At 36.8% G+C, this 144179-nt stretch overlaps 2 protein-coding genes across 3 annotated transcripts; one reads left to right on the top strand and one right to left on the bottom strand.

Moving 5' to 3' along the window:
• Positions 1–60224: 60224 nt before the first annotated feature.
• Positions 60225–62329, top strand: NKX2-4 (NK2 homeobox 4). The gene is made up of 2 exons (XM_045529085.1): positions 60225–60815; positions 61155–62329. The coding sequence occupies exons 1-2, from the start codon at positions 60356–60358 to the stop codon at positions 61766–61768; spliced, it is 1074 nt and encodes a 357-aa protein (XP_045385041.1). The 5' UTR covers positions 60225–60355; the 3' UTR covers positions 61769–62329.
• Positions 62330–67892: 5563 nt separating this feature from the next.
• On the bottom strand, positions 67893–143774 carry XRN2 (5'-3' exoribonuclease 2). Of its 2 annotated transcripts, none has more exons than XM_045529083.1 (30): positions 143586–143774; positions 128256–128383; positions 128061–128172; positions 126336–126447; positions 124134–124192; positions 123968–124057; positions 123104–123176; positions 122923–122973; positions 122295–122452; positions 120869–120943; positions 120650–120783; positions 120493–120550; positions 120302–120409; positions 114650–114694; positions 113134–113265; positions 109700–109818; positions 107538–107673; positions 105442–105549; positions 105264–105353; positions 104520–104592; positions 100014–100097; positions 98717–98814; positions 98054–98133; positions 96735–96791; positions 89042–89110; positions 88826–88957; positions 87149–87276; positions 75645–75708; positions 70749–70887; positions 67893–68448 (listed from the first exon to the last, which is right to left on the bottom strand). In XM_045529083.1, the coding sequence occupies exons 1-30, from the start codon at positions 143658–143660 to the stop codon at positions 68383–68385; spliced, it is 2853 nt and encodes a 950-aa protein (XP_045385039.1). In that variant the 5' UTR covers positions 143661–143774; the 3' UTR covers positions 67893–68382. The 2 variants fall into 2 exon arrangements, with proteins under 2 accessions (XP_045385039.1, XP_045385040.1); XM_045529084.1 differs by lacking the exon at positions 143586–143774 and adding an exon at positions 143227–143262.
• Between the last annotated feature and the right edge of the window lie 405 nt (positions 143775–144179).

Raw genomic sequence — 144179 nt, 5'->3', positions numbered from 1 at the left:
ATTTATATGCCTTTTACATTGTATTAGTTATTACAAGTAATCTACAGATGATTTAAGGTATATGGGAAGATATACATAGGTTATATGCAAATACTATGCCATTTTATATCAGGGACTTGAGCATCCACAGATTTTGGTATCTGTGGGAGGTCCTGGAACCAATCCCCATGGATACTGAGGAACAAATGTATATATCCTATAATCAATAGGAAATACATATATATACACACAAATATATACATATATATGTGACATATATATGTATATATCTCCTGTTGGTTCTGTTTCTCTGGAGAACCCCAACTAATGCACTTATATAAGATAGAAATTATTTTTCTCTCTCACAAAATGCACCTTAAGACAGTCCAGGACTGGCAAGGCCGCTCCACAAAGTCATCAGGAACCTGGCTCTCTGAAGATCTCTGTTCTACCACCCCCAGAATGACCCCTGTCCTCATGATCCAAGATAGTGGCTAGTGGTTGGTATCATATCCACATTCCAGACTAGCTAGAGAAGTAAGGAACACAGAAAGATGTGCCTCCACTCTTGAAGAAATGTCACACAATACTTCTTTCAACTCATTGGCCAAAGCCTAGTCACATGGCCATATCTAGCTGGGAATTGGGGAAAGGTAGCCTTTTAGTGGATCACATTTTTTTTCCTAAATAAAATCAAGCTCCTATTATAAAGGAGGAAGGAAAGAAGAGATTGTTATAGGCAAACAGCAGTCTTCCACAGAAGTCAATATATATGAAGAGTTTACAATCGTTTCCTCCACAATACGTATTTTTGTGTATCAGTAGAGAGATATATTTTAAAAAACTCTTTGTGGCTGTCTATATTTGGAAAAGATGCTCATTATTGTTTTGCACTTAAACTGAGTCTATAGAGTTGAAGCTTGGCAAATAATTGAGGCAATTATCTTGTTAACAGTATTGAGAAAATAATCTCTAAGTCTTTATGATAGCATTCACAAAATCTTAATGCCCAAATAATGCAAATAATTACTCAATTTTTTAATGAGTTTTGGGTGATTTTGGGGTGATTTGTATCAAAAAGAATAAGATACCCCACTCACCTCAGGTGAACTGAGGGATTGAGGATAAAGAGCCTATGAAGAAGGCTTAATTTTCATTATTTTTCTATCATTTAAGAGAAATTTTATTATCTACCTATATCAGCTTCTCAAAAAAAGCTTTTTAAGAAAAAAATGCATGAGTTGATGAAGAACCAAGGCTATCTCATTTCTATTCATTTGGAGAAGAAGGAGGATAGTGAAGTTCAAAATTGACAAAACCTTACATCTCCCCACTTTTAAAGGTTCACAGAGGAAAATGTAGCTTTGTGATGATGTTGATGTTGCTTTGGCTACACAACATTTATTTTGAATAGAATCCATTTGTTCTCCTCATGACTGATAGTTTAATAAAAGCCTAAATCAAGAGATTCTGGTGCTCCCTCTTTCCTCAAAGAAGCAGTCCTTAGTTAGACAAAGAATAGGCTTGGATTTGGCTGTAGTTTACATTTCAGTAGTGGTTATGATTCTTCTGTTATGCCTATTCTAAACTCTACTATCGTTTAAACAAATTTACTTTCAATTCTCCACTGAGTTCACCAAAGACAAGTAATCCTCCTGCAACTGGCAGGGCTGAAGATTAAGCCACCCTGGGCAATTAAGCGCATCCCAAGGTTCAGCTGGTATGCTATAGTTTACATTCATTACAGCCATTTAGCAAGGTTCGACAGCTTACACCGCTGGTCTGAATGAGGATTTGTATCCTTCATTAGCATTCCTGTATCCAGTTAGGATGCTGTGGCATATACCACTGTCAGGCTGAATCACAGCATTATGAGATTAGGGCTGCAAATTTCACCCTTCTGCCACTAGTGGAACCCTCTAGGACTCAGTCTCTGTGAGCAGCTGTGTTAGTTTTTGAAGGGAAACTGGAGTGGCTACCAATAAGAAAGTATAAACAACCAGGGTTTATTAACATAGTTATAAAATTTGACATTGGTGATTCAGTTTTGAATCAGGACTCAAAATAGACACAAAAGAACTCTCAGGATCTCCAGTTCAGAGTCTTTTAAAAAGAGGGCTACAAGTATAGTAGCAATATGGCATATCAGTTAACTATTGTTGCATAATAAACATCCTCCAAAAAAATCTCAGCAGCATACAACCATAAGTGTTTCTACAGCTCACAAATCTTTGGGTGGGCTGAACTGTTTAGCTCATTTCAGCTGGGCTCACTCATGTGTCTGGGAATCAACTGATCCAGCATGGGCTTGGCTAGGGTGACTCAGCTCTGCTTCACGTGACTCGCACTCCCCTCCTGGCACTGGCTGGTTGGCCTAGGCATGCTCTTCTCATGATGATGGTGGAGGCAAAAAGCAAGATTTCATAAGTGCTGTCCAAGCTTTTGCTTATTTCTCATCTGCTGCCATCCATTGGCCAAAACAAGTCAAGGTGTGTAGAAGTACATCCTACACTGCACAGTTACATGGCAGAGGACACAGACAGAAAGGGATGAAGAATTTAATGCAATCTACCAGGTGACACAAAGAGAGTTGAAAATATACCCCTGATTAATTATGAAAAAGACTTAATACACAATTAAGTTCCCTATTAAAAAAGTTACTACTAAAAGATTGCCAACTACCTTTAGGACTTAAAGGATCCTGAAATATTACAGCTGGAACTGAATTAGAGTTTTCTAAACCAGTGGTTCTTAGCCTTCCTGAGGTCTATATTCTTCTTTAACATAGGCATAAACATACATTTTACAAGCATTCTGTGGACTCTCTAATCACCATCTGTGAGCCCCCTGGCAATCCATCATTGTTACAGGTGAGAAGCTGAGTTACATTATGATTTGTTTATGCTAAATGAGATCTTTCAGCTGTAAAAATTATGCTTTTAGTTGAATTCAGTATTGAATCAAAGCGAATATAAAACAGACAACAATCCACTGCTTAAAAAACTCTTACAGCATTTCTTCTTACAGTGCAAAATCCCTACTCCTTACTATGGCCTTCAAAGCCCTCCGAGGACTGTTCCCTGCCCACCTTCACAACTTTGCTTTCATCTCTCTTCCCTTTTGTACCAGCATCCAGCCAAACAGGCTTCTGTACTGTTTCTTGCACTTGCCAAGTTTGGGGCCTGTGCAATTGCTGTTCCCTCTGCCTGGAATGCTCCTTTCCTGCATATTCATACTGCTCTCTCCCTTTCTTCATTTAGGATTCTGTACAAATAGATGCCTTCCATGAACACTACATTTAAAATGCCTCCCCTCAATCACTGTTGCTTTATTTGAGTCATTTGTTTTTTTCTCCCCCACTATGGTGTGTAAAACTACCTGACGGGGTGGACAGGAACTTGGTTTATTTGTCTCCCAGTGTATCCCCAGCATTAGCACCAAGCCTGAAACATGGCAGACACTTGAGTAGGTATTACATGAGTAAACTGACATGTTACACTGTAAGATATATACCCACAGAGAAATCCAGATTTAAAAAATTACCAGAATACATTTCACAACCAAATTATATGAGAGATATTTTATATAGCTCAGTCTTGCAAAGAAAGTGGATTTCTTCTATTGGCTTACTGGATGACTTTAAGAATTCTAATGTTTAGGCAGGGCGAGGTGGCTCACGCCTGTAATCCTAGCCCTTTGGGAGGCCAAGGCGGGTGGATCGCTCGAGGTCAGGAGTTCGAGACCAGCCTGAGCGAGACCCCGTCTCTACTAAAAATAGAAATAAATTATCTGGACAACTAAAAATATATATAGAAAAAATTAGCCGGGCATGGTGGTGCATGCCTGTAGTCCCAGCTACTCGGGAGGCTGAGGCAGTAGGATCACTTAAGCCCAGGAGTTTGAGGTTGCTGTGAGCTAGGCTGATGCCATGGCACTCACTCTAGCCCGGGCAACAGAGTGAGACTCTGTCTCAAAAAAAAAAAAAAAAAGAATTCTAATGTTTAATTTCAAAATATATAATGACAATTCATCAAATCAAACTATTAGCCATAGCTAATTAGCTCTACCAAGGTTTGTGCAGAGTTTTTATTACTTAGTAATAGATCTGTTGGTACAAGTGGAAATGTTGTCTGAGATAGAGCTTTGGAGCAAGAACTTGAGGGATCAATGGGTATGCTGGTCCCTTTACAGGTGGGCATCATAACATAAGGCTTAGTTTCTTGGTGTGCAGCTTTCTCCTGTATTACCAGTCTAAGATTTGGAGCATCTTACAAAACGCTGAATGGAGATGGTGAGTTGGCTGTGAGGAGGTTATAAGGTGTTCTTAGCAGTGATTTATGAAGGCTCTGATTTCAGAAGTCAACAAAGATTTGCTTTGGGTTTATATGCCGTTTTCCAAAATCATTGTAAACTGACAGATAAATGTGTAGCCTCTTTGCTGGAGGCTTTTATGGGTAGGTGCAGCTGGATGAAAATCAGCCACAAAGGAGATCTCAGTGTTGTCATTAATGGTGACTTTGTGTAACAGATGTTGTCTACATATTAAGGGAGGCTGCTTAATTTGTCTCTTGCAAACATGAAGCCTCTTAAAACTATTATGTACTAAACATTGTCTGGAAAATTCCATTCTTTTGTAACACAATCCTCCTTCAGGAAGAGCAGCAGTTTGGAATTAAAAGAATAAAAGAGAGACTCAAACGAAGGAATACTACATCCATTACATTTGTGTTCATCATGATTACAGTGAAAAGACAAAAAAAAAAAAAGACATTATGGTATTGCCAAGGGAAAATACACATATTAAAAACAAAAGTCTAAATGAATAGGTACTGAGCAAGTGATGAGAAATTAGGGTGGAGATGGGGTTTTGCCTCGTGTCATTTGCAAGCAAGCATCCCCATTGACTTCTTTCCTAAGAGGAAGAGAGTGGGTGACAAAGAGTTAGAAATCTTGCACATAATGGTAGGAAAGTGATTTCATCCCACTCACCATCTGGTCAGCTCAGCCTATTTTTCAGGCAAAAGATTAGTTGTTTGTTAGGTACATTAAGCCCCAATTCTCTATACGACCCACTACATACACACACACACACACACACACACACACACACACACAAACACTTGTGATAATCCTAAACCATATTTCTCTACCTTTTCTTCTCTCTAAAAATATGTACGAATTCCAATTTTATTTTGGAGCACCTTTGGGGAAGTTATCATGCGTGTCATCACATAAATGGCTTCTACCTTTTTCTCAGTAAATAAAAGGAGATTTTCATAAGATCATAAAAAGAAGGTTCTGTATGGAGCAATTGCACATTGGTATAACCATGTTTTAAAAATTTTTTTTTTGAGACAGGATCTTGCTATGTTGCTCAGGCTAGAGTGCAGTGACTATTCACATGTATGATCATAGCTCACTGCAGCCTCAGACTCCCGACCTCAAGCAATCCTCCTGCTTCAACCTCCTGAGCTGCTGGCACTACAGATGTACACCACCATGCTCAGCTGGTATGAGCATTTTGGAAAGAAATATGACAATTTTACCAAGAATTAAAAAGATTTCAAACATTGTGCCCAAAAACTTTACTTCTGGGAATCTACTCTTAAAGTGTTCAAAATAATACCTTACTTCTGGGAATCAACTTCTAAAGTGCTCAAAATAATACAAAGGCACATCACAAAAATACATTTTTATGAAAACAAAAATGGCATTTTTACAATAGTAAAATTGGAAGCAAACTCAAATTCTTACATTAGGTTATATTTAAATAAATTACTATAAGTTAACTAATAATATTTTTAGCCATTAAAATTATAGACATGAAGACTATATAATAATATGAAGGTACTATGCTATTTTTAAAAAATGCAAAATTACATATATGATGATTTATATCCTTATAAAATATGAAGAAATGCTGTAGGGAAATATATCATAAAGATAAATATTTTTGTAAAAAAAAGGCTATAGAATGGAAGCATGCTACATCTGAAGAGTAAATGCTTTCCTCACTAAGCACTAGCTAGTATATTTTAGAAGCAGTTTCCTATGTATCAAACTACTTTATTACGTACTTATCATTCCTGCCAATCCTCCTTCTCTGGCCATATTTTCAGATTATTCATAAGATCATCAGTATAAGTAAAAGGGTAAATGTTTGCATCAGCACTCATTTCAACACTAAAAATGGCAAGGTGCAGAAGTCCCTTCATCCTATTCCCAAGGCACCTTCAGATTCTCAGAGCAAAGGTAGTATGGGAGAGCTGAGACAATAAAATGTTTTCTGTAAACTAATTCTCTAACACAATGGTTTCAGGGTGTGTCACTGCAATATATACTCAATAAAGACCTTTCCACCTTGTAATCCTTTCACCCTTCTAAGTGGAAAGAGGTTGGCTGACTTAAGAGATTAGTAAAGACCTCCTGGACTGCTCAAATTTTGAGGGTTAGTACAAACATACCTGAGGTTCACGGGTCCCAGGCCAAAGAGCATGAAGGACTGGGGCTACAGAATATCTGTGGACTTACAGGTATCCAGCCTTAGAGTCAAATATAACCTCCCAAAATTACAAAAGAGCTTAATTTTTTTGTTGCTATCAATGCCGTATGGCTCAGGTACTGTAAAATAATTTAGCTTATAATGTTTATTTTATAATCACCTCCTCTCCAAGATGAGAAATCCCTAGCCTATTATTTTATTATTTATTTATTCATTTATTTTAGAGACAAAGTCTTGTTCTGTTGCCCAAGCTGGAGCGTAGTGGTGCAATCATAGCATATTTTAGCCTCGAACTCCTGGGCTCAAGCTATCCTCCCATATTGGCCTCCCAAAGTGTTTAGATCATGGGCATGAGCCACCATGCCAGGTCAGAAATCCCTAGTTTAAAACAAAAAAACTCTGTGCCACCAGTGGACTAAGCAGAATATCCAGGATTGGGGGGAGGGGCTGCCCTTGCACTATGAACCAGCATAGGCCTTTGGTTGCTTCAAAAGCATTAGGCTTAGTCCCTGCCTTTGAGGACCTTAAAATCTGATGGAGGGACACAATGTGCACGTAACTGATGTATCGAATGGTCTCTATTCGTAAGACATAGACAGAAATTGTTTCCTTTTTCTCCAGTCTCTGCTTCCAACTGGGCTGCATCAGATCCCCTGTTCTGGTCCTTAACATCTTAGGCCTATCATAGAACTTCCCTAGTTGTTTTTGGTTATTAAATTCAGTCCACAGAATTCCACTGAAATCTCCATTCCTCCCATCCCTAGTGTGGGCTTTAGCAGGGACCTTGACTGCATGGAGTATGGGGGTGTGGGGTACACAAGATGGGAATAGAACACTGGGATGAGAAGGGAGGATCTCATCTCTTTCCTCAGCTGGCAGCAGCTGGCATTCTCTCTCCCCTGTAACCGTTGCTCTCCTGGCTGACAGTGCCTGGCCCTGAGGCCCACAACAAGGCAGGCTCCATGCATCAGCTCTCCTAGGGTACTTGGGTAGATGTGGGGGAGATCCAATAGAAGCAGTACTTCCTAAAGTTCCCTGATGTGGGAGAACCACCCTGCTAAAAACTGTTGTCATTCTCCCTTCTTGTAGGCCCCTATCTCTATCAGCGTCCTATGGAAGCCCCCCTACTCTGCTTGGCCTAGGGGCAAGGAGGATTCCCACTTCCCCACAAGGAGGAAGAGGATAATATGACCCCACTAATACTTCCTTTCCCCAAGGCCCACTCTCCCCTCCCAGAGTCCTCCTCAGCCAGAAAGATGATGAGAGGTAGGCTGCTTATAGGAATTGTGGGAGCTGTTTCTGCCTCCTCTTGGGTGGAGCATAGAGGGTGGATTCTAGCTTTAGTTGTTAGCTGCTTTCTTTAAAATTAGAACATTGTTTCCCAACCTTCATTGCTCATTAGAATCATTTTGGGAAGCTTTTTAAAACTACTAATGTCTGGGCTGGCCCACCCCACACCAATGATATCAGAATCTCTGGGGATGGGCCTAGAAGATAGGGGGTGATTTGACTATGCAGTCAGAACCCAGAACAACTGCAGTGTTAATATTTAGAGCAGAGATTCTCAACCTTTTTTGCACCTTGGATTAACTAGAAGGCTTTGAAAAACACAGATTCTGGGTCCCCCTCCTCCACTCCCCGAAATTCTGATGTCATTGGCTGGGCACTTCCACTGCCTGTGTGGGAGCTCCTGCTCTCTGTGACTGACATTGCAGAATCCCCAGGAGGAGGGTCTGGGGAGGAGGGGTGCTCAGGCCACAGTGGGCACCCAGGACTGCTGCACCTCAGCAACTCAGTCCAATGTCAAGCTTGGTCTCCTGTCCTGCCATGAGCTTCTCCAATAATCATCTCTTCACCTTCACCCCCACCACTAACACCGTCCTGAAAAACAAACCTTTACATCTAACTGCACAGTTAGGCTTTTGGCTCATTGTGACGAGAAAGACTAAAAACATAGGCGGCACTAATGGCAGAAATTTTATATTATCTTTGCTTTACCTTCTGCACAAGGTAAGAACAGAGGAAGGCTGTCTCGGAACATCATGGGTCTAGTCTACCTAAGGCTGCCCACATTCTACCCTCACAAACACTCAGAAATGTTACTGAACCATGGTCTGAGTTTGCCAATATTATCTTCCAGCTCACTCTAAAATGAATCAATCTGATAACTCTTCTGGAGGTTTCCAACTGCAAATTATAAAGAAAATCTTACAGGGTGCTGGATGGGAGTCAAGCTTGTGAGTATCTTTCATCTTTCTTTCTCTCTTTCTACATAAATTCTGCTCAACTTCCAGGGTTCTCCTTCATCCAAGGCCACCTCCTCCTTGAAGCCATTCCTGACATCTCCTGTTTATGACTCCTGTTGCTATTAAAATCAGAACCACAAAAATTAATAAGCATATTTTGTGAGTGTGTCCATATTTTTCTACACACATGAAACAGAATGTTGAATAGGAATTGTTTGTTGTCCTAGAATTAGTGGCTGGAAAAAACAGATTCTAGGCCAGGCATGATGGCTCACACCCATAATCCCAGCACTTTAGCTGAGGCAGGAGGATTGCTTGAGACCAAGAGTTCAAGACCAGCCTGGGTGGCAAGATGAGACCCCTGTCTCTACAAAAAAAATTTAAAAATTAGCCAGGGATGGTGGTTCATGCCTGTGGTCCCACCTACTCAGGAGGTTGAGGCAGGAGGATCACTTGAGCCCATCTAAAAAAAAAATTCTAAATCTCAAGCTGGACTATATGTCATAATCCCTTGGGTCTCTCATAAGCCATCAGGTTCTCAAGCAAAGGTCAGAGGCCCCAGCAAGACTTCTGCTAGAAGATCTGAAGAGGGAAATCCAGGCACTGGAAAAGTGATTTTTCATCTGGTAGACCCATCTGGTTTGGTCATGGAATCAGCACTTTTTAGGCAATGTGAGAATGTGGTCCAGAAGAGTGGCAACCTCAGGGTGAGGGGAACAGGAAGGGGGATAGGTGGAATTCAGTATGTGTGGACCCTGAGTGGTTAAAAACACTTCCAGAATCCCACCAGAGAAAAATTCCACAGTGACCTTTTGACCCAGGGGGTCATGAAGAGCATAACTCAAAGTCATTCAGCTTACAAGTGAGTAGAACAGGGGTAACCCAAGTTTCTCAGCAAGGGCAGCGTTTATGTCCCAAGAAAAAAGAATTCTCATCCATATAATACACAACTGCAGCCTAAAGATAACAAGGGCTTCTGTCCTTCAAGGAAAAAGGGAAGAAAGGGAGCATGTTCCATTTCCCAGGCAAGGTACTAGGGATTTTCACAAATGTCATCTGACTAATCTTCACATCAATTCTTTTAGGATAAATATTAATATTAATATTCCTCTTTTTATAGCCAAAAAAATGGAGGCTCAGAAAAATTAAGTAATTTGCTGAGGGTAGAGTTGGGATTCAAACCTGGATCTGACCTTGTGTCCCTAAAGCCCCCTTCAACTTCCAGTTTCTTTCAGGGGGGCCTCCAGTGACTCTTTTTTTTCTTCTTAAAGTTCCAGATAAAGCACATATCCACAGTGGCTGCCATCCTTGTCCAGGATGGGATATCTTTGCCCTGAATTTTCTAGCAACAGACACCAGTGATGGGGAGAGGGGCACATTTTCTGTATTTAGGACTGGAAAGGGGACAGCAGGCCAAGAATAAAGGACACCAATGAACAGGAAGATTTGGGAGGTTGGCAAATATGTCCATTTGGGTGATGCCAGTATTTATGTTGCCATGCTGCTACCCTGTTTATAAACAAAGTTTATCAAGAAAATGTTCAAGCATTCAAAAGAATATACAACGAACTCCTATATACCCAGCACCCAGTTTCCACGGTTATCTAAATGTTGCCACATTTGCTTCATCTATCCCTTTTTAGGACTGCTTTTTCTTGCTCAAGTGTTTTAAAGCAAAATCCAGGCATGTCATTTCACCCCTCCATGCTGTAATACACATCTCTAAAAAAACTATGGATATTTTGTTGTGTAACCACAAAGCCATTATCACACCTGAAAAAAAAATCATTACTCAACAGGGCTGAGACTCAGGTGAGGTAATCAAGATGTGTAGAGCATAAAATTGAAGGAAGCATTGCACTATGGACTGTGCTGGTGCAGAGTCAGCACCTGAGAGTGAGCATCTTACAGTTTGCAGCCTAAGGTACCTCACTTGCCTCACTTCAGGACCAGCTCTATTATTCAGTAATCAGTTCATAATCTATTTCCCCTGTTGTTTCAAAATTTTCTTTCCCAGGTTGGTTTGTTCAAATCAGGATTCAAAAACAGAGTCAACACTTCCTTTGGGTTGCCTTTTGCATACGGTCCTAGGGATTTTCACAAATGTCATCTCACTTAATTTATGCCTTTTATTTATTTATTTATTTTTTTATTTTTTGAGACACAGTCTCACTCTGTTGCCCGGGCTAGAGTGCTGTGGCGTCAGCCTAGCTCACAGCAACCTCAAACTCCTGGACTTAAGCGATCCTTCTGCCTCAGCCTTCCGAGTAGCTGGGACTACACAGGCATGTGCCACCACGCCCAGATAATTTTTTCTATATATTTTTAGCTGTCCATATAATTTCTTTCTATTTTTAGTAGAGACGGGGTCTCGCTCTTGCTCAGGTTGGTCTCGAACTCCTGAGCTCAAATGATCCACCCGCCTCGGCCTCCAAGGGTGCTAGGATTACAGGCGTGAGCCACCGTACCCAGTCTATGCCTTTTATTTAGAACAATCTTCACCCCTTTCTTTTCCAGCTGTTGATTTGTTGCAGATACTGGGTGTCTGCCTGATTATTTCTTTACTGATATTTTTTAAACTTGTTTCTCTATTCCCTGTATTTCAACTTTACATCTATTTTATAGAAAATATTTACTTCATTTATAGTTTTCTAAATTTATTGGTATAAAATTGCCCATAACATTGTCTTAGAACTCATGTTCTCTGTATCTGTAATTATATGCCTTTCCTTGTTTGTAACAGATCTTCTCTTTGTCTCTTGATTACAACTCTATTTTATTAATATTTCAAAGAACCAACTTTGAATTTCATTGAACTACTTACTCTCCTGAAGTTTTTGTTTTCTTTTTTGTTTTTAATTATTTTCATTGTTCCCTTCCTTCTGCTGTGCTGCCTGATACCTCTCAGAACCAGGGGCAGATCTACCTGGCTGTCTCCAGTTCTAAACCCAAGCAGTCCTGCCCGGGACTCACTGCACAAGTGCACTCATTCTGTAGTAAGCCTCCCCTAGGAACATCTTGGGCTACAGTTTCTTCCTTCAGTCATTTTCACTTGCCTTCCATCTTTCAAGGACTCATCATTGTTCCAGTTACTATTGCTGCATACAAACCATTTTAAATGTGACAGCTATTAAAACAATAACAATTATTTATTTTGCTCAGGAATCTGCATTATGTGTAGGGTTTGATAGGGACTGGTCATCTCTGCTCCATGTGGCATCAGGCAGGAAGGTGCAACTGAATGCTGGGGCATCTGTTCTTAGATGGCTCATTCACATGGCTGGTAGCTTGGTAGTGGTTATTTGCTAGGGGCTCAACTGGAGCTGTGGGCCAGGAGCCTTGTGTCCTCTCCACAGGGACCTCTCCACAGGCTGCTTGGGGTTCCTCACAGCATGGAGGCTTCGTTCTCTCCAAGAGAACAAAGTAGAAGTGTGTGGCATTTTTATGACCTCTTAGACATCATATGACATCTCTTACACTGTCTCTATTGGTTGAGTCTCAAATATCCATCTAAGTTCAATGGAAGGAGATATATATACATATACACACACACACACACACACACACACACACACACACACACACACACAGACACCTCACCACTGGGTAGGAGGAATGTCAAGATCACATGCAAAAGCACACAGGAAGAGAGATATCGTGGCCATGTTTGGAAAATGTAGTCTATCACTAATTACCTTTGATCTTTTTCTGTTTTCCAGGACTACTGTGACATTATGTTAAATAAAACTTTGTTATTTCTAGGAGTGGGGGCATGTATTGATTAGTAGTTTCACGTTATTTGTTCTTTCTGATTGGAATTTTTCAAGCAACCTATTATTATTAAGGCTCATTAATGAGCTATTTTGGTGAGAGTTTTTGAGGCTTGGCTAGGTCGTAGACCTTACTCCTTTAAGCACTATGGATTAGCACTTTCTTCTCAAAGATTAGTGGGGTCTCTTTTGTGGCAGACACATGGGTTTCTTTCCAATGGAGAGGAAAAGAGAGGGAGACCTGGAGTTTAGAGGTCACTGACAAATAGATTGTCTTTCTGCCATGAATGGTCAGAAACATAGTTGAGCCTGTGCAGCCAAGCAGAAAGGAACAGTAACTGTGTGTGTCCATAGGGAATAGGCAGTAATTGTGCTTCATCTTCCTGCTGGTTATTCTCTGTGTGCCCTGCCCCCAGGCCCATTTTCCACCCTTCTCTACCTTGCTCTGCTCTGTGCCCTGGGAGCCTGACCTCTCTGTGCCACATGATCCAAGCTCCTATGCCCTCTGGCTTCTAGTTGGAAGATGAGGGAGCAGCAGGAAAAAGGGGCTGGAGTATTTATTTTCCTCTCATACCTTCCCCCATTTGTGATTAAATCCAAAGGAAGGGGAAAAAAAGGAAATATAACTTTAAAAATGAATCACAATGAGATCCTATGTACCCTTAAATTTCATTAAGTATTTTGAAAATCCTGTGGTTTATTAAAACTGATACCTGGGTATGCCTTTGTCTTTTATAGAAGAATTATTTTTAGCCTAGATTTAAACAGACCTTATACTCTTAACTGACTGAATTGAATTCAAAGAAGTATGAAGTGGGGCACATGGAAGCTTACTTTTAAATGTTAACTGGTACTATGTGAAAGGTCGTAGAGTTTGCAAACTATTATAATTCCAATTTTTAAAACTTTGATATAAGGTAAAACACAAATCAACTAAATAATGGCACTTGTTGATATGAAAACAATAATGCTAATACTACTGTGAATAACTGTGTATTTCTGACTGCATTTCTGTTTATTTTCAATATGCACTCCTAGAAGAGGAATTACCAGGTCAAAGGCTATAAACATTTTTCTACTCATGGTACGCACTGCCAAATCCTTTCCTAGATTGGTTATACCAATTCACACTCTCAACCAGCCATGATGAAAGCCCCAGTCTCAATACATCCTTAGTAGCATCATCAATTTTCAATCTTTTCTAATTTCATAAGTAAAATGGTATCTCATTGCTGTTTTAATTGACATTTCTTTTGTTACAGATGAGTCTGGATTTTTCACACATTTATCTGCCATTTATGTTTATTTTTCAAAATTACCTATTCTTGTTCTTTATTCATGTGTCTATAGGGATTCTAGTATATGAATTCTTTCTAATTTAAAGCCATCATACTTGGAAGTTCTTAATTTTCTTTTGTTTACTTTTTAGTATTTGTGATGTTTTAAGCATATAGATAAGAGTTTTTAGACTCAAAAATGCTGATCTTTTCTTTGTGATTATTTTCTTTAGTTTCATGATTAGAAAGTTTTTCCTCTTTCAGAGATCAGTTAAATATTTATCAAAATGTTTTCAAATATTACTTAATTTTTTTACATTTAATCCTAAATTCATCTGAAATTTACATAGGATTTTGGCAGAAAAGGAAAATCTATCCTTTCCCTCAAATATAGCTTGCCAACTTTCTTAAAATATTTATTAAGTTATCCATCTTTTAACTATTGATCTGAGATGCTTCTCTTATCAAATACTGTTTTCATGCATAATTTGTTTGGAGGCTATCTATTCTCCTAATTTGAGAAGAATTGGGTCCCATTACCCAATTTAGCCATCCTTCCCAGAAACACAAGTGTCTTCATTTACTCAAAGTTTCTATTATATTTCTATTTTATTGCTGGTATTTCTTGTTAAGATTAGATTTACTTTAAAAATTAAGTGTGTTAATCCTGTTACTTGCAACATTGTCAGATTAGATGTTCTATGAATTGTCTTCAAACTCTCAAAAGGATCAGTTGATTTAGTTTCTGGTCTTGTATGCATGTGTGTATTTCTATATTAATTTCAATTTTTTCAATTAATTGCCTCTTTTAGGGTCTATTTAGACAGGCTAAATATAATGAAGAAACAAATTCAAGACCAAAAGAAAAATTACATGGATATTCAGATAAAAGAAAAAGAAAGGAGAGTGCTGCTTGTTTGAACTGGATCATTAATACAGGCCTTACTTTAACTTTCCCTAAGTAAACATAGCTTAGTAAAACAAACTACTTAACTTTGTAATGATTATTCTAGTTTATTATGGATGTATCTATGCAGAATGTGAAAAAATAAGTGTTTAGAGTGCTTATTGAACATAGCTTTTCTCCTGGTGTCTTGGGTTCCTGGTAATAATTTCTATGTCAAATAGTTTCCAAAGCATGTGGATTTTGCCTTATTTGGACTGGCTGAGACAAATTTGAGTTAATTTGACTGCCTGATATTAAATCCACTGAAGAATACATAATGCAAGGATCCATATGAAAATATAACACTGTATATATGCATTTGCTATTATTGTGCTGTATGAGTAATCCCCCAAAATGATTTTGTTTCAGGATGACTCCTTTTCTCTTGGATTTGGACTTTGTACTGATGATTCCCTCATCTCATTCTTGGAGAACTGCAGGTGCACATATTTGATTTGTTAATATTGAATATATTAGTGTCACCACTACTTTATTTATAAAGTAAGTGCATGAATTACATCTTAAAATTAAAAAATTGTCTTCTCAAACATCTTTTAATGCTAGAAAATATGCTATCAGTTTTTTATATCAGAAAGCTTTCCAAATGCAGAACACTTTACTAAAGATGATATGAGATTTGCAAAAATAATACAATCAACGTGGCACATAAGAGAAAGTGTTTTATAGATAACATTAGTTTTTAATCCCAAATATTTATAAGTTTACATAACTTGATATATATGGAGATTAATTGCCACAGACATTTTCCTGCATGTTTCTCAATCTGCACTTGAATTTTCTACCTTCAGTCTTAGAAAATTGCAACTCTTTCCTGATTAAATACTTGATTGTGGTCAGTGGTTTTTGGAGATTTTCAACAGATTGCTTAAGTTCCACTTCAGACACACCACGATCAACTCTGTATCAACTTTCCAGTTTCCCTGAAGCACATGCTTTCTGAAGGATGCTCACAAAGCCTCGATCACATCTCTGCTTCAGAGAGGGCTGAGCATCAAGCCATTTGACTGAAGCTCTGGAGAGCTGGACACTGCTTGACAGGCAGGAGTCCGATGATGTATTTTTCATCCAGGAGATTAAGTAATTCTTTTGAAGAATTTTAAAGAGGCCGAGTCACATTGGGCTTCTTGTGAAAGCTTAATTGACAGGCAGCTCTCCAACCAGATTGAAATTCCAAATCATCTTTCAGCATTTGTCATATTGATCAATACCATTTTGAATACCTGTGACTAGTTTTCTGAATTTCACCTTGACAAAATTCTATTCATGAGCAGTTCTTTTTCTTTCACTACACCTTCAACTTACAGCCCCCACCCTCCTAGTAACATATACAATTTTTTTTCCAGTTAATGGTAATGGGTAGCTTTTTTAAAAGTACACATTATAGATAGACAAGAGTATATATGTTACCTTAAGGCCAGGAAACAGATCACCTCTCTATTATCATACATGAAGAACATTGACAGGTTTTTATTTTACTTTGTGTAAATTTTTGAGAAGAAACCAGAGATAGTAAATATTCAAACAGGTAAGAATGAGAAACTGTACCATAACTGTAGGAACATCAAAGGCAGAAAGGACTATAGGTCCTCCTCAAGGACTATAGCTTTCCTGACCTTATAACTAAAAGTTAATCTATAAACAATACCAGAATTAAAACACCTTCTTGGGTTCTCTGGCACACTCAATTAATGTCATCATCAAAATTATCAAGATTCACAAATATTGTGAATTTTTTGTATTCACAATATTTGTGAATGTTTCCTATGTGTCAAGCCCTGTGATTAGTATTTGTATGGATTATCTCATTAAGAATACTATTATCCTTTTAGGAAGATGCTATTATTATCTTCATTTGCAGACAAGAAGGTTAAGTTATTTGCTATAGGAAGTGGTAGCTGGGATATAAGCCCAGGATGGGTCCCTGAGCCTTTAATCTTCATCGTGCATCACTATCCTCGCCTGCTTTCTGTTCTCCAGTTTCAGCCAGGAATCAATCTTTGAATCTCCCTTTCCTCCATCCACTCTTTCAACTATTCATCAAGTCCCACTGATTCTACTTTGGCTCTCAAAACTACCCATGCTTGGCTCCCAAATCTCCATCCTCCCCATGGCTGAGCTCGTACCAGCTCACATCGGCTTTCTCCTCCATGACACCAACTGCCGCCTTGCCTCAGTCTCCCCTACTCCAATCAACTCTCTGCACTGGCACAGAGCAAGAACTCAATCAGTTCAGGTTCCATTTTCCAAAAGCAGAGATATGACCATGCCAGTCTCCACTGATGGCAGGATAAAGTTTCAAACCTTGAGAACAATGTTCAAAGTTCTTAGTGTTCAGGTTCCAACCCCCATTGCTAGCTCACCCTACTGTCATCCCCCTACACAAGCCCTATGGTCCCGTAATCCAGGATTACCAATAATTACCCAGATAAATCAGGGACTTCCCTGCCTCTGTGCCTTCGCTCCAATTCTTCCCTCTATTGGAATGTCTTCTCCCCTATCCTACCTCTGATCCCCATTTTATGCTAATTGAAAGCCTACACTTTCTTTGAGACCCTACTCAAGTGCCATCTCCTTTATAAAGCCTTCTTTGACTCCTTGAGCTGGAAGTACTTGCTCTCATAGGCCTGTTTCTACAGAGCCATACTACCTTATTCACAGCTCAGAAGTGTAAAATGCTCTGAAAACAAAAATTTTTTTGTAATTTTGATGCAAACTTTTTGGTGGCCTAACTTCATTTGAACTGACATGAGACTATGGTGTAGTGAAGTGTAGATATTCACACTTCATTTTAGAAATATTGGCTTCACTTTTAGAAATCAAAACTGGGTTTGATTACTGCATGCTGCCTACATCCCACTGGGGAATTATATAAAATATGGTATATATAGCATATTGCCTTAAATTCTGAATTCCATAGCACATCTGCCTCAAGGCTTCCAGAGGGATTGTGGAACTATACCTAGCACTCACTACAGTATTTAGTACTAAAGTTAGTTGCTATTGTTCATCTCACCAGCCACACAAGGGCAGGAATTATGAGTTTCATCTCCACAGGACCAGGCACATATGTGACTGACATTACCACATGCTTCATGTAAAGCAATGAGGGACATCAGGTCTGAGTTCCTTAAACTTCCCTCTGCAGTCAACTACCTTCCCTTCTTCCTTGTTGCAGACTGCATAGTGCCCACACCTGTTCAGGGCCAACTCCTCCATCTGGACTCTTGATCCCACCCCTTCTCTAACTTGGTTGCCTCAATATCCCTTATATTCTCTACTTTCCCCTTTTCATTTCATTTGGATCTTTCATTGCATCCATCCAGAAGAAAATTCAGATTTCCTACATCCTTTTTAAAAACATTCTTTATCCATACAGAAAAAAAAAATAAGTAAATAAGGAGAGCTCTTCCTTATAGTAATAAACCAACTAATAAATGTAGAGGAACACATTTTTTAGGGGAAAAAAAATCACCATTTCATAACCATCCTTTAATAATTGATTCAGGCAAAAATCATCAGTAGATACTAAAACTAGGAGGTGATTGTCTAGTGAGGAATAAGATATTTATATGATCTCAAAGTATCATCCCACAAATTACTTATCAATTACACAGAGAAAATAGCTGCTTTAAAGTAGCTGGCAGATGCCCCTTTACCAAGTAATCTAAGTTTATGTCCCCAATAAGGGAACTAAACAGCATCAAGTGCCTCCTGATATAATGCCTTGAGAAGGACGCAAGGTCAATTCTAGGGTATTCCTTCAACAATTAGTAAGCTTGATCAAATCCACATTGAGGAACATGATACAAAATAACCAGCCTGTACTCCTCAAAAAAATGTTAACGTCATGACAGACAAGAAAGGAAATGTTCCAGATTCAAGGAGACCAATATATAAGAGACATGATATATAAATAAAACCTATGATCTTGGTTTGGATCTGGAATGGGGAAAAACAGCTATAAAGGATATTTTGGCAACAATTGCTGAAATTTGAATATAGAATATAGATTAAATAATAGTACTGAGAAATTTCTAATCTGATAACTGTACTGTTAGGAAAAGAATGTCCTTGTTCTTAGGGAATATACACTGAAATAAGACAGAGGTAAAGGGGGTATGACGTCTGCAACTCAAATGGTTCAAAAAACAAAGATAAGAGAGATTGACAAAGAGGCAAAATGTTAAGAAATGGTGAATGGCAAATATGAGCATATGGGAAATTTTTGTACAATTTTTATAACTTTTCTGTAAGTTTGAAATTATATCTGAATAAAAAGTCATCTGTACCATTGAAGACCACTCAAAAAGAAAAAGTCCTCCAAATTCCTTAGCTTCACCTAAAACTGACAACTTGTTTCTCTCCTCTCCCATAATTTCATCTTCTTATACTCACTGATGCCACTTCCTCATTAATGGTGACTAAAGTTTCAATTACGTTTTATTTCTCAACCATCATCACTGCCTTTGAGCTTTGAGCCACTCTGTAAAACCTCAACTTGCTATGGCTTTTACAACACAACTTGCTCTCTTCTTTTACCCAAATTTTCTCATCTTTCCTGGTATGTTCACTGACTTCCCATCAGGTGGTTGTCTCCCAAGATGCATCTTCACTTTCTTTTCTTTCCATTCACCATTCTCTTCCTAGGCATCTCATCCATTCCAGTGCTTTCTCCCAAGTAGTTAAATCCAGCCCTGGCTCTCTTCCAAGTTCCAGAACCACATTATCAATAGCCTAATGGTAAGCTTCCCATGGATGTGCCCAACTTTACCAAAATTACACTATCATCTCTCTCCCTTCAAACCATCTCCTTCTTCTGTCATCCATATCTCAATTACTAAAATTTTAACCACTCATTCTAGCTCAGAATTATAAGAACAATAACTCCTCTTTTCCTTCCTCATTCTCCTGATGCCACCCCACCCTCTCCTCCACTCTTGGCCTCTGACAGGGACTGGATCTGGCTAGTTTGTGACCGGTTTAAGTGGCCGGTATTAATGACACCACCTAGCCTCTTATTGGATTGTGGCCCAAGTCCCTTAGCATGACAGTCAAAGCCTTTTCTTATCCAGGGGCAGCCCATCTTCTGGCTCCACCTCACTACTTCACCCCAGCACAATTATTGTGCTCCCCATTCTCCAGCTACACTCAGCTTCTCACTGGATGCCCAACACATCATATCATGTTGTCTCATTCCCTTACTTCTCTTCACATGCTGTTCTCTCTTCCCTTCCCCAGCTCTCCACCTGATGATCCTAGTCGTCCCTCACAGCCCATTTTATTATTTTATTTCATTATATATATATATATTTATATTTAGAGACGGGGACTTACTCTGTCACCCAGACTGGAGTGCAGTGGTGCAGTCATAGCCCACTGCACCCTCAAACTCCTAGGCCCAAGTGATCTTCCTGCTTCAGCCTCCTGAGTAGCTGGGACTATAGGTACATGCCACCATGTCCAGCTAATTTTTTTTTTAAATATTTTGCAGAGACAGAGTCTCACTATATTGCTCAGGCTTGTCTCAAACTCCTGTCAAGACCCACATTAAATATCACTTCCATTATAAAGTCTTTCCTTATCCCTCCTTCCAGATTTAATTCTCTGTGCTCCCACAGCACTTGATTTGAACCAACTTTAGTGCTATCTGCAAACTAAAGAATAGCCCAGTTAGTGGTGTACATACCTGTCTCTCCCTCCAAATTTTAAACTCCTAGAAAGTAAGGCTATGTATGACACATTTTTGATTTCTCAAGCACATGGCAGGCTGTCAACAAATGTTTAAAAGGACTTTCATTTCTGCATGCTGCAGTTATGCCAGTTGCCCTGAGACATCACTAACAAAATCTGCTGATCTTGTTTTGAAGTGCCTTTGTTGGCAGCCTAATTACAGCTCTTCACTCCTTTTTCTACTGTTCGTTTTTGGCTCCAGGCATAAGGCCTTGGCTTCCACTTTGTTTCTTACCTCTGCCTGCCCTAAGTCCTGCTGGGGATCCAGCACTATCTTGATATCATCCCAACTTCCTCTTTCCTGCCCTCTTTTCTAGAACATGACCTGGAAGAGGTGGGGTCACACCCTGACTTACAAGGATGCTAGAGGCAACCATTCAATTCTCTTCAAAGACTTTCATCTGTTCTTTTGTCCCCATTCTCCAGTCCTCCCAGGTGAGCTGTGCTCAGCCTTGGGTATGACCCTGTGGGCTACACAGGCACTGACTTTAAGCTCCTCCTGAGACCTCATAGAGCACCAAAGAGAAACCCTTCAAATTGCAGATGAGAAAATTCAGACTCAGAGAGCTGATCAGACTTGTCTATGGTGATCTAGGCAGTTAGAAGCAGCCTTTTGTGTGTTTTTCCACTGTATATCGCCTCTATGAAGAAAGCTTTATACATCATCACTCTAATTTTAGAACAGTCTTCCCATAAAAGCCTATTTCACAACCCTAGCTCATCTTATTTAGTACCAGGCAATCATGTTGCAATTTTTGATTGCTGAATGTATTATATTTATTCATGTTTGCTAAGTAGGCTTCTCATGTATTGTAAATAATGCAGAAAAACAATGTTCTCACATATGGAAACTGACTAAATATGGGCTGTTATTTTGCCAGATAATTGTAAAATAATAACCACCTGAGAAAAAGATCAGATATAGTTTTCTATGTCATATTGTCTTCAATAACATTGAGTTTGATTAACATAGAAAAAGAAAACCAAAGATGAAATGAGAAAGAGGGTTATTTACATATTGGTTTGTTTGTATGTCCTCAAAGACAGCTGTAATGCAGCACAATTTCAGTGATTGCTACTAAATTGGTAGTTCTCAGCAGCACCTAAGATCCTCCATTGACCTGATTGTTCCTGGAATGTATTATAAAGGAAAGATAAGGGTAATTTTCCTGGGATTATTTTCAAGCATCTGATTGTGTAAGCAACTACCATTTTTAGGTGGTTTCTAAGCATAAAAACTATGCAGTAATTAGGTAGAAATCCACAACCTCCTTGTATATGTCTGTATTTTTTCTGTCTTCTTTAGAACTCAAAAATTGAAGAAGGCACAAGCTATTTCTTTTTGGATACACTTTTATTTAATATTATCTTCCTAAGTTCATAAAATGTTCTTTCTACTTCTGATATTTGACATGTAAGTGCTTTATTTAAAAAAATGAATCCTCTAAACAATGCATGAGCCATTGCCAAAATAAAATGTCTTCCCCAGCACCTAAAAGAAGTATATCCAATTACAAACAGAAGTTTAATGATGCCTAACATGAGTTTAATTATACGACCATGCGATGATGTGTTTCCCTCACTCGACAGTAAGTGCCATTAAGCACAGATGTTTTGGTTTGGTTTCCTCCAGAAGTAGCTCCTCCTTTTAAATAAAACTCATTTTCTATTTGTCTTTCCTAGGGATTAGAATGAGAATATTCTAATTACTGTAAGAGTGCGAATACTCTGAAAATACTCAGCTGGAATACTGCAGAGGTGATGTCATGTCTTTTTCAGGGTATTACATTTGAAGGTACACCATGTCTATCTGCCTCTCATTGGTGCTGTTAATTTTGATCACCTGGGCAGGGTGTTGCCCAATTTCTCCACAGAATAATTACTGAGGTTTAATTTTCTCATACTAACTAAAAAGCAGTCTGTGAGGAGACACTTTAAGACCATACAAATATACTGCTCCTCATCAACATTTCCCTCTAGACTTAGCACCCATTGGTGATTGTTGCCTGAACTCATCTTTACCATAATGGTTGAATGATGATGATTTTCCAAATCTAGCACTCTCTCCTCATTTACCACTCAGCATTCTACTGCAAGCAAGAGAATTTCATTGTCCTCTGTTTATTAGTTCATCTATCTATTATCAGTAGGGATTCATTAATTCCTATGTTTTTTTTCTCAATCCATTACTAGACTAATTATGTTGGTCCTCACATTGTCCCAGAGTTGGCCAGTGGCAACTACTTAAGGCTGATTCCTATGTCCTTCTGACATGCCTGATCATTTATTTGAGCACTTCCTTACTCACTGGCCTAACCAGATGTTGCAGGCCCATCTTGTACCTACCCTGCCCCAGCCCTGGAATCAGCCATTTCTCCAAGAAGCCCTGGTATTTTCCTTTTTAATGGGAAATATTACTAGGACCAAAATCTAGGCTCTAGATGTGCTCAGTGCTACTGGGATGTCTTTGCTTCTTGGTCCTTGTAGGGGAAAGAGCTAGAAAATACATGCATGTACATACACATATGTGTACACATACATACAAATACCCACACACATATATACATATCTATATATTTACTTATGCACATAAACATGTATATACATATACACTGCACCCAACTTGCCATTCTTTTTTACTGAGGAATGATATTCTATTGTATGGATACTATTTATCCATTTACAGAAAAGCAAAAGTGAGTTTACTCATGTAACAAGAATTCCTGGGTGTGGTGGCTCACGCCTGTAATCCTAGCACTTTGGGAGGCTGAGGCGGGAGGACTGCTTGAGGCCAAGAGTTTAAGACCAGCCTGAGCAAGAGCGAGACCCCTGTCTCTACAAAAATTTTTTAAAAAATTAGCCAGGTGTGGTGGCACGCACCTATAGTTCCAGCTACTCAGGAGGCTGAGGCAGGAGGATCACTAGAGCCCAAGAGTTTGAGGCTTCAGTGAGCTAGGTTGGCACCACTACACTCCAGCCTGAGTGACAGAGCAAGACCCCGTCTCAAAAACAAAACAAAAATCAAAAAACAAACAAAAAGATAATTTTTAGAAAAACACCTTCAAAAAATGTGGCAGAGGAAGCAGGTATTGGAGAGAGACTGGCAGTGGTGAATGGCAATTGGGAGGTAAAATTCCCCAGTGTGTTAGGTGGGAAAGGGGACTGGCAGAATCTCAGTAATAGTGGCTTCTACAAGTTATGGTTTTTCTTTTTCTCCTATATAAGTATTAATTCATAGTTACCGAGAAACTGTGAGGCAAAGAGGACACTACCTCACTAGAGCAAAATGGCACTAGTAGAAAGCTTCCACAACTCAGATGTGGGCTGAGAGCTATTCATGTCAATCAGAAGGAATCCTGCTGTTATACAGGTGACCAGGAGCCAAGCTAAGGCAAGGCTCATATTCCGTCTGCTTCAAAACATCAAATCAGAACATATTTTACCTTGTTCAACCATAAGTAAAGGATACACAAACCCACATGGGGCCTATGAAAAAATACCACTAAAAAGGAGAAAGAAAACTATATATATAACCCAGAGGAAAATTCTTTCTCTGTAAATGACATAATGCAGGATATGAAAGAAAATTTTAGTAATATTTTGGTACCTTCAACATTGTGCAGGAAGATATGACCTTTAGCAATGGTATCAGAAATCTATAAGGAAGTAATAGGCTGAAATAAAAAGGCAACTGGAAGAGCTCAAAAGACAGCATAAAGTCTTAATAGCTATTATGTATTGAGCAGTTACTATATGCCAGGTACAGTGTAAACATTATCTGTCTACTCCTAAAAACCACCAGAAAAGGCAATATTATTGTATCTCTATTATAAAATAGGCAGTTAATAGTTAAGAGTTTAAGAAGTGAAATAACTTGCCCAATGTCAAAACAGCTATAAGTGTCAGAGTCATGATCTGAACTCAGGTTTGTCTGTCTGTCTGACTCTAATGCCCATTATACACAGGTTAAACAAAGGATAATTAACAAGGAAATTTAAAATGTAATCATTAAAATTCACAGGTGTAGAGCACAGATGTTGAACTGACGATGTTAAAAATCAAATTGGAGGTATAAGGGAAAAATTGAAGAAGTTTTCCTAATATGCAAACTAAAAAGAAAAGAAGAACAGCAAAGAAGGAAGAACAAGGTAACAGAAATGGAAGAAAAAGTCTGAGAAGTCAACATGTGGGAAACTGGTGCTTCTGAAAGAGAGAGAAGACTGATCTAAAAAAACAAAACAGTCAAGGATACTGAGAAATAACTTTCCAAAGCTGAAAAAATATTAGAACAATACAGATAAAAAGAATCAATCAAAAGGAAACCACATCTAGGTAAAACTTAACAATAATTTTATACTATAAGGATAGAGACAAAAAAATCCTAAAATACCTCAGGCATAAAAAATGGTTATCCAAAAAGTGCCAAAAATCAGTCTGTCCCTAGACTTCTCTGCAATGCTAATGTCAGAGTCTTAAGTATCTACAGTCTAAGGGTATGGGGGTGGTGGGAGAATGAGCCAAAAAATTTTATAACAAGCTAAGTAAGATGTATAAAAGCAACATAGACTTATTATACAGGGGCCCCAAATGTGCCATCCATATACTCTTCTTTAAAAAGACATACATAAAAACACACATATAGAACCAACTACATATTGAAATTTAGTATATGATCAAGGCAGCACTTTAGCTGCCTTAGTAGAAAAGAGGTATTTGATATTAGGACAACTAGATAGTCATATGGAAAAAGTTCAGATTGGATTTATTTCTCACACTATGCATCAGAATAAATTCTAAATGTATCAAAATATGTATATGAAATATATAAATACTAGAATGAACAGGTGAATATTTCTATAATCTGGTAGTGAGGTTATGAGTTAAAAATCCAGAAATAATAAGGGAAAGATATTAATTACCTAAAAATAAAAAAGTTTTATATGTCAAAAATATCATTAGCAAAGAAAAAAGACAAATGAGAAACTGGTATTAACACCAAGATACAGGGTTGATATCCTATAGATAAAGAGAAGAAAAAAGCCAATAACCTTTTAGAAAAATGGACCAGGAAAATGAACAGAAAATTTCAGAAAAAGAAATTCAAGGGGTTCTTAACCATATAAAAAGATGCTCAACCTCACTCACAATAAGGGAAATAGGAATTAAAACAATACTGAAATACCATTTCGCATTTATCAGATTGGCAAAAATTACAAAGGATGGTAACACACTCTGTTTGCAAGTCTGTCTCATACCCTGATGGTGAGAATGAAAAATAGCACAACCCCATTGGAAGGAAATTTGGGAGCATGTAGCAAAATTACATATGCAGTTACCCTTTGACCCAGCAATCCCATTTCTAAGAATCTATCCCAAATATATATGGGCAAAACCAGTAATGATACATGCTATGTACTGCACTATCATTTGTAATAACAAAAGACTGGAAAACAAATTTCTATCAGTAGGGAACTAGTTGAATAAATTTGGCACATCCATACAACGGAGTACTGTTTAAGCTGTTTAAAAAGAATGGGAAATATATCTGTATCTATCGAGTGATCTTCAGGATATACTGTTAAATAAAAAAAGCAAAGTAAAAATAAGGGCATAGAGTTTACTCCGATTTATATAGAGAAGATATATGTATAGTCATGTATGAACACTAACTGGATATTTTATTATATTTTATTACTTTTATATCTAATAATAGTATTATGTTTTTTAAAAACATATATATACCTTAAAAAAGAAACATTAGAAAATGTACTCCAGTAGACCTAGACACAAGGGGAGAAAAAATCAGAGCTCAAAAACAGAGAAGTGGAACATAGATGTAAAAATCCATTAAAATTTATGAGATCCATTATTGTATTTAAAAAATGCATCATTCACGCCTGTAATCCTAGCACTCTGGGAGGCTGAGGCGGGTAGATTGTTTGAGCTCAGGAGTTCGAGACCAGCCTGAGCAAGATCAAGACCCCGTCTCTACTAAAAATAGAAAAAAATTATCCTACCAACTAAAATATATATATAGAAAAAAAATTAGCCGGGCATGGTGGCGCATGCCTGTAGTCCCAGCTACTCGGGAGGCTGAGGCAGGAGGATCGCTTAAGCCCAGGAGTTTGAGGTTGCTGTGAGCTAGGCTGACACCACGGCACTCACTCTAGCCCGGGCAACAGAGCGAGACTCTGTCTCAAAAAAAAAAGAAAAAAAAAATGCATCATAACTAAGGTTTATCCCAGTAAGGCAAGATTGGCTTAATATTTTCAAAATAATTCACCATATTAGCAGAATAAAGGAGAAAACCACACATTGTCAAAAAGCATTTGACAAAATTCAACATTTATTCAAGGTTAAAAACTCTTAGAAACCTAGAAATAGAAGAAAAATTCCTCAAACTGATAAAGGGTACTAGCAGAAAAAACACATAGCTAACATAATACTTAATAGTGAAAGACCAAATGCTTTCCTCCTAAGATTGGGCATAAAGCAAGGATGTTTTCTTTCATCACTTCTATTCAAAATTGGGCTAGAGGTCCTTACCTTTACTACAAGACAAGAAAATGGAAAAAAAAGATAGAGATTGAAAAAGAAGAAATAACACTGTATTTGTAGTAAGATCATATATATAAAAAAATCCAAAGAAATCTACAGAAAACCATTAATACTAATAAGTGAATTTAGCAAGATCACAGGATACAAGTTAGATATCTAGAAGTCACTGTATTTCTATATACTAACAATAAACAATCCACAAATTTAATTAAAAATATATCATTTACAATAGCAACAAAACTATAAAATATTTAGAGATAAATTTAAATACATGTAATACATATACATTGAAAATCCTAAAACATTACTGGTAGAAATTAAACAAGACCTAAATAATGATCATGAATTGCAAAACTCTATATTGTCAGGATGACAATTCTCCGTAAACTGATGTACCGGTGCAGCATAATTCCAACCAAAATCCCAGTGGACTGTTTTGTTGAAATTGAGCATGTCTATTGAATGCTTCTGGGCCCCTTGGAATTTTACACAACCCATTCTGGACCTGTTTGAAACTAGTTTCCCAGCATCAGTGATGTGAAACAAGACTGATAACTCTCAAAGAAAAATGTATAATATTTATAATCTGCCAACCAGACACTCAATCAGAATATTACATTATCTGATATACTTTTTCTTTTTTTTATCATATATCTAATCCTTTAAACTTTTGCTGAGGAAAAGTTGAGCTCACACCTGAATGACGTTGCTTTCCCTTGTCAGACAGACAAGTAAATTCACCTTTGGCTAAGGAAAAGAAAAGAGGGAGGGAAAGTGAGAGAAAAAAAAAAAAGGAGAGAGAGACGTGATGGTACAGTGGAGTAGATTCATAGTCTGCACTGTAAAAAAATAGAAATAGAATTCAAAATGCTTGGTTATAAAGCCAAAATTAAATGTAAAAAATGTTATATGTATTTTACTGCAATAAAAGGAAATGAGAAAAAGTTTTACTTGAAATTTTAGAAAAACCATAAGTAAAATTATAACACCTTCCTTCAAAAAATTATAATAAAATGTAAAAATGTATCAATTATTTGGATCTAAAACTCAGTAATATAAAAACATAAAAATGGGGATGGGGAGAGGAATAAAATTATGCCAAATCTCTTGCTTAACAGAAGAGATTTCATTATATGGTGTTTCCCTCTGTCTCTGAAGATTATAGAAATAAGGACTAAATATTATTTGTGGAAAACTGAAAGGTAATCATTAGCAATATTCAAAACAGTATATATGCCTTTTTAATCATTAAAGATGAATGTAAAACACAAACAGTGCACACACACAGAACTATCTACAAAGCAAAAGAAAAAGAATATAAAAACCAGAAAACACAAAACAAGATAACAGAAGCAAGACAAGATATACCAATTATAATAATTATAATTGATTATAATAATAATTAAAATACATTAAAAGACAAATTTCTTGATTCAATTATAACAATGCAGTATCAAAAAGGCCAGAAGATCAGGCCAATGTTTATTAGAAAGACTCCAAAAATAAAAAAGTAGGGGTACAATGCTATCAAACAGATTAGAATTTAGGGTAAAACATTAAATGTGCAAAGAGTATCAGAGCAAATAAAAGAATACAATTAGTATTAGTATCATGAATTAGTTTCATGAACCTGTAACTTCTGAATAGAATTGCATCAAAACATACAAAAGCTATATATTTATATCTTGCATTTACAAGAATAAAATTACTGTATTTTCCAATGAGCATGGCAGCAGAAGGAAAGAGTCTTTTAGTGACTCTCCCTCTATCTCTGACAGATAAAATAAACAAAAAGTAACCATTAGGTCAGGTTCCCCGGAAATAGACCCTGAGACAGAAGTTGAGTGCAAGAGGTTTATTGGGAGTACTCTCAGGAATAACACCTGTAAGGAAACGGTGGAAATAGGATTGGCATGAGGGGAACTTGAACCATAGTTGCAGTCACAAGAAAGGCCTTCACCAATCCTGCAGGGAGCTCTGGAACTGACAAGGCCCTTCAAAAAAATGTCCCCATTGAAGCAAAGAGGGTAGACCTTTGTATTTCTGTATTTATCAATCAATCATTGGATACAGACTGCCCCCAGGCAAGGGAGGGATTTAACTCTGAGCTATTAGCAGCTAATACCTACTATAGTAACCAGGGCTATAGCAGTAGTGTTCTTAACAAGGAGAGGAGTCAGAATCAGGAGGACCATTGGATCAGAATGGTAATATATGTTAGAGAGGTGAACTGAGCTTAAATTCCCAAGATTATTCTGATATGCTTCCTCTAACCCAAGTCAGAAGTATTCAAATGTATCTGAATAATACAAAGGTTTGTTTAAATGATATATATCAAGCTCTTTAATAACAAAACTTACCTTCTTATCCAGAATCCAGGGAACACTTATAAAATTTGATCAAATATTAGGTTACAGATAATACATAAGTACCTTGACAGCATATTCTCTATAATGTACTGAAAGTAATAATTAATCATAAAAGTTATAAAATAACTAGTCAGTAAAAATTTTAAAGGAGCGTTCAAAATAATAAAATTAAAGTCAAATGACAGAAAGAAAATGACTATTCCTAACAAACAAAAGGTGCTTATAAATCAAAAAGAAAAAAAATGAAAAAATATTTTAATAGAAACAAAAAACACAAACAATTTGGAAACATAAAGACTACTCATAACTAATTAGCATGTAAAAGATGTTTGGCTTCACTTAAAAATTTAAAATGAAAATAAATATCCAGATACCATATTTTATTTCTCAGAGAGTTTGGCAAAGACTAAAATGATTGAAAAATCCCATTGCTGCCCAGGCAGTCTACTGCAAGGATTGGGAAAGAGGATACAAATTGGACTATCTTCCTGAAAGACAGTTTGGCATTTGAATTAAAAATATGTAAAAATAGCAATTCTACTTTATTTATCCTTTTGTGGTAGTTTTCTAAAAATTAAAGTATAATTTACATATAGTAGTATAATTTTCCCTTTGTAAGTGTACCATGGTTTTGACAAATGTACACGGTCATGTAACCATAACAATACAGAATAGTTCCATTATCCTCTCTCCCAAATTCCCTCATTCTACTTACTGCTTTCTGGTCAAACCATTCCCCCAATCTTACCATTGGTCTGTTGTCTGTCACTAGACTGTTGCCTTTTCAGAATGTTATATATATATAATGGAATCATACAGGATGTACACTTTTGAGGCTAGCTTCTTTCACTTTGTATAATACATTTGAAATCCATGTGGTTGCATGTATTTCACTGTACAGTTGTACCACAGTTGAGGGATATTTGCGTCCTTTCCAGTTTTTGACAATTTACTTTTTTCTTTTATAGATCATGCATATTCAAGAAATCTTTGCCTAACCTAAGATCACAAAAATTTTCTCCTGCATGTTTTTCTAGAAGTTTTATAGTTTTAGGTTTTACATTTACATAGGTCTATGATCTATTTTGTATTAATTTTTGTGTAGAGTGCAAGATATGGATCAAAGTTCGTTTTATTGCATATGGTTGTCCATTTGTTCTAGTACATTTGTTGAAAACAATTATCCTTTCTCCATTGAATTGCCTTTGTACCTCTAATTGACAATATATGTGTGGTTTTATTTCTGGGCTTTCTATTCTATTCCACCGATTTATATGTCTGCCTTTTCACTAACATCACACTGTCTTCATTACAGTAGCTTTAGAGTAAGTCTTGAAATCAGGCAGTATGATGTCCAAATTTGTTCTTTGTTTTTTTCCAAAAATTATTTTGGCTATTCTAGGTACTTTGCTTTTCCTCTTAAATTTTTAGAATTAGCTTGTAAATTTCTACAAAAATCCCTGCTGATGTTTTGACTGAGATTGTGTTTAATCGACTGGAGGAAAACTGACATCTTAGCAATACTGAGTCTTCCAATGAATGTGATATGATCTATCTCTATATTTATTTAGATTTTTTTATTTCATTCATCAGTGTTTTGTAGTTTTAAGCATATAGATCCTGCACATATTTTGTTAGATTCATATTTAAATATCTCATTTTTGGGTGCTATTGTAAATGATACCTTTTAAAATTTTTTATTTCCAATCATTCATTGTTAGTATATAGAAATATAATTATATTTGTATATCAACCTTGTATCCTGGTACCTTGCTAATTAGTTCCAGTATCTTTTTGAAGATTTGTTGAGATTTTCTACAGAACTATGTCATTTGCAAAGCGATACAGTTTTATTTTTTCCTTTCCAAGCAATAAGGATTTTAGTTCTTTTTCTTGCCTTATTACACCGGCCAGGATGTTCAGTACAATATTGGATAGGAGTAGTAAGTGGACTTCCTTGCCTCTTTCCCAACATCAGGGGGAAAGCATGCAGTCTTTTATCAAGTTTTATGTTAGTGGCAGGGTTTTTGTAGATATGCTTTGTCAGTTTGAGGAAGTTCTCCTCTAGTCCCAGTTTTCTGAGAGTTTTTATTGAATTTTGTCAAATTCTTTCTGCATTTATTGGGGGTAATCATATGCTTTTTCTTCTTTCATTTGTTGATATGGTAAGTTAATTACATTAATTGATTTTTGAATATTGAACTAGCCTAGTTCATATTCACAGCTTTGTCATGAAGTATTATAAGGACTGAAAGGGAAGAATTAAAATTGTCCTTATTCACAAATAGTACAATTGTGTGTACAAAAAGTTCAAAAGAATCTACAAATAAATTATTAGTGAATTTAGCAAATTTGCTGGATTTAAGTATTTCCATACAACTATATTTCTATATAACAGCAACCATTAGGAAACAAAAATTTTTAAATATACCTATACAATATTTTTAAAATCATATTGCTAGAAATAAATCTAACAAAAGATGTTAGATTTAAGATCTTTCCATAGTAACCTATAAAACATTATTGAGAGGCTAAACAAATGAAGAGACAGAACACCTTTATGGATTACAAAACTCAACATCATAAATAAATAAATAAATTCTTCCAAAATGATCTATAGAATCAATGCAGTTCCAAATAAAATCTCAAAAAAAAATTTTTTTTTAGAAACTGACAAAATGATTCTAAAATTTACATGAAAATGTATAGGGACAAGAATAGCAAAGATAATCTTTAAGAAGAAAAAAGTGGAAGGATTTAATCAAGTATCAAAAAACTTATTGTAAAGTCACAGAAAATAAGACAGTGTGGTATTGGTACATGGAAAGACATAGATTAATGGAATAGAACAGAATTCAGAAAGAGACTCAAGCCTATATAAACATTTGATTTGTGAAAAAGGAGGCAATGCAAAGAAGTGGGGAAAGGATGTTATTCCCATGGTTCATTTTTACAAATCTGTGTTCCAGTATTTGTCATGCTGTATTCTAAACTAGAACATAATCTATCTGGGGGGCAGAAACTGGATTTTACTCATTTTGCATAATACCAGCTGCTAACAAGCCCTGGCATATACCAGGTGCTTAATAAATGTTGATAGCATATACAACTGAACGACTAAAACCCTAAGGAGAGATTACATGAAGCCACATGTTTTAGGGGTTCCTATACAGTTCCACCAACTGGCAACTAAGCAGGAATAGATGGGAATGACAGTGGGAGGATAACACATCAGTTGTTGCTCTCTGAGACTGTTTGACCTGTAACACTATCACCGCTGTCCCTACCAAAGACAACACAACTGCGTCTTCTTACTTCCACACACAAACTTCAGACCACATAACCATTCTGTGACTTCTTTCCCCTTCTAGATTAACCTGATTTTACCTTTAAAAATAAATGCCAGGCCGTACACTATTGCCCATGCCTGTAACCCCAGTACTCTGGGAGGCTGAGGACTCAGGAGGATCGCTTGAGCTCAGGAGTTCAAGATCAGCCAGGAAAGAAATATAGCGAGGTTCCATCTCTACAAAAAATTTAAAATGTTATCTGGACATGGTGGCGCATGACTATAATCCTAGTTACTTAGAAGGCTGAGCCAGGATCACTTGAGCCTGGGAGTTCGAGGTTACAGTGAGCTGTGATCATGCCACTGCATTCCAGTCTGGGTTACAGAGTGAGATCCTGTTTCTAAAAATAAAAATAAATGCTGGGCAGGCATGGTGGCTCACACCTGTAATCCCAGCACTTTGGGAGGCCAAGGCAGTAGGACTATTTGAGGCCAGAAGTTTGAGACCAGCCTGGACAATATACCAAGACCTCATATCTACAAAAAAATTAGAAAAATAGTTATCCCAGCATGGTGGCAGAAAAATTAGTCCCAGCTACTTGGGAGGCTGAGGCAGGAGGATCCCTTGAGCCTAGGAGTTCGAAGCTGCAGTGAACTATAATCTCGCCACTGCACTTCAGCCTGGGTGACAGAGCAAGAACCCATCTCTCTCTCTCTCTCTCTCTCTGTGTGTGTGTATATATATATATATATATATATATATATATATATATATATATGAATTGACTCATGCTTGTGGGAGCTGGCAAGTCTGAAATCTGCAGATCTGCAGGGCAGGCTGGAGACAGAATTCCTTCCTCTGGGGATCTCACTCTTTTCTTTTAAAACCTCCAACTGATTGGAGGAGGCCCACTCACATTCTGCAGAGTCAGAATGCTTAACTCAATGTCTACTTATTTAAATGTTAATCACATCTAAACAATACTTTTACAGCAACACCTAGACTGATGTTTTACCAAACAACTGGGCACCTGCGGCCTACCCCAGTTGACACATAAAATTAACTATCATAAATTTGTAGAATCCTTAGTAGGGATTCTACATACTAGAAACATAAAAACATCATGCCACCCCTAATTCTAGCCTTTCCAAATGCTTTAAGGTACCATGCAATCACATGCTGAAATCTGAGTCATTGACCAAGGGGACTATGTAATTACTCACTAATATAGCAGCCCCTGGACATGGCTCCATGATTTATTCAGACTTCTTGAAGGATAATAGGGACATTCTAATGGTGAATGAGATAACAATATTTGATGTTGCCATACTACCTTATTAATTTAGGCATAAACTAGAACATTAAAAAGTAGTGTTGGAGGGTCATCAGATTTGTATTAAAATTTAACATTTTATGAGACTGACATGCTACCCACAGTGCCAGGAGGGTGATTAAAGTTTAACATTTAGACACCTTTTCTTGGGAAACTATGATAACACCATGATTACACTTTGATAGCATTTCATCATCATACTTATGTTTATTTTTGTAGGAAACACGATATAGTTCTCTTTCAATAAGTGATATATCAGTATGTTGAATGTAATTTTGATAGATTATAATGATTACATTTGATCATGTTATAATGTAGTTTCTGTCAGGATTATACAGTATTTGCCGAAATTTTTCAAGTTCAGAGCTCACTGATTTAATTCCATGTGACTTAATAAGCAAATCTAATCCATGTTAATGCTGACAGTACAATTTCTTTGCATTTTACTACTGAATATCTAGTTTTACATACAAGGAGCCAACATCACTCTTATGATTGGAAGATTACAGCCCCTATCTTAAGTGAAAATTTGTCCAACATTTTCCAGGAAAGTGAGATCAAGCATTGTTACTTTCCTATTTTTAATTTTTGAGGTTTCTATATGAACAGTTTTCATTTTTGCCAAATATGTCTAGCAGAGAAATCTCTCAACTCCATGAACTTGATGTAAGTGTGAAATTCCTGTTGCTCGCTCAGAAACTTATGGTTTGGAATCCTAACAAGCAGAGAATTGGAATAAAAAGAATCTCTGCACTGAAAGGCAACTCAGTAATGCCTTGAAAAAGAAAGCAAACTATTTGTACATACAATAAAAACCTGTATAGGATGCATGGATCAAAAGATCAAAAAATATATAATAGTATAAAAACAAAAGACCAGAATATTAAGCCTTTAAAAACAAATAACTACAAATGGAATTTATGACTCAAGAGCTTCATATATGACAAGCTTTTACAGAATGCAAAAATTAATCATATAGCATTAAATGGTGAAAAATGAGTAATATTTGATTCTTCAGTTTCCCAACCATTCAGGCCTTGAAAATTAGTATTGAACATGAAGCCCAAGTTATTTCAGAACTAAATATGATCACAAAGATCCATGTAACTAATGTAAGTCGAAGAACCCACTGAAATCAAATGGCCATTTACACTCTCAACAAAGGCAGGCATACCTAAGAAATAAATTCTCTACTATGTCAGTTTGGACTGTTGAAAATAGTTACCAAGAAAGACAGAAAATCTGAAAAGCAAGCAGTTAAGAGCAGTAACTGCTGCCTAAAGAGAGAGAATGAAATTACTGACAATGATGGAATGATTTCAGGAGGAAATGAGAAAATCACATATCAACGAATAGAATTTTCACAAAGGAAAATAGCCACAGTTTACCCAAGCATCGATACTTAGTATTCTAGAAATAAATGCATTACTGACATCTGATTCATAGGACATTAGTAACTAAATCACCAAGTAATGGAAAAAGTCAGAGGACTGAGGCATTACCACTAGAGTATAAGGTCAATGTACATAATGTCATTGAGGAAGCCATTTAAAAGCTGTTTCAACATAAATGTCTGGGCCATCCGGGTGTCTCAGGTTAGATGTGGTGAACTCCTGAACTTGCACATCATGATTATTTGGAGTTCATAACCCAACTATTTTAGTTTTTTAAAAGTGTTTTGTTGGTTGTCTCTGGCTAGTAGCAATTATATAAATGCCTTTGAGTATAATCTAGCATTTTAGGGGAGTGAACTCTTCCGTATACGGGTGCTCCCACCTCTCAGCACTTGAAGAAGCCTAAGGATATGTAAACATAACTGCTCAGTAACTGGTGATTATAACAAGGAGTTTGACTCCATTTTTTGATATCTGACTGCTATCTGCTTTTGAGCCTTACCCTTCCTCTGCCCCTCTGACCCACATGGGGCAAACTGGTAAGAAAGCCTAGGGGCTCCCTCCTTTGGCACTCAGGGAAGATTCCCACCATGCAAGCCCCTGCCTGCACACAGGAACCCTCTCCCTAGCCCCAGTCCCAATCCCAATAAAATCCCTACTCAGGCTCCTTTCCTGGCTCTTTCAAGCCATTTCATAACTGCTAGGAGCACCTCCTCTGCTCTCCCCAGACACCTCAATTATTTACCTAATAGATCTTTTCATACCTTCTCAATGTGTGTGTGGTATCATCATCTCAATATCCAAAACAAATTTTGAGAGGATGTCCATTCTGTATCTCAGAGTGACAACAATAGTAATTAATAACATATTGCTTAGCCAGGCATCTTTCCCTTTACACAGAAAAATCTAGGCCAATTGATTAGTGTCTTACAAATTATACAGCTGGTATACATTTGGTCAAGGCTGGAAAGAAAAGGTTTGTTCAATTTAATGACAAAGGAATCACAGGTTCTACCTCTCATTTACTTATGAAACATTTGAGGCAATTGTGTAAGCAATTGTGTAGACACAACCAATGTCATCAAACTGGGCTCTTGGTTCTACCCAATATCTACCGTGTTTATAAGATTCTATTTCACCAGAACTGTCAAAAACTGACTTCATATTTCCCTTCTCCATTCCACCATTCAGCACGGAAAGTCATCTGTAATAACCATTCTCATCACAAGACAGATTCTCCATGCTTAGAAGATTTTTAAAAATCATTTGGAGTAATAAGTACATTTAAATATTTTTATAAGATTTGAGTGGGAAAAGAGTGAAAAACCAGAAGCCACAAAGGAAAATACCAACAAATTTGACAGCACAAAAATTTTAAAGTACATTTTAAAGTCCATTTAGCAAAAGACAGAATCAAAATTAAAAGACAAACAATGAACTAGAAGAAATGTCCATAATATATACGCATGACAAAGAGTTAATATCTTTCTAAGCAATACAGAAAAGCAATACAGTAGAAAAAAGACATGAACAGGCAATTCACAGAAAAAATCCAAATGACTATTAAGTATATGAAATGATGCTCAGCCTCATGAATAATTAAAGAGATGAAAACTGAAACAATAAAATACTATGTTTCCACTAGTATGAATAGGGTCTGAGATAGATGAAAAAGCAGGCTAAAGCCCAATGCTGGTAAGGGTGTGGGGAAAAGGTGACCCTTATATACTGCTGGTGAGAGCATAAATTGTGCCACTTTTCTAAAGGGTAGTATGCATCGAAATAAAAATTCCCTCAATTCCACTTCTAAGGAAATCATTGTTCAGGTACACAAAGATGTACATACATTGAAGTCCATGGGACTGTTATCACAATATCTGAAAATTGGGATCAACATGAACATCAGTCAATAAGGTCTGGTGAAGTAAACCATGCTATAATTATATTAATACAATGAAATTTCATGCAGCTGGGAACATGGAAAATGCCATCAACATAGAAAGATGTAAACAAAGAAGCCTATAGTCTATGTAAGTGTCACCCCCGTAAGTAAAAAGAAAAGAAAAGAAAAGGAAGGAAGAAATGCACAAAAGAATCTAGAAGACTACATATCGTATTTTTAAATGGCTGACTCTGGCAATCGTGTCTTGGGAAACAGTGCAAGGGGAGGCATGACTAAATGCCCTGGGGTCATTTGCACAGGTGCTCCCTAGAGGACTGAGATTTGGAGCCTGCAAGTGAAATCAGCTTCTTCTCTGACCCCCACTAGCTTCTGCCCCAAGCGTTGAACCCTAAGAGGACAGAGGGATGTCCTCTAATTACAGGAGTCCCTATAAATAAGGTACCATAAGCACAATGAGGGTGGGTGGCTGAATCAAGAGGCTTAGAACACATTTCACTTAGCCCCACCCAACTAGTTATTCCTGGCTACAATGTGTTCAAAAAAAGGGAGATTGAAGAGTCTGTTGTAACACTGGGGTCTGGTGAGGAGGAGGGAGTGTTACAAAAGTGTTGAGGAACTCTGTAAACCCCCAAGCCTGGCTTAATGAGCTATGCTCTGACCTAGGCAGAGTGGGTGGTAAGAAGGACTACTCACATTTTCAGGGACGGAGGGAAATGACATCAAGAAAAGGGCATGACTTGCCTCCTGTGAGTCATCAAAGAGTGTTGGGACAGAGTCTCTTCAGAGGCACACCCCACAAGCTGTCAACTGGAATAGGGGGCCCAGGGTTTTAGCATAGAGGAAACACCACAGTGTAATAAAGGCAACCTGGTATGACCCTCAGCAGGGGCAGCAAATGTTCCTATCTCAAGCACAGCTCCAACTTTTTGGAATCTGGTGGTCAGCCCTATACATGGTGCAGAGCAGAAGGCAGCTGCAGTCTGTGAGTGGCCATGTTTACCCAGCGTCAAGAGCAGAGGTGACATTCCCAAGGCCACAGAGAGTCACTCAATGGTAGTTTGAGAATAAGAGCCACTGGAGAATAGAACAGAATAGATCAGGGTCCCCTTTCATTCCTCTTCCTTCCACAGCCATGCCTAGGAGTGACTAGTTTAGAATCCCAGATCCTGGAGGTAGGAAGAGGACCATAGCTTTTAGTGGTTGGTGCTCCATCCCTTGCTCCCTACACCACCACTACAACCAATAGAGACAAATCCACCTGTAGCTAAGTATGAGCTTGCAGACAGAGAGTACTTTAGAAACAAAATACCTGGTGTAATATAGCTCTTGTCAAAGGAACCAAAGAAATTTTGCTTTGGATATAGGCAAGGGAGAAGCTGGGGTACCCCAATCTTGCTGCACACTCTGCAACTCAAACTCAGGCCAGACAAGATGAAGTTAGACAAAAACAAAAAGATTTGTACCAGGAGTTCAGGGAAAGAAACATATCTATTTTCTCAGTAATGTTTTACTCTTGAATATTTTAAATATTGAAACAGATTTCCTAGAAACTAGAAAGTAATTATGGGACCAGAGACAACCTGTGACAAGGATGGCATAAATGGTTTCCATGTGATACCTGAAATATTTTCACACATGACAGGTTTAAACATGTTAACATTTTCATTTCATTTCATTATACTGGCAACATAATTAGTTTCAGGATGTAAGTACTGAAGGTGTTGATCCAAATGTAATCTCTATATTTTAGTTCTGAGATATAAATGTCAATGAGTTACACTTGCCTAAGGCATTTTAAAAAATCAAAAATATATACAGAGAGAACTTTGCTTTGTACTTTTTTTGGTATGTCACAGCTTAAGTAAGTAGTGAAACAGTGATGACAGTAAATGTTAGGTCTTAACCACACTAACGAATTTAAAATTTGTGAGATTCATAGACACACAGATCAATGAAATAAAAGAGAGAGCTCAGAAATTTTAGAGGTCCACATATATAGTCAATTGATTTTCAACAGAGGCAAAAAGGCAATTCAACAAATGGTGCTAGAATTGGACATCCATTTACAAAAGAAGGAATAAAGGAAGGGAGGGAGAAAGGGAGGGAAAGAAAAGAAATCAAATCCACATTTCCTCACACCCTATACAAAAAGTGACCCCAAATGGGCCATATACCTAAGAATAAAATCTAAAACTTTAAAATACTTAGAAAAGGGCATAGGTGAATTTTTTGGGTTAATGGAAACATCCTATGTATTGATTGTGATGGTAGTTACATGACTGTATACATTTGTCAAAACTCATTGAATTGAACATTAAAAAGGTGAATTTTAATGTATGTAAAATATATATTAATGTAAAATTTTTCAAAAGTACAAGTGTTAAGAAAGGATCACTTTATATAAAATCTACGAGAACTCTACCACTAGTCATCAAATGTAACGTGGGCAAAAACCTAAATTTTGGGTGCTCAGCTCTTTAATAAGTATATTGAAGTCAATATAAGTAGTATCTGGAACATAAAAATATATTCATGAATACATTTTGGATTGATTAGAATTAAGAAAATACTGAATTATATAAAATTTGGAAACCATGAATTACACAAAATCCAGAAACGTTATTACCTCAAAATATTCCTAGGCCCTTGAAAACAACTTTTAAAAGACTTGGTTTATTTTTTAACCTTTGGGAACATGAATGTTTCTTAAAAATAAAATAGTGAGAGTAAAACAACCAGGCAAGTTCTTTCCCTCTTTCATCATTAACAGTAAAGCTTTTATTGCAAAGGCAATACGAAGTAACACGAAGTAGCTACACAGCACAAAAGCTCTGTATTTTCAGAAAGATGCTGCACACAGCAGTTTCCCAGCAGTGGAGGTAAATGATAAGGCCCGTGGGCCTGTCTCTTCCCTGCACAAAACCTGCAGAAGAGGAAAGCTGGCTTCGTGGGAGCCTCTGCATAAGGTATATTCTCTCCTCTTGCCTCATAGGCACACTGTGAGCAACGTCCCTCCAGCCCTGCACTACACAGAAATGCACACTTGGCCACTGAGGTGTCATTTGGAGCATGGCTATGGGCTGCTGAACTGGTCACTTGTGCATAATCCCTGCCGTGAAGGAGCTCCATGCTTAAGCCTCACCTGCAAACCTGAAATGCAGCTCAGGACACTACATTAGCTTCCTCAAAGGCCATCACCATTACACATGGGTAATTGGATTTAAACTCTATTTAGACCAAAATTTGGAAGAGAAGTGGACTTTTTTTCCTTTGGGAGATTTAAAGGACAAATTGCAGTCTGGAGAGGCAGGTGAATCCAAAGAGTCACAGCCAACATCTGCTGACGTGGAGCAAAAATGCTAGAACTTTAAACTGAAAGGAACAGTTAAATAGTCAATGTGATGAATTCCTGGAGGCCAAGAGTGGAATAGTATAAGAGATACTCCTGGGGACTGTAGCCTTAGGGGGACCCACATTTTCATGGGTTTTACCTCTAGGAATCCCATCAGGTTCTTGCAGCAAAAAGCCAGGAAAGAGCCCCTTTAAGCCTCTGGCAGGGGAACAGGAAAGTGACCACTGTAAAATAAGCCCGGAGCATTCCCCTGCAAATGCTCACTCTCCAGGGGGAAGCATTTTACCAGAGACTTACCCCACCTACGGAAGGGAGACTTCTCTAATTCCAACCCCAATTAGCTTTCCTGACTTACCAAAATGGTGGGGGAGAAAATAAATACTTGTAAAGATCACTTCCAGGAACACAAGCCCACTAAAAGGCTGAGATTTCATCATTAGAGTAAGTACTATAATCACAAACATGATTTATAAACATGATCATTTAAGAGTTCTATAATCATAAAATCATAAGATTATAGAACTCAATCTTAGTTATAAAATTAACAATTCTGTATTATCATAAGGTAGAACTCCCACACACATTACCACTACACCAACAGGGCACCAGTATAGTAGTAGTGAATTACAGCTAGAAGAGTCATAAGATGGAGACTACATTTAAGGAAAAGTTCTTAAAGAAGTCCCAAAACAACAGGAGAAACAAAAGCAAGGACATTAGAGAAATGTGAAGCCTCTGGCACCTACAGCTACAGCAAACTTTAAACACAAGCCAACTCCTAGCCAGATTAATATATAAACCTCACATTAAAGGCCTGTGTACCTCAGTTCCTATTACCTGATACATAATGTTTGGTTTTCAATAAAAAATTACAAAGCCATGTTAAAAAGGCAAGAAAAAGCCCAGTCTGAAGAGGCAAAACGAATATCAGAACCAGACACAGATATCTGGGGATGTATTAGACAAAGAATATGGAGGATGATTAGACAAGGAAGTTTAAATAATTATGATTTATGTGTTAAGGGCTCTAATGGGAAAAAAAATAGACAACATGCAAGAACACTTGGGTAATGTAAACAGAGAGACAGAAACTAAGAAAGAATCAAAAGAAAATGCTATAAATCAAAACCATTCAGTGGGTTTCAAGAGATGTCAACAAAAACTTCTCAAACTGAAATGCAAAGAGAAAAAGAATGAAAAAAAAAAAAAAACAGAGCATCCAAGAACTGTGGGACAAAATCAAAGGGCATAATGTAGACATAATGGAATATTAGAGGGAGAAGAAAGAGAGAACAGAGCATAAGAAATATTTGAAGTAATAATGGCTAAGATTGTTTCAAAATTAATGACAGACACCAAACTAAAGATCCAGGAAGTTCAGAGAACACCAGCAGGATAAATATTTTAAAATCTACACCTAGACATATCATATTCAAACTGCAGGAAATCAAAGACAGAAAATCTCAAAAGAAGCTGGGAGGGAGGAATACCTCACTATAGAAGAACAAGTACAAAGATTATAGTGGACTGTTTATCAGAAACCATGCAAAGAAGAGATTGGAGTCAAATGTTTAAATGATCAACACTGTGGTAAGTGCTATGAGGGACAGATGACATTATCTATAGCCAAAGAGTTAACTAACTGGGAAAATAAGCTTAACATGTAAAAAACAGATAATCCTAATAATCACAGCCATGTTTAAAAAGTGAAAACATCTCCCTTCAATCCCCCTATTTCTAGGAATAGCTCCTTGTAACTGTTTGTTGTGACTCCTTCCAAATAACTAGAAACTTAAAAAAGCACATAAACAGATTGGTGAGATTTTAAGTATGTATTTAAGATACACAGACAAGCATGGTGGCTGGCATGGCCTGTAGTCCCCGCTACTTGGGAGGCTAAAGTGGGAGGATTGTTTGAGCCCAGGAGTTCAAATCCAGCCTAGGCAACATAGCAAGAACTCGACTCTAAAAAAAATTTTTTTAATCTTTCTTTTTTTTTTTTTTTTACAAAGTGGAATAATATTGTATAGTTTTGCAAGTTGCTTTGTTTTTCTCAACAATGTATCATTGATATCTTTTCATGGCTGTGAATACAACTGAATGCAGCTCTCCCTCATTCTTTCCAGTGACTACACAGCATTTTCCTATTAATGAGAATTCAGATTATTTATAACACTAAATATTGTGCTATCTGAATAGTTTTCATGTATGTCCTTGTTCAAGTATTTTTGCAGGATACCTTTCTGGATATGGATTTGATAGATCAAAGGGGATGTACATTTAACATTTGCAGACAAAAAAAAAAGCTGTGTCACTTCACTCTCATCAACATTGTGCCCTTGCTGTCCTATATTCTCCAATTCTGGATATAATGTAATCACCCTGGAATGGCTTTTCATGGCTATTTGCCAGTCCCTAATACGACTAGGTACTGGGCAATAAGCATCTTTTCAGGTGATCATTAGTCATTTGTACCGTATTGTATTATACTGTATTTATTTATTTATTTTAAGTTGTCCATTCTCTACTGGCTTATTTGTTTGAAGGAGCACTTTTTTTTTTTTTTTTTTTTTTAAGAGACAGGATCTCACTATGTTTCCCAGACTGGCCTTGAACTCCTGGGCTCAAGCCATCTTCCTGCCTCAGCCTCCAGACTAGCAGGGACTACAGGCAATGCCATCATGCCTAGCTTTTGAAGGCACTTTTATAGTAGATATATTAATCCTTTGTATATATCTTGCACACATTTTCCCCAGTTATATGTCTTTTGACCTTGCTTGTGACATACTTTACATAACAGGAATTTTGAATTTCTATAGACTCACATCTGAAATGTATTCCAGAACCAAGTCCATGCCCTCCATTCTATATGTGTGGAAACCAACTCAGAGAGGTCAGGTCACATGCCCAATTTTACATTCCTAGCTAGTACCAGAGCTGGCATCAGAATCCAGCTCTTTCCACATAATGTTACTTTAGCTAGGTCACCTCCCTTGATCCTCCACAACCCACTTCCCTCAGAAGTAGGTTTGTAGACTAAGTTAGGGAATACTTCTCTGTACTTCCATAGCCCCTCATGCATAAGTACCATAGCACTTTTAAAAATAAATTGTAAATGTTGGTTCATTTATTTCTCTCTCCTTCCCTGCTCCTTGGCCCTACCAGGGGGGCTTCATTGAGGACAGAGCCTGTCCTATCTTTTTCTTCATATATATAGCACAATGCTTGGCCTGTTGTGGGCAATCCACAAATGCTTATTGGATGAGGGAATGAGTGGATACAGCACACATTCTTATAGGTGTTTCCCCCAAGGGCTAAAAGCCATTCCATCTCCAGACACAGATTCTGCAGTTGTTAGTTTAGCAAACAATAGTAGAATAAATTTATATGTGATATAATGTGCTAATTACAGAGGTGTCCTTCATTAGTATACAATACAGTAAATATTGCAAAGTCCCCATCTAAGGTTTCCCAAGATATAATCCTCCAGGTGTCTCTATCTTGGCACAGAATTTTCCACGGGCAAACTGTTTGGATAAGAAATGTTTCTGGGTTGGGCACAAAGGCTCACATCTATAATCCTAGCATTCTGGGAGGCAGAGGTGGGAGGATTGCTTGAGCTCAGGAGTTCGAGACCAACCTGAGCAACAGCGAGACCCCATCTCTACTAAAAATAGAAAAACAAGCCAGGCATTGTGGCATGTGTCTGTAGTCCCACCTACTCAGGAGGCTGAGGCAGGAGGATCACTTGTGCCCAGGAGTCTGAGGTTGCAGTGAACTATGATGATGCCATTGCACTCTACCCAGGGTGACAGAGTGAGATTCTCACAAAAAAAAAAAAAAGAAGAAAAAGAAAGGAAATGTTTCTATTTTATTGATTCCAGGATTATCCAGTTGATTTTCTTCCAAAAGGAAAGGGAGATATACTTTCTTTATGCCAGAAGATTCATGTTTTCCCAACAGGGAAGATAATATTATTCAAAGTTTTGGCTGTAGAAAGTCATGTGACAACAGGAGGTTAAGTGAAAGAGAGGTGTTGTGGGATGGTGAGAAGACTCAGCCCTCAAAGGAATAAATCTTCCTCTCTGCAGGTCCAGATCCATTGATATACTATCATTACTTCTCAGCTATCTCCTTTAACATGTTGGTCACCAACCTCTGCAATAAAACATGGTATTTGACAAAATATGTCCTTTTCTAGTCTTCACTAAGAAAAAAAGTTAGTGATGTGCCCATGAGCACTGCCTAGGGGCCCAAGGATCAGCCCACCTGGAGCCCGCTGCTGCCATCACCAGTGACCCTGTCTATCCCAGGAATGGGGCTACCCCCTACCTACATGCACTGCCCAGGGGCCCAACAACCAGCTCACCCAGGACCTGCCACCTCCACTGCTGGCATCGATATGCACTGCCCACCTGGGACCCACCACCACCACTGATGAACCTGACTCCTCCAGTGACAAGGCTACCACCTGCCCACATGTGCCACCATGGAGTCCAAGGCCCAGCCTATCCAATGTCCATGACCCCAGCAAAATCACCCCACACTCTCTACAAACAACCACAGCCTAAGCCACTAAGGGACTTACAGACACTGCTGACATTGATTATAGCTGAGGAAATCATATGGCGACTACACTACCATGTCTACCCAGAACCAAAGCCAAAGCATCATACCTAACTGACACTATAGATATCTACAAGAAAAAGTCTTTCCCTATGGAAGCTACTCCATAAAATTGGAAGAAGACACAGTGACACCATATGCACATATATCAACACAGAAACAAAAGAAACATGAAAAAGCAAGCAAACATGACACCACCAAAGGAACACAATAATTCTCCAATAACAGACCCCAGAGAAAACGAAATGTATGATATACCTGAAAAGAAATTTAAAATAATGATCTTAAGGAAACTCAGTGAAATACAAGAGAACATAGACAGATACAAAGAAATCAGGAAAACAATTCATGATCCAAATGAGAAATTCAACAAAGAGATATAATAAAAAATAATCAAACAGAAGGCCAGGCCACAGTGACTCATGCCTGTAATCCTAGCACTTTGGGATGCTGATGTCAGGAATTTAAGACCAGTCTTAGCAAGAATGAGATCCTGTCTCTACAAAAAGAAAGAAAGAAGGAAAAGAAAGAAAGAAAGAAAGAAAAGAAAGAAAGAAAGAAAGAAAGAAAGAAAGAAAGAAAGAAAGAGAGAAAGAAAGAGAGAAAGAGAGAGAGAAAGAGAGAGAGAAAGAGAGAGAGGGAGGGAGGGAGGAAGGAAGGAAGAGAAAGAAAAGAAAGAAAGAAAGAAAGAAAGAAAGAAAGAAAGAAAGAAAGAAAGAAAGAAAGAAAGAAGAAAGAAAGAAAGAAAGAAAGAAAGAAAGAAAGAAAGAAAGAAAGAAAGAAAGAAAAGAAAAGAAAGAAATAGCCAGATGTGATGGTGCATGCCTGTAGTCCCAGCTACTTGTGAGGCTGAGGCAGGAGGATCCCTTGAGCCCATGAGTTTGAGGTTGCAGTGAGCTATGATGACATCACTGCACTCTAGCTGTGGCAACAGAGCAAGACCCTGTCTAAAAAAATTATAATAATAACCACACAGAATCCTTACAACTGAATAATTTAATGAAATAAATGAATGCAACAAAAATACAATCAAGAGCTTCAACAGTACACTAGATCAAGCAAAAAAAGAATATCTCTACTTGAAGACAGTTCTTTTGAAATAATCCAGGCAGACAAAAAAAGAAAAAGAAAGAAGAATGAGGAAAGCCTATGTGACATATGGGATACCATTAAGCAAAAAAAAAAAAAAAAAAAAAAAAAAATCACATTTAGAGCGTTCCAGAAGGAGATGGGAAAAGGTACATAAAATCTATTTGATGAAATAATAGCTGAAAATTCCCCAAGTTTCTTGGGAGAAATAGACATCCATATACATAAAGCTCAAATATCTTCAAAAAGATTCAACCTAAAAAGGTTCTCTCCAAGTCACATTATAATTTAACTGTCAATAATCAAAGACAAAAAGAGAATTCTACAAACAGCAAGAGAAAAGTGTCAAGTCATATATAAGCGAATCCCTATAAGACTAACATCAGATTTCTAAGCAGAAACTTTACAAGCCAGGAGAAAATGGGGAGGGTATATTTAAAGTGCTGAAAGAAAAGAAGAAGAAAAAAAAAAAAAAAACCTGCCCACCAAGACTACTATATCCAGCAAAGCTATTCTTCAAACCTTTAAAGAAGAGCCAATTCTTCTGAAATTGAAGAGGGGGTAACTCTTCCTAATTGATTCTACAAGGCCAGCATTACTTTAATACCAAAACCAGACAAGGATACAACAATAAAAGAAAACTACAGGCCAATATCCCTGATGAACACAGATGCAAAAATCGTCAACAAAATATTAGTGAACTGAATCAAACAGCACTCCAAAAAGGTAATACATTATGATTAAATGGAATTTATCCCACAGATGCAAGGATGATACAACATATGCATATCAATAAATATGATACATCACACTAACAGAATGGAGGACAAAAACCATGTGATCATCTCAATAGATGCAGAAAAAACATTTGATAAAATGCAACATCCCATCATGACAAAAAAAAAAAACACTTTCAACAAATTTGGTATAGAAGGAACATACTGAACACAATAAAGGCCATATACAACAAACCCAACTCACAGTTAATATCAGACTGAACAGGGAAAAGCTGAAAGCTTTTCCTCTAGGAATCAGAACAAGACAAGAATTCCCACTTTCACCAATCATATTCAACACTGTACTGGAAGTCCTAGCCAGAGAAATAAGGCAAGAGAAAGAAATAAAAAGTATCCAAATTGGAAATGAGGAAGTCAAATTATCCCTCTTTGCAGACATGATCTTATATATAAAAAAACCTAAAGACTCTATCAAAAACTCTTATAATTGATAAACGAATTCAGTAAAGTTGCAAGATACAAAAATCAACAAACAAAAACTAATAGTGTTTCTATACATCAATAATGAACTAGCTGAAAAAGAAATCAAGAAAGTAATTCCATTTACAATAGCTACAAAAAATATACTTACGAAAAAATTTAACCAAGGAAGTGAAAGATCTCAACAATGAAAACTACAAAACACTGATGAAAGAAATTGAAGAGGACACACACACAACAATATGGAAAGACACCCCATGGTCATGGATTAGAAAAATTAATATCGTTAAAATGACCATACTACTCAAAGAAATATACAGATTCAATGCAATCTCTATCAAAATATCAATGACATTCTTTACACAAATAGAAAAAAAAATCCTAAAAGTTATATGGAACCACAAAAGATCCCAAATACCCAAAGTAATATTGAGCAAGAACAAAGCTGGAGGCATCACACTACCAGACTTCAAAATATACTGCAAAGCTACAATAACCAAAACAGAATAGTATTGGTATAAAAACAGACATATAGGCCAATGGAACAGAATAGAGAACCCAGAAATAAATCCACATATTTACAGCCAACTGATTTTCAATACCCAGGACACACATTGGGAAAGGGATACTTTAATAAATGGTGCTGGGAAAACTGGATATCCATATATAGAAAAAGGAAACTAGACCCCTATCTCTCACCATATATAAAAAAAACAATTCAAATGAATTAAAGACTTAAATGTAAGACACAAAAGAATAAAACTACTAGAAGAAAACATAGGAGATACTCTTCAGGATATTGGTCTAGGCAAAAATTTTATGGGTAAGACTTCAAAATCACAGGCAATAAAAACAGAAATTGACAAATGGGACGGTATCAAACTAAAAATTTTCTGCATAGCAAAGGAAACAATCAACAGAGTGAAGAGACAATCTGTAGAATGGGAGAAAATATTTGCAAACTATACATCGGACAAGGGACTAATATCCAGATATATTAATACAAGGAACTCAACAGCAAAAACTCCAATAACCCTGCAGTCCGTGGCCTATTAGGAACCAGGCTGCCTGAGCTCCACCTCCCTGGCTCCCATGCCCCTCCCCCTCGAGCCCCCACCCCCGTCCGTGGGAAAATTGTCTTCCCTGAAACTAGTCCCTGGTGCCAAAAAGGTTGGGGGGGGGGCCGCTGTAATAACTCAAATAAAAAATGGGCAAAGACAGAAAAACAAATACCACATGTTCTCACTCATATATGGGAGCATAAAAGTTGCACTAATAGAAACAGAGTAGAATTGTGGTTTTTAGAGCCTGGGAAGGGGATAGGGAGAGGAGGATAGGAAGAGGCTGGTTAACAGATATAAAGTTACATCTAGATAGGAAGAATAAGTTCTAGTATTCTATAGCACCGTAGGGTGAAGAGGGTTAACAATAATTTATTGCATATTTTCAAAAAGCTAGAAGAGAGAATTTTGAATGTTTCCAACACAAAGAAATGATGTTTGAGGTGATGGATATGCTAATTACCCTGATTTGACCATTACACATTGTATGCACGTATTGAAATATCACTCTGTATCTCATAAATAAGTCCAATTATTATGTGTTAACTAGAAAGAAAAATAAAAAATAATACACTTTTGGGACATAAAACAGTGATGAAAGGAAGAAATAAATAAAGCAAACATTTTATAGAAGTGCTATGATAGGTGATTTCATCTATTATTTAAACCTATTTAATCTAACCTTTTACATATGAGATTCATAAGGATTAAGTAAAATTTGCCACCAAATTTTACAGTTTGGTACAGTAGGATTCAACTGAAGTCTATCTAATTCTAAAGCATAATTGCTTTTTACCATATCATACTCCCCTTAAAGAAAAGTAACAAGGATATAAATGAAAATGTATTAGAATTTAGGCTAAAATTTTTAGCTTGAATACTTATTTAATAGTGTTATTTCTGGGTGTTATTTCAGGGAACTTTCCCTGCACAATTTATAGAATTTTTGGTTAATTTTCTTTTCTTTTGGTTTTTTAAATGAGCAATAACATTTTTGTTAATAGAATAATATTAAAGAAATACTAAAGTACTTATGTGATACTGAACATAGTAAAAAATATTTTTTAAATATTATCTAATATTGGTGAGAGATGTAGGGAGAAAAGTCATAACTGCCAACATGTAAACTGATAGTCTTTTTGGAGGGCAATTTGGTAATCTCTACCACAATGTATGATAAACTTACCATCTTATCCAATTTTACTTCTAGAAATCTATCTGCAGAAATTTTTGTACCAGTACACAAAGATCTGCATGTATATTCACCGTGGCACTATTAATAATAGAAATGAAGAAAGGAAGAAAATAAGAAAAGAACAAGAGAATGAGAGAAAGAGAGAAAAAGAGACAACAAACCTAAACTCATTAATAGGGGCCTGGTTAAATAACTTATAGTAAAACTATATTATGGAATGCGATGTAATCATTAGAAAGAACAATGAAGATCTATGTGCACTGCCATGAAAACACTTACTTGTACTGACAATGAGCATAGGTATGGGATATATGAGGTGGAAATTAATATATAGTTAAGAAAGGAAATCATAGAATATATATGTAATGATACCATTATATTAAAAAGTGTGAATATATGTTCTAGATACATAAACAGAACTATAGAACATGTACATGTTTGTGTGTGTGTATACACACAGATTTTTAGAACATAGAGGATGTATACAGAAACATCTGGAAAAACACACCAAAAAACCCTTAATAGTGATTACTTCTGGAGACAGGTATGGGATTGGGTATGTGCAAAGGTGACTTTCCCTTTTACTCTAGTTGATCAGCATTTTCTGTAAAGGGGCCAGTAATTAAATATTTTAGGCTTGTGGCCCATACAGTTTCTTTTGCAACTATTCAACTATGCTGCTGTAACACAAAAGCAGCCACAAATGGAGTGTGGCTGTATTCAATAAAACTTTATTTATGAACACCAAAATTTGAATTTCATAGGATGTTCACATGTCACAAAATATACTTATTCATTTCATTTTTTCAACCATTTAAAAGTGTAAAAACCAGCCTAGCGTGGTGGCTCACGCCTGCAATCCTAGCACTTTGGGAGGCCGAGGTGGAAGATCGCTTGAGGCCGGGAGTTTGAGACCAGCCTCAGCAACACAGTGAGACCTCATCTCCACAAAAATTTTTTTAAAATACTAGCGGGGCACAATGGCTCACGCCTGTAGTCCCAGCTACTCAGGAGCCTAAGGCAGGAGATTGCTTTAGCTCAGGAATTTGAGGTTGTGGTGAGTTATGATGACACCACAGCACTCTAGCCTGGGCAAGAGTGAGACCTTGTCTCAAAAAAAAAAAAAAAAAAAAAGGTAAAACCATTCATAGCTCCTGGGGCTATAAAAAACAGGTGCTGGGGTGGATTTGGCCTGCAGGTCATAGTTTCCTGATCCCTGCTCTTGCACAGCACATCGATACTGAGCATTTGAAGTGTGGCTAGTCTGAATCAAGATGTGCAGTAAGTATAAACTTACAAAGAGTACCAAAAAATACCTTTTAAATAATTTTATGTTCACTCTGGGAGGCCGAGGCAGGAGGATCGCTTGAGCTCAGGAGTTCGAGACCAACCTGAGCAACAGCGAGATCCAGTCTCTATTAAAAATAGAAAAATTAGCGGGGCATTGTTTCACATGCCTATAGTCCTAGCTACTCTGGAGGCTGAGGCAAGAGGATCACTTGAGCCTAGAGTTTGAGGTTGCAGTGAGCTATGATGACACCACTGTACTCTACCCAGGGTGACAGAGCAAGTCTCTGTCTCAAAAAAAAAAAAATTATGTTGATTATGTAGTATAAGAAAATGAATATTTTGGAATATTTTCCAAAATATTTTTTGGAAATATTCGGTTAAATAAAATATATTTTTAGTCTTCTGGTTTCTTTTTACTTTGTTTAATGTAGCTAGTAGAAAATTTTAATTACATATATAGCTCACATTGTATTTCTAGTGGACATCATTGCTCTCTATATATTTCTGTATTATTTGAATTGCTTTTCAACAAGTTTCTATTTGTCACTTCAGTAATTTTAATAATATCTAGTTAATATCAATAATCAGTGCCAAGTATCTACAAATAAAATATTTGTAATTGACTATAACTTGAGAAATTATATTATTAATTTTTCTAAGAAAATTATTTTATCACTGTAATACCTCTAGGAAAGAAACACCTTTTGTCCTTCCTCCATTAACTCTACTTATAGCCACTTGAAACTTAAAAACTTTCTGCTGTACTGATAAAGGAAACGTATATAAAACAAATATCCAATTGAATAGTAAATTGGTAAACGTTATCTAGATAGCCAGGAAATCATCAGGCAATGTAAGAATAGTCTCCTTGACCACAGCTACTTACAGGTAGCACAAATCCTAATCTATTGAAAGCAGCCATAAATAACTATCTTTGAGCTCTCCTTTCTACTCCTATTTAGAATATTTTTTAATTTTGAATTCACTCTTAATCTTGATCACTTGAGCCCAGTGATCATACTTTACATTCTCTTATACTGTACCTACTTAACGAGATAAACACATAAAGCTCATGAAAATACCCAGCATGTTAGTAAGAGATTAACAAATATTAGTAATTTTTAGAATTTTTGCCTCATCTCTATTAATGGGATGTGTTCTGAAAAGTTTATTAGTGAGTCCATTGTTTAGAACTTGACCTATATTTTCTTTTGGACAAGTAATATATATTTTTTCTTTTAGACAAATATATAGTCTATATATTCATATGCATATGTAAACATATACACATGTATACATATAATTTAAAATAACACATAAACATAACACATGTATTACTTATATGTACTTAATTAGTATATATATTTTTAAAATACTATTCAAGGTCAGGATATGGATGTCAGGAGTAAGTTTCCTCTCTTTGATATGAGAGGGGCTCCTTCCCCAATTTTCTAAAGCATCCAGAACACTGTTAAGCATATAGTAATCACTTGATAAATTTTTAGTTAAAACAATTGTATATGTTCATTCCAGATCTTTTTGTTCTGTGGGTTTTTTAGTATGAAAAGGAGAAAACATAAGGATAATATGATAATAATACAATATCCCCTTATATTTAGAGAGCCATGTGGTAATAAACTAGACTTATAGTTTAGAATCCAAGGACTGAACTAGGATCATTACCTGCAAATTATGGTGACATATTTAGCCTCAGTATAAGGACTTTCTATTAATAATAACCAGACTGTCAAATAGTGTTGTGGTTTTTATGAAGTCTTCTTTGAAAAGTATGAAGTTCATTCCTGGGCTATCAGAAATCTACAACCCTGGACCACATTATTTTGCTCCCATCCCTTAGAGTCCCTAAATGAGCTGATTTGGTGTTGAGGTCTCAAATATTTTAGGAATGGCCACTATAACAAGCCAAACCTATGAAATAATAGCTTCATCTGCTATAGAACTACTAAGAATTTTACGTCCAGTGCTCCCTCTGTGAAGCACTCCCTGTGAGAAATTTCTTTAAAGCTGACTGTTAGAAAGCATTTCTTTTAGAGCTAAATGTTAGGAAACGCTTCCCTCCCTGAGGAATCGGAGTGGGAGTGGGGCATGTTTTTCCTAAAAAAAGGAAAATGTAACTGGCTTTTCAATTGACCATTAAGAAGCTTAGAGCCAAGTTTGAGATTCAACTAGGAACTTGGTGGGCTTTATAGCCTGTTTAGTTGATGTTTTTTTCACCCATATCTTAACTTCTTACTCTAAGATCCTGATTCTTACCAAATGTTTAAAGTACACAAATATATTTATTTATAAATTGCTTCATATTTTTCATAAATCAAGGCGGAAGAAGAAATGTATCATGTTTTATTTTTTGCTTCATGTAATTCCTCCTGAGTTTCTATGTCAAAATATGTACATGAGAGAGATACAAGTGCTTGAACACATGGAAAAGGGACAATCTGTACACAGAAAACTAAGGACAATTTGTGATTAGACTTTCTTGGGTATGAAAAGTGTTTGGTTTTCATGAGTGTTTACCTATATTCATAACTACCTATGAAGTTATACTGAACATTCTCCATTTCTCCTTTTGACATGAGAATAGAAGCTCTGATTTGTTCATTTAAGATCCATGACCAAATAATCTCTTTATGCTACATAACTTTTTTTTCATGAGCAGAGTACTTAAACAACAATTATACCTACTAAACCTAGGTTTTATGTGAAGATTATTACAGAGGGCAGTGGAAACCCCAGGTTTCTGTTCAATCCTCCAGTGTCAATTTCTAAACCACCATTTCTACTACCCTTTTAATCTCCATAAATTGTTGGTAAGAGCTACATCAAGGTAATCTGCTATCAATTATGTTCACAACAGTAGCTCAATCATATATGCACTACCACTGATTATCCTAAGGAAATACTGTACTTTGACAGAACCAACTCTAGAAGAAATCATCATACATACCAGACTATTTATAGAAAAATAAAATCTCATATGTGAAATACTTTCCATTCAGATCTTTCAGAGCATTTTATGTTTATAATAGTAAGCATATAAAGCATATAAAATATATTAAAACAATTACCTTTTAAATTATTCCATTATTCAAATTCCAGAACTTACGTACAACATTCAACCTTAATATACCCTTCACAGTTAAAAATTTATTTATATCATTAAAAAGCAAACTTTAAAAAATTATAAATTCAATTTTTTTTTATTTTTACTGTGTAATTTTTAAAAAACCTTTCACCTACTAAGGTTCATCATTTTTAGATAGAGTTAGTCTTTGTTTTTGCTTTTCTTTTTACTTATTTTGGATATACAGTATAGGCTTTTTATTTTGGAAGAGGTGATCTACTCCAAATGTTATATCTTTCTTCTATTAGATAATCATACATTTTTAAAGACATACTGTGTACCAAAGATAAGTTACTTTCATTTAAGCTGGCACCGATTTTCTCAAGCAATTCTCATTTCTCTGGCTTGGTATTTTGGCTGAACTCCAAAGGCTTGTGGTTTGTGGCATTTTGTGAAATTTCTGTGATTTCTAAAAGCAAAAAAATCAGTTTGAGTCACCTTTTCAGTATTACCCCTACATAATTCCCTGTACAATGACAAGATCAAATTACCTTTTATATTTAATACTTCATTTGCAAAAACTTTATAATAAACACTAGATTTACTAAAGAGTCTGATCCCATGATTAGTTTATTTCACAAACTGGATATTTTGGGTCAGTAATTAGTAATTTTCAAGTCTATCTGACAGATTTGTTGTGACTTAAGACTCATTTTATTAGGTTTTGTTTGTTTTTAAGGAAATATTATTAGGCAACTTTTATCATTCAGGTTCTCCTTGTGACACTCGTAGTCTGAATAATCAAATTGTTTTATATTAAGCTTTTTAATCCAAATTATTGAATAATTAAATTGCTTAAAATCTACCAAAACTGTTATTGATTTATGAGGTGAACATTGGCTTCCTTTTAAGCACAATTCTCAACCTAGAATTCAGACAGATACATACAAATATCTGTCAAATATCTCCTCAACATTAGTAGCACATAAAACAAAAAAGAACAAAATTGGGCAAATTATTCCCTAATTATTATATTGTCATAGTTATTTCCTCTAAAATGTACACAGTAAAACTTCACCCAAATGTAACAACCTAATAATCAATTTACTAAAACATCGAAATTGGAGTTCTCCTTCAGGTAAGTAATGGTAACAAAATAACCCAATTACTTAGCTCAGATATAAAAATGGTACCTTTCTTGATAATTACAAATTAATTTGTAAATGTAAAGTGATACATCTTTAATGAGACTTACAGAAGAGAAAGAGACTTGACATTAAATTTACTGAACCTTTTAGATTTGGAAAACTTGACAGCATGTGAGAAGATAGTTATAAAAGCATATATTTTAAAAAGCTATATGCATTCATTCTACATAAGTATGTATGGAGACATGGTAGAACATTTAGAATAACTAACTCCTCACACAAAATAACCAATAGAAATATGTTTTTTTTTCCAAAATTTGAAAGATTCTTTTTTCTTCCATAAGAGATAATTAATGACATTCAAAAATGTAAACAAATCAAAGATATTATTCAGTGAAAATGCCATTATATTCTAAAATATTTTAAACTTTCTATATAAGCAAGACATACAAGTAAACTTGTTATTCAGAAATAAAAATTGTATTCAATTTTCCTATATCATGTATTACTTCAAAAAAATAATTTTTAAAACAGAAAATTTTAAATATCCTATTTAAGCTCATAATCCTAGGTTGAGAGAATTGGGACATACTGGATAATTTTCTTATTTTTCAACTCCCCTGTTATAACCTAACGTTATTCTCTACCATGACTATAAAAACGAGTGCTACAGGTTGGCCCCAGGAGGGGAGGTTACTTGTTTTGTTTTGATTTTCTTTTTTTTATTTTTTTTTTGGAGAAGAGGAATCATTTCATTGGATCTCATTATTATGATTTAGACAACAATGTCTTTAATACTTACCATTCATTCTCACATTATACTAATAATTATGTTAATTTAAAATATATTCATTGGTCACAATAATCATTGGTCAGAAAACAGAAAATGGTTTTCAATCTAAAATTCTGAATCTCAGGGTGACAAGATTTTTTTAAAAGTAGTTACACTGCAAGGAGTTTACATTGTGTAAAGAAAATATGAAAGGATTACTATGTCACATAGAATAACAAAGTCATATAAATACAAGTGTAAAATTACCATAAGAAACTTAAAATAATTGAAATGAACATTTAAAACAAAAATATCTTAGGGGGACTAAAAAGAAATGAGAATCACATTTCAGAAACTGGTGAATTTAGCAAAAAAAAAAAATTAAAATAATTAAAATGAATTTCATGTTTCATCTCCATGGCGGTTCTGTTTTCCTCTTTATAACCTCAAATTTTGTTACAAAATACTAATGTCCTTGCCATATTTCTTTATCCCTTCCCAACTGCAAAGATGATATTTTTAAGCTGCTTTTACAATATGGGAATTTTATTAATCAAATTATTTCTCAACTATTTTAAACTAATCACAAATTCAACAAATGTCTCATTTCTAAAAGGCATTTATGTTCTTGAGTATCAAACAGAAAGCTCTATTTTCAAACATAGTTTGTCTTGATGAGGAAATTCAGGACCCATTGGAAATCCATTTGCCACCTAGAAAAACAAAATTTCCTTCTAAGTATTGGCTGGAACCCCACTTCAAAGTGGATATGTCAGAAGTTTCTCAACTCCTCCCAGGCCCCTTTTGCTGAGCTTCTGTCTGACAACAGCAATTCTCAACTCTGGGGAAGGCTCCTTCTTCAGAACTTGTTTGCCAAATATTTTGGGCCCTAAGGTTAACTAACACGTCAGAGATTTTCAATAAATACCACATTTTTGTCAGAAAGCCAAGAGATCCTACTGAATTTTTTTGTCTAGAACAATTTTCTGTATCTGCCATAGCCTGTCTTACTAAGTTTTCAGTATCAAGTGTGATGTGTGAAACTACAAAATCTATGAAAAAAGCAAGGTACCAAATCACACAGATCACACTATCCCTTGTTTATAAAATAGTGGTATGCTTCCAGATGTACAGACTATCCCAGAAGAAATAGGTAACACCAAGTGCCTCTGAGGAGAAGAACTGGAGGATAGGAAAATGAGAGCCATCTCTTTTCACTGTATTCCCTTTGGTAGTATGTGCTTTTCCCCCTCCCCCAGTGCTAGTATTGTTTTTAAAACAAAACAAAACAAGAAAACATCCCTAAGAAATAAATTTCCTGTGAAATCCAATTTAGTCAATAGTTTTCAAGAATCTACTAAGTATAAATTTCCATACATAATATAGGCAGACAATAATCAGATGAAATGGAATTAATAAAAATCTTCAATGGAATGTCAACTGGATTGTTTTAATTTGTGTCTGTATATAAATGTACACATACATCCTTCAGACTACCTCTATTTTCAGAATCATCGCCACATATCCAAATAGTGTTTCCAGCATAAAGATAGATAATTTCTAGAGGGAGACATAAATAATTGATAAGGAGAAATGTTGAAGATTGCAGATTTTTTTTTTCCTCAGAACTGTTCACCTCCAGTGAAGGAACACTATTTAGTTTTTCAAGTTCCTAAGCAGTCAGAAAGTGACTCTCTGTTGAGAATCTTCAGATATGATAAAGTGCTTTTCTTTTTATTTAAAGATGGAAGCATTCCAGATGTAAATGCACTTGTAACAGGATCCAATATGGTTGAAAAACAAAATAAGCAACAAATTAGAATATAACCACTTCATGTAAATTCTATATCAAAATTATAAAGAAACCTACATGAGATAAAATGTATAGCCTGAAAATAGAGAAAATAATAATCTGGTAAAAATTATAATTGCAAACACTTTTTCAATTTGGACAACTAATCAACATGAAGATTATGATAATGGTTGCATCTTTTAAATATGTTTGAACTTGAAAAATAAAACATAATGGTTCACAAGTGACTTTTATATTCACAAACGTTATAACAACTGTTTTTTACTTACCCTGCTGTTTCCAGGAAAAGTTTGAAATGACCTTCTACTATTTTTTATTTAAGCTAATAAATACAAGCAAACAACACAATTTAAACTAAACCAAAAACTTAAAAGCCAAAATGTAGTTTTCAGAAGGATCCCAGCAACTGCTTAAATACATACATAAATGCTCCTTTGTGTACCATTAATTAACAAAAAGTAAGTAGGCAATTCCAGTGCAGGTAAGGATGAAGACCTAGCCCAACTGTTTCAAGTTCAGGAAAGACCTGTAAAAGTAGCATCATGTTAAAATTGTAGCAATACTAATCTTGCTAAGTCAATAACTGATGTCTATAAATAATTCATGTAACCTTGCAATTTTGTTCTTTCAGTATATTACTCTAAACACTGGGCTAGTTGTCACTTTCTTCCCATAGGTGACCATATGGCTTTTTCCTCCCCTAGAAAGGGCAGATTCTTTGCAAAACTACACTGAAATGAACAAGACAATGATTAAGACAATAAGATCAAAACCATGAAGGACATTCCCACCAAAGGGCTGAAACCAAACAGAAAAAGGAATCAGTAACACTGTTCTTGCCTTCAATACATGTGCTGTCATAGTAAACTTAAATTGTTTTCATATATCCTTTTCTTCCTTTTTATTTTAAAAGAACCACAATAATATCTTGCTTAAGAAAACAGTCTCCGTATTTTTCTTTCTCTGGCTCCAGTCTCTAGGAAAACTTAAAAATTGTATCTTTGTTTCCCTATGATTTTTTTTTTTGCTGCAAGATTGTTTTCAAAATTAAGTAAACATGCTTTGCACATTTCTTTTGTGTTATTCTTTGTCTTGTTCAGCATTTGGTAGAGAGTTCATAATCTCTGCATTCTTCTTTACCATGCAGCAGGTAAATTTGCAAGTCAAAGGATGACAAAGTTTTTTAAATCAGTTTATCTATGGTTTTGTAATTTTCAAGAGAAATTATCCTTTTCACCTGATTTCTGCATCCATTTTCATATTCCTTGAACAGGTTATATTTTCCAACAACATCAAAAAGAACCATTAGAAACAAGTAGAAATATTTGGAATTTCAGGGATTTTTTTTTTCCTTTCTCTTCTTTTTGACCATGGAAGTGATAGGAGAATAAATCCTAAGTCAGATATTTCTATGTTTACGGGGGCAGGGGGAAGAGAACGAGAACAAAGGGAAAGAAAGCAGTACAAAACTTTACAGGTGCAAACTGAACATGAAACATTTTAGCAAATAAAAAACGTACCCTCTTTCCCTGTTCAATCTCCATCCCCACAGAGTAAAATCAGAATACTTACAAGTTAGCATCTGTGTATTTGTCAGTGTCTGCATGTGTGTTTTCTCTCTTCTTTGGATTTGGATACTTTGAGCTAATTTGGAAGTGCCCGTTTGGTTGCCCACAAAGTGATGCTTAAGGGTCTAAAGATGCATAAATTAGGGAGCCCTACAATGGCAGAGGACGGTCATTGTACCTCTTCTCTTTATGTGCTCTTATGGTGGGACCCAAGAGCCTTTTTTTTTTTTTTAACACTTTAGATGATGGAGCCAGTGAGGGGCTGGTAGCTAGAGAGGACAAGGCGTGCCTTGCAAACTACCCCCTCCGAAACTTAGCAGCACGATCCCCTCCCCCATTATACCGCACTCTGCTAGGAAGTCACTTTAGGAAAACTGGGGTCTGGATGGAGACAAGCACGGAGTCCTTCACGTCTAGCCTCGACGCCAACCTCTGAGTTTCTATTTCTGGCGTTCGAGGGCTGGGGTAACTGCCGCGGATAAAGGCGCGAAGGACGGAGAAAGCAAAGGGGGGTGATCTTTTCATGAAACACCCAACTGCCCTTTCTACCTTTTTGCCTCCATTATAGGGAAAGGGGGCGAGAGAAAAAGATGTCAATGATCATTGTTTGCTCGTTTGGGATGTTGCTCCGCCCCCCGAGTCTGTCGTAAACCTGGCGCCGGACTAAAATAAACCCCAGATCCCGCCGCTCCGGGGGCTCGCCGAGCCGCCGACTACTCGTCGCAGGCGCTGCCACCGCGGCCGGCCGAGGTGGCGGCGACCAGTGGCCGCCTCGTCCCGCCCGCGCCCGCCCCGGGCCCCCCTACCTGGCCGTCCGCCGAGCCATGTCGTTGAGCCCAAAGCACACGACGCCCTTCTCCGTGTCCGACATCCTGAGCCCCATCGAGGAGACCTACAAGAAGTTCGGCGGCGCCATGGACGGCGCTCCGCCCGGCCTGGGGGCGTCCCTGGGGGCCGCGGCCGCCGCCGCCGCCTACCGCGCGCCGCCGCCGGGCCCCTCCTCGCAGGCGGCGGCCGTGGCGGGCATGCAGCCGCCGCACGCCATGGCGGGCCACAACGCGGCGGCGGCGGCGGCGGCGGCAGCGGCGGCGGCCGCCGCGGCCGCCACCTACCACATGCCGCCGGGCGTCTCGCAGTTCCCGCACGGCGCCATGGGCGGCTACTGCAACGGCGGCCTGGGCACCATGGGCGAGCTGCCCGCCTACACGGACGGCATGCGGGGCGGCGCGGCCGCCGCGGCCACCGGCTGGTACGGCACCAACCCGGACCCGCGCTACTCGTCAAGTGAGCGGGGCCAGGAGCGCGGGACTGAGGGCAGGCGGGCGGCGCGGGCACTTCCCGCCACAGCCCGGGGGCGCGGGCGGCTCAGGAAGTCTCGGGGCCGGCGCGCGCTGGGGTCCTGGGACCTACTGGGGACGCGCGCGGTGTCCTGGGACGCGGTGAGGGCGCGCGAGGGGTGCTGGGGCCGGGGGTCGCGGGGCGCTGGGGATCCTGAGATCCAACCGGGACCCGGCGGCGTCGCGGCCGCCGTGGTGCGAAAAGAGTGGCGACAGAGGTGGCGACGGGAGCAGCTCCCGGCGGGCCTGGAGCTCACCAGCTGTCCCCCTTCGGCCCCCTCCCCAGTCTCCAGGTTCATGGGGCCGTCGACAGGCGTGAACGTGGCCGGCATGGGGTCGCTGACGGGCATCGCGGACGCCGCCAAGTCGCTGGCGCCGCTGCACGCGGCGGCGGCGGCGCCGCGAAGGAAGCGCCGCGTGCTCTTCTCGCAGGCGCAGGTCTACGAGCTGGAGCGGCGCTTCAAGCAGCAAAAGTACCTGTCGGCGCCGGAGCGCGAGCACCTGGCCAGCATGATCCACCTGACGCCCACGCAGGTCAAGATCTGGTTCCAGAACCACCGCTACAAGATGAAACGGCAGGCGAAGGACAAGGCGGCGCAGCAGCTGCAGCAGGAGGGCGGCCTGGGCCCGCCGCCGCAGCCGGCGTCGCCGCGCCGCGTGGCGGTGCCGGTGCTGGTCAAGGACGGCAAGCCGTGCCAGAACGGCGCCAGCACGCCGACACCCGGCCAGGCCGGCCCGCAGCCGCCGGCCCCGACGCCCGCGCCGGAGCTCGAGGAGCTGTCGCCCAGCCCGCCCGCGCTGCACGGCCCGGGAGGCGGCCTGGCGGCCCTGGACGCGTCCGCCGGGGACTACGGCGGCGGTGTGCTGGGCGCTAACCTGCTCTATGGCAGGACGTGGTGACAGCGCGGGCGCCCCAGGGCGGGGTCCTACCTGGCCGAAGGGTCTGCAAGAAACTGCTAAAACGGATGAGGGATTTGTGCGGAAGCTGACTCTTGTGTACACAGAGATAAAAAACGAACGGGCCTTGGAGAGGGGCAAACTCTGAACGTCTCTGCTGGGGGTGGGGGACAGCGACAGCCCTGGGACCGAATAATGTAACATCACGCCAGGAAGCTTTGAGGTGGTGATTTTCTCCTTCCACAAGTTCCTAAATTATGCGAAAAGCTGGCAGAGTTCACATCCACCAAATTCTTAACCACAGCTCTCAGAGTTTTAAAAGTTGGAAAGTTTGTTGGTGTTTGTAGCTGTAAAAATCAACCCAGCTTCGTTCATTTAACAATGAATCCTTTTTGAAATGGAATTTATCTCCGGAGATTAATTTTCAAAGGGCCCCCCCAAGTGCAATTTTAATGTTTGATTGAAAGTAAATTGTAGCTCAAGGTGGATCATATACATAGCAACACTATTGCAGAGGAATTATTGCCGTTTAGGTAATAGAGCAATGGAATAATCATCAAAATACTGATGATATGGATCTATATAATAACTTTTTAAATTTCATGCTGATTTCAAAATGTTTTGATCACTATTTGGCAAACGAGTGTTTGTAAATTACCCTAAAAGAGGATTTTCCTCCCTAAGATGCAGCTCACCATAAGAAAAAAGGGTTGCATAAATCTTTGTATATGGTATCTGGTCTCCCAAAATCAACTGATAAAATAAATACACTCCATCCTTCTGTAGACATGGTATTTACTCTTTCTGAGATATTTTCTTGTCTGAATTTGAATACCTTGATAAAGTACTAGAACAAGCAAGTAAAAGGCTAAAATTGACATCAATTAATCTATATTTCAAAGCGTAACAACAAGAGAGTAAGGTGATTTGCTGAATTGTAATCAAGATACAAAGGATAACTAAAATATAATTTTTTCATCATATTTAGAACTTAATACGAGTTGCACTGATTTTGTTGGTGTTTTATTGTATAAATAATGTATTTACTCTTTAATATGCCACTTTATATTTCCTATGTTTCAAATGGATATTTAAATATAATTTAAAAGAACCTTAAGTACTTTTTTCTAAAAGTCAAGTGGTCTTTTCTTTTTCATTAAGTGTATAGGGTTGTTTTTTTTTTCACTCTAGTTGGCATGATGTGATAACAGCTCAGTTTACTCATGATTTAAATAACTGGTATTGGAGTAAAAATACTAAAAGCTGAAGAAAACGTAAGCTTATAAAATTAATGAAAATTAAGTAACATGGATTAAGCATGATTTACAAATGATCAAAACAGTTCTACATTTGAGGTTTTAGAATTATAGCTTGGGGCTGAAACCTTGTTTTTCACTTAATTATTACAGCATTTTTCTAAATGTGCAAAGTGTATCCATAGGAAGGTGTTTTAGAAGTCAAACTTGCACTTTCTCTAAACTGTATTTTATATAGTAATTTTTAAGAAATAAGTCCAGTTCCTTTCATGGGGTGGGAGGAGGGGGAGGGGGACCACTACAGAAGCAAGGGAATCACCCTTTATCAAAAGACTGTGAATACATTTTTGGAAAATGAGGTCTAATTTTCAAAACTTTTATATAAGAAGAAGTAATTTGAGCAAACAAATTAGTATGAAAATGGTACAACACACCTACAGAAAATTCTCCCAACTTGGGTTTTGTATATTAATGTAAGTGACTTTAGAAATGTTAACCAAGCTAGCAAAACTATTACTGATGTACCAAATTTCAAAATGCTTGTTTGTGTCAATTTGATTTCCTCATAATAGTACCAGAATTCTGAAATTTTACTTTTGTAAAACATGTTAACATGTTCTAAAAGTCCACATAGTTTACAATAATTTTTTTTACAGCCCTATACCTACAAAAACAATACCTTATGGTTTAAAGGCTCCAGGTAATATATTTAAAGAAAATGAATCTTCATGGATAGTTTTTTGCTCAATAATTTATTTCTGGTACAAAAAATCCCTTTGACTGAAGAAGTGAACTCTCTTTCAAAAATGTCACTATTTAAAAATGTCGTTTTATACAATACATTCTGAAATATTGGTGTAAGGATAGCTTTTTCCTTTCAGCATTCCTTTAAGTAGTAAAAGACCCAAGTGAGAAGTAATTGCTGCAGAGGACTTAACATTATACGTCCAGAGACTTACTGAATTTATGTATACATATCCTGAAATTATGAAAAGCTTTAATTCCTGAAACATTAAAATAGAAAATGTTTTAATATATAATTCCACCTTCTGATTAATGTAAAACAAGAGCTTTTTTCTTCTTTTGCAATTAGCGCTTTGCAGATTTTTTATAAAAACACAAACGGCCAGACTAGGTGAAACTCATTAACTGAAGAGGAGGATAAGTGTCTCCACAACCAAGAGGGAGGATTGGTGCAGGGTCTTAGTGGAACAAAGCCCCCTCAAAGTTTACCACAGACCACAGCAAACCTCAGCTTCTGAAATGCTAACTTTGCAGATATGACATTTTCCTAAATGTTTTGGGTTTTTACAACAATCTAACTTATCTTTTTCAATTGAGGCATGGAAACCAAAACCCAGAATCAAAGTTGCAAAGAGGAACAGCAGGGATTGCAGGTACTATTCTGTAATCTGTGTTGGGATGTAAATTAAAGTGTGCATGTGAGAGTGTGTGCAGTTTTGAAGGGCACAAGAAGGGTGTTTTGTATATAGAAGGGTGGGGGTGTAACCCAGTTGTCTTCTGTTTAAGGCTTTGCTTAGAACTAAAACCTAATGATCAGAGCAAGTAGTCAATCAGACTTTTACCAACACAGATGCTGTGTTCAAATTCTATTCTGCTAGCATCTGTTTACTTTCAATTTAAAGCAAATCAGAGACTCAATCCTGTTCACGAAATGTAAGCACCTTCCATAGACTAGCTTTGTTAACTGAATTGAATACTGATGATTTAGAAAGACTTTTAGAATAAGATTGTGAACCATAGTCATATAAAGACCTATCAACTGGATTTTTAAATATGAATTTGTGCCTAAGAGAAAATAATGCATCGTATGGTGACAACATAAATTTCAGACGACGTTCAAAGCGTAGATGATATTCCCAGCTGTTTAACATGACATTAACACTCTGTATGTCAGTTGAGTCCAGATTTTTGAAATGCTGTTACTTGCCAACCCCACACCCAGAGAGACAGGGACATAGGATACATTTTATAAAGCATAAGTACACTTGTTACTGCTAGTGAGAATTAATTGGTGAGCATCTGAGGAAGTTTCAAAGAAGATGCCCAGACTGGGAACTGCATCCACATGGCATGAAGAATTTGCTCTCTCCAGTTAAGTATTGAGGTAACTTTGTGATTTCAAGATTACTTTTGTTTCTATTAAGTTAAGAGGTAATGAAAGTTTCTGGGAGAGTTTTTTTTGGTTTTCCTTTAGAATGTTTACCTGCAAGTAAATGAAATGCCTTTTATGTTTTTTAATTTCCATGTAACCTCTTATTTCAGTAATTGTTTAGGTGACTTCTAATAAAGTTTAACCACTAGCATTGCCCAAATTTAAGCTGTGCAAACTATTTTGCAGTAGTGAGTAGCTCTATTCCCACTTAAAGCATGTTCTCTCTTGGCCCTCCTTCCGTAAGTACAGCATTGGGAAACAAGCCACTTTACCCAGAGTTGAGAAAAAAGTCCATAGAGAATGGGCCGTTTGTTATTTCATTCATTTATTGACCTTTTCCTGGTTAGAAATAGCAGAGCGGTTCATCACCAGGAAGAGAGTGACGGGATCTCAGCTCCACGACGCTTTTGCCATAGGCAGGAGCTGTCAAAGGAGCGGGACGTGGCTAGATAGCCACTCCACAGTCTGGGAATGGGGACTTTAAGCTGACTCTTCAGAGAATGACTAGATGTTAGATTTCTAAGCATAACTAATAATTCGGTTACATTCAGAAGTCTGCTTCGAACTTAAAACAGTAGCCACGGAAGGAAGAACATTTCCAATATTTTCTTCCAGGTGCAGTGCTTGCATTTGTACAGGGAGTTGAGACGAAACTGAGCAAGTTGAGAAACTGCGGCGCCAGATCCAGGGAACGGGAAAATGATGCCACCCCGAGGGTCGGAGGTCGGAGCTTTCCCGCGCCCAACCTGTCCACGCCGCCAGCTCGCGGGGCTCCCGGGCTGGCGATCGGCGGGGTCCGCAGCGCGAGGGAGACCTGGCGCCGGGCACGTGCCCCACGTACACCGAGGGCCGAGCGCTTCCCAGCCTCGCTGGGAAGGAAATTGGGCCAAGGATCTAGCACCGTGAGAAGCAACCGGCTGTCCCCACAGCGCCACCCCGCCGCTCATCCGCCCCCTGTTTGCGAAGTCGCTGAGCCCCGAACCCCTGGGCCCTTCAGTTCAGTCCAGTCGCGCACCGCCTCCAGGGCGCCCTGCTAAAAACCGGAGCGCCGAGACCCCCAGCCCCACCCTGGCCTGTTCCTGACGTCCCATGTCACCGTATGAAAGTTAACCTATCGGTTATTACACCCAATTTGGCTTTGTAACGTTAAATGGCAATCTAATACCAGTTTGTAGTCGGTTTTGTACATTAATATACATTACCCCATTTGATCTTTAAAGGGAAGACAACTGCTCATTACGGGCCCTTAGTGTCACAACAGTCAGGCTGTTTCCAGGTTCTAAATTTTTTTTAAATCTTTAATATGAAACCCTGAAAAAAATGTGCTGTCTAAATATAATTGAGTACAATTAACTACTTAAAATTGGGCCCATTGACTTTATTCTTACATCAAAATTTGAAGATATTTAAAGCCTTGAATATCCACTTAAAGTTCTAAAAAGGATTTTACTTGTTGAAATTGACAGGGCATTTTTCTGGAAGATTCAAAGTAGGGAAAAGTTAGAATTTCTGAGATGAAGACAGAAAGGAGAGGAAGCCAGGGTGAAGGTACAGAGCAGGGCCTGAAGCGAGGGCTCAGCTAGCTGGCAGGTGCCCTCAGGGTACATCCACCTGTTCTGCAGACTGCGGAGGAAATCTACTCATCATTGCTTCCCCCAGGCTTTTTGCTTAGATGTCTTCAAACCAATACTTTAAACATTCCTTCAAAGACGGAATTATTTTAAAGATAGTTTCATGATACCTTAAAATAAAAAGGTCTGAGAAAATACAAAGGGTAGAAGTGTGGGTTTTGGGTAACTATGAAGCTATACACAGCCACTTACGGGCTCCTTTGGAATCTGCAGTGCTTTATATAAAGATTATACATTTTTAATATTTCAGAAGATAAACTTAGAGAAATTTAACAGCAGAAGGCATTATCACTTGAATGTCAAGTGATATGTAACGGTTGTGGTAGTAATTCCTAATGAAGAGACCCTTTGTCTCAACAATAAAGGATCCTGCTCTATCATTAGCAATGAACTCAATAGCTTCAAAATACCTTCCTATTCAAGATTAAGGTGAGACTTCTTTCCCACATAGACCAAGATTAACAAGTGTGCTTTCTTTGAATATTAAAGCAAAAATGTCCTAAGTCACAAGGTCAAAAAGAAACTTTGTATCTTACAATTTTAGGCTAAGTTGGAAAACTGGAAACAAAGCAGGAAGTCTGTGTGTCTAAATTTGTTTTGGCAATCAAATAAAAATGGCATATGTAAGTGCTGTATGTGAACTCCAAACATACATTTAAGGAATTTAGTAGCAAAGAAAAAACGAGTACAAATGGAAATCTCCTATGAAATAAAAAAAAAAAAAATGCTAAGGAGCAGACTGTTTAGCTAGGAATTAAATTTTTCAACTTTTCCTAAAGATTTAAAATAAGTCCTTAAAGCTAGAGCACAAATCTACATATGAACTTTGTAGAAATGTGTATAATTTATTCTCATAACGATTATTTTATAGTTAGCCAAATGGTTAAGAACAACACGTAAGTTTCTGTTGGATTGTCTTCCTGATCATATCCTCTTAAAATCCACTTCTTCATTGACTTGCTTTTGACATCTAGTTGTAGAAATAAATAGTTTTCTGCAAAAGTTGATTTAAAAAAACATGCTTGGTCAAGATTTTCAAAGCTGAAATACTATAAAAGAGACGAGAGTTTTTAAAGTTTCACTTTATTTTTTTACTAAAGTCCAGAAATTTCTATAGGACAAGTACATTAATGAAGTGTTTCCAAAGAAATACTGAACAATACATACTCTAGTTTGCTGAGGGTTCCAGCTCAAGAGTGCATACCTAATTCTTGCGCATTAAAAATCAGCATGGATCTTAGATGATCTAGAATACACTGTGTTTTGAAATCCACAGCTGGTTTGATTTTTAACCATAATGAAAAACCAGTACTTCTATTCCATCAAATGTTTTACAAGCAATAATAAATTCAGATCCACTGTATTATGCAACACACATCTTTGGAAAGCAACATAAACAGTGAGATCAGATCAGTAGAAATATACACAATTAAAAGAAATACACAAAGTACTGTAAGTTTTATTAAAAACTACTACTTGAGAAAGAAATCTCCTTTCCACAAATAGCATAAAACCGTAGAAGGATGAAAGGATTTGGGAAAGCTTTACAAAAGCTTAATTCCAACTGTATCTTCCTGAGGGTGGTGGCAAAGGGTATTTCCTTCCTTCTCTGGGATATCCCTGAAAACAAACAAAAGAAAGAGTTTATTTTCTGGATTAATACCCTGGCAAATAAGTGATTTTTACATCTCTATGGAAAAACACATCATAAAGGAGCTGACTATGTCTTAAAAGTATGGCACATGGTTCCCATGGCCAAAACACTGGGGGGAAAAAAAAATGAAAAGAAAATCATGGCACATGAAAAATCCACAAAACAGGTGCTTTGATCCAGCGCTTTAACACAAGCTTGCTGCAAAGTTGGAGACTAGCACAAATGTTATCACTGAAAACTAACCAAAGAAACCTTAATAACCATACTTTAAAAATTCCCTAAAATGTACATAAATGAGTTAAGTGCTTTGTGTAAACAGCATGTATAGAGAAAGTGGCTCAAAGTTTTTCCACCACTGCTACCAGTAATTCAAGTCACACCGTGGTAAGGTATCACATCATCTTTAGACATACTACATTAGGAAAATCACTTTGCTTAACCAAGGCAAGAGCTTGCTAATAAGAAGTCAGTTAAGGCCAAATAACCAATTAATTAAAAAAAATTTTTGTTTAGCAATAAATAATAGAGCTAAGTAACATATTAAAGTTATTACATAAGCATTCAGTGGTGACATTTATAACATACCCTAGTACGCTTGCAAGTAACAATCTGTATAACAAAAGATAAATGTGACCTCTTCTTCATAATTCCCTTTCTAGGCTTCCATGGTTCCTAAATGGATCCCTTTCCCCCATTTCACTGCTCAGAGTATTTCAATATTTTAATTTATAATATGAATATGAGCCACAATGTAGGCTAACTTAGTCATATAAACTAAAAATACAATGAAATCATGATTCTATGTTTTTAACAATGAACTTCTACAATTTAATAGTGTTCAACAACGGCGATCTAATAAAAAAGTAATTCACTGAAAAAGAGACTGAGAATAAAGGAATGTATTTCCAAAAAGTCCTGAAAAAAATCAAATTTATCAATTGGTTTTTATCTTCTAAGGGATAACAGCAGAGAGCTCCTTTAAAGGGAAGATCTCCTCTGAAGGAGGCAGAAAGCTGATGAACTGGGGCAGCAGTCTAGGCAGCCTGCCCCCAGCTCTGCTGCCCAACTGTATGGAGTTTCAGGGTTTCCATCCCTGACGTGGAAAATGAGGTGACTGGACTAAACATTGTCCAAGGTTACTTCAGGTTATAAATAAGACTTCATTTCAACACTGCTCATTATTTAATTAATTTATTTATTTAACTAGTGCCATCTAGACTCTAAAAATATACATAGCCTCAATTTACTGATACAATTTTTGCAAGTCTTAGGTTGAAAGAATTCAAAGTAAAATACTGTGAAGTGATTTAAATGAACTGTAACAAAATCCTGTCAAAAGGCATTAACTATTTGCAATTAAGATGATTATTTTCCTGTAAGGTAGACAGAGACTTGTAAGAATACATCAAAAAAGTATAAAAGATTTCCTTTAGTTTTTAGAAGAGAGAACTCACAAATTAATATGCAAAGCACTGCAAAAGGCCTGTAGGCAATACCAGGTAGGCAATTTTAAAACCACTTCACATCACTGCAGGTGCCAAACTCCACAAACACCACACACTCTGATCACAGCATTCCAATCTGTTCTCTAGCAAGGATTTGATTAAAGAGCATGTAAATACTGGCCAGGGTGTCAAATTGCTGGAAGAAATTATGCCAAATAGACCTCAGCCTTAAATGCTGCTAAAACTGATGCTATGGAGAGAAGGAAATGAAGCTTACATCTACTAAATGTCTAGGAATTATGATACTCATTCAATGATACAGCCATTTACATTTAGTAGAAAAATATTAATATATGAAAAATTACCAAGAGATTCTTTTCATGAGAAGGAATATTAGATCAATCAAGACAGGAGACTTCTAAGATGAATAAAGACAACAGCTGAAAAGGTAGATTTTTTCTTTCAGCTTCCAGAAAATTATCATCTATTATGTGGGATCTAGTTTCTATTAAAAACCAATATCCTTAAAGGAAAAACAATATGTTTTGGTGACTGAACATATTTGGAGTAATTATCACTGACTGCTATAATTAAAAGGGTTTCTGGGCTGGAAATTCTTCATCATCTTCAAGGTATAAAACCTATTCAGTAAGGCAGGTATTTAACCCTACACACATGTTTAATGACAGACCCCAGTTCAGCTAGGCTGCTCTATCAATATCTTCTCCAGAATGTTGGTAAGAAAATATGGACTCCTGGGAGGCTTGTTTAAATAAAAAGTGAGCAATATGCTTCTCAGCCCATAGCCCATCCTGTATTACCTGTCTCCCTCCACGATCATCTCGTCTGGGTGGATACCCACCAGGTCCCGCTATCATCTGATACTGGTTTGGCTGGAAGGCTGCATTTTGGGTTTGGAGCATCCGGTTCCATGGCAGCAGAGGTTCAGCTCCAACGCCTCTGTGGAAAAGCACCATGTTTGCATTAGAAGCCAAGCCTATTATATAGCACAAAGCCTAAAACTAGCAGGTATCATGTCCAAATTTTAGGACAATCCAATTTGCCTATCCTACAGGATATATAATTGTATCAGAAAGGCCTTTTTTTCTCTTATATCCAGTATAGTCTAATACAGTCTAATGTGTTTCAAGAAGTACCAACATTTACTATGAAAGGTAAACTCAATTGAGTCAGATGTTTTGGCTTTTAAAAATTATTTTTGTTTGGTTTCAAACAAAAAATTGTGAAACTTCCTTTTTAGTCACTTAAAGATTTGGACCCAAGATCACCAAGTTGGCTACATTTAAGATGCTATCCAAAGAGTAAAACATGTACGAGACAGGAGAATGAGGCTTTATTTTCAAAAATGCCCAGGCTCCTTCTTGGATCCATTCTTTCTAGTTAATTGCAGGTTGCAAATGAATTCTTACTGCTGAGTATTTTGAATCCAGGGTAGGGGAGTTGGCTGTTTTTTCCCATCCATTATTCTGCTCAATATGTCAGAAGGTCTGATTGGGAGGAAACCTTTTCAAGTTCTATTGATGCAGCTTTCAATTGACCACGGTGACCTAGCAACATGAGCACTAATTGGCATGGGCTGACTGGCATTTGGTGTACAGTTTACATGGGAACACAGATTCAACAGCTATTATAACCCAGTTTGCTGTCCCAGATTATTAGTTGAAAGAAATGTTTTAATTGTCTTCAAGTACCTATTTTAACTTTGTAGACACAAAGCGACAGGTATAATGTGTTAACTCATAACTTAATTAAAAATTGTCACATAATGTAGCAAAGATATGCCTTCTAAAGGCAATCACCATTTCTCCTTGAGGCATCTTCTTCAACTTCCATTTTACAGAAGTCACCACAAAGAATAAACAGAAGCAAAATGCTCTAGTGTATTTTAACACTAGAAGCTTTGGGGCCATTGAAGATGTTGGGAAAAATTTGATAAGACTATAAATTCAATAAAGTGCTGACTAGCTGGTATTAGTTTATTAGTTTATAACCATAGCAGCATAAGAATTCCACTTCCGAGGTCTTAGGGGGAAAAAGCCTGAAGTTGGGCTCACTAGGTAATGCATTCTTCTCACAGCTATTCAAGCCTGAATCCATCCTCTGTATCCCCCACTCTCCTCTCTTCACTTGGAGCTTGCCTTCTCTTTATTAAAAAAAAACACCAAAGATAATTATTTTTGTGTGATGGCTCGAGGAGAAGAACAGCTCTCTGAAGAACTCTAGAAAGGCCAAAGTTATTCTCTACAGTTGGTGGCTGAAACCAGAGCTCTAATAATATAATTTGCTGTAAAGTAATTCAAAATAAAATTAAAAATAAGTCTGTCTTGGAAAGAAAATGCATAGATGTTTACGGCTTTTAATTATTTTTCAAGTTCATTATTAGTACAAATATATTTTAGCAAGAATGCCTCATCTGTTTTAGCAAGAACAGCTCTGTGTGTAGAGACAGGAATGGTCTCTTCGGGTCTCTGCAGGAGGGAGGGGCTAAGATTTGTGCTGTTGAGCAGGACAGTTCATCACAACTGGGCCATTAATGCAAAACCCACATGCCCAAAATGCAGCTCACACATTGTATTAACCGATCAATTTTTCTTTTTCTAGTCTTACAATAAAATTCACTCAACTGAATTTCAGGAAAAGCTGCTGGCATGAATAAGATACATTGTAAATACAATTAAAAATATTTTATGTTCTAAAAATAGGTTAGGAATAAATTCACAGTTTGAAAATACAGTTCTTTTTCCAAAAGGATTACTTATAATATTTTTGACAAAGATAATTTTTACGACAAAAAGCATTAATAATTAAACAGAACAAAATAAGAATGATAGGTACTACCCTCTTCTGATTTTTATTGGTAGAAAGGCCTTAATTTTCCACAAGTTTATCTTATGTCTACACTAATTATATTAATTTGCAAAAACAAACTCAAATTTGTCTAGGGAAATACATTTTAAGATCTGGGAGGAACACATTGAGGTTGACACAATCCTAACTTTTTAAAATTAGCAGTTAATAACTAAGGTAACTTATTTCAGCCATTTGCCATCATGCATAGAAATAATATTTTTAAGTTTCCAAATTACTGTTTTGAAAAGTTACTGGCAATGTGAAGTATTAATAACTACTAACACCAATCTAGATATTTTTTTATTTATACATATGGCAAATGAAGACTTTTAAAGATTTTTCCATGAGTAACTAACTCAAATAACTTGTAAGTTAAAAATTAAATGACTACCATGCATACAGCCAGAAAAGAGAGCACTCCACTGGCCAGAAGAACCTAGACAATGTGGCAGAACTCAAGTGACGAAGGGAACTCAATGCTGGACATCTCTACTTGGTATTAACACTAGGCTGTCCTTGTGTGAGGAGGAGGTGGGATGGATGTTTCTGTGGTATTTTAAAACCAAATGAATATAAGGATTATAAATACTATCTCAAAACAGGAAATAACTGAAGAAATCAGTGTAACTTTAAAAAAAAAAGACACCCTCAACATTCTCTTTTCTAGCAGGATTCTCCACAAACAAAATAGTACAGTGGAAATGTACTGAACTGAGTGAGGATCAGTAAGACCTTCTTCTCAGAAGAATTCTACTACTTACAAGTTGTGGTATCTCAGTAAAGTCATAATAGTTTCTCCTTTATGTCTTGTAAAGTCTGAATGGTTGGACTTAACAAGTGATGTAATCTATCTGCTAATAGGCTAATTGAGAAATTTAGGATGGCTGAATTCAAACTTAGTTTTCCTTATGAATAAAATAGTACATTTCTTAAATGACCACAATTGAAGACTTATAAAATAGAGTTCCACTATGCTCACATTTAACTTTTGCTTTCAGGCATGATTTTAAATATTTAACTAAAAGCAAGCCAAAAAACACCCCCACGAAACTTCTCCCTAACCTGCTAGGTTCACAAAGTCAGTCAGAATAATACCAGTACTTAGCTAGGGTAGAATAAGAACAAAATCCAACGGATGTCAGGGCAAGGGAAGGGACAATGATGATGATCTTAGGAAAACTTTTAATGTATACAGAAGGAAGGAGAGCCGTTGGGGCTGAAGAAAGAGTGTCTCAGAAGTGGAAGCAGATCCTTTGCTTCCTTTGAAGTCCTTATGGCTTTATATTATGCTCAGAGTAAATACTCTGACGAGCTTTGTTCTAGTGAAAAGTTTCTTGGTAAAGAATGGCACAAAAGAGCGACTCTAGGTAAGCAACTGAACTTCTGGGTGCCTCAGTTTCTATATTTATAAAAATGTAAAAATAACAGCATCTACTTCAATGGGTTGCTGGGAGGAATAAATGAAGTCATGTTTATAAAAGGATGTTAACACAGTGCTAACACTTTGTAAGCAGACAATAAACATTTATAGCAATTATTATCAATATGGAAAGACAGTGAGCAATAAGACAGGTAAAACAAGTATATAATTTAGGACAAATTTACACCTTACTCATTTAATTTGTTAGAATATGGGTTCTATTTTGAGGGTAATGAAATAGCATGTTTTTTTTAGCATGTATATTAAAAACAAAACATACATACACACATTGCCAGTCATACTAAATTTAATGGGACTTCCACTAGATAGTTGATACTATTAGTAAATACTAAATTACATAGTTTTTTAAATGTTTTTGAAGAAAACAATGAAATGAAGCTTTGGAGTTTCTAAATAATTAAAGTTTTCTTAAAGGGAGAAAAACATTTATAACTCCATTTATAAAAAACACTTTATTCTTTTCAGATGTGAACAGATCAGAAATTGCTAAAATGGCAGAGGAGAGGGAAATAAAACAGATTAGTAACTGGGAAGGCAAAAAAGGAAGCCTTATTATGATGGGGCTCAATTTGTTTTTGCATTTCCTGATACTGGCAAAATCATCAAGAAATGATACATTTTAAAGCTGCCCTTTAAAAAGTTATTCTACAGATGTTAACATAATTATTCATAACGTGCCTGGCTGTCTTGTTGTGTAGAGTCCATCTGACTTAGGGGCATACAACTTATCAATGAAGGAACACATGTCAAACATCCCTTGTTATTAAACCATGTCACATTCTTCCTAGTCCATGGTACTTATTAGACTGCAGATCTCATAATCCTCTTCTGAGTCCCTTCTGCATTTAATTCAGTTCAGTCTTAAGTAGTTAAAGAAACTGTTTTCAGTGGCAACTAATAACTACTGACCTACAGTGACACTGCCCTACAATAGGCTTGTCAGCTCTGAAAAAGTTGTACCAAAGAAGCTGATTAGGACTTCAAGAGGTTTGTAGCAAGAATCAATGGTTGGTCTGTACTAACGCTGCATTGCTGCACAGAAATGATAAAAGTGGAACACCATTAGTTATGCCTCATTAAGCTGCACAACCCTTCTAAAAAGAAATTTGTTTAGTCTGACCAAAACCTAACACAGTTTTAAGCTGTGTTGCATTTTTTAGGTCATCTCAAAAGCATCAAAAAAATAAGGGCCAAGAACCAAGAAAAGTAGGAAAACATATAAACACGAGTCTTTTAATTCAAAAGCATTAGTTATATACTTTCCTAAAGGACAAGTGCAAGAGAAATTGTTCTTGGTGCGAAAACATATGTATATTTCAAACTATGGAGATTACAGTTTCTAAAAATCCCATAAACCCAAAATGTTGATGTGAGAAAATATTTAAAAGTCATGCTTTAATATTACCTGTCAAATCTTTGTGGCTGGAAAAGAGGAGGAGGACCTCGCCAGGAATCCTGGGGCCTCATATCTGGAAAATAAACAGGGAAGGGTTAAACAGAAGATTTTAAAAAGTAATCAATATTCAGCTGACCACATATTTTATAATTAAAAGTTCCTGGGAAAAAAGTCTGAGATAGAATGTAAACCATATAAGCCAGTATCATAATTACATACACTACAAATGGAAAAAGATAAGTAACCAACAGGGTCGCAAATTCTTTGTTTCATCATCACTTTTCTTTTGATAACATAGTAAACTTGGCCATTAAACACACATTTCTCTCGCTGTGTGTCTGTATATGTATGTATGTAAAGGTATATACAATTTTTACATTTATATTTTAAATACTACGCAAAAGGAAAGGATTTATTTGGGTCTTTTCCATAAATACAAACTGAACTAATAGAAATCCTGAAATTTTCCTCCTAAATGTGTAAACTGTCTCAACATAAAGCAGAGAGCACACAATCTCTCCAACAAAAACCAGGAAGACATGTTAATGAAGGGACCACCCACTTTTCCATTGTTTTCTGATAGTCAAACCTCTTCCCCCAATAAAAAGCTGAACTATCAACAACATCTAACGAAAAGAAACAATTAAAAGGCTGACCAGGAAATGGGATGAAGAACACACCCCTTCAGGGCATTCAGTAGCTGTGCAGGTTGGTATCAACTACATCAACCAACTGCAACTGGCAGTCACCTCACTGTCCTTCAGCAGGATCTGCTGTGACCTAATTAAAACAGCTGGTTCCAGAAGTTGTCTAATGAGTTTACTGTATGAGGACAGTAACCTCCTCTAGACTCCCGAACCCAAGGACAACAAGGCTTACCATAATGTATTCAGGCTCACATTTTAATAGAAACACAAACTAGAAACATGCTTTTCAAAATTACTTTCTTAAAGAAAGGAAGAAATGAAAGCTTATCTCTATAGTTAGGACCACCCCTCCACCACCACCAAAATGTAATCTGGTATTTATTTAAAAAAAAAAGAAAAAAGTAGAATCATGCTCTTAAAAACCCCACAAAAAACATGGAACAAGTAAAGTATCTGGCTGCTCGCAATGATTCTTTCTAGTCTGACACAACTGGCTGCCTCTGCACTGGCTTCCTTCCCATTTCAACATGGCCGAGAAGGCCACAGTGAAGAAAGTTTTCTAAATGTGGGCAAACTACCCAAAGGGGAGCAGCCACCTGCAGCTACCACAGCCTGCTCCCATCTCAGTCCATGGCCAGCACAAAGTTCCCCACGGCCAAACCCAGGACCTGCCTCTCTCAGAAAGGTGCCCGCAGCGCTTCACCGGCTGTTACTTCCAGGCAGAATTCCACTTTGAATGGAAAGAACAGTGGTTTCTCTGGTCAATTTGAATTAAGTCTCTTTTCTATCTCTTAAAAGCCAAACTACTAGCAGTTAAACTGAGTAATAATGATACGGAGGCTTCTCGATGGCCATCATACATGTAACACATGTTCAAAATCTGAATGGAAACACAGGAAGCTAATCACTACACAATCCACAGAAAATAGAGGAAGAAAGTTCCTTATTCTAGGCTCGGAATAAGATCTCAATCACTACTGTAGGCCATACTATTAGAAAATCACAATTTTCTGAAGAGGTAAAAACCAGAAACTCTTACAAGAATAGCAATCATTTCATTTGTACAGTTTATTTCTATGGAAAAACTTAAGATACATTTACCTCAATATATTACATGATTTTCATTGAGTTAACTACTTATGAGAAAGTAATCTATTAAAATAAAATCAACATGCAGGCCACTTTTTCTGATTATCACTTTGTCAAACTTCAAGTCCATTGGTCTATTCAGAATTCAAATCAAATACAAAAATTAATGTACTGAGAATCAATTAAAATGTTCCCAGAAGTACATTTTATTTTAGTGCCTTTACATATACAAAATTAGCTGATAAAAGTCAAAAGAAATTCAGGGAATTTCAGTCAGATTCCTATCTAGCTCTGTATTTCACATGCCCCAGAATCGTTGTGGTCACCCTGGAAACACAGCCCTTTTTACCATTAAGACTTAATTCCCTGATATCTCTTTGTGTATGGTATAATCACAGAATATACACTCACGATGGCACTTATTTATGAAAGCTCCCACCCTGGATCCTAATAAATTTTAAATTGAAAAAAAAAAAACATAATAAAAAATACACATCTACATTAAGAGAAAACTTCAGAAATACTTATCTTAATGTTCCATGAAAAATAAAGACAGAAAAATAGCTTCTATATTTTCTCCTAGACCCAGTACAAATGGAGGGAAAGCCATCACAGTCAATAATACATATACATTAGATTCAAACATACTAAATGCTGATTAAGCACAGCAATATTCCTAAGTAGAACTAGAATGTAAAGTTCACTAAATATAAATGCTTTTCTGGAGAGGAGGAATGCTTTTCAATAATCTACCTATACACCCATAAGTGCCTCAAAAACAGCACAAGTTCCTATTCCTCCACTTCCAGTGTGCCAGGTACTTCCCCTTTCTACAATTTTTTTCACATAAACTCAGCACATGCAAAAATTATAGTTTTTAAAATTAAAACCTAAGCAAACTTTCTAAAACTTAAAACCTCTGAGATAGTGAATTGCACTTCAGAAGGCATAGGCAAGAGAGGAAAAATGACAGTTAATTTTTTCCTTTGGTCTTTAAAAACTTATCCCTTTTCTAGAGCTCTAAGGTCACATAAACCAAGCTACGCCAAAAGCTTCTCAAGTGACAATTTACCTAATCAGCGTGGCAATCATAGAAAAGATTCCATGTTTACTGATTGCACTAATCAAAAATCACTTTTCAAATGCAGCTAATTGACAAGTTTACCAACTGGAATGAAGAGAAGTCACATATGAGGTTCTCTGGGCTGCAGAAACCAAATGCTTTATTCATATGGAGTACTCAGGGCTGCACTTGACTCCAACAAGTTATCAGTACTCAGACAATTACTCATCAGCCAAAAACTGACACATCAAAGACAAATCAAACAACAACAATAAGAAACATTTACAGCAGACACTTGACAGAGAGTTAGCAGTTTGACCAAATGGCCCTTCTTGAATGTAATTTTGCACAACATGAAGAAAATAGTTATGATACTAAAAACATTTTAGAAGACTGATTAAATGGTTTAGATCTCAGTTTTACTAAAACAATTTCTGGTCAAATTTTAAAGTTCAAACTTTTATAAAAAGGAAAGCTGATCTTTTATCATTTAATACTTTCATGGTACTATGTGCAAGGTACTATTTTAAGTGATTAACAACTTAAATTAATTTAGTCTGGATATTCTGTAAGATAGGTATTCATATTCTCCCTTCCATTTGATATGAGGAAACTGGGGCACTGACCAAAACCTGCCTGAGGTCACGAGGTTATTAAGGGGCAGAATGAAAGCCAGGGGCTGTGTTCTCAACCACTCTCTACTACACTATGCTATCTCCAAGTTTCATATGCACTTGTGCTTCTGGTTGAGGGGAAACTTCACGTTAACTTATTTCAAAAGGACCAGAGTAGAACCACGCCCGATTTTTGTGCTTCTCAATCAGGAGGCTCAGAAACTTAGGACTTCCAAGAAGGCCAGACTAGGGATTTGATAACTATTCTTATCATTCTGAAAGTTTAGAACTGACATTACACGTATCTAATTAAGATAGGATGGAAAAATAACATACACACTTTGGAAGTAAGCACCTTGACAAATATAGGACTTATGAGGAGAAAATAAGAAAATGTCTTGGCTAAAACTTTTGAATCCCTGCTCTTTTTGAAAGGATAATTCTACCCCAAAAGATTTGGTATCCAATAAATAAATAAATAATATATACAAAAAAAGAAGGGATCAGGTGAAAATAAATAAATAAAGAAGGAATCAGATAAAAATTAGAACCAGATATAGATAGATATAGGTGGATGGATGGATGAATGATGGATTGATAGGTGAGCAAGGACTAGTTCTACATAAATATTAAATCTAAAAGTCCCAAGAGAACACAAAATACATATGCCAGAACAGTCTGAACAAGAGTAAACTAAAAGGAAATAAAAACTAAATCATAAACCACACGTGGGCTATGTGTAAAGAATATTGGAGAAAATATCACAAAACATGGGATTTTCTTTCTTGACAATCGGCACTATTTTTCTAGGCTTATCATCCCTCAACGACCACTCTAGATCGGGCTAATTATTTATCTGACACATTTCTTACAAAAATATCAGGAAATGATTTGTAAAATGACATGCTTGCCTTCTAGGAAAGTCCAACCTCTTAACCCAAGCTTTTCTAGGTTCTTCTTATAACCAAGGGCAATTAAAATTTATTAACCTATCAAAATCCTTTCTGAACTTTTACATTTCTGGTTTATATGCAGATGGTTCCCAAATTTCTCTCTCCAATTATGTCCCCCTCTCCCTTGAGCATGTACCCAACTCCTATTGCCACCTACCAGTAGATGACTCTAATGTTTTCAAGGCACTTCACCCTCCACAAAATCACTCGTCATATTCTTCCATATTCCTTCACCCTCTGGGGTTTCTAAACTCTGTGAAAGGCCCCATTAGCACTCCAGATGTCCACAGTGGACACACAGGGCTCATCTTGATTCTTCTCTCCCTCTCCCCATCACTTTGCACATTCAATTATCCAGACTTTCAACCCTTTCCCTCCTGTCTTCTCGACTTTAAATTTACTTTGCCACAGACTAGTTCAGACCTTCATCATCTCTAACTAGAACAACTCACAGAGTTGTGGTTCTAGAAAGGAGATGTACCTGGTTCACTGTTCCGCTTATGAAGAACAGCTTTTTAAAGCTCTTACAAACATACAGAAAGACTAGCACCCAAATTAAATCAGTAAGGGATAGGAAGAGCCAACTTATGAAAGAAAAATTAGTCAGTAAAAATATGATAAAAGCAGCAATTATTTAAGAATTATATCTTAAAACAAAGATACATTATTCCTTCTTATTAGATTAGCAAGAACTTTTAAAAAACGACTAACACCTGGGATTGGTGGGAGTGGGATATTAGTTGTTCTTATGTACTACTGGAGGAAGTGTAAATTGGTATACTCTTATTTGGAGGTTAATGTGGTAACATTATCCAAAAGTCTAGAAATTCAGCATACCTTTTGATCCAATATTACCATTTCTAGAAATTTAACCTGCAGTTAAGAAAGAAATATATTTTTTAAAAGATTATCAGGAAAGCCCTATATGTTTAAAAATTAAGCAATATACTTCTAAATAATCCATACGTACACAATAAAACAAAATGGAAATCAGAAAATATATGAACTGAAGGATAATGAATAAATGATGCCAAACTTTGTGGGATATGGCTAAAGTGATTAGATTGAAATTTACAGCACTGAAGTGCATATATTATAAAAGAAAGATTAAAAAAAATTACCTAAGTCTCCATCTCAAAAAATCAGAAAAAGAATACCAATTTAATAAGATGGGAATAATGAAGACAAATGCAGAAATCAATTAAACAGAAAACAAACACACCTGGGGCAGTGGGAATCAATACAGCCAAATGATAGCTCAATTGTACGGGAGGGGATCTGATAAAATTTAATAGGCTCTAGCAACACTAATCAAGAAAAAAGTGACTGTATTGCCAATATTGTAAATTAATTTTCAAGGCTTATAGTTATTACAAAGATATTTTAGAGCTTATTATGAACAATTTCTTGCAAAAATTTGAAATTTTAGAATAAATGAACACATTCCTACTAAAAAATGGAAACTTACCAAAACCAACATAAGTAACAAAAACTCTGAATAGTCTATATTAAAGAATTTGAGTCTGTAATTAAAAACCTTCTCATAAAGAAATCTCTAAGCCCAAATGGCTTTACCACTTAATTCTTCTAGAGATTCACAAATGACAATAATCTTACAATAACCCATAGAGAGAATGGAAATGTAGAAAATACTTTCTTACTTGTTTTATGAGGCCAGAAAAACCGTATCCAAGAACATGCAAAAAAAGAATGTAATTAAGCTAATCTCTCTCTCACAGTACATAGATTTTAAAAATCCCACAATATACTGACACACAGAAAGTAGTGACATATGAAAGGCACAATATATTCCAGAAATTAGGCTATTCCAGGAATGCCATATTGGTTTAACACTTGAAAAATCAATCAGTGTAATTCACTACATTAACAGAAGAACAGAGGAAAAAAAATCACCAAAAAAAACCTACATACAACATCAACCGATGGAGAAAAAGCATTTGTTAAAATTCAATACTTACTAAATAGAAGGAATAGAATAGAAATAAGTTCCTTTCTGATAAAGGTTATCTACAAAGAAAAAAACTACAGCAAACATCATATTTAATGATGAAATATTAAAAGTTTCCCCCTTAAGATTGACTGGGGGCCAAGTGCATGGGCTCAGGCCTGTAACCTTAGCACTTTGGAAGGCTGAGGTGGGAGGATTGCTTGAGGCCAGGAGATTAAGAAGAGCCTGAACAAGAGCAAGACCCTGTCTCTACAAAAAACAGAAAAATTAACCAGGTGTGGTGGCATGTGCCAACTACCTGGGAGGCTGAGGCAGGAGGATTGCTTGAGCTCAGGAGTTTGAGGTTACAGTGAGCTATGATGACACCACTGCACTCTAGCCCAGGTGACGAGCCAGGAAAAAAAAAAAAAGATTGATTGGGAATGAAGTGAGGATATCCACCATCATCACTGTTACTTAATTACATGAAGTCCTTGCCAGTACAATAAAGCACAAAAAACCAAAAGGCATTAAGATTGGAAAAGTAAATACATAAAATTGTTAATATTTGTAGATGACGTAATTGTATATGTAAAATATCCAAAAGAACATACAAAGTATTAGAATAAATGAATTTACTAAGGTTGTCAGATACAAATATCCAGAAATCAACTTTATTTCCATATACAAGCAAGCAACTAGAAAATGATAATATTACTTACAAAAACATCAAAACACATCAATTATCTAGGAATTATTCTTTTTGTCTTTAACTCTTTATTGTGATGATTTAAACTTAAAAGTTACAAGTACAAAGAATTCCCACATTCCCTTCACTCATGTTCCCCAAATGCTAGCACAAACCTCTATTCATCTTATGACACCAATAAAAAAATGAAAAGGCAAACTAATAAGTGGAAAAAGATATTTCCAATACAACCCCTCCCCCCTTTATAACCAGGATACAACAGAATTCCTACAAAACAAAAAGATGGACAACCCAATAGAAAAATGGTCAAAATTCAAAAACCACATCACACACACACAAAAAATATGGTCAATAAACACAGAAAAATGCTCAAGAAAGATGCTAATTAGAACCTCAGTGAGATATTATCACTCCCTACCTAGAATAGCTAAAAGTTAAAAGAATGACAATACCAAGGGTTGGTAAGAATGTGGAGCAACTAGAGCTCTCCTACCCAACACAGCTGTAGGAAAGTAAACTGGCACAAACTGAACACAATCCTATGACCTTGCAATTCTGCTCCCAGGTACATATCTATCAGAAATGTTTACATATGAGTAGCAAGAGACCTAAGAATTTCATAGCAGCACTACTCCAGCGGCCCCAAACTGGAAACAACCCAAATGCTCCTCCCACTGGATAGGTAAATAAACGGTGACACAGCCATAGGGTGGAACACTATGAGAATGGATGAATTACTGCTACAAGCAACACAATTAAATCTCAAAAACAAAATATTGAACAAAAGAGGGCAAGTTTTAAAAAGGGCAATAGTGTAAAAGTCCATTAGATAAAGTTAAAAAAAAAAAGGAAAACTAATATATGGTACTGAAGTAAGAATAGTGTGCCCTTTAATGAGTGGGGGTAGTGTCTGGAAAAGACACAATGAAGGGCTTCTGGGGCTGGTAAATTTCGATTTCTTGATCTGAGTAGTGGATAAGCAAGCATGTTTCTTTCATAAAAATTAAACTGTACACATGTGATTTGGTACTTTACACGTTACATTTCAATAAAAAGTATACATAAAAAGGAAGTATATGTAAAAATACATGTGTAACTCAATTTTCAAAAACTGCATAAATGAATAATAATAAAAAGAAACACTGCTTATTTGAGGACTGTGAAATTACAGGTGTTTATTTTTTGTTTCACTGTTATAGACCAAATTTTATTCAATTAACATACTACAGTTAAAAGATGTTTTCAAACATCACTAAAAACACGAAAAAAAACAGCCTCCCCACCCTCATAAATCTGTTCCAGTTTATACTCCCAGGCTAATTTTGTATCAGTTATGCTAAGCTTAATACCACCCAACTACTTGCCATGTATGTTATTTTCTCACAGCCTGGAATATCCCAAATTCCCCCCTGTTGGCTCAATTTAAATATCACATTCTTACTGATTTTTTTTTGCATAAACATTTTCACTCTTCTTACTCCCACTCCTTTGAAAGGATATTAAATATCATTACAGTTCCAGCACTAATCCTCAGGCAACTGAATATTTACAAGTCACCAGGCAGAGAGGACCACTTATTTCTTGCTCTAAATCGATCCCTACTTCACAAAACACATCTCCCAATTTTTAAAGATGTAATTGAAATAAAGATACTCTAATTGGAATAGATTTTAAAGTATTTTGTACTTTGTAAGTACAAATTAGAACTAATAACAGCTACAACGATGGCAAATGAGGAGATTTTTACTCAAAATAATAAAAGTAGACAGGGGACTCCACTTTTGAAATAAAATGCACAGATGTAGACAAACAAGAGTTATCAATTTCCAAAGAAGGCAGGCCAAGAACTATAGAATTGCAGGCCCCTAAGGGCATGAAATTCTCTACCTTTGGTGTGATGCTAATAAAAAAACTTTCTGGTTTTTCTTTCTCTTACTATTGGACCAGTATCCTGTAGGCTGGAAGTAGAAGGCCACAAGGGGGGTACTTACGTTCACATGAACCTCACACTGAGTGACTTTCCGGAGAGTCGGTCCATGACTGTTACAGATTATGCGCCTATGATTCCCTAAAAGTTAAGAACCACTGACCTAAGGGAACATTTCCCAAAAATCATACAAGTTGATTTTGGGGAGTCCATGACCAAGTTTTTAATCTCCAGTTACGTATTTATTTTGATGTGTATTGTTTTGTTGTTTTTGTGTGTGGGTGTGTGTGGTTTTTTTTTTTTTGAGACAGAGGGTCTTGCCCTGTTTCCCAGGTTTGACTGCAGTGGTGGCATAATAGCTCACTGCAGCCTCCAACTCCTGGGCTCAAGCAATCCTCCTGCCTCAGACTCACAAGTAGCTGGAACTATAGGAAAGTGTCAAGTTTGGCTAATTTTTCTATTTTTTGTAGAGACAAGGTCTTGCTCTTGCTCAGGCTGGTTTCAAACTCCTGGCCTCAAGCAATCATCCTGCCTCTGCCTTCCAAAGTGCTAGGATCACAGGCCTGCTTCATCACACCCAGTGTTGATGCATATTTGAAAAGAACAAGCACATCAAACCCATAATGTCATAGTAGTGGCATAACTGATCAATTTAAAATAAATCAATTTAAGAAAAAAATGATTTAAAAAGGCAATTGAGTAGCTAACGAGGCAATATCTGGATTGATTACAGTGATGGTGCACCCAGGGACTGGGCCTTAGGAAACATAAGATGGAAAGAAGCTGTTTAATGGAGAGCACAATGCTTTTACCTTTGCTATTCAAACTTCTTTTCTGATCTCTGAAAGTTTACTCAATTCAATAATCTCAGAAATTCCTATCATCTTGAGAAATACTGGCTAAATTAACCCAGAAATTATATTGGCTCCAGCATTTTTCCCTCTCAATTCTTTTTCCAATTTGGAAGCTGTGATATCATTATGGATGGAAGTTTATGGCAAAGAGCCCTAAGAAAAAGCCACTGATAAGGAATATGTCAATAAAAAGAAGCTTTAAAATCTCAGGGCACAGAAAGCTCTTTCAAAGTGATTAAACTCTCCTGTTGTACATGGTATGACTTGACACTGAATATATGGAAATGCTCAGAAATGTTATTGGCTAAATCTGAAGGGAAGCAGCTATTTAACCACTGTATCACAAGCATACCCATAGGCTCATTAAACTCTGTACCCCTTCCATGCTTCGCTAAATAGAATAAAATTGCTGAAGTCCATAGTTTTCATGAGAAAGTCTCACAAAGCTCCATTCAATTTCATTAAGCCATACAGCAAAGCCACACTGCCAGACACAGGGAGAGAAACAGAGTGAATACACTAAAAACAGAGGGCTCTGAGAGAACGTGACCTATAGAATTCATTTCTTCTATCTAGGGTACCATATCCAGGAAATCTGGGCTTCAGGCTAAAAAGTGGTTTGTGACTTAATTGGCATTAAAACATTGCTAGGCACATAGCATAAACACCTCCCAACAATTATCCACTTTAACTACGTGTTTTCTTTAATAACTACAACTTCTGTTTAAAAAGAATTCTAAGAGTTGTCTGCTCTCTCTGCCTCCCTTTTGAAATTTAATTTTTATGAAATACTTCAAACATTCAGAAAGAAAACTTTTAATAATACGACACTGAGATTTAACAAATGTTAGCATCTTGCCACACTGCTCCTTCTTCCCCATGCTGCCCTTATAGCAACCAGACAACCAGAAATAGAGAAGGAAAGGCTTCATGAAGACAATGGTTTTGAGAACTTGGCACATGACTTATACTTCCTTGGTAAACAGGCACAGCCACAGAGCTCAAAAATAACATTAAAGGGGATACAGTTTAAAATTAATGCAAAATCTATGAAGTCTAATGTTCAACTAGCTTTTCCATTTCCCATAGAGGGGTGGGGAACCCATGGCCCAATAGGTCCTTAACTGCAGCCTTTTGACTGAATCCAAATTTTACAGAAAAAAATCCTTTTATTAAAAAATGGGTATAGCAGAGAAAGATGAAGTTTTTCTTGCCTCTTTTGGTGCTTAAAAAAAGAACAATCTTGAAGGTTCCCCACCCCCAGGTCACAAGGTTAAAAGTATATTCCTACCTAAAGCAATGCCTGGCTATCTCTTAGGTAGTACTGAGATACAATTTAGATCAAGACAGAATATCTTTGTCTTTCAAGTAACTAAGTGGTGATAATTCCATATATATTGCCCAAATACTTGCGTAAACTGCAGTCAATTCCACATACATCTTTCTGCATATGTTAACTCAAAAACAGATTTGTAAGTGAAGGGAAGAAATCCCATTCATCTTATTCAGTTAACTACATATAATCAAGATTAAAAAATATTTAAAAGCCTTTACATAAAGCATTCTCTTACAACTCTTCTAACTTATGTTTTTAAAGTCTACTGTCTGCACTCATACAACAAATCTTTTTTTAGCAATGAAGATTAGAAACAAACCTTTGTTGTGATATTTAATTTATAATGTAAAGTCACCAATTAGTAAAATCTTACTTGACATAAGTTTTGGAATCTGGGCTTGTCCTCTTAACAGTGGCCTGTATAAGTTTCCCTGGTAAGTCGCAGGTGGTGGTGCAGCATTGCTGTAAACACCGGTTCCTGAGCCTCTTGGCATGACATGGCTATAAAATAAAAGGATCCCCCCCAACATACAAGAAAAAAATTATATGGCAATATATCCATCACATCACAGCTGACACAAATTAAGCAAGTGCTTGAAGCCATATCTTTACTACTAGATCTGACTAAAATAACACAAAATGGTTCATAACTAAAGTTCAAAACTACACAGTGGTAATGGTGATAGCAAATGTTCATTTGTCACACCAAGATCCTCAATTGATAATCATTTTTACATTATACAAAAATAACTGGAGTCTATTTGTTTTTGCATTATATTTCAGTTTTTTCAAAGACCTATGTCACTGCTATTATTGTACACATTACTACTTCACATCTGCTATTTTCAATTTATTGTATCAAACACTTCCCTATATCTTTCATTAGTCTTCATAATTCTAGTATGTACATGTATAGAATATTTCACTATGTTGATGTCTCATATTTCACCAGGCCATTCCTCTCATTTAGCACTAGTATTATAGATTACAATGCACTAGAAATATTTGGGCATATAACTATGCTCGTCTAAAATTATTTCCTCAGGATAAATTCCAAGAAGTAGGAATTTGGATCAAAGGTTAAGAGTATCTTCAAAACTCAGAACTCTATTTAGAGGAAATATTATGTTGCTTTCCAAAATAGTTAAAATAATGCAAAAAAGATATCTTAAGACAATTTTAAATTTGCATTTCTTTTACTGTTATTAAGAATGAAGACTTTCTAAAACAATAACAGGTAATGTTTACAGTCTTCAGTAATTATCCTAAGTAATTACCAGACATTAACTCACTTAATTCTTACAACAACATCATAATTTTAAGAGTTTAATTACTGTCTCCACTTTAGACATAAGGAATCTCGGGCACAGAGTAGTTCAGTAACTTTCACAAACATATTAAGTGGTAAAGGTATTTCAATGCAGGTATTTCATGGACCTAAAAGCCCATGCCCACAACCACAATGCCAATTTAAGTGTTCTGTATCTGAGATTTAAAAATAAATAAATAAATAAATAAATAAGAAAGCAGAGGGTTTATATACTAATGTATTGGTTAATACTTTAATTCAGCTAAAACTTTCTTGAGGGTAAAGACAATTTTTTATTCCTTTGAAATAACTGTCAACAATATAGTAAAAAGCCTTAGAGAAATAACAGAATTATAAACAGAGAAGTGAATTTTTAAAAAATGAAGAAAATCAGAAAAATATTAAAGTTATTAAAATATCTACAAACAGTTGTATTATATGGTCTGTTAAATATTTGTGGCAGATATGCATGTTTTGTCCAAAATGCCTGCTTAGTTTTTAAAGATGGAACTGCATTCTTTGCTTGGTTTTAACTATGTATGGAATGTTATGACAGGACGTAGTAGTAGTGGGAGGCAGACATGGAAATGGTGGCCAGACAAAAATATACATGTGAAATCAACTCAATATTTTAATAAGGTAAAAAAAAAAAAAACAATACCTGTGGCATAAATACTGACCTGCTTTCTAGGATGATTTAGATAAAACAAAATATACAAGGGATGGAAATCCACGACTTACCCCAAAGTCCTGAAGGCTGCCTGATCTAGGTGGACAGGTCGCCGGTCCCGGTTAAAGCCAAGCTGGGGCTTCCACTGCCGTCCATTGCTGGATTTTTCCCAGTCACTGGGTTTCAGTACTGCTGCAGGCTTTCTGACCATTTGAAAACACAATACTTAGTTATAAGAATGAACAATCGTCAGTATAAAATAAGCTCAGGTAGTTAATTGTTGTTACCTTGCTCCAGGAAGCATTACAGCTTTAAAAATGTAATCTTCAGCAAACTGTGGGTCTTTAAAATTAATACTGGAAAAGAACAATGAACAATTTGATCATATTAGGTTGGCTTAATTATCATGTAGACTGAGGTATTTTTCATGTTTAAACAGAATAACTAAAATTCAAAAGTCTTCTCCAAAAATTATTTTAGCCAATGGTTTTACCAAATGGCTAAATATCTTCCTCACCAAACGACCTCTAATTCCTGGTACACAGCCTTCATGGAACTTTCTCTTCAGGAAAAGTCATGTTCTAGCTAACTGGAGGTGATGAGAGAGAAATAAGAGACATTGCCCCAACTCTTGAGAAACTTCAATATGATAGTGGAGACAGGTTGAAAAAGTTTACAACAAAATATAAAAATAAAGGTAAAATGTCTTTCATTTTGTTCAGTCCATAGCAGAGACTCCTAGCATGTCAGGGCAGATTAGCTCTTACTGCAATAAAGATGCAAACCCTAATAGAAATTATTTGCAAAATCAAAAAATGTACACAAATAGCTAAGAAACCTATGGGGGGGGGCGGAACCCCAAAAAATAATACTAAATCTCTTGGGTTGGAACCTTGTACCCTGTTCTCCTAATATGTATTTTTAAAATAATGAAATAGTCACAATTTGACAACTACACAAATGCCTATCTTTAAAAGCTATATGCTCAGACTTTGAGCATAAGCTGGCTCAAACTCCTTTTCTGGTGGTGATTGTGTACATGTGTATGAGAGAGAGAGAGAGAGAGAGAGAGAGAGAGAGAGAGAGAGAGAAAGAGAAAGAAAGAGAGAGACAGAGAGAGAGAGACAGAGACAGGGAGGGAGGGAAGCAGGGAGAGAGAGAGAGTCAAACTTCTTTTCTGGTGGGGGTGTGTGTGTGTGTGTGTGTCTCTCTATCCCAAAGGTAAGCACAAGAGTCTTTCTTCTGACACAGCAAAGCTTCTTCTAGGACTCTAGTTATATGTCAGATTTATACTTAAGGATGCTTATAACATTCTTATTCATAATATTGAAGGACTGCAAAACCTAAGTGTATGAATAATAGTGGACTGGTTAAAGAAAGCAGAGTTCATCCTAACAATGGAATCTTCAGATTATATTTTTTAAAATTTAGTAACACAATACTTAACAACATGGGAAATATATATACACACAACAGACTAGACTAGACATATATTCATCAAAACGTTATCAGTGATTTTTTTCTATACAATTGTCTCTCCTTTATTTTCCAAAATTCCTCCAATGATTAGATTATAGTAAGTTAAAAAGGTTTTACTAAAAAACGTTTTATTGAACTGGTTGACATTTTTAGATTTTTTTTTTTTGAATACTGCCACTTTAACAACTAGAGCTCACCTGCTATATAGAAATTTTCATTGCAGTAGGATTTAACTGTATATTTTAAGTATGCAAAAATAGCTTCACTTACAATAAAAATACCACTGAGCCCAAGAACAGCTGAATTTTCCATTTACTCAATTGGTTCCTCTTACAACTCACTCTTCACTGGCAACTGTCTTTAGCTCAAATATTCTCTCATGGGCAAGGTGGCACAGGCCAGGGCAAGGTAGGACAGGCAGTGATAAAGGTTTAAGAGGGTGACAGAGGAAATGACGGTTAAGTATTCGGGCTCATTAAGGCTTTGCGATAACAAAATAAAGAGAGAAAACTGGTAATAAAGCAAGACTTGGTGTCTCAAAGCAGGTATCTTTGTTTCAGCAGGGCTCTTTAGCAGATTACCAAATTGTTAGAGTGTCCACCGCATACATGGTATCATGGTTGGACTGGGCATACACACACTGTCCAGGTATCAAGCCTGCCTTCCTTTCTAATAAGGGAAATAAAGAAGTATTTGGTAACAGTTTTATAAGGAAGAAAGTGGAAAATGCAACAACACAAAGAAAAGATGTTAAGTCAAAGTATGTGTGTGCACTTGCCTTCCACACAAATGTCTGTCAGTATGGGCTAAAGGTATGTGTGTATGGGGGAAGGAAAAGGGAATTCTTTCATCTGAGGACCAAAGAAAATACCATGCAAGAGGCTGTGGTTTAAGATAGGGCAGGACTGGTTACAGGATGGCAGGGGAAATAAGTGAACAAAGATATGGCAAGGAGTTCCAGGCCAAGGAATGGCTCAGATTAATTGGAGTAGCCCTTCTCACTGGGGATCTGGGAGAGAAGCCCTTTAAAAAAATTATTTGAGTGATTACATTCTCAATTCTCCCATGGGAAGATACATAGCTGGTACCATACTAGAAGCCTGGGACACAAACTGATTCATTACATACAACATATGTTTTAAGTTCTCAAGGCTGAATTCTCCCATGCAACCTCAGTTTAAAAGGGCTGGAATGACATAAAAAGTATATGAGCAGCAGAAGGGAGCAGTAAGAAAGGCCAGCTGAACTGGGTTATGGCCATAGAGGGCTTGTCTGACTACAATGTGAAGCCACTGCAAGTTGTCAGTGAGGAAGTAAAAGTGATCAAAGATGCATTTCAGAAAGAACAACCCAGCAGCAGTGTGCAAGAGAGCAGAGGTCACCAATATGTCAGTTATTCCTTAATAAAATCGATTTAAAAATTCCATTATTCATGCTTATGCTCTGAAAGGGAAAAACTTGCCAAGGCAATAGGAAAACAATCTCCAAGATCTGCCCTACTTCCCCTCAGAACCACACTCAACAAAGTGATCTGTATACTCAGTATACTACAAACCATTAAGAGATAGAAAAGGAATGTCTAAAAATAAGTTAAGAAGTTCCCATTGAAAGGACAAGGACACTATTATGACTTCAAAGATTAAAGCATTCTTTCTCCTTGGATCTTTAAGAACAATTTGAAGACATACTCTCTCCTAAAATGAGTTAAGCTTCCACTGGTTGAGATATTTCAATATCTTAATTTGCTATCAAAAATGTATACACTAAGATCTATTATGTTTTTAGAAATGTACTTTTCCAACATGATAACATCATCATAACTCCAACTTCCTAAAAGTGAAACAGATAGACTAAAGAGGAACCCCTTAGGCAAAGACCCAAAGAGTAACTTTATATGAATCCACACTTGTGAAGGTCCTTCATTTTTTTTCAGGTTTATATAATTTAAACTTTTATAGGTAGAGCACTGAAGGAAAAAAATACAGATTACCCTTTGACAAATTTCCACCATTAGAAACAAAGGGGATTAATTGTGGAGGGTTTATGTGGGGAGAGAAAGCATTAACACTGAGATAAGGAGAGAAGCACCCTCAACCTCTGAGAAGTACAGGGAAGAAATGAGTTAATGACATACCCTATGGACTCAATGGGTTGCCCAACTAAGGTAAGAGAATTGTGTTTAGATTTATATTGTTTCATCTAATTCTGTAAACAGAAGTATTTTTGTCTACTTTTCCCAAAACACGCAAAACAGTATTAACCGATTCAGCATTAGCCTCTATGCCCCAGACCAGCTCTCCCCCACGAGTAGCATAACGGATCCCTTCCTTGATAGGTTACCTCCCCATTGTTTTAATCTCCTGACTATCTTCATAAACACATCATGGGCACAAAAAAAAAAAAAAATTTAAAACCCAAGCATGGTTGAAAATAAGAAAACTGAACAGTACTTTTATTTGTATCACAAGTAGCACTCTCAACACTATCGGTAAGAAGAAAATCTTGTAGCAAAGTCACTCTCAACACTATCGGTAAGAAGAAAATCTTGTAGCAAAGTCTTAATAGAAAAGGAATAGAAGAATGAAATCATGCCATTTGCAACAACATGGATGGAACTGGATGGAGAACATTATGTTAAGTGAAATAAGCTAAGCACAGAAAGACAAATCTCAAATGTTCTCACTCATTTGTGGGAGCTAAATATTAAAAACAGTTAATCTCATGGAGACAGAGTAGAATGATGATTTACCCGAGGCTGGGAAGGGTATCGGGAAGTTGGGGATAAAGTGTGGATGGTTAATGAGTGCAACAATATAGACAGTTACACAGAATGAACAATATTTGATAGCACAATAAAGTGACTATAATCAACAATAAGTTAAAGTAACTTCAGGCCAGGGGCAGTGGCTCACGCCTGTAATCCCAGCACTCGGGGAGGCCGAGGCAGGAGGATCACTTGAGGTCAGGAATTCAAGACCAGTCTGAGCAAGAGCCAGACCCTGTCTCTACTAAAAAATAGAAAAAAATAGCCAGATGTGGTGGTGCACACCTGTAGTCCCAGCTACTTGGGAGGCTGAGGCAGGAGGATCACTTGAGCCCATGAATTTGAGGTTGCTGTGAGCTAGGCTGACGCCATGGCACTCCAGCCCAGGCAACAGAGTGAGACTCTGTTTCCAAAAAAAAAAAAAAAAAAGTTAGAGTATACTTTAAAGTAACTAAAACAGTGGAACTGGAACATTCTTAACACAAAAAAATGATAAATGCCTGAAGTGATGGATACCCCAATTACCCTGATTGGATTAATTCACATTGTATGCCTGTATCAAAACATGACAAGCACCCTATAAAAGATATACAACTATTATGTACCCATAATAATTAAAATTTTTTATAAAAAGAACAGAATGTACAACATCTTTTTTGGATTCAATCCACTTTAAGAATCATCCTTAGAAATGCTATTTTAAGTATTAGTATTGTTAGAGATTGCTAGCACACTTCACAAAGGAAGCAGAAAACTCTAAATATCAAGTTTCATTTTTACTCTACAATTCCCTGATACATTCCATAATTAATGTTAAACCAGCATACCAATGCAAACTGCTCTTGCAGGGAAATTTCATGATTCATATACTTGACATTTTAAAACACTTACAGAATTTATAGGATTGTGACATTCTATCAAAGAGGTTAACCAGTTCAGTGTTCTATAAAGTAATACAGGCAGTGAAAGTTAAACCCTCCCCAGTGTTTTCCACCATCAAATCTAATGCTGAGTGCACATATTCCACTTCCTTCAGGCTTCTGATTTCAAGTTATCTGCTTGCCAACCATGAGCCTTACAAATGCTGTAGGAATGGTTACATTAAAAATAAATCTCCACACATATTCACATTTTTGTAAAACATCTCGAAGAGATAGAATGTTCTATACTTGCCTGATTCATCCAAAAGTGAATACAGAAAGTTTGAGAAACACTCCTCTGAAAAGTTTGGGCTTTTGGAAGACTCTGGCAAACACAGGTTCCAACACTATGAACAACTGATCTTTTATAAGGCTTTGGCACTATGCTAGGCACTATGAGAGAAAAATGAAAAACCTAACAATGCTACTGCTGAAAATTACATAAGTTATATTTTAGAAGACAAGCACTGAAGGACAAGCCAGAGGCAGGCAGAGAAGGGAAGAGCATTCTAAACAATGGGAAGGAGCAGAGGTCAAGGGATACTAAAGGGAACAGCATGGGTAGTGAGGAGGTCCTGAGGATTCAGGCAAAGAGCTATAGCTCTGCCATATCATGAAAGGCCTTTTAAAAAGCAAAAGTAAGAGTGTGTATGTGTGTGTGTTTACACCTACCCCTCCACGTGAATAAACCTGAAAGATAACTTTCTATAATTTTAAAATCATACGCAGAAGGTTTTATATATTTGAAGTAAACAAAGATTTATTTGGAAAATATCACATCTAGACAAACTATAACGGTGGAGGAAGAGCAGGATGAGGAAAATTAAGGAAAACGGCTCTGTTCTATTCAAAGTTAAACTACTAATATGGTGAATGACTTATGAAATCAGAACTTGGAAAAAAATGCTCTCCTAGGTCAGAGCTGACTGTATTCTCTAAGTGTCCTTCTATGAACTTAAGATACTTCAATAACTTGTATAATAGAGATAAGACTGCATGTAATGAGAAGTGACTTAAACTCAACCTGAGGAAACACCTCCTTCAATATGTAACAGATTACTGAATGTATCCAAATAGGAAAGGAAAAAAAATTCCAGGAGTCAAAATAGAAATTACTGGCAAGTGATACTTAAGGCTGCATTCTCAGATTTTTGTTTATAACACAAATATAACACTGGGATGCAAAACAAGCCCTAAAACCACAAGAAAGTGCAGTAAACTGGATCACAGCTTCAACATTACTTCTCAGAGAACACACTGAAAATTATCTCACATAAAGTTAACTTTAGTCTTTCATGGATCTTTAGAAAATTAACTCAATTGTATCAATTTTGTCATGAAGTTATTTTCAATACACATCTGAGTATGTTCCTAGATCTAGCATTTGTTTTATAAATTTAAAAATCCTGTGAACATAGTGAGTACTAAATACCAAAGGCTCATTCAGGCTCAGAAATAAACAACTAACCAACCAACAACATCATCATCCCAACAAAAATTCCAGAATCTGTCCATTAATTTTGTAACTCGGCTTTGAACAAGCCTCTCTATCCTAATTAGAAAGTTAAGTAGAATTAACTATTTCTAGAGAGCTAGGCAGGAAGACTCTTGAAAATATGCAAAACAAATGAAGGCACACAAGCAAACATGCGACAATCCAAAGAGAGGGCTGTGAAATTAACTGGCCTGAAGCGCCAACGCTTCAACGTAAGCCAGAGACCCCAGTGTCCACATCAAATCTGTCAGAGCCAGATTGTTTGTGATGGGCTTAGGAGCATGCCCCTTTCAATTCTATACGCCATCCTTAACAAAAGAGCACAAAGACAAAGAGTCAGGACAAATTATGTGTAAAGATTAAAAAATTACGTGTAACGATAAATGAAAGCAACTAATCCAGGAAGATTTTCCAAACTCACAATAGTTTTCTTTAAATAAAAGTCCTGCTAGAATGGCAATCAGTTACTACCTAAATCCATTAAAGATAGGAAATAAATATGCTTATATTTCACAATAAGAAATCTAAGGAAAATCTAAAATACTTCATGAGGAGAAATAAAAATGGGTGGGACAGGAGGATGTAGGATTAGCATGCTTTTACCAAATTCTTGAACACCTGAGATGCATTTGCTTTAGTCTTGCCTAGATTGGAGAAAATGGCAATTAAGCTCTGCCATCAAGACTAGTCATTAGATTATACAAATGAGTAAGTTTGTTGATTTTTATCCTAAACAGTCACATTACATTTTACATTATTTTTACTCAATAGAAAAGGCTGTCAGCACTGAAGAACTGAGGTATAAGTAAGTTTTCCAGATAGCAGAAATTAGCCTTTCAAGTTTTTAATAACTATTGATAAAAATTTTCACAAATGCATTCTATCTCGTCTTAACTAAAATACACTATAAAATATTTTTGTTTTAAACTCTGCAGAGCTGTGACTATAAACATAATTAGTCTTTTATACTATGGTGAAGCTGTGTGAGACTCCAGGGTGTAGAGTTCTGTTTGCTCCTATAAACAAACTACTAGAAACTCCTACTCTCTACCTCCCACTTTCCTAATCCAGGAGGAATTAGAGGTTGTCAGGGGAAACCAGAAAACAGATAAGCAAGCTTGTTAAATCAGCAACCTTAACAATATACATAATTTAAAGTCAAGAGGCTCTGCTCTGAGGTCTGCAACACAGGGACTCTTCCAATCTCAAAGCATTGGTGGATTAACAGCTGCAATTTCCTTATGAATCAGAGGTCTTTTAAAATTTATTCGCAAGTTCAGAGCTGTGCTCTGGGTGAATGCCATGAATTTTGGAAAACTTACCTGACTGCAGTGTTCTGTGTCAGATCTGGTAACATGGGAACAGGAGAACATACTATTCTAAAAGCAAACAAGGGAAGAACCACATGTAAATTGTAACCTTTTAGGTAAGTGGAAGAAAGACGTTATTACGTTAGCTTTAGGAAAGAGGAATCATTAGAATGCACTGACAAAAACAATATAATCACTTATATCTTTAAAAAATGATCCTGTCTTCCTTGTTATCATCTATCTCATAAACAAAAGAATTTGTAAAGAATGCCTACAATTAAAAAGAGGAGAAAACAGATTACCTAATAAAAAAACAGAACAGGCACCTCATAAATGAAATGGTCAACCATTAACCATAAGACATTCAACCTCATTAATAATCAGAGAAATGCAACCGTAAACCACAAGATGCCAATAAGCATCTACCAGACTGACAAAAATTAAAGTCAAGACAATTTCAAGGGTTTGCCAGACTGTAGAGCAATAAGTTCTCTCACAAACTGCCACTGAGATTATAACATAGTGTAACCATCTTGAAAAACCAACTGATATCAACTAGAAAAGATACACCTACTCTATGATCAGCAATTCCATTCCTGAATATATACCCTTGAGCAGCTGTTCTCAAACTCTGGTCTCAGAACCCTTCTACACTCTTAAAAATTACTGAGGACCTCAAAGAGCTTTTGTTTATACTGGCTATATTTATCAACATTTACCTATTAAAAATTAAGACTAAGAAATTTTAAAAATTCTAAATTAAAAATAATATACTATTATTATCTACACTATTATTATCTATACTAACATGTAATATATTACATGTTAACATAAATGTTTTATAAAAAACAGCAATTTTTTACAAACCAAAAATAAATGAGAAGTGTCACTGTTTTACATATTTTAAAAATCTCATTAATATCTGGCTTAGTTATCTATCTTAATAGCTGGATTCTCTCTCTGCTTCTGATTCAATGTCTCGAGATATCACATTACATTAGCCGCTGGAAAACTCCACTGTACACTCAAGAAAGGAACCAAGTGAGAAAAGCAAATAATACCGTAACAGCTTAGTATTATTATGAAAATAGTTTTCACCTCCTGGATGCTCTGAAAAGGTTTCAGGGACACCCAGAGCACAAGGTGACACAGCTACTATGGAGAGCTGGACTATAAATCCAAGCCTTTTTTTAGTCAGCAGGCTTTTGTTTTGTTTTAAATATAATTTTCTTACTATTAGTAGAAAATAAACATTTAGACAATAAGGAAAAAATGCTGACTAAACTTCCTTCCAGTTGCCTCAATTATTAATATATACAATGAACACTTACTGATCTGGAAGAATGGCTTCTTCATCCAAAGAAAACTTTCCTTGAATCCCATGACATAGTTCAGGTGGTACATCCACTGGCTGTGGAAAAATGCACTCCTGATTACACACCCAAAAGAATGGAAAATGGGGGCTCAAGCAGATACTTTTACACCAGTGCTCACAGCATTATTTATAAAAACCAAAACGTGGAAACAACCCAAATGTCCATCAATAGATGAATGAATAAACAAAATGTAGTATATACATACAAGTGGAATAACAGCTATCAAAAGGAATGAAATTCTGATACATGCTACAAACACGGATGAACCTTGAAAATACTGTAGTATAATCCACACACAAATCACAAATATTATATGATCCCACTTACATGAAGGACCCAAGATAAGCAAATTCACAGAGACAGAAAGTGGAAGAGAAGTTACCAGAGGCCAGGGGGAGGGCAGAATTAAGAGATATTGTTTAATATTGTTTAAAGGGTACAGAATTTCTGCTTGGAAAGATGAACAAGTTCTGGAAATGGATAACGGTGATGGTTGCACAACACTATGGATATAATTAATGCCACTTAAAAATGATTACAATGGTAAATTTACATTATGCATATTTTAGCAAAATGTAAAAAATATGCATTCCTAATAAACCACACTGCATTCCATACCTTTGTAGAACCTGTTTGGTACAGCTCTAAAATGAAGTCATGTAGTAGGTGATGTTTCCCCACAAATAAGACATCACCTCCAAGGCTGTTTCTTCTGGCTGGGGGAAAAATAAAAAAAGAATAAGATCTATACATTAAAAAATTATATGTGCAAGACCAATTTTTATGAGAGCAAAACATGGGAAAGCATCTAAGTTTTTAAAACTTAATTATAAAATTACAAAAACAAACTTAAAAGTGATACGTTATACAGAAGGAATAAGTTTTAGTATTTGATAGCATAGCAGGGAAATTACAGTTAACAATAACTTATTGTTTATTTCAAAATAGCTAGAAGACAAGAATTATAATGTTCCCAACAAAAGAAAAATCAGGTGATGGATATCCTGATTCGATCATTATACAGTGCATACAGATATTAAAATATCATATGTGTCCCCAAAATATATACGACGATTACATATCAATCTAAAAAGTTTTTTTGTTTTTGTTTTTGCATTTTTTAAGAAGTGACAGACCTAAATGTATGATATGTCTCTATGGGAAAAAAAAATATTTTGACAAAGGGTATCAAAGATCAATCACTATCAGAAAAAAAAATCGCTGTAAGATATGCGAATATACTGCAAGATAAAAGGGCAAGGTCATTTATAAAGAACTCAATTCCTTAGTATAAGACATATAAACATTCCTTGAGGAAACACAAATTGTATCATCTGATGACAAAGATTATTCTAAAGATAGTTGATAAAGAAATTGTTTCTACGGGCTTATTATACTGGCATTAAACAAATTTTTCAATAGAGCCCAGTTTTGTAATTTCCCAGTCTGAATACAACTGTTGGTATTAATTATAAAATTCTACTTTTTATGCAAAATAACATTTCAAGTTAGCACTCTAAGGGCAAATGTGTTTGTTTCACCCTAAACTTTCAAGTAAAGCTGTTATTATTTGGGGGCAGGGGAGTAGAAGGGGAGAAGGCAGATGGAGAAAATGAACAGTATCTTCCCAAAAGGCAAAAATATTTTTGTGTATGAATGTCATATAATAATCAAAAATTCAAAGGATATTCATGAAGCACTGCTTTCTTAAAAATTTAACAAACATTTAAGTACTACTCAAGTTAAAGATAATAAATTAAGAAGCAAAGTTAACATTTGTTATAAAAAAGTAAAATCAACAATTTATGTCTCCCTTTATGGGAAATTGACAAACGGAAAATAACTAATTTTATACAGAAATGTAAAGTCTATATTACACAAATCAATGTTGATCAAGTGAAAGTGTAATTCTTACTCTCTTCTGGAGTGAGGTCTGGGTATACCTCTTCTAGGGCAGCACGCAGCCTTCGCTCATCCACAAATGGCAACAGAGCAACACCTGGGAAAACAAACGCACACAAACCATCCCAGCTATTAGGATCACCTAAATTCCAACTTATCATTCGTCCAAATAAATGTTTCTAGTAGAATATCCTTGCTGATATGAAAACATTTTGGAACTAACCTCTGTTGTCTCATCTAGCCAGAACTCAGTTGCTAATATTTTCTACATGGTGGTAGAACAAAAAATTCTACATATTTTCCATCCTTAAAATAGCTCACATGGCAAATCATATGTTCTGAATCTTAACTCTGTGGTGATATAATTTTTAAATGAAATGAAATGAGTGAGTGGCCACTTGGATACTAGTCTATGTTCTCGCCTTACTTACTAAGATGGCCTCAGGAAAGCCAGTTTATCTCCCTGGGGCTCAAGCTAGCCCTGTAATCTTTCTAGTATTTTGTAAAATACATTTCTTTTGTAAAATGAGACCATTCAATTAAAATATTCAGCTGTGTTCAACCAGAATACACAGGTCTTTTCCACCTCTAAAACTGCATGGTATTCTGTTTATATTTTAAAGCCTACTAATTAATTTATAAACAAAAAATCTTTAGACTTGCTTAAATAAACTTGGAGGCAGGAGACAGAACAGAGGCTATTCACTTGAGGCTGAAAAGAAGCCTCTGGAGTATGCTAGAATTAAGGGCATTGCTTTATTTGGACCCACAAACATAATTTTTAAAGAAGCATGTCACTAAAACAACATTTATTACTAAAAAAACATACAAAGTTATTGAAGTGTATATATATGTTCTGCTATATATAGTTTTTAAAAAGTTGGTTTTTCTTTTTTGAGACAGGGTCTCACTGTTGCCTGGGTTAGAGTGCAGTGGCATCATCATAGTTCATTGCAACCTTGAACTTCTGGGCTCCAGTGGTCCTCCTGCCTCAGCCTCCCTAATAGTTGGGACTATAGGCATGCACCACCATGCCCAGCTAATTTTTCTAATTTTTGTAGAGATGGGGGTCTCACTATGTTGCTCGGGCTGATTTTGAACTCGAGGCTTCAAGCGATCCTCCGGCCTTGGCCTCCCAAAGTGGTAGGATTATAGGTGTGAGCCACTGTGCCTGAATAACTAGTATTCTGACTAAATAAAAATTTTAAGATAACAACAAAGACAAATTAAATAATTTGAAATAATTCTTAAATAATTAAATAATTCTAAATAATTCTGAAGTTGCTACCACTCAAAACTGCTGTATTTGTGATTATTCCCTTTAAAATTGTAAGAAATGAGAAGGTTTCCAAAGTTGTCATTATTTAGCTACTGTATTTTCAAAAATTCTCTTACTAGGCAGTGGAATGTTTAATTTTTTCTGTTAAAAAGAAACTGAGTTCTAGTATGGATTTTGAATCACCTTAAAAAGTGATTTCAAGGATATTAGTATCTCACCTCTGAGTCAGGCTATTTCAATTGCTATTAATAGTAAACACAGGGAAAAAAATCTAGAAAACTGCTCATTTTATTTAGTCATACACTTGAAAGAAATACATCCATGAGAAACTACGACGTTATCTAAGCTTCTGTTTTTTATCCCCTATATTTAGGATCTAAAAATAACCTACAAAACATTTCCTACAATATCAACTACAGAAGCTAAATCCAATCAGTAAGCAACCTGCAGTGCTACTGACAGCAATAAAGTTACTAAGCAATAAAATCAGCCTTACTGGCCAGGGTAGAAAGGAATGCCTTATATCCAGATATGACAGTGCTGAGAGTGAGCTGATGGTAAAAATGAGAAAAGCAGTTACTGTTTTCTGAGCGTTTCCTATGTTACATGTATTATCTCATTTAATCCTCTCGACCACCCAGAGGTAGCTCAAGCAGTGGTTAATACTCAAGTGAACAATCATTTCAATTGTGAGTTCTAGAATCAGACTCTCTGGGTTTAGACATTGGCTACCACTGTGTGACTTTGATCAAATTACTTAAATTCTCTATTTATATACAAATTATATAGCAATTAAAACTACTATGCTGTGTATATCTATATAGTACTAAGTAAATTTTACAAAAACTATATTATTGTTAAATTATACATAATGTTGATAAGTATACATGTTCAGAAAATGTTGGAAAAGTACCTAGATATAGTTTATCTTCTAAGATGTACTCAACCCCGGGAAAAATTTAACTAAGTATTATCATTACTTTCACTAAGTTTTAAAAACATGTATGGGGAAATAACTATATTTCCTAATTGTACTAAATTTTACCTCAAAAAAACTATGTTGTTACTGAGCCTAGTAAGTAAAAATATTTATATAAAATATTAAAGGTCAAAGTTTAAACCCATCCTTAAATTCATACGGAATCTAAGGGATCCCAAATAGCCAAAACAATCTTGAAGAAGAATAAAGTTGGAAGACTCAAAATTTCAGACATTAAAATTTACTACAAAGCTATAATAATTAAAATTTTAAAACATGGAATAGAGATCCCAGAAATAAACCCTTATATATATATGCTCAATTAATTTTCAATGAGATTGCTAAACTATTCAATGGGGAAAGGATGGTCTTTTCAACAAATCGTGCTAGGAAAACTGGATATCCACATGCAAAAGAATGAAGTTGGACCCATACTTTATACCACATACAAAAATTAACTCAAAATGGATCACAAACCTAAATGTAAGAGCTAAAAAAACTATAAAACTTTTACAAGAAAATATAGGGGAAAGATTCATGACATTGGATTTGGCAATGACTTCTTGGATATGACACCAAAAGGCACGGGCAACAACAACAAAAGAACATAAACCAGTCTTCATTAAAATTAAAAACTTTTGTGCATTATCACAGACTGAAAAGATAACCCACAGAATGGGAGAAAACATATGCAAATCATATCTCCAATAAGGGGTTAATGTCTAGAATATACAAAGAACTGTTATAACAACAACAAAAAAATCTAAACACCTAATTTAAAATCAGGGAAAGGACTTGAACAGACATTTCTCCAAAGAAGACGTAGAAATAGCCAATAAGTATGTGAAAATATGCTCAATATCACACTAATCACTAAGGGAAATGCAAATCAGAAACACAATAAGAGAGCATTTCACACCCATTAGGATGGCTATTACAAAAAAAGAAAAAACAGAAAATAACAAATGTTGGCAAGAATGTGAAGAAATCTGAACATTTGTGCATTGCCTTACTTCTCCCCTACAGTTAAATTCTACTGAAAATAGCCCTCCCTTGTCAGTGATAGAAATGATATATACTACAATGATATAATTGGCAAGTCATCTGCATGTTTACACATTTATTTATTTAATAAACCCATACAAGGATTTAATTAATTTGACACTCACCTAAATGTATCTCCTTATTAAATAATTTGCTTATTATTTTTACTTTACTATCCCTCATTTTCCTATGCTTCCTCTCTCTCTACTTTTTCCTCTCTATTTTTTTCAAAATATCCTCCACAAAACGCCTTCAAAAACAACCTGAATCTCCAATTCATTTATATATAACAACACAAGACCACAGAGCACACAACACTTAGATAACCCCAATCAGTGGGATGTACTTCCCGTTATCATTCCACTAAAGTAATATGAAATTTCTGCTACTACATGAAACAAAAATCAACCCTAAAACCTCATAAAATAATAATTTTCCAATTTGTAAATTATTATTTATGCCCTTTTGCCTCAAGATTCCCTTTGAGTCCTTTTATTGGTCATTCCAACCACAGGAAATAAGAAAAAAGTGAAAACATGATTTTACCAAACTTGCTCATTATCCTAGAAAAGTATATGGTGGAAGAAAAGGTTAAAATGATTTAATGAAAGTGGGGTTTGGTGTGAAACAACAATTGGCTTATTGTGTGAGATTTCTTTATTGTGTTTTACATTCAATCATCAATACATATTGGTTGGGTGGTAAATAGCACCTCAAATTGAGCACTGATTTTATAGTGCTATTTCTACAAAACCTGTTAATAGAAGTGATGAAAAATAATAGGTAATTATCAATATAAACTACTTAAACTAATGAAAATGTCTAATATATTTTTCAAATGTTTCCATGGAGTATAGTGAATCTCCACATGGACACTACCATGTTCTGTATCTCAGCAACCTTAAAAGGTGTTAATGAGCTACTGAATGAATAGAACAAGTCCCATTAATTAATCATAAAAGAGACAAAAGATATAATTATCAACCTATTTCAACCCAATTTACTGTTTATCAGAATGTTACTATTACAACTACTATTAATCATTGCTAATCTCAGATTGGCTAAAGAAATATCAATTTTTCACATATAATTCTTGTTTTTCTTCCTGCTCCCTGCCTCCTCACATATAGTTCTTAAAATATTTATTGTTTACAGAATTCTTTCATCCCATAAATCGCTGGTTTACAGTTTTACCAAAAGGAATGTCTAAATTTTACCTTGCCATGCATATTTCTTCCCATTCAAATCAATAGCAAAATCTTCAGGATAGAAGTCAATTATACTAGAATCCTGTATCAGAGAGAAAAGTGGAGAATCAAAACAGAAGTCACACGTCTCTGTTATAAAGAATTTAATACGACTTTCATTCAAGTTATCAGGCCTGATAAGGAAACAAAGTGCATTCCTTTTAAAAAATGTTATTAAGATATGAGATCATTCATCTCAAGTCTACTAAAACAAAATTAAGAATTTTATTTTAAAAGATGAATACAAAAGGCATTACTGTAGAAGAATTTTAGAACTGACAACTGTGAGCCTCAGGCAAGCAGAGTTGATTTACTCTAACAATTAACCTCCTGGCTGGGTCTCACTCTTTCTGACTAGCCCACAAAACAAGTTCATAGATGATTTAGTTAGGTGAGCCAGTCTTCTGAGCTCTGGTAGCCACCATACATGGCTGGAACAAATAAAAATAAAGACTCACAGGTAAGCTGAGAATAAAACGACTGTTACAACAACTACTCCCAAACATGAATTTTATTTTCTGGTAGGGTACTGCTGGCCAAAGAAAGCAGGAAAAAAAAAAATTATATGTAGTGAAAAATATACAAAAGAACTCAAATGTTCTGTTTCTGTACTTCACTATTTTAAACATGAGATGCAAAACTGACTGTGAATACAGTTAATAAAATATATGACAAAAATCCAATTACCCCCACACTCAAAATACTAAGACTCACAGGATCACTCATGAGCTTCCGCCATGATGGAGGTAGAAAGTTACCACTTGCAGCTGGAAAAACTCCCATAAGTTGTTCCAGTGGTTTAAACTGCAAGAAAGAAAAAATGTTAAAGGCCCAAAATTATTATCTAATCCAAAATTCTATAAATTTTATGACTTTAAATAATCAAGCTTACCGGTTTTGTACCCTTCTCAAAATCAGATGGCATGTCTGCAATACCTTCAAAATCTGAAGCAAATGGTGCATAATGGAATGGATAATACCACTTCCAGGAAGCACAGCCCTAGAATCATTAGAAAAACAAACAAGAAAAACCTATGTTAATGATGGACACAATGAAAAACAAACAAAAATTAGATTATTAACCTATAATGTTCTACTCATAAAACATAAGACTTCTGGTATATATTCCATATATTGATTTTTTTCCATGAGTCCTAAAAATTATTTTGATTAAATCTGAACAGAAATTTCTATTTCATATCAATGGCTCCTTGGCTTAAAAAATACTGCAAAGCATCTTTAATAATCAGCAGTTAATGCCTTTATGTCCACAAACACAATTTGGTGAAGATTTTTATCCTTAAAATATATTTGGTGACAGCTCTTTCCAATTCTAGAGCTGCCATCATCAAATAAAACCAAGAGCAGTTGCAGCTAACATTTACTGAGCATGTAGGTGGTTAATGACATTAGTGAAACAGTGGATGAGAGTAAAACTGCCAAAAGTTTCATTTTACAATTCACTATTATATTTTCATGTAACATTCTCTTGACTATAAAAGTATTTGAGTAAACACATTGAAAAGAAAACAAAAGCAAGTGATACTCAGAAAAGAGATGTCTTTCTGACATGTGTTCTAATTCTATGCCTAGTGAATTAAAATCTTGATTAGAGTAAAACATGCAAATAAAATATTTTATGGTCAATACTTTGTGCATTGTGTAACTTTCTTCTTCTTCTTGTTTTTTATTTTTTTTTTTGAGACAGAGTCTCACTCTGTTGCCCGGGCTAGAGTGCCGTGGCGTCAAGCTCACAGCAACCTCAAACTCCCGGGCTTAAGCAATCCTTCTGCCTCAGCCTCCCGAGTAGCTGGGACTACACACATGTGCCACCATGCCCAGCTAATTTTTTTCTATATATATTTTTAGCTGTCCAGATCATTTCTTTCTATTTTTAGTAGAGACGAGGTCTCACTCTTGCTCAGGCTGGTCTTGAACTCCCAACCTCAAGCGATCCTCCCGCCTTGGACTCTCAGAGTGCTAGGATTACAAGCGTGAGCCACCGCACCTGGCCTGTAACTTTCTTCTTACTGACAAACTCCATCTATCCCCAGGTCATACCAAACTTAACTTGGTTTGCTCTCTGAACACCAAACCAGATGTTAACTATCAGTGATACATACAATCCCCAAAATGTCTCCCTAATCTCGCAAAAATCTGACACCTCAGTTATCAAAAGGTACAGATTCAAAGTACTCCAATTTTAAATACTAAAAACACTCGATCTCATGGAGACAGAGAATACAGTGATGGTCACCAGAGGCTGGGAAGAGTAGCAGAGAAGCAGGGATAAAGTAGGGATGGCTAATGGGTGCAAAAATATAGTTGGACAGAATGAACAATATTTGACAGCACAACAAAGTGACTAGAATTAACAATAAATTAGGGTATACTTTAAAATAAAGAGTGGAACTGGAATGTTCCTAGCACAAAGAAATGTTAAATGCCTGGAGTAGTGGATACCCCGATTATCCTGATTTGACTAATTCACACTGTATGCCTGTACCAAACATCACATGTACCCTATTAAAGATATACAACTATTATGTATCCATAATAATTAAAAAATAAATTAAAAAAAAACTTCATGTAACATCACCCTATCATAGAGAAGATGGTATCATTCAAATTCTTACTGGTATTTTCTAGGCTTTGTCCTTTGTTCAGTCATTTAGTGAATGTCAATTATCTAGTTATTTTTAAATTCCAATTAAAAAATACTTTAATCATCTTAAAGACAAAGCACAGTCAACCCTACTACTTGATGCTGAAAAATCCTTTAACAACAAACATAGCTTTGTAATATATTAATAGGAGCTTCAGAGTCTTTATGAACAAATATTATTAGCATGAATTTCTGAACAGGAAGCTTAAAACATGACTCTGGGTTTTATTTCAGGATACAGCTCAGTAATACATACTATTATAGAAATTGCTGTCTTTCTAAAAGATCACCTCCAGAGTCAGAGAAAAATATTCCTTTTGTACCTGGTAATAATATCGAAGAACCCAGCAAAGCCCTTCAACATAAGACTGTACAACTTTACGACGGAATTTCTCATCAGCCGCATCAACATCAAATTTGTTCTTATAGTACCGCTGCTTCCAACCAGCTTCCCATAACCTAAAAACAAGGCAAAGCCAGTTTATGTTGAATTAATACACTTTGAGTAATAGAATATCTACCAATTTACACTCCAAATCAATCTATACTTAGTATCTGGGGAAATGTGAATGAGTTAAATAGTAATGCTACAGAGATTCATTTAATTATTTATAAAAAGTCTACTTTCAGATAATTTATTATCAACTTAAAGACAGTTAAACATTGAAAACATTATTAACAACTTAAGACAGTTAAACATTAAAAACACAAACACTGATTTTGGTAAGGCCATTATAAAACTACTTTTTAAAAAAATTATTAAAACAGATACAAAACATTTGTTTGCTCAAATTTTAATACTGCTTTATTTTTATTGTCAAATACTGAAGATATTTCATACAGTTCAAGTTCCTCAGTCTGTTAAAATATATTCAAACTATACCAAGAAAGTCAACTAAATTACTTTAAAAACATACTTGAACATGTTAATTTTTTTTAATTTGAAAAATGGTTTATAAAGAATAATGTAGAACTAGGCAGAAATTGTGTATACCTATTCTCTCTATCCTTGCTTGGGCCTTATCCCTCTTTCAGCTAAAAGCTATTGATGGCTTAAGGAAAGGAGATAGAGATATACATAAAGAAGAGATACACATTCTGTATCTCTATAGATCTATATACACATATGTGCACACATATATGTATGTTCTGGTAAAGCTTAGAAGCAGCTCAAATAATCCACTAAGTTACCATTAATCACTGCTAATACAATGTGAAGAACCACATTTTCACCCAAAGTATATGTGTTTTTAAGTATTCATTTCTCATTCTCTAAAAAATTTAAATATTTTATTCAATGAACATGAAAAAGCCAAAGAACACTTAAAAAAAAAAAAAAGCAGGACAGACCAAGAACATCAAGATTCTCCATTAAGGGCTCTTTTCCACATGTGCCAGATCTCACAAATAATTACAGTCATGTTTCAGAATATACCATACCAGTTTCAATCCCCCCTACAAACACACACATTCATACAACAGTAATTAGGAGAAAGATCCTCTGTCTATAATGTGGAATATCACTATATTACAGAAAATATAAATGAAATAAATGCTAAGAGCCCTCAAACATTTCTTGGTAGTAGCATTTCTGCTGTGATTATCCTCAGCACCAGGACTAAACAATAAATTACTGAAATCATGCTATCTATTAAACTAGTATTGATCATGGTAGTTACATAGTTAAGTTTCCAATTATAAACACAAATCACACGCTTTGGAAGTATGAGCTGTAGGCCACTACTGTCTTCTTTACTTTTGAAATAGATGATTTTCCCGAATTCTTAATGAGCTACAATTATTGAGATTGTTGTCTTTTGTATTTGGAGCCCAGGGTTGAAATCTCAATTTAATTGCATGAGAGGCTGTTAATCTTATTACATAATGATCTTGAACTTCAGGATCAATTAAAGAATCAAAGTTTCCTATTATAAATTTTAAGTATATAGCAAAAGGGAAACTCCTCTGTCATGAAATACAACTGTTATTATGTGTATCCAAGTTTGTGGTTTTTAAAAACTATATATATAATCTCTTAACAGAATGATTTTTGCATATTTCATTTTGAGGAAAAACCTTTTCAATTGAGAAGATTAAAGCAAACTATATTAAGTGTCCAAGTGTAACTGAACTTTGTAGGTTAAGCAGCTTGAAAATTTAATCTCCAAACAGTAACATTCAGATCACATAGTGAGAGCTAAACACCTCATGTCTAGCCTATCTAGTGCCTGGTCTCAGAGGAAAAAGTGGCTTGGAAGATGAAAACCTGCACGCATACTAATCTGGATACTTAGGTTTAACAGCTATAGCTTACATATCTCACTGGAATTTACTGACTATTCTAACCCTCCACATTAATTACTGGTGGATAAAAAGATCACAGGCAAGCATCTGAAGGCACTGCTGCTCTAAGTTAAATAGCATTAATTAGACCGCATCTATTTCAGCAATTTGCTAACAAAGTGCTACCAAAAAATGGCTTCACCTGACGTTATCCTCTGGCTCAGGTTCACTGTCACTGTCTTCTGCTTTTCGCTTAATTCCTCCTATTGGAGATGGGGAACCATCAGATGTGAAACTCGTATTAGGTGATATTGAAGGACTCTGTAGATAATTATGACATTACAGAAGAAGGATTTCATTATTCATAAGAAAGTACATCCAACCACCATTACCTACCATGTTTCATAGTAACACATTTTTTTAAAGCTATTAAACAGATATGGTACATATATTTAGAAAGTATAGAGACTGATACTGTCCCATTCCATACACCCCCCAAAAAGAGTAATAAAGTATCAAACTTCCTAAGCTTAAACTCAAAAAAATTAAAATTAGTAGGATAAAAAATGTTTCTGAAGAAGAAAAATTTAATTGTATACATTAAAAAATATGTAAAAAATAACAATATATATAACAGTAATATATAAAATAGTCGATGCTGTTGAGAATGCCGTTAAAAAGTACTGTTCAATCTAGTACAACCACTCTAGAAAGCAAGTTTAATGAGACTCTGACAGGTAACTATTAAATTATTTTATATGTTCTCTTTTAAAATTCAATATACAAATAAAGTCTATTAGTCAATTTAGAAAAATGCAGATTTTTGTTAGTAGTATTTCAAAGACTTGGATGTCACTTTAAATTCAGTATTATCTTCCCTCTGTACCTAACTCAATTAATATAGCAGACCCTAAAATATTTTAATATTTAATAAAAATATTAAAAGAAAATTTTCTGCAACTTAAGTTAAATTAATAAATCACCAAAAACATAAGTGGTAGAAAAACTTTCACAGTGACGTTTTCCTTCTGTTATTCACAGGATTAACCATTTCGAGAAAATTGAATTATTTTAAAATTGAGAACTCAGAAGGCTATTTTAATGATACTATAATTAGTTACACTATCCATGGCATGAAGGCAGTGACTTCACACCACAGGCCAAGAAAAATAAAAAATTGTATTTCACATAGAGCTTTTAAAAATATGTCAATTTTATGTCAATATGTGTCCTTTCAAAAATATATGTCAATTTTATTCATGAAAATGTATACACAATACAGTTTTTAAAAATCTAATAAAAATAAATATAGGAAGGCACTGTTGTACTTGAAAAATGAGGCAGGTATTTTTAGTCAGACAGATCGGCATTGAAATACCAAGTTACACCTTTACTGGCTGTGTGACCTTGGGCAATTCACTCCATGAGCCTAATCTTAAAATAGGGATGATCATGTTCTACTTCCTTACAGGTTACCGCAAGAATTAAATGAAACAGCATATGTGAAAGATTACTGGCATGCCTCCTGCCTGGCACATGGTGGTTAGCCCTTCAGTAAGTCATCACTATTGTTTTTTTAATCCTCTACTAATCATTTGGATTAAATTATAAAGCTGATATTCCTATTGTCTAAGTACAGAGAAGGTGTATAAAAAGCAAACTTTCCCAAATTGATACTTGATTAACAAGACATAAACTTCATCATTAGAAGACAAAAATAACAGACTTTCAAGGAAAAGAAGCCATTCACCATTTAATGCTAAATTTCTGTTGCTCTGCCTCTACCAACAAAGGTACTCTTTTCTGAACATAGTAGATTCAAACAAATTCATTCATACAAATTTTTTTAAAAAGCTGTTTACAACCAAATTCAACTCAACTGAGAATGGCCTCAGATATAATAAAGCTACATTTTAGAATACAAAATTTAAAACCACATATACCAGGAAACAGAAGCTATTTAATAAAACATTAATAATACTGACATCAGTAGACAGGTATTGAAGACTACTAATAAGCCCAACAGCTCAGAAAAAATAAATGGGCAAAAATCCATAACCTTAATGGTTCTCTTTAAATAAACAGGTAATTTGGCGTCAGAACATTCTAGGTGAAAATCTCACTATGCAGACTCCAATTCCATACTACCCTATACAGAAATAATTGTGTCAAAAAGGGGTTAAGACAGGATCAAATAAGCAACCTATCACCAATCTCCCTATTCCTACTCTCAGGGCAAATTTTACTGATAAACAGTCCAGTCCTGTGGCTCTACAGAGCCTGAATATAATACTGGAACCCTTCTCAAAGCAACCACAGCTGGCAAAGTTTAAACCTACCTGCCCCCCAAAATTAAGAAAGAAGCATTCTATCATCAACAGGGCATCTGAGAATACCAGTCACTCTCAGTTCTGCCCTGCAAGGACTGTAGTCACTATAATCTTGAACGATGTGCATCAGCTTTTTCTGTTCTGGCCAGATGTCTCATTGCAGCCCCTTTCCTTGACCCTCTACATCCCACTCTGTTAGTGAGACAAGAAAACCAAAATAAAATGGAACAAAAACACAACAGAAACCCAGGCTGCTTCTCTCAGGAGATGCAAAATCTCAAGTTTTCAAATTCCAAATCTAAGGCCCTAAAATGCCTAGCTGTGAATATATGGGAATACAAGTGGAATCAGTCTCCTGGCATGGCAAAATTCCACATATGGGGTTGGCCTGTAATAAAGGAAATGAGCATCAACAGGAAAACTATTAGAGTAAGAAAACTTAAATATCCAAGCTTATGCAATTTCTTAGATAGTAAAAATGTACATCTAATACTGAACCTTCCATAATAGCTTTCCTTCCTCTACTGTTAGCTCACAGTCTATTCCCTCACTCCTGCTGCTGCCATACCAGCTGCTCTGAGAGCTCATGATCTATTGCCACTACAACAGAAGCTGGTGGACACAGTACAGCCTTGCTGGGTAGCTTGATTTGCTTCTGCAATTTGGATTACAAAGTTCAAATAAGGAAGGATACCATGAGGCAAATCAATATAACCAGGGCAAATCCATCCTTGTGTTTCTAAGCTCGCAAGTAGAGAACAACCAGAGTTTAGATAGTCAGGGTTTAAAATACTTATTCAGATCTATTCCAAGCCTGAATTGGACAGTGAGAGCTCTGACTGAGGAAAACCTATTTTACAAAATGCCCATAAATGACCCCTGGGAGGAAAGGGAAAATAAGGGAGCAAAAGCTGCCCTCCTCTTGTACCAGCTGTGAGACATATGGATGTCTCCAACATGCTTCTAGCACCATCCACCATCCTGTTCCTTGAGGAAGAAGGAAGCAGAGCGGCTCATCTGCATTACAAAAACACTGCATCCACTTTGCTGTATCTTTATATTCGTGCACATCAACTATCCCACATACTTTTCTTTCACATAATTTAGATATTTTCACACTGATAAAAATGGATTTAACAGAGTTAAAAATTCTTAAGGCAAAGACATTGATAAAAAACTATAAAAAACAACTCCAGGCTAAGTGATAAGAATCTCTCTCACACACACACACACACACACACACACAACTGCAAGAGGCATCTGATTTTCACTACTATTCAATGCCACATAAAAGTAGGCCACTTACAGAATTATTCTGCATCCTCATTTCATAGGCTGCATGTCTTGGATTACTGGCTACGTGAGAACCTGGTGAATTTCTTGAACTCAAGGCATGAGGGGTTAATATTCCACTAGGAGTGAAAGCTGGTTGATCTCTCTAACATAAATGGAAATGAACATAGAAATTAAAATTAAATCACAACAACAAAGTTAGATGGCAGGAAGAAAGGAGGGCAATGGAACAGAGTTCTTACTGTAAGTACTTAACTACTAAACTCACTAAAAGACCAAATGGATTTCTGTTAACATTACAGGGTTATCAACACCTTGATTTAATGGTGACTTACACCCTGTAAACAACAGTCTGTAATACTTAATAACCCTGCCCTAAAACTATATACAATAAATACACTGTCCTGATACACAGAATCTATTCAAGTCTCATTATGCTAACCCACTATTTGTTTACAATTTCAGAAAACAAGACACAATTTCAGGCAAATAAAAGTAATACAACGATTAAAGTAAAAACAATAAGTCAGGTTTGACTTAGGAAATACAACTTTTATTTACTCTTCACCTTGCTAGAAATTAACTCTTTGTTTCCAGTTAGGTGATGGTCTTGGCTGACTGAAAAAATAGATATTGACTGAAAGAAAATAGTAAGTAGAAAGCAAATATGCCCCTCCCAATCTAAGTGGTTTTAAACCTACCTGCAACAATAAAATAACTCTACTTTTCTCCCTCGTTTCCTGGAATTATTTAATTCTAATAAAACATGACAATAAAAGACAGTCCCTAAACTTCATGGGTTTGAAAATCCAGTAGGGAAGACAGGAAAAACGAAGTAATGAAGTCAAATGACTTAGCATTATGCAATTAAGTAAGAAAAAAAATGTCACAGGCATTAAGGATGAGAGTTAAGAGAATCATGGACCAACAAGGGAGGCCTTGTGGAAAAGGTAAGATGTGAGTGAGCTGCAAAGTCACAAATCCATTTGGCAATACCAAATGATGGCAACACTCTGTGCCAGCAGGGACACAGTGTACATAAAATACAGCAGGGGATGAGCTGGAGAGTTGGAATTCAACCAGATCATAGTATGCAATGAACATTAAACTAAGACAGAACTGGATTCTGAGGGGATGAAGAAGTCAATGGTGATTTTGGAGCAGAGAAACAACAAAGTTTAGAGTGTTGCGTTCTAGGAAAGTTGACCTGACAAAGGCACAGGAATAAAACAGTAACTTTCAAGAGGATACAAAGAGTTGACTTTTCATTATAAAAACAATACTGGATTGCTGTAAACAATTCAAAGAGCTAAGTGCCACCTGCCTCCCACCTCCTGCCTCCTTCCCCCCAAACTCCAGAGCTTTCAAAGAGCTTCTTTAAAAGGAACACCAGTATTCTGAAGGCAGCTGGGTGGATATTATGTCCCTAACTCCGACTGGATAAGAAATAATGTTTCTGTAATGAACATCATCTTCACAAATTATGAAATTATGCTATTGCCAATCTCATGAAATTAATTAAAACTCACCTTCATTCTCTTTCTTTTTTCTTTCTGTCGTCTTCTAAAACTGTCCTAAAAGTATAAAATCCACATATTCTGTCAAATAATTACACAAAAATGTCAGAGTTAAACATTACCAGGAATGATTCGGGAAACAATTTAAATTATAAAGGAAGATCCCAGAAATCTAGGTTCATGATTAAACTAGGCAACAGATTGTATGTTCAAAGTGTTGCTTAACAGAACTTCAGCTTGGTAGAGAAATTGAATTTAAATATAATATAATTGCTCTTAACTTTTTTCAGATAGTTTTTGACATCATTTCAGGAAAATGCAAGAACCACTACAAAGACCCTTGGTTCTATCCTGGAGCAAATAGGCTGTCAGTACGGAGAAGATACAAATAAGTATAAGGAAACAGTAATTCTTAAGTTTTAGCTGAATGTAGTTAATAACTAAGATGACAGATTTTTCAAAAATCAACAAGACAATTTAATGAGACTCTCACCTAAAAAGGGCTTGACAGTTCCTAACTCTGTCACATGCATGGCATAACAGAGAAGAGTGAGAAGTAGGACTCTATTCAAACATTAACCCCAACCCCAGCTTCCAAAAAGACAATCCAAGGAAAAGGAAGGAAGGAAATTCACCGCTTACTCTGGCCTGATTTAATTCAGAGGAACAGGTCCAGTCCACATAGATTCTTTCCCTCCACTCTTTTTCAAAATGCAGCTATAGTTTCAACTGGACAGGATTTTGGGTTGTACTTGCTTCCCACTAACTCTAGGCCATTCAAAGCCCTCCCCATGCCCATGTCCAAGTTTCCCTGAGTATCAAGAAGTGAAACAACAGCTAGGGTGGCCATGGCTGCTGCTGTGGTCTAAGACAGGGGCCAAAAGGTACTGTACTGATGGTCATCCCAGTAGTTGCACTTCTATCTCTTCCCAGTCAGTCCTGTCAAGTACAATATAATACCTTAATTAGATCTGAAATTGGTGCTTTCTGCTGGGAGAGGAGCTGAACCTTGGATACATAAGTCTGCTGCTATAAAGTGGAGCCCAGGTGACAAACTATCTTAAAGCTTCCTAAGATGTGGAAACTACTGATTTCTTTAATCAAGCTATGTCTCCACCTTCAGTGAAACTTATCTATGTCACCAATGACCTACAGATTATGAAATTCATTAGGCAATTTTCAGTCCTTATCTGACCATGACTCTTTCTTCCTTGAATCACTACACTCTCTCCACTTGGCTTCCAGGACTCTACATTCACCTGGTTCTTCTTCTGTCTTGCTAAGTGCCTTCACTCCTCAACTCCCCAACCACTTCATGTTTGTGCTCCCCTGGCCCCAGTACCTGGACCTCTCCACTTCTCTCCTCCCATAGGAGTAATCAGCCAGTCTCACAGCTTTAGATACCACCTACATGCTGATGACTCCCCAGTTAGGCCTCTCCCCACTCAACATCTCCATTTTGCTATCTCAAACTTAACAAGTCCAAAATGGAATTTCCCCACCTCACCTTTGCACATCCCACAGTCTTTCTCATGAGGGTTGCTCAGAACATTTTTCAGTCACTGGAACAAATGCCCCAGAGTTACTATTGACACCTTTCCTTCTTTCACACCCTCCATTTAATCCATTAGCCAATCCCACTGATTCTGCCCTCAAAATATGTTCAGAATCCAACTACCTCTTATCATCTCTAATGCCACCATCCAGGCTCCCTTGAATTATTACAAAAAAGCCTCCTCATTGGGCTCACTGCTTTGACTTTTGCCTCCATACAGTTAGTTTCAACATGGCTGCTGTAGTGATCCTTTTAGAATATGTACCAGATCTTGATGCAGAATGAAAGCTACAATCCTTATAATGACCTATTGGGTCTCATGAGACTGGGCCCTGCATCCTCTTTCTGACTTCCTCTTCTACTCCTTCTCCCTTGGCTCCTGCCACACTGGCCCCTTGCTGTTCTTGTGTATATCCTAGGTATGCTCCTGCCCCAGAGCCTTGCACTAGTGATTCCTTCTGTCTAAAATGGTCTTCCTGCAAACCCCTGCATGGTGTACTCCCTCACATCCTTCAGGTCTTTATTCAAAGTCATCTGTCTGTGAGGCCTTCTCTGGTCACCTCTTTTAGAACACTCCATCTCCACCTTCCCAAATGCCTCCTCACCTGCTTTAGTTTTCTCTGTGGCATTTAACACATTCTAACAGGTTACAAGGTTTACTTAGTTACTTTGCTTATTGTCTAGCTCCCCTAGAAGAATGTAAGCTCTATAAGGGCAGGAATTTTTATCTGTTTTGTTTGTTTGTTTGTTGCTGTATCACTAGCACTCAGAACACTGTCTGGCATATAAACACTAAACAAATACTGGCTGAATAAATGAACAACATTTGCAAGATAAAAGGCAAATAGGGAGGCTCATAAAATGAAAAGCATCACATTTCTGGCATAAGTGCTCAATTCTAATAACAAATATTGTATTCCTTTTCTACCATTTGTTCTGTTGGTCTGTTAAATACCTATTGCTAAGTGTGGCAGTCACACTTAAGCAAAACAGAAGGCCCAACCAGGTGGACCTTACTCATCTCTAATCTTTTTTGTGCTATGATCTACTTTGAAAATCTGTCCAAAGTCACAGACTTTCCAGAAAAATACATATACTCAGAAATTTTCATATTGAATTTCTGAGAGTTTCCCCTATGTCCAACCATGCTAAAGGACATCATATGACTTCAGGGACACCAAAAAAGCTTCAAAGCTTTAAAATGCCCTCTCCACAAGGTCAGCTGGAAACCGTATTAATTAATTAAGTCTGCAATACTATGGTATCTATAAAATCCCATACTTCCTCCTCTAATGCCAACTTATCACCAATACTTAATGGTACAGAGTCTGCTAAAGTCACATAAAAAAAATTTCTAAGCAAAGGTTTTTATACGAGGTAGTACATAGTAGTAAGTTATTAAGTATGAAATGTCCGACTTCCTTAAGTACTAAGTTTGACGCTTGATATCTCTGATATTTCCCCTTGACACTTCTAGTTTTATTTTTATTGTGAAGGTACATCCTCAGTCTTTCAAATGCATATTTTAGCTTGTGATTATCTTTCAAATTTTTTTTCAAGAGCAATTCTTGCAAAACCATGGATAAGTCAAAACTTTGTTATTTTCAAATATGAGTTCCATCTTGGAATCAATGCAGTGCAGACAGCTCAAATATCAATGAAGTGTTTGGGAAGGATGTGGCCAATGAACACACAGCACATCAATGGTTTGGGAACTTCTGTTCTGGTGATTTTAATCTTGAAAATGAGCCACGTGGTCAACCTGAGACCAAGGTGGACACTGATGAGCTGAAAGCTGTAGTGGAAGCAAATCCATCTCAGCCTACACGTGAAATGGCAGCAAGGTTTGACGTTACTATTCCAACAATACTGGACCATCTGAAACAAATCAGCAAGGTAAAGAAGCTGGATAGATGGGTGTCACATGAATTAAACAAGCATCAGAAGAGAAACTGTCTTGAAGCTTGCCTTTCTTTGCTGTCACAACATAAAGGTGAACCATTTCTATACCATATTGTTAAGTGTGATGAAAAATGGATTCTTTTTCACAATTGTAAATGTTCGGCACAATGGCTGGATAAAGAGCCGAAACAGTTCAAAACAGAATATTCATCAAAAAAAGCTAATGGTGCCTGTTTGGTGGTCCAGTACTAGTGTTATCCACTACAGCTTCATGATACCTGGTCAGTTGATTACAGCGGATGTCTACTGCAACCAGTTGGATAAAATGATGAGGATGCTTGTGATTAAACAGCCAAGATCAGTCAGCAGAGACAGGCCAATCCTCTTGCAAGACAATGCTGGACCACATGTTGCACAAACAATGCTGCTCAAACTACAGAAGCTGGACTTGGAAACTCTCTGTCATCCACCGTGTTCACTAGACCTTGCACCAACCGACTACCACTTCTTCTAGGCTTTGGACCAACAAGCTGTGAAAAATGCCTTTTGTGATTTCATCGCCACTCACTCTCCAGGATTCTTCGCTGCTGGCATAAACAAGCTACTGTTATGACGGCAAAACTGTGTCAACAACTTAGGCACATACTCTGATTAATTGTACTGCTTCTTGTCTGAGACATAATAAACTACACTTTTGAGTCAAAATTGGACATTTCATATTTAATGACCTAAATATTATAGTTTTTTGTTAGCTAGGTGTAAATGGGAGCAGGTCAAGTGAAGCCACCATAATTGTTGAAAACTTAGTTAAAAACAGCTATTTTGGTAGACATTGACACCCACAAAGCTAGTTCTGTAACTTGAATTTTACATGTGAAAACTTCTGTCATCACAGAAAAGAATACCAAGTACTGAAGGCTTCTGGAAAAAAGGCTTACAGTCAACTCACTATATAACATAAAATGATGATCACAAGCTTCAGTACACAAAAGTTGAAGAAAATAGAAAACCTTGTCAGATTCAATGACATGGGGGGTTTTAATCTGCTGGGAGATCATGATGCAATGCAGCAATATTACACTGTTATTTGCTTAAAATACCCATATACTTTTTGTAAAATCCGTTTCTGAAAGGATTTCCCTCACTTTCTTTCTAAGAAGCTTTGTTTCTAATCTGCTCATTTCACTCACTGTGGGCCTCCTTTGCCACCCCTCACAATAAGCCTCCCAGCGCCCGGCCCAGACTAGGCACCTGCTCATCACACTCTGACCCTCAGGCAGCATCAGTGGCTACAAGAGGCTCTTCTTTATCCTTAAAGGTCCATACTTCCCTAGTCTTCCGCTGGAGGCACCTTCACTCTACACAAGGTCCCAGGAAATTCAAGTTCACACTCATGGCTTCAAGTACCTCCCATCAGCTAATGGTTCTCAAATCTCTTTTCAAAAGACTTCTGCCCCAAGATTTACATACACTCACTCAACTGCTTAATGGACTTTTCTCCTCTAAGGTGTCCTGTAGCCCCTCAAACTCAACATCTCTAAAATGAAACTTTATTTCCACCAAGTCCCCACTCCAACCCGTTATATACCTAGTGCTTGCTATGTTAGGGAATGGCACCAGCAAACTCCTAATTCCCAACTCCCTAAGCTGGAAACCAGGACTTTTCACCTAAGCACTCACCCATCAAACACAATCAATTTCCAAGTGCTTTGTTATTTCTTTCTTTTATGTTTCAATTTCTTACTTAAGAGCTGCAGCCCTCCCCAGATCCTACATTCTCCCAACCCTCTTTCCTGGCTGATACAATTCAATCCAGAATCCCTATACTCTACTCCTAGAATACGAGTTCTTAGGTTTTAACCTATCTTCTTGCCTATATAACATGGCAGCCACTAGCTCAATCCTGGTCTCCAGCCTTGGAACCCTCTTTCATATCCTATTTATTAGATGGCTGTTTGGATTTATGCCCTAATAAAATTAAGAAGACAGGAAAAAAAATTATAGTGCATCTCAAAGAGTGTGAAATACACAGTTCCACACAGCATAACCTTTATGAAATAATCAAAGCACTGACCGCTCATGATGACATCAGTGTTGATACACCGTAATGATATAACACACTCAAAGAGGTTAAAGTACAATCACAGGATCATCATAGCCTATTACAGACAGGAGCAATTTTAGCTACTGCAATAGAAACACTTTACCTCATCATCCTTTCTCTTTTTAAAAATGCTATCCTCAACTTCACCAACTGCTAACATGATCATCTGTACTCTTTGCAGATTGACATAACCACTTTCTGTAAGGTAACCCTGTAAGTGATAAAATACATGTAAAATGATCTTCTTATAAAAGCAAATACTTGTGTTTTGAAATTATTCAAGAGTGAACTTACCCCAGTTTTGTGTACCACATTTTTGTATATGTTAACCAAACGGTCAATTGCACCTTCCCTGCCACCAGGAGACAAACATTATGCATTAGGACCAGCAGGCACTGTAAAGTCAAGAAGGCCAAAACAATGCTTTGAAAAACCACACAAATACACATACCTAATCTCTAATGATGGCAAGTGAGGAAGGAAGTCATTTCCCACAAAGAAGCACATGAAGACCCAGTCATCAATGCTCCTCTCGACATCAAATGTGAACGGAAGGCTGGCCATGGTGAGTTCTCTTTCCAAATACTACAACCAAAAAGGAATGCTGCCATTAAAGCTATCAAAGGCACCGTACTTTAGAGTGCCCAGTCCAGTGGTTATTACTACATACCTCACGAAGAACATTAAGACGAAGAAAGATAAACTCTCCTTCTGCACAAGGAAGACTATCTGCAAGTTCATCATGCTGCAAGAATAGAAATGAAAATTAAAGTCTACTCTAAACCCTGTAATTTTTTCCAACCAAGCAAATTTTAATGCTTTTCCTAAAGAAAGGTTCATTTTTAAATTGTAAGCATTAACTAGAAAAAACTCACCAAATCATTTCAAAATAAAAATTTTATTTTAAATCCAATCACAACTAGCAAACATTTTCTGCAAAGGGCCAGATAGTAAATAGCCTTTGGGGGACACATACAGTCTCTGTTGAACCTTCTTTCGTGTTTTATTTTGGTTTTTACAATCCTTTAAAAATGTAAAAACTATCCTTAGCTCACGGGCCAAAACTGGAGGAAAGCAGTGTGCCAACCCTTGACCTATACCTAGCCCATATTACTATTTTGATGTATATGCCTCTAGCCTCTTCTTTGTGAACCTATGTGCATAGAGACATGTATTTTGTCTTTATTGTATTACATATCTGAAATCATATATTTCCACCTTATATTTTTTTCCACCTGTCACCACCCCAAGCTAGTCTAACCCTAGTGCTTGCTATCAACAATGTCTTTTAAAGAGGCACCATATTCTTAAAACAAAAGCCCACCCTGATCTACCCCCAACCAATATTAATATTTTAATGTATATTCCTCTAGCCCTTTCTCCCTGAATATATGTGCAGACACATGTACATTGTCTTTATTGCATTGCACATCAGAAATCATATAGCATATTTTATTTTTTATCTACCTTTTTCACTCAAGAATGTCTTTTAAAGAAGCACCATATTCTTTTAAGACAGAAGCACCTTTAAAGGAGACTGGATATAACTAAGTGAACCCGAAAATACATAGAAACTGGGAGTAGTATTAAGAAGTTTTTAATAAATTTGATTTGTAGTTCCTTTTAAGAAGAGTAACCATTTGAAACAAATAACTTCTACAAATAAATCACATGGAATGGGCGTTACTATCTACTAGAGCTAAGCCTGATGTAGATACAGGCTATGTTGGAAAAGGACAGAGACTGCTCACCAGGTCTGAAAAAACAAAAACAAAAAAAAGAAAAAGAACAGAGTAGGAAAAGCAAATGTATGCATGCTTTTCAATGCGGGTTTATTTTAAAGTGCTTTATTTTAAAGCACTTTAAAGTGCTTTACATCTCTGTGAGGGAGGGGCAACAGCAAGCAGGTAAAAAAAGCTAAGAGAGCATAATCTTCTCTTTATTCATTTTAAAAATGAGGCAACTTGAATATACATAATGCTATTTAATTATACACTTAAAAAATAGTTAAAATGGTATATTTCATGCTATATATTTTACCACAATAGAATTTTTTTTTAAAAAAAATGGGGCAACTACCATCTCAAAGTTCTTACCTTTCCCTTCTTTTCTCTTGGCAAACCTTCACAATCCTTGACCTCGTGTCCAAACTGATTACAAAGACCACATGGTTTGGGTTTGTTTGGCTTGAATTCTTCTCTAATAATGGTAAAGTTGGGTTCATGTGTAGCAAGGCCAAGCATAATGAGATCAGCTATCAATCAACAATGAGAAAAACACTAAACAGTGAGCACTTTGAGAGGATCCTTACCATAAACAAAGTACTAGAAGACACCAACACAAAGAAAAGCCCAAATGAGCAGACACAAATGCCCAAAAGCCTAAAAACTTCCCAGCAGCTCTCAGTCAACAAGAAGTCCTCCAGATATGTGGACATATAACACAGACTAGCACTCAGGATTAAACACTTGGGAAAATTTCTATTCCAAAGGTATGAGCAGTTAAATTAAAAGATTGAAAAAATGTAAAAAAAAAAAAATTAAAGACAAGTGATCATTGATCACAGATTAAACAACTCTGTACTAGATAGATCCCTCTCAAACATAACACAACCAAGGCATTTTAAAATTTCCAGGCCACCATGAATAATCCATTACTACAACCCAACTCAGCAACTTGCTACAATTTAATCCAAAAGAAGCAAATTCCAAAGAAGAAACTTACCATCTGCTCCACATAAACAATGATGAGTATTTGGGTCATGGTTAGGCTGGGCTAAAGAGGGGAGAAATATATATTATTTTTATATATGATATACCACAGGAATATCACCTTACCAAATATTGTCTATATGGCTTATCTGTTTTCTTAATAGAACATGTAATAAAATACTTATAAAGTTTACCTCTTTGTCTTCTAATGTAATCCATGATTTTATGTTCTCCTTCACCAGGAGCACTAGCATCAGATAAAATTACCTATTAAAAAAAGTTTTTAACACTTTCAGTTCATCCCAAATTTTCTATAGGCACAAAAATCAAAAGAACTGAATATCTTAAGAAAAGCTAATTCTATTAATATTAAGATAGTGTTACTAGTAGGAAAATTTTCTGAATAAAGTGTGTGTGAGTTAAACACAGAAACTAGTTTATTGGTTAACTTACTACACAGAATGGAAAAGAATAAAATGTCTGGGTCAGACTTAGCCATGAAAAAAACTGATCAGTTCACAATTCCTACTATTTTCACTAACACCCAAGGACAAAGCACCAAACCATATATGCTCTGAGAAAATCAATAAAAGATACAGATTAAATATAATTTACTGTATCTAATTAATAGGGAAAACAAGCTTAAAAACATGAAAGTTCACTTAAATTTTACTTAAATATTTATAAGAACATGGCCATTTTTTAAAGGCAGGCTCACATCTTTAATCTTGCTATACTTTTATATCTAATAATAGAAATTTCCATTTAAAAATAACTTTCCTGTATATATATTTTTAAATTATGAATTCCATTTTATGGCTTGCTTCCTAGTGTTGGTAAGAGGATAAAATTGGCCTTGAGAGAAAATTCAGCCATCTAAAGCCTGACCATGCAAGGCATCCCATTTCTAATAACCCTGGCAGCTTTTCTTTCCTGACAGTCAACTAGAATTTTGGCCGGGGGCACAGAGGGGGGAAGATATATAGTATCAGTCATATCAAAGTACAGCCTCAAATGATTACCCTAATCTTTCTGAAGTATGAAAATGTGAAACTTACTGTCAAATTTTTCCACCCAGGGTCATTATTTAAACGATCGGCTATGTAATAGCGGAGGCATTTAGCAAGATTGTCCATGAACTCAGTTCCCTAAAATGACAGAAGGAAATAAATTAGCCTATCATTTAAGAGTTAGGAATAGCTAGCAAAGTATGAGACTACTTACTGGTGTAATACAGTTGCTGTCAAATCTTTCTTTTATTTCTTCAGGGGGAAGAAAGCCACCTAGAGAAAAGAGGCAATGTTTTGTTCTCCCCATAAAAAGTCAGAGCCAGTACTCAATATTAAGCCAGGACAACAACAACAGCAACAAAGTTCAAATACTAAAGAAAGAGAAGTGTTATAACCCAAGGAACAATGTTCCCCCTTTTGGAAAATAAAGATTCCTCCCTTCAAATTTAAATACAGTTTTAACAAGACTGTCAAACAATATATGGTACACAAAAGATACTACATTGTTACATAAAAATATAAAAATTATGAAGTTCTTTCTCTGCAACAGCACACACACACACACACAGGTGCGCACGTTAAGAGTTTTATTTTTGATAACAGTTCTTAGGGTAAAGGTGCCTTAGAGAAATGAAATTAAAATGCTGAGTTTATCACACCCTGATAGGATAAAAAATAATCAGGTAGAGGGATATAAAAATCCTGTATTTTCCTCTATATCACAAATTAGCTGCTTCTCAAGAAAAAATATATTTTCTTGTATCTTCAAAAACGAAGAATCCTTAAAATCAAAACATTCTATTCTAAATCAAAACAGGTTTTAGAGTCTTAATTACAAGCTATGGCTAAAGTAGTTACTTGTGCACTTCCGGCGAATTAAAATAACTTAATATTTATTGTAATCACAGGCCTGAGCTGACCACACTATGGCATCTTTTTTTCAACTACAAAGTGCAATTAACTTGAGCCAATAAATTGTGGCTTTTCTTGTCTACTGTACTGTCTTACGCAGCCAAACAACAAGCAAATCACCCTGCTACAACCATACCCTACCTCACACACAGATGTGGTGGAAAGAACCAGTCCACCCCAGTCAGCATCAGCATCCTCCAACCTTTCTCCTCTCTGAGACTTAGTCAGCTCCTACCTGTGTACCTACTAGGAATTCTAAGCCTTTGGAGAACTGCAAAATGACTGTATCCCACCCTCAACCTCCCAAAATTGAGAGAACCCTGAGCACAGTGCCTGCTCCATCAACCTGTATTCAAAGTGTATAAGTGACTTGGCAACAGCCTGTAAATGTGGATTAAATCCTCTGCCCCCCGCAGACAGATCTCTGAGTTTCCAAGGGAAGCAATAAGCAAGCAAACTAAGACTGATTTGAAGTAAATGTTTACAGTACTGTAGCTTTCTGACAGCCCCCACAGAGAAGAAGCACTCCTATCATACTTCTATTAAACACTTTACAGATACATAAAAGTTAGCTGAAGAGCTAGCTGCACTCGCCCTGAGAGGGGTTGACAATCTGCTCTCCCTATCAGCATTCCCTCCTTTTATTCCCAAGTTTCCCTTTTACTGTAGAGTCTGGAAACAAACAAGCTTAATGGGGGGTGAAGGATTCCGTGACCTATTTTTCCTCAACAGTGAACATACATTTTCCTTGGATATTCTGGGACACTCATTAAATTAAAACTTCGTCTATTTATAAGAAAAAGTTGTGGCTGGGCACGGCGGCTCACGCCTGTAATCCTAGCACTCTAGGAAGCCAAGGCGGGAGGATCGCTTGAGGCCAGGAGTTCGAGACCAGCCTAAGCAAGTGCAAGACCGTGTCTCTACTAAAAATAGAAAAAAAATTAGCTGGGTGTGGTGGCGTGTGCCTGTAGTCCCAGCTACTCGGGAAGCTGAGGCAGGAGGATCACTTGAGCCCAGGAGTTTGAGGTTGCTGTGAGCTAGGCTGATGCCATGGCACTCTAGCCCAGGAGACAGAGTGAGACTCTGTCTCAAAAAGGAAAAAAAGGCCGGGCGCGGTGGCTCACGCTTGTAATCCTAGCACTCTGGGAGGCTGAGGCAGGTGGATTGCTCGAGGTCAGGAGTTCGAGACCAGCCTCAGCAAGAGCAAGACTCCATCTCTACTAAAAATAGAAAGAAATGATCTGGCCAACTAAAATATATATATACAAAAGATTAGCCGGGCATGGTGGCACATGCCTGTAGTCCCAGCTACTTGGGAGGCTGAGGCAGGAGGATCGCTTGAGCCCAGGAGTTTGAGGTTGCTGTGAGCTAGGCTGACGCCACGGCATTCACTCTAGCCTGGGCAACACAGTGAGACTTTGTCTCAAAAAAAAAAAAAAAAAAGTTGCCACTTCTCCCCAGCTGCATACATTTTGTTAAAAGTCCAATTTTGTATACTCTTTACCTTTTGCCAGTATTTCTTCCCTGACTCGCTGCTTCTCGACTGCTGCCTCCATTCCTTCTTTTGATGCTCTGAACCGCCTCGAACGCTGCTGGTTCATTTTAGCACGTGGTGCCTGAAAACACATATTTCATATTCACATAATACTAATAAAAATATTCACAAATAAATCTGTACATTATTTTGAATCAGCCATTCCTATAAAAGTAGTACATTAAAATGGAAGAAAGGTTGAGTATTAATAATATGCCTAATAATCCTTTCATGATAGACAATAGATCCTGAGAACTTAGATATGGACCAAGAACCTAACAGCTAAGTTCAATCAGGTCAGTGAGTGGCATGTCAAATGGACAAAAATCCTACGAAGCACTTCATACTGCAAGGCCCACAGCCTAATGCCAGTTCCCCTGGCTTAGGGTGTTTCAAAGTAGCCTCCCCCTGCCCCCAAAATGCTCACTTTACTTAAAGATCCAGTAAGCATTTGATGAGTGGTTACCATAGAACCAGGATTAGGAAGACCTTCCTTATGTCTACACATAAAAGGAAGGATGGTCTCCAAATGGGATTCATGATGTCCCATGAGAGCAACAGAAAAACTATTTATTCTTGACCTGCAGGACCTCAATGCACTTCTATTTTGTGTTTCCCACAATAAGGTGCATAATTATCACTCTGTCTTTTCAATAAGGCACAGCAGTTAGAAAAGGAGCAATGTTTTAACCAAAAGTACTTTTAAATTCATCCTAACCAAATGCAATTTAAACCCCTGGATAAGCGTGAATAAAGTGAAGTGGTCTGTGAGATTTTGGAAGTTACTAAACTGAATTTTGCAGTTGGAGGAAACTGTGAAATATCCTGTGTATATGTAAATATAAATTATCTTATATTCTCTTTAAACAGCTCCCTTTCCTGTAAAATGAGACCATCTAATATAGCCCTCCCAAGCACCAAGTTCTATGATCTACATTTACACATAAAAATGTGTGCATACACATGCACATATACATACACATACAAACATGCACATATTTTATATTTGATCTAGCAGTAAGGGCACACTGGAGTAAAATTAAAATTTCGCTGAATGTAAATTAGCATATGCTCTAAACAAGACATATTCCTGTTCTCTTTATTCTTTATTCCAGTCTAACTGCAATTTAGCAAGTTATCAGGTAGCTGAGATTTTTCATTGAGTAAAAAGAACCTCACAGAAAAGTTAATCTTGGATTCAAAGTTCTCTGGATTTTCAAAATCATTCCATTAGCCACTGGGATGTACTAAACCTAAAAGAAAGAGAATCTACTTGAATATGGCTAAAGAAATTTAGGGCATGCATCCCCCACCACCACCCATCAATCTTCAATTATTCTTCATCATTAAATATGACAAAAAGTCACCTCCTATCTCCCAACTCCCTTAGTAGCACTGACTTCATCCCTCAACACTTTGCATGTGTTATCTAGTGCCTATAAAGCCTATAAGTAACTGAACTCACTCATTTATCTGTATCTCCCTCCCTTTGATGGTAAGCCCTTCAAAAGTGAGGGCAGTCACCAATATCTCCAGCATTTCACAGTACCTGGCACCAAACAGACTCTAAATAACATTTGAATAAATGAATGAAGTATGAGGTTTTCATTCTTAAATTCACCACTGTCAACTAGACACTGGGAACACAGCAAAAGCCAAAATGGAAGCTTCTAAGCGAACTACTTTAGCACTTACCACTCCATCTATTGCCATGTAGAGAAGTCGTCTCGGTCTTACAATACTGAAAAGTCTGTCAATGTACTCAAAAATTGCAACCATCATTTCATCTTCATTTTTTGGTGCTGGTCTATAATGACAAGCAAACAATGTGATATAATATAGTATTTCCTCTGTGATTTGTGATATCAGTGACAAAAATAGATCACGTACTTGTCTTCGGGATGAGTACAGGGATGGATGATTCCATTCATATCCAAATATAGATTATCAAACTCCACATCATTGGGATTAGGTTTACTGGCATCAACTGGAATCTTTACACCATTGCATTCCTTTGGCTATGAAGAAGTGATAATTAATAGTTTGACTGTTCAGGTCTAAAAATGACAGTTCCTAGGCTCAGTATGAACCTGTGTTTCAATACTGAACTGGAAATAAAACACTTCAAGTAACGTTTAAATTATAAGATATTTTATTCCATAAAGCAAACTGAAGCAGATATTTCATCTTTACAAAGTGGATGGCTTCTATCACAAGTTAATTTGACAAGGTGGGCAATGTTTTGTCAAATTCCCATATCATCCAATTGTCCCAGTGAGAAATCATGGGATTCATCTTAGAATTCATTTCTCTCCTCACACACATCAGTAAGTCCTGCCAATGCAACCTAAAAAAATGCCTCTCCATTTCATCTCCATTCACTGTCACTACCATGAACAATATGAGGTTATCTCTCACCTAAAAGATCACAACCTTTGTAGAGAAACTCCCTGGTCTCCGAACCCCACTCTACACTGTCAGAGTTCCCTTTCTAAAACACATATGTGTCTGCATCTTAATCTTGCCTAATTTTTGCAATGATTCCTACAGCAAGTAGTGACCAGTGAACCTGGCCTCTCACTAGTCTCCTGTCCTGCCACAATACTGCTGAAGCCCAATACTGCTGACGCCCGCTCAATCTCTCCTAAGTTCCTGGAAAATGCTCTTTCATCTCTCAATGCCTTTGCATAATGCTGCTTCTTTCAGAATCCCTTCTTCCTCTCTGCCAACACTCAGTAAGATTCCTGAAATCTTACTGGTTTTCCAGGGTCTGGACTCTGATCAAATGTCACTCTCTTTATAACACTTTGTAAACATCTCCCAAGAAATTAACTGCTCCTGCTGCATTCCTTAGAATTTAGCTTATTCATTTATAGCATTTCCATACTTTTATAATTAATTTACCATCCTAACCCAGCTACCCTGTGAGGTCTTCAAAAGGTAAGGGCTTATTCACTCCCAGACGTACTCAATTATATTTTTATAAATGATATTACCTTTGCTTTTTTCTTTCAGAGCTTCAGCAAAAGATTAAGAATGTGAGATCCAATTTTTACAGTTATTAATAGCAAAAGTCACTTAAAATATAAGTTCCCCAGATATATACAAAGTATCACTTGCAACAGTAAAAACTGTAAACAATTTAAAAGCCCATCATATATTAATACATGCTACATTATGTAGCCCAAAAACATTACGCTAAGTAAAAGAAGCCAGTTGCAAAAAGACCACACACTGTACAATCCCATTTATATGAAATAAAAGAGACAAAACTATAGACAGAAAATAGATAAATGGTTGCTTCAAGCTGAGGGTAGGAAAAGGACGAAGGAGATAGAAGTGACTGCCAATTGCTTTTGAGAGTGATAAAATATTCTAAAATTAGATAATGGTGTTGGTTGTATGACTCTGTAAATATAGTAAAAACCAGTGAATTATACATTTGAAGCAGATAAATTTCATGATATATAAATTATATCTCAATAAAGCTGTTAAAAAAAAGAAATAAAAATCAAAGACCAACCTGATTGGGGAGTAAAAAGCCAACCAAGAAGAGAATGGATTAATAAACTATGGTATGTCCATTTACCGGAATGCCAGGCACAAGTGAGACTCAAAGAACTAGAGCTGGATGTTCACAAATACACTCCTGAGCGAAAAATGCAAGCTGCAGAAGAACACACATGGCATACCACTTGTAGAAAGTTATGAAATAGATATAAAAACATTAGCTACTGTTCAGGGATACATACATACACAATGATGGCATAGTGGAAAGCAAGGGAATGATAAACAACAATTTCAGGATAGTGGTTATCTTTGAAAAGGAAGGAAGGGAATGAGACTGGGCTTCAATTTGTATTTATAAGTGGAGGGAAAGGATACCAAAAGGATTTAAGACGAAACAGAGAAGACATTACTAGACAGTGTTGTGTACATACATGCTGGGAATCAACAAAGACAGGTTTGACTAGAAGCAGTGTGTGGTGAGGTAAGTGGTAAGGAAAGCAGGAAGTCAATTCTTGGCAGGGGGAAAGTCTACGGAAGAAGATAACTTAATAACCACCAAACAAAAACAAACTCTATGAAGGCATCTCCATCTAACCTCCACACCCCAAAGTCCACATCTTTCTGTACCATGCAGCCATCACACTCAGGAAAATCAATACTCATTCTTTTTGCCCCTGAAGAAGGCAGACAGTAAATATTTCAGGTTTGTTGGTCATATGATCTCAGCTGCAACAACTCATATGTGCCTTTGTAGAGGGAAAGCAGCTATGTGTTCTAGTGCTTACCACAGAAGTAGACACATTGCAGCTCTTCATACTGGGTGTAGCATTTCTATTTTGACTACCTAGGAAAAAAATATACTATGGGGAAGGTAGCATAGGTGGGTCCTAATTTTGAGAAAAAGAGCCCCAGGCATTCTCAATAAAAAAAAAATTGAACATATTTTCCCCTCAAGAGTACTGTAGGTGTGTTCAACACATTTTCTATATAAATTTAGAATTCCTTTCTTTAAGAGAAGATTTTGATGCTCAAAAAGGAACTTACTCCTCAACAGCCTTGTCAAATACAATACCAATGTGTCTCCTGTTGGGTGAAAGAGAGATCCTTAATCAAAGGGCAGCTAAAAGGAGAACCACTCTGAACTCTAAAATCAATTTATTTCAAATAATAACTCTTCATTATCATTTGGATTCCCCAGATGACAGACTGAGCACACACCGCACTCTTCCCTTTCTACCCCAAGACCATTTAAAAGACTAAACAAACAAACCAATTGCATTGCTATGATAGAAAACCAGAAACAGAACCTTCTGTGGCTGAGAAATCATGAAGGATGCCTGAAATATATAGAACCAATATCTCTGACTGAAGATGGAGTGCAGCACCTACAACATGTGAGAGGAGATATGCTGCCAAAGGTGGGTGAACACAAGAGGGCTCCCGACCCAGAGAGAGAGCTCAAGGGACAGCTTCTGGATGATCCATCAGCATCACTCGCAGAAATAGTGAGGTGAATCAACCTTTGCCCGCTCCTCTTCCCTCACCCCATCAGGTCTCATGTGGGCCAGGCAACTTGAGACAGGCATCCCCAGAGAACACAAGAGCTTGGTTGTTAAAAGGGTAGTGCAGTACCCTGGCTGACTAGCAATTCCCCAAGGGACAAGGAAGCACCCCTACCAGAAGGCTGGCAGTCATGTAGCTCTGCCTAGCAGGAAGCCCTCTCCTTCTCTATTTACTTCATGGTAAGAGCAGGAGATACACGTATCCCAAATACACAGTTGGGATATTATGCTATTTGTGGATGAAAATGCTAATTAAGATAAAGAAGGTATTTAAAGAAGTAAAGATATTACAAATATATAGAGTGATGTCTGTGTAAAAACACATTATACAGGTTTTGAAGTAAATCCCTAAAATGAATTTCATGCCAACCCACTGTTCCAATCAACCACTACTGTCAGCAGAAACCACTACTGTCAGTAATAGCTAGGTAGGCACATTTTTGTTTAAACCTACACAGGATTTAACAGCAACATTAGAAAAATCATGAATCATGTCTGAGCTTCCAGAGTAGTAAGAGTATCCATCCCACTGATGGAAGTCAGACAGCAAACTATACAACTCAGTTTTAGATTTCCCTTAAAGCAGCTTCGAACTACAAAAATACAAAATGTGAGTAATATTTTGGGGAGAAATAGCCAAAAGGCTAATGAAAACTTCAAATTACAGTATTTTGTCTTAAAAATTCAAGCTGTAAGTTTTGATGTAGTTGTCAAATAGGACATTTGAACACTTGTGGGTGATTAGATTTTTTTTCAAGTAATATGTGTGTTAGATCTTCATTTTTATACAGTCTTAGTGAACAAGGACTAATAATTATCTCTAACATTTATGGAACACTTAAATGAGACAAGCACTGTTCTAAGGACTTTCACTCATGGATTATTCCATTCTGTCCTCACAACAACCTTGTGAGGTCTGGAGTATTCCACTTTACAATGGAGAACACAAATGCTTACAGGGGTTAAAGTGGCTTTTCCAAAGTCACACCACTGACAGGTTCAGGAACTAGGATTTAAATTATGACCTCTGAGCTAGTATCTTAATCAGTATATTAGACTGATTCATTTCAATTTCACTAGATTCAAAGCGATTTGTGCTGAGAACTACAGCAAGTATTATGGAGGATACAAAATATGCAAGATGTGTGAAACTGATCCCCGCTCTCCAAGACATAAAATCATTTCAGAGAGATCTGATTCCAACATGACAATGTGAGAAGCTTCACTTATCTGCTCCCCAGTGAAACCAGTGAAAATTATTTTAAAAACAAAAACATTTCAAGCCCTTGAAAATGGTCCTAAGAGCAAACAGCAACCTAATCAAGAAAGCCTATGAGAATTTTGGAACTAACTTATTTTGCAGAAGTGCATAGCATTACATGTCTTGAGTTGTTCAAAAAAAGAAAGGAAAAACAAAAGTACACAGTTTAGTTTTAAATCTAAAGGCACTCTCAAGAACGGTGAAAGCCGTGGTGAAAAGCAATTGGGAGGAGACTCCTGGATCTAACGAAGATGCAGCCTAGACTACAGGCCGGTTATTACAGTTTGCAGGAGAGAACTGGGGAATAAGACAGCTGGGAGAAGCCCTTCCAGGGGTTGTCACAAATACCAAACACTAACCTCAGAACTAATAATGGAAGCAGCCATAATTCCACTGGACTAGTCTGTAGAAGAATTTATGCACCAGGGCATTCGTGAAAATAATAAAACAATGGGACCAACTGGTGGAGTTTTACTGCTGGGTGTGATCAGGAAAAAAGTGGGCGAGAGCCCTACTTGTACCACTGTCATTCCAGGGTGGCTGTGGGCATGCCCCAAACTGCATCTCCCCCAAGGAAAACCATCAGAGGTATAATACAATAGGGAAGAAATACCCTTCATTAAAGTAATCTAGCCAGTCAACAAACAAATAAACAATCATATAACAATAAGAAGCCCTGGAAGGGCCTGGAGGGTGGGGAGGAGGACCAGTAGCCAGAGTTGCTACGTTACCTAAAATGTCCTGTTTGCAACAAAAAATTGCCAGGCACGAAAAAAACAATACAAAACAAAAACAAACCAAGAAAGTATGACTCATATACTAGGAAAAGCTGGCAAGAGAAACTGCCTGTGAGAGTGACCAGATGTTGGATTTAACAGAAAGATTTTAAAATAGTCACTATAAATATGCTCACAGAATTAAAGTATGATTAAAGTAGTAAAGGAAGATATGATGACAATTCATATCAAATACGAAATATCAACAGAGATAAAAAATCATTAAAAAAAAGAACAAAATGGAAGTATTAGAGTTCAAAAGTAATAAAATACATTCACTACAAGGCTGGGCACAGTGGCTTATGCCTGTAATCCCAGCACTTTGGAAGGCCAAGGCAGGAGAATCACCTGAGGCCAGGACTTCAAGACCAGCCTGGGCAACATGGCAAGACTCTCTCAAAAAACAAAAAAGTAGCCAGGCATGGTGGCACATACCTGTAGTCCTCCCTATTCGGGGGACTGAGGCAAGAGAGGATCACTTGAGCCTAGGAGTTTGAGGCTACAGTGAGCTACAATCAGACCACTGCACTCCAGCCTGGGTGACAGACCGAGACCCTGTCTCTAAAATAAAATAAAATTTAAAACTTTTATTTGTCAAAAGACACCATCAAAAAAGTGGAAAGATAACTCACAGAATGGGACAAAATGTATACAAACCATATATTTAAAAAAGGTTTTATATTCAGAATATATTTTAAAAACTCTTATAATTCAATAATAAAAAAAACCCAATTTAAAAAGTAAAAAAATCTAAATAGACATTTCTCTAAAAAAGAAACACAAGTGGCCAATAAGCACATGAAAAGATGTTCAATATCATTAGTTATTGGGAAAATGCAAATCAAACCCACATAAGATACCACTCCACACACCCAGCAGGATGGCTAAAGCCAAAAAGACAGTAACAAGTGTGAACAAGTGCAGGACAATTCTCTGGGTAGTCTCAGACCAACTCAGTTCTCCATCCCTTCTTGTAGTACTCAAGAATAACTGTAGAATGTGATGGAACGCAATATCCTGAAATAGAAAAGAACTGTCTTAAAGTGCCCAGGCCTTGTTCTCGTCTCTCCCAGGGAATGTATCAATAACATCTGGAGTTAGGGAAGAACTTGTTGGAATAGCCTGGGCTTTGTTTTTCTCTCTCCCCTGAAAGCACCATGTCCTCCAAAGCTTTAGCCCAGTGAATCACACTGCCTCCCCTGGGCTCCTTTGGGGTCCCTCAGCTGCAATGGCAAGTGGTACTTGCAACTGAGACTCCACCTGCCCCAGGCATCTTTCCCGAGCCTTGGGAAACTGACTCACAATAAATCCTAGGCTTCTGTTGTTCCTCAATGCCTATCTGTAAATAATAAACCCTCTTCATATAATTTATTGTATATAGGTGTTCTGTCTTACCAGACTCAGACAAGTTGGTAACCAGTACACAACAAACCTGCTTCACTGTAAGAATATGGAAAAATTGAAGCCTTTATACACTGCTGGTGGTATTATAAAACAGTGCAGCCACTTTGGAAAAGAGTCTGGCAGTTACTTAAATGCTTAAACACAGAGTTACCATATGACCTAGCAATTCCACTTCTAGGTATATACCCAAAAGAAATCAAAACATGTCCACACAGAAACTTGTACATGACTTTTTAAAACAGTATTATTCTTAATAACCAGAAGATAAAAACGCAAATGTTCACCAACAGACAAATGGATAAACAAAATGTGCTATACCCACACAATGATACATTTGGTCATAAAAAAATATGAAGTACTGACACATGCTACAACATGATGAACCTTGAAAGTACAATGCTAAGTGAAAGAAGCCAGCCAGAAACATACAATATGATTCTTTTCATAGCAAAATCCAGAGTAGGAAAATCTATACAGACAGAAATAAATTAATGGTTGCTTAGCACTGGGAGAAGAGGGGACAGCAGTTCGTACAGGTTTCTTTCCAAGGTGAAGAAAATGGTCTAAAATTCACTGTGGTGATAGTTGCACACATCAATGAATGTAATAAAAACCAATGAATTGCCCCGCCCATGGAAAAATTGTCTTCCACGAAACTGGTCCCCAGTGCCAAAAAGGTTGGGGACCGCTACTCTAAAGGGTAAATTGTATGTTGTGTAAATCATATCTCAGTAAAGCTGTTTAAAGATTGTAGGAACCAGCTCCCCCCCCCCCAAAAAAAATCAGACTGGAGAAAACAGAATGCAGGGTCAAGGACCAATGTCCCCCTTGTTCATTATTATTCTCTCTACCCTTAGAGCAATGCCTGTCACAAAAGAAGTACTTAATGAAATAGAATAGAAGGAAATGAGAAAAGCAGCAGTGTAGGAAACCTAAATTCTTTACATGAAAATAGCAAGAGCACAACTCTATACTATACAGTGTTACCAAGAGTTAGACACAAAAACATCTCCATTTTTATTCAGACATATATACTTATAATTAATTTATCAAGTAAAATTCTGAAATCAGATTTTCATAATAGTTGCCATTTATCAAGTGCTTCTGTTCCAGGAATTTAACTTGCATTAATACGTGTAATCCAAAGAACTACCCTATGAGGTACACATATAGCTGATCATTACTCATGAATCCTGTATTTGTGACCTCACCTACTTAACTACTATACAATGTATTTTCAACCTCCAAATTAATATGTGCAGTACTTTCACAGTCATTCGCAGACGTGCAGGGCAGCAAAAAATTTGTATTGCCCAACACACACATTCCCAGCTGAGGTCAAATCTTCTGGTTTCAGCACTCATATAGAGATGACCAGAAGGTGAGGACTGCAGGGGGAAGTCCAGTGTGGCATGTTAAATTAAACCAAATTGGCCTGATGATGCCCCTTCTACTGAGACCTTACTTAACCAACTGCAACCTAATTTAATACATAAACTAACAGAAAGCCTAACCTAGAGGAGTATACTTTTATAACAAATAGCTGAGTCTCAGCCAATCACAGCACCCAAGCTTCAGTCAATCGCAGGCTGCCGCCGGCCAACTTGATCAGGCTATGTTCACATAAGGTGAACGACCAAACTTAACCAGTTGAGATGTTTCTTTACCTCACTTCTGTTTCCTGTCCACAAAGGTGCTTGCCCACTTTGCAGAGCAGAGCTCTCTGGACCTCTTCTAGTTCTGAGGACTTCCCAATTGCTGAATTGTTTGCTCAATTAAACTCTGTTAAATTTAATTTATCTAGAGCTTTTACTTTAACAAGTGCAAGAAGCTCCAGCTCTCCAGAGTTTAGGCATTTAAGTCACTTTCCAAGGTCAGAAGGCTGATAAATGGAGGGACTGTATAAGCCAAGCAGTTAAAGGACATGAAAAAGTTGATGGCTGCATCAATAAAGAGTAGTTAATAAGCCAACAAAAGAAATAAAATGAAGTCATAAAAAAGTACTCAATCCAAAAGGCAGTGGGAAACTATAAATAAAGAACAGATGAGACTGAAAAGAAATAACATGATAGATTTAAACCTAGCCGTATCAATAATCATTTTAAATATAAATGTTCTAACTGGCCCAATTACCAAGCAGACTGGGAAAACAGTTTGGTGGTTCCTCAAAAAGCTAAACATAGAATTACCGCATGATCCACTGATTCCACTTGTAGGTACATACCCCAAAGAATTGAAAGCAGGGACTAAAAGAGATACTTGTACAACAATATTCCTAGCAGCATTATTCACAATAGGCAAAAGTATCCAAACAAAATGTAACATATATTATACATATAGTAGAATATTATTCAGCCTTAAAAAGGAATGAAATTCTGACATATGGAATAACATCTAAAAATATGCTAAGTAAATCAAGTCAGACACGAAAGGACAATTAAATGATTCCACTTATACGAGGTACCTAAAAAAGGCAAATTCATAAAGACAGGAGGAGGGACAGAAAGTTAGTGTTTAATGGGCAGAGTTTTTGTTCCAGATGATAAAGAAGCTCTGGAAATGGATAGTGATGATGGTTATACAATATTATGAATGTACTTAGTTCCACTGGATTGTACACTTAAAAACACTTAAAATGGTAAAGTTTATGTTAGGCATATTTTACCCCAATAAAAAAGGGGGGCAGACATTGTCAAACTGTATAAAAAAGCAAGAACCAACTGCCTACAGAAAATCCACTTTAAATATAAAGATGCAAATAGACTAAAAGTAAAAAAACATAAAAAGATATACCATACTACATTAGCCAAAAGAACTGGCTATCTTAATATTAAATAGAGCAGATTTTCAGAGCAAAGAATATTACCAGGGATAAAGGTCTTTTCGTAATGATAAAGAAATATATTCATCAAAAAGATAGAATAATTCTAAGCATTTATCTACCTAATGAAAGAGCTTCAAAATGTAAGAAGCAAAACCCAACAGAACTGAGAGGAGAAACTGACAAATCCAAAAATGATAGTCAGAGATTTCAACACCCGTATCTGTAACTGATATGAGACAGAAAAAAAAAGTCAGTAAGTATTGTTCAAGTCTTCTATATCCTATCAATCAGCATTAATAACATTTACAGAACACTCAACAACAGCAGAACATACATCCTTTTCAAGTCTACATGAAACATTTACGGAGAGCATATTCTGAACCATAAAAGCTGATAAACTTTACAAGGATTCAAATTATGCAAAGTATACTCTCTGAAAAGGGAATTAATTAGAAATCAGTAACAGAAAAAATATCTGGACAATCCTCCAAATATTTGAAAATTAAATAACACTCTTCTAAATAACCAATTCAGAATATATTTGTAACTGAAAGAAAATACAACATGTCAGTACTTGTGGCATGTTGCTTAAATAATATCTAGAAGGCAATTTACAGCACTCAACACCTATATCAGAGAAGAAATGTCTCAAATCAATGGTCTTAGCTTCTACCTTAACAAGGCAAAGAAAAGCAAGCTAAGTTCAAAGTGAGCATAACAAAGAAATAATAAAAAAAGAGCAGAAATCAAAGAACTAGAAAAAAGGAAAATAGAGAAAATTAAGGAAACAAAAAACTAGTTATCTGAGAACAGTCTAGCCAGACTGATAATGGAACAAAAGAGAGATAACAAAATTACAAGCATCAGGAATGACAGAGGTGACATCACTATAGATTCTAACAATATTAAAGAGTTAATAAGAAAACACTATGAACAACTTTATGTCAACAAGTTTGACTTAGATTAAATGGACAAATCTGTAAAAGATAAAACTACAAAAGCTCATCCAAAAAGAAACAGGGGAGCCAGGCACAGTGGCTCATGCCTACAACCCCAGCACTTTGGGAGGCAGAGGTGGAAGGATCCCTTGAGGCTAGGAGTTCAAGCCAGCCTGAGCAAGAGTGAGATCCCATCTCTACAAAAAAAAATAGAAAAATTAGCTGGGCACAGTGGTGCACACCTGTAGTCCCAGCTACTTAAGAGGCCAAGGCAGGGAGATTGCCTGGGCCCGGAGTCTGAGCTGTGATCAAGCCAATGCACTTCAGCCTGGGTAAGACAGAAAAAGAAAGAAAAGAAGAGAAGTAGAGGGGAGGGGAGGAGAAACAGAGCGGAGGGGAGGAGAAGGGGAAGGGGAAGGGGAAGGGGGAAGAGGAGACAAGGAGAAGTACCTAAGTAGTTCTGTATCTAAAGAAATTGAAGTTATAGGGCCGGGCGTGGTGGCTCACGCCTGTAATCCTAGCACTCTGGGAGGCCGAGGCGGGTGGATTGCTTGAGGTCAGGAGCTCGAGACCAGCCTGAGCAAGAGCGAGACCCCCGTCTCTACTAAAAATAGAAAGAAATGATCTGGCCGACTAAAAAAATATATATAGAAAAAATTAGCCGGGCATGGTGGCGCATGCCTGGTAGTCCCAGCTACTCAGGAGGCTGAGGCAGTAGGATCGCTTAAGCCCAGAAGTGTGAGGTTGCTGTGAGCCAGGCTGACGCCACGGCACTCACTCTAGCCCGGGCAACAGAGCAAGACTCTGTCTCAAAAAAAAAAAAAAAGAAAAGAAATTGAATTTATAGCTTAAAATCTTCCCCACAAAACTCCAGGTCCAGATGGCTTCATTGGTAATATTCTACTGAATATTTAAAATAGAAACAATAACAATCCTATACAAACTCTTCAAGAAAACCAAACAAGGTATGCAACTCAATCTGAGGCCAACATTATTCTAACATCCAAACTAGACAAAGACATTACAAGGATGCTACAAATATCTTCCAGGAACACAAATATAAAAATCCTCAAGAAAACTTTAGCAAACTGAATTCAACAGTACATAAAAATAATAAAACATGACCACGTGGAGTTTATCCAAGGAACGTAAAGTGGGTTTAGCATTTAAAAACCAATGTAATTCACCATATTAAAAGACCAAAAACAAACCATAAGATGAACTAAAACTATAAAACTTCTCTAAGAAAACACAGAAGAGCCCAGTGAGCTTGGCTTTGGCAAAGATTTCTTAAACACAACGCAAAAAACAGAAATGTGAAAGAAAAAAAATCAATAAATCAGACTTCATTAAAAATTCAAAATGTTTGCTCTTCAAGACAACATTAAGAAGTAAAAAGACCAGCCACAGATTTAAAAAAAATATTTGCAAAAGATATATCAAACTAAGGACTTCTACCTAGAATATGCAATAAACTCTGTATTTTAATTAGACAAACAACGCAAAGTAAAAAATGGGCAAAAGAGCTGAAAAGACACCTTACCCAAGATGATATATACAGATACCAAATAAGAACCTGAAAAGTCGCTCAACATCATTTGTCATCAAGTGCACAAGTTAAAACCACAATAAGGTAACCCTACATTTGAATATCTAAAACTAAAAAGACTAACCATACAGTATGTTGGTAAGGAAGGAGAGCAAATGTAACTCTCATACACTGCTGGTGCCAATGTAAAATAGTGTAACTAATTTGGAAAACAGTCTGGTAGGTTTTTCTTTTTAAATAATCACACACCTACCATACAATTTAACCATTTCCTGGGTCTTTTTCCCTAAAGAAATGAAAGCATATATATACACTAAGACTTTTCACAGATGTTCATAGGCTTTCTGTACCTGCCAAAAAAACTAGAAACAATCCAAATGTTCATCAATTAAGTGAATGAATAAACAAAATGTAGTATATCCACAACAGAGAATACTATCCAAAAATAAAAACAAATGAACTATTGATACACGTAACAACCAGGACGAATTTCAAAATAATTACAGTGAATAAAAGTAACTGAGCCAGGTAAAAAAATGAATATGTATTATATAATTTCATTTACATAAAACTGTACAAAATGAAAATGTATCTATAGGATTAGAAAGCAAATCAGTGGTTGGCAAAGATGGGTGGCAGGTAAGGATGGTAGATTTTACAAAGGGACAGAAGAAATGTTTTAGAGGTGGAGGTGATGTTATTGTTGTGGTAGTGGTGATGGTTTCATTGATGTATACATCGTATTAAACTGTACATTTTAAATATGTGCAGTCTATTCTATGTCAATTATTCCTCAATAAATCTGCAAAAGGAAGAACGGTTAGGGGAGGGGAAAAGAACACTCAGGAATAAGAGGGAAAAGAGAAAATAAAAATAAATCAGTCTAGGAGGACCAGTAACCACAGTTTGAAAAGAGAAAAAGGCCAAGAAATAAAGAGCATTCCCTAAAACTGAAGAACATAAGACTCAGACTCACAGAGTCAATCAAGTTCTGATCAAAATGTTTTTAAATTTCAAATAAAATCTATACCTGGATAGGTAACTATGGAAGTTTACACTATCAAAGATAAAGATTTTTAAAAATTCAGAAAGAAAAACTGATCAACATAAATGAATGAAAGCAGTAGAAGAGCATAAAAATTAAGAGCATGGCCTTCCCGGTTTCCACATTGGTTAAGGCATTTGTTAGCTGAGTGACCTTATTAAGTATGTTACTCAACCCTTCTGTGTTTCAGTTTTCTCATCTGTAGTAGTAATAACAATAATACGTAGTAGCAGTAGTAGTCATGTGGTTGTTTCAAGTATCTAACAAGATAGTATCTGCAAAATGCTTAAAACAGTGCTTGGTTCACAGTAAGCGCTTCATGAGTGCTGGTTAAATAAATAATTCACGTTAAGATTGAACTGTGATCAGCAATACCAGATGACAGAATACAAAAGATCAATGCTTTCAAAGTTTTGAGGAAAACTAATTTTCAAACTCAAATTCTATGCCTAATGATCATTCACGTATATAAAGGCAGAATGGGGATATTTTGGGGCCTATAATGACTCAGAAAACTCACATTCCAAAAAGTATTTCTTAAGAATTCAACTGAGAATAAAAATCAAAGAAGGATTTAAGGCAAGAAAGATGATGATCCAGGAAACATATCTCTCACTGAAGATTTTTTAAAAAGCCTCAGGATGCAGTTTTCCAACAAGCCTAAAGAGTAACTAGGTGTAACTGCAACAAAAATAAAGAAGACCCCAAGAAGGAGTCTCTGAGAAGAAAGAGGATTTGACAGAATGATAAAATAGTGCTTGGGTGGAGAAAAGTACAAAGTGGAAAAAAGACAGGAAAAAGACAAAAACAGCCCAAGAAACTGAATCACTGTACATAAATTGAATCTGGACAGTGACAATAATCAAAAATCCTATGTAATTTTTCAGCTTTTAAAACAAATCTGAATAATCAAAGCCCTGATAATTTAATTTTGGATGCCCACAATGTAGAAGCACAGCTGTCAAATCTGAGGTGAAGGCCAGTAGGGGTAGAAAAACTAATACTAACCTTAGAAAGTAACAGGTCAAGGAATACTTTACACAGGCGATGGAATAAAAAATAAAGGCATAGTACTTACAGTTCTAAAGTTTACCAATAGAGGAATATAGTGATTTACTCTATTAGGAATATGGGAGGGGCAGCTAAGTGACTAAATCCTATCACTGCTAGAATTCAATGGATCTAAAACTGACTATTTAAGTATAAGCATGATTATTTAGAGACAGAACCAAAACAGTTAAAAGTGTATGTCTCTGGAAAGGAGAAATGAGATAGGAAGGGGTGAAGCAAGAACCGTTGCTTTTTATTTGCTTAATCCATGAGCAAGTTCAATAAAATTAGAGAAAAGTTCTACAAAGGAAAGAAATATTCCGTTTAGCAGTTTCCCTTTGAGAAAAACACACGAAATACTGAGAACGTCACCAAAACAATGCTCTTGGTTTCTCACTGGATAGAAGCCAAGAAAAGTTAAAAAGTCAAGATCTTACCAATCTACGTAAAAGAAAGAAATTCACCGTGACAGGCGAGTACTACCTTCGAAAACCAAGGAGTGAGGGATGCATGATGTGCCCCTGAACCTTCCCCGTACATAAATTGCAAAAAGAGTGCAAAATCGAACTGGGGCGGAAGCACAGAAACGATAAAAACACATAACTCAAGAACGGTCAAAAGTCTACCTATATGTTAAGTAACAACAAAAAGTGCACTGTGAACAGTGCATCCGATAATCTTGAAAATTTCAACAAGCATGCTGTCCAGCTGTCGGGGCACATAGAGAAGGGAGAACTTATCAGACTTCCTCCTCGTCTTAGAACCTTCTAACGTGTTGCTCTCAGAATAAGATCTAACAAGCGCAACAAATGGACTCGCACGCTAGGGGAAAACCTTTTAGCACGGATGGTAAACAAAAAGCTCGCCACCGGGATTATTTCACAAGGCTGTTAAAGGCTGAAATCAGCACCCGCACATCCCTAATCAGTTAACTCAGTTGACCAAACAGGTATGGCTCAACATTCTAGGAGACTCTACTGAGACACAAAATGCGCGGTCTCGGGAGGAAACAAAGCCGTGGGCGGGGCCTTCCGGTCCCGGGAAAAAGCGGGCAGAGCGGAGCAGCCCTTCCGCGAATTTGGACCCTGCTCAATCCTCCCCTCGGCGAAAACGCTCCCCAGGGCCCGGAATCCGAGTGTCGGCCTCCAGCCGCGTGTTGGGGTGCGGCTGTCCGCGGGACTGGCAGAGAGGCGCGGGCTCCCGCAAGGCTCCCCGGGGGCAGGCGGCTGGCCCCGAGGGCCGCGGCCTAGACGCGGTGGGTTCCCAAGCCCCAGCGTGGCGGCTGCCTGGCGCCTCCTCACCTTCTCTTCCACGCAGTTGACAATGATGGACGGGTACTTGCGACTGAGCCAGCGGAAAAACGCCGGGACTCCCATAGCTGCAGCACAGCCGGAGGCGGTGGCCGGCCAGCGGAAGAGCGTAACCAAAGAGACAGGTAGGAGCGGCGGCCGCGAGTACCGGCACTTCCTCCCACGTGCGCGCCGGAGACCGGAAGTGATGTCACGGCGCCGCCGCCGGGGAAGCTGGGAAGGAGGCGCGGCTAAGTAAAGCAGCAGCTGGGCAGGGCCTGGCCGGTTTGGTAGCGGGAGGCTGCTCTGGGTCGCTGGAAGAGCAGTAAAAGCTTTGGCTTTCTTTCTGTGGTCCCAGTGCTGGAGCGCGAGACCGAGCGCGTCTGAGCCGCGGGCTTCCGGGCGACGCCTTCGCTGTAGTCCCCCGGTTACTCGCTTCCCCAGTCCTGAAGCTCCCCTGGCGCGGAATCCCCGCGCTCTGCAGGCCCCGAGGGAGGTCTTCCTTGCCCATTTAGTCACCTCTGATTATAGGGAGACCATGTTTTATGTCTTATTTTACCTTCCTTTCTCGCCTGTTTCTCTAGAGAGAATCAAAGCATCCAAACT

This window comes from Lemur catta, chromosome 17 (genome assembly GCF_020740605.2).
Source record: "Lemur catta isolate mLemCat1 chromosome 17, mLemCat1.pri, whole genome shotgun sequence".
Lineage (NCBI taxonomy): Eukaryota > Metazoa > Chordata > Mammalia > Primates > Lemuridae > Lemur > Lemur catta.
This window is presented reverse-complemented; position numbering and strand designations above follow the sequence as displayed.

Bases quoted from the DNA above. Each gene is read 5' to 3' on its own strand.
- NKX2-4 (XM_045529085.1), top strand. From the start codon at position 60,356: ATGTCGTTGAGCCCAAAGCACACGACGCCCTTCTCCGTGTCCGACATC. The intron at 60,816-61,154 runs GTGAGCGGGGCC...CCCCCTCCCCAG, and splicing joins GGACCCGCGCTACTCGTCAA to TCTCCAGGTTCATGGGGCCG.
- XRN2 (XM_045529083.1), bottom strand. From the start codon at position 143,660: ATGGGAGTCCCGGCGTTTTTCCGCTGGCTCAGTCGCAAGTACCCGTCC. The intron at 105,354-105,441 runs GTAAGCTTGATT...TCTTTCTTGCAG, and splicing joins TTGAGAAGGGTACAAAACCG to TTTAAACCACTGGAACAACT. The intron at 104,593-105,263 runs GTGAGTCTTAGT...TCTCTGATACAG, and splicing joins GGAAGCTCATGAGTGATCCT to GATTCTAGTATAATTGACTT.